This window comes from Pleurodeles waltl, chromosome 1_2 (genome assembly GCF_031143425.1).
Source record: "Pleurodeles waltl isolate 20211129_DDA chromosome 1_2, aPleWal1.hap1.20221129, whole genome shotgun sequence".
Classification (NCBI taxonomy): Eukaryota; Metazoa; Chordata; class Amphibia; order Caudata; family Salamandridae; genus Pleurodeles; species Pleurodeles waltl.
Genome location: NC_090437.1, coordinates 192746181 through 192890359, shown reverse-complemented (window position 1 = coordinate 192890359; position 144179 = coordinate 192746181). Strand labels below are relative to the sequence as shown.

General features: G+C 44.1%; 1 protein-coding gene across 1 annotated transcript; it reads right to left on the bottom strand.

Annotated features, from left to right (window-relative positions):
- Positions 1-37495: 37495 nt before the first annotated feature.
- On the bottom strand, positions 37496-142002 carry LOC138299440 (sialic acid synthase-like). The gene is made up of 6 exons (XM_069237684.1): positions 141742-142002; positions 103485-103700; positions 94152-94251; positions 76476-76630; positions 69911-70177; positions 37496-39606 (listed from the first exon to the last, which is right to left on the bottom strand). The coding sequence occupies exons 1-6, from the start codon at positions 141871-141873 to the stop codon at positions 39397-39399; spliced, it is 1080 nt and encodes a 359-aa protein (XP_069093785.1). The 5' UTR covers positions 141874-142002; the 3' UTR covers positions 37496-39396.
- Between the last annotated feature and the right edge of the window lie 2177 nt (positions 142003-144179).

The following is a 144179-nucleotide window of genomic DNA, read 5'->3' as shown; positions in this document are numbered from 1 at the left end:
TCTCTTCTAGGGTCCTAATCCTATCTTTCATTGCATATTTCGTCAATATACGCATCATATTCAATGAGCTCTGTTTCGAATTCTCAGCCCACTCCTCGAGCATTTCTGGATCAGGATCCTCATAAGTAGGTACAGTATAAATCCTCAACCCCCTAGGGACACGCTCCACCTCAATATATCTCTGTAGTGACTCAACCTCCCACCATTTCGACAATTCTCTTCTATGCAGTTTTTCCATTTTTTCATACAAAGTTTGTAGTTTCACTTCCACCTTCAAATTACTACGACTGGGCTGTGTACTGGGCCCCTCATTCATCTGGGCAAAGAATAATTTATTCGATTTTTCCTTTCGTTGGGCTTCCCATCCGGAAGCCATAATTGCTGAAATAAATTGGATGATTAACCAATTGAACAGGTAACAATGTCCCTGGTATTATCTTGGATGTGGGCAAAAAGCACCTTAAATCTGGTGCATTTCCCACTCTGTTCCTATACCGTGTTCCTACCAGGAAGGCAATCGAAGCTGGGCCATTTTAAAGTCATAAAGCATTCTAAGCAAAATAGGTTCAGTACGGACACAAAAGACAAGACAGTTTTTCTTAACACCTTGTGTGGCTTACATAACCACACTAACAATCCATATTAATTCAGCATAAATCCTATATTGATTGTCAAATTCCGTCACTCCTCTAAATGCCAAACTAAACTTCCGCGCTGCAAAACTAATAAACAAGCGCGTCGTCAATGGATTGCGGCGTATTACTTAATAAATTCATAATGTGTCATCAATGCGTCGTAAATGCGTATCTATTCCCAAAGTCAATTGTGCACACACCACTCGGCTAGAGGAAAGTGTGATTAGCCAACAACAATGTTCGAAGAACCCTTTGTGCAATTTCGCCCCGTTCTCAACGTTTGGCGCGTTACGAAAGAGCATGCCACAGCCTCCCGGTTACGATGTAAACACGAAAAGGTCTTACTCGTGGGGCTCCTTTCAATTCCAGCGTCGGAGCAGCACGGCTCCCAAACGCCTCCACTGTCGTAGAGATGATGTTTTGTATGGAACTAACAGAAGGCAAGAGAAGGAAAGTGAGTCCATTAGATTCATTACAACCTATAGTAATCAGTCGTACAAAATACGCTCACTACTTAGTAAGAGTTGGCATATCTTGCAGACGGACCCTGTTTTGGCAGACTGGATCAGTGATAATCCCCAAATAACCTTTAGGAGAAATAGATCTCTCAAGGACAATTTGTGTCGCAACGAGATAACATCAGTAGGACGGATACAGAATACGGGAATGGAAGGTTTCTTCTGTTGTATGAAGTGTAAAGCCTGCAAGACCAGCAATAGTTGCAGGACATTATATGTTCCAGGAAGGTTAGACAGCTTTGTAATTAGAGGTAATTACAATTGCAATACATCTTACTGTGTGTACTGTCTGATATGCCCATGTGAAAAATTTTATGTGGGCAGCACGATACATAATGCAAAGAAAAGAGTTCTAGAACACAGACGAGCCATTAGAAATCAGGATAAAAACTATCCAGTAGCTAGGCACTTCTTCAACCATCATTTTGGCAATGAGAATCTGCTGAAGTTTGTAGTTATAGACCAAGTAAGGATGAGTAAAAGGGGAGGCGATAGAGAGAGATTGCTACGTGTTTTAGAGTCTAAATATATAATAGACTTCGAAACGTTGGAACCTGTAGGGCTAAATTCGAGTGAGGAGCTGAGCATCCATCTAGGGTAATCGATACTTTGTTTGGTGGGTGGTCATCTGATACAGAATGTGAAGTAGGGGTGATTTTTTGAATCCTATTTGATTCTTAGTAGAAGGGTACAGGTGTTGGGGTCTATAAGGTTTCTACAATAGAAGAATTTGTTTGTCTACCCACTTGGGTAGAGAAGCTCCATATACCAATATGAGATTCCCCAAAAATATGAGATCCCCCAAAAGTTTTGTGTAGGTGTACAGGTCTATTTGGATGGTATAGGATGATATGTAATTAATTCAAGCATAGTTAATAATGTTCAGGATTTAAGTGATATATTGAATTTTAAAATTTTGAAAACATTTATAGTTAACAAACTTTTATAATGCAATGAATTATTCTATTTACAATTTTTGTATTTTGGCAATTGAATTCTACTCTATTTATTATGCGAATTATGATATCACATTAATTTAAAGATTCTGATGGATTTGAACAATAATTTGAGTTGTATTTTGATAGGACTATGGTATAAACTACTGTGAAACTTATTTATAGATGCACTTTAAGATGGCCGCCACATTTTGTGTCTTTTGGTGGGGATTTGAGATGTTGTCTGTTTTTTATGTCTAGGATTGCATGGTTTTTAACTTGGGGCACTGTAACAATGATGTATCCATGAGTAAGGCTGCTGCCGAAACGCGTTGGATTTGTGTGCTGAAATAAATTGATTTGCACCTTGGAGGTGTCCTGGGTCTCCTGTTATTTGGAGGAGAGTTGGAGGATTTATTAGGGCCTCTCGGAGCCCACCCGGGACCGCTGTGTGGTGTTCCTGCAGTCCGAGTGTTTATGTGAATTATTTCTTCGTTAATGCGGGAGCCCCTGTACTGGATTTACCAGGAGTTAAATGGCTGTAGGTGCGGAGCTGGGCTGATACGAAGGCGAATGGAGGTTCTGGATTATGCGATCTCCGTATACAACATGAGGCGCCATTTGTGACCGGATCGGTGCGATCGTGCGATCCGACAGTGGAGGCGTTTGGGAGCCGTGCTGCTCCGACGCTGGAATTGAAAGGAGCCCCACGAGTAAGACCTTTTCGTGTTTACATCGTAACCGGGAGGCTGTGGCATGCTCTTTCGTAACGCGCCAAACGTTGAGAACGGGGCGAAATTGCACAAAGGGTTCTTCGAACATTGTTGTTGGCTAATCACACTTTCCTCTAGCCGAGTGGTGTGTGCACAATTGACTTTGGGAATAGATACGCATTTACGACGCATTGATGACACATTATGAATTTATTAAGTAATACGCCGCAATCCATTGACGACGCGCTTGTTTATTAGTTTTGCAGCGCGGAAGTTTAGTTTGGCATTTAGAGGAGTGACGGAATTTGACAATCAATATAGGATTTATGCTGAATTAATATGGATTGTTAGTGTGGTTATGTAAGCCACACAAGGTGTTAAGAAAAACTGTCTTGTCTTTTGTGTCCGTACTGAACCTATTTTGCTTAGAATGCTTTATGACTTTAAAATGGCCCAGCTTCGATTGCCTTCCTGGTAGGAACACGGTATAGGAACAGAGTGGGAAATGCACCAGATTTAAGGTGCTTTTTGCCCACATCCAAGATAATACCAGGGACATTGTTACCTGTTCAATTGGTTAATCATCCAATTTATTTCAGCAATTATGGCTTCCGGATGGGAAGCCCAACGAAAGGAAAAATCGAATAAATTATTCTTTGCCCAGATGAATGAGGGGCCCAGTACACAGCCCAGTCATAGTAATTTGAAGGTCGAAGTGAAACTACAAACTTTGTATGAAAAAATGGAAAAACTGCATAGAAGAGAATTGTCGAAATGGTGGGAGGTTGAGTCACTACAGAGATATATTGAGGTGGAGCGTGTCCCTAGGGGGTTGAGGATTTATACTGTACCTACTTATGAGGATCCTGATCCAGAAATGCTCGAGGAGTGGGCTGAGAATTCGAAACAGAGCTCATTGAATATGATGCGTATATTGACGAAATATGCAATGAAAGATAGGATTAGGACCCTAGAAGAGATGGAGAAAGTAAGATTGGAGATATTGGCAATAATCACGCAGGAAACATTTGATGAGTATATGAAAAATTTAGAGAAAAAACTCTGCAAATTTGAGGAAGAGATCACTGCCAAAAAGCAGAGAAAATTCATAAGGGACTTTAAGGATTATCAGGCTGGCCGCATTTTAACATTTCAGCGGAAATATGATCATATGTACAATGAGGAAGCTACCGAACTAAATTCAAGGGACTTTGAACAAATTAGCCAACCAATTGAGGAACAGGAAGAAAGTGACATTTCGGATGGGAATCTCTCAGATGTTTCAGACACTGCTTTGGCTGGGGCTCCGGCATCAGATAAAGAAGTGGACAGATTGAATTTTTTAAAGCAATTCAGACTGTTGAACCAGGGAAGGATGGATCAACACAAGGGAACTCACCCCCAGAGAGGCAGAGGACGAGGAGTCAGAGGAAGAGGGAGAGGAACAGACAGGCCAAGAAGAGGGGGCGCAGGAGACGATACAAGACCCCAGGGAATGATAACTCGAGCACGCAAGTGAAAACCATGAATATTATAAATCTCTCCAGCAGAGTGTTGTCTGCTGTTGAAGAGGACCTCTTATCTCTGGGCCTGTCATTCTGCCCAACTAGTTGTTTCAATTACACTCAGACTAGGATTGACACCTTTAAGTTCATTAGGAAGTTAAAATTGAAAAAGTGGTACCACACTAAGGTTAGAAAGGATAAGAAAGTGGGGGTGGAAACGAATGTGAGCAATCTATGTATCTCTGATATTGATGTATTACATACAGCAATGGATTTATGTGAGGGGATGGTTCCCCATGAAGACCCTATCCTCAATCTGATGGGAACTGGTATTGCTTTAAACAGCAATTGTCCGAGTAATTTCAAACCAAAATCTACCTTTCTACCTGCCATTCATTGTGATGCCCTTGAGGTTTTTGAGCGAGAAATGACCAAACAATTGAAGAAGTTGAGATATAGTGTGACGAATGTGAGAAACAGCAATTTATCAGGTGAACAGTGGCAAGCCCTTCGGAAATTGAAAGAAGACCATACCATTGTGATTAGACAATCCGATAAGGGGGGTAATGTAGTCATTCAAGATACCACCAAATATGTGTCAGAGGGAATGAAACAGCTAAGCAATACTCTGTGTTATGAAGAAGTGAGTTGGGGAGATGTCAAATCAATGAATGAGAAATATATTGATATGCTCATTGATTGGAAAGATCAAGGGTTGATAGAATGGGATGAATTCCTGTTTCTTAAATGTGATCATCCGAAAATTCCAGTTCTGTATCTTCTCCCCAAAATTCACAAGGATGCGGTTAACCCACCAGGGAGGCCTATAGTTTCGGCTATGGAATCGCTCCTGGAAAGTACATCAAAATATATTGACTTCTTCCTACGTCCTTTTGTGGAGTCAATACCCTCTTATGTTAAAGACACCACACATTTTTTAAAAATCATTGAGGATATTGTATGGGAAGATGACTTCTTACTGTTAACCCTAGATGTGACTAGTCTGTATACGAGCATAGATCATGGCTTGGGGGTGAGAGCTATTAGACACTTTCTCAGAGCAAGGTCATTGTCTTTTTTCTTCCATTCGGAAATGCTATGCACTATGATAGAGTTCTGTCTTAAGAACAATGTATTCATCTTTGATGGTCAACTATACAAACAGCTTCAAGGGACAGCTATAGGCACCTGTTTTGCCCCCAGCTATGCAAATTTGTTTATGGGCTGGTGGGAGGAACAGGTGTCAGAAGAAATTACCCAATTCGATACCAATGTGGTCTTGTGGTGTCGTTTTATTGATGACATTTTTGTAATTTGGAGGGGTAATGAAGAAGCAGCTATGCAATTTGTGCGAGATCTGAACACCAATGAGTGCAACCTAAGATTTACTGAGCATTTGGATTCAAAGTGTATAGAGTTCCTCGATGTGGAAATTTCTGTGAAGGGCAGTAGATTAGTGTCCAAATTGTATAGGAAGGCAACAGCCGGTAATAGTCTACTAAGTGCTCACAGTGCACATCCGGGGACTCTAATACGGAGTATTCCGTTTGGAGAATTGTTGAGAGCCCGGAGGAACTGTAGCGAAGAAGCTGATTTTCACCAAGAGTGTAATGTGATGTGTGAAAGGTTCAGGAACAGAGGCTATGGGGCTAAAGTGATCGATCAAGCCAAACGCAAAGTGGTGACATTAAGTAGAGATGATGTTTTGTATGGAACTAACAGAAGGCAAGAGAAGGAAAGTGAGTCCATTAGATTCATTACAACCTATAGTAATCAGTCGTACAAAATACGCTCACTACTTAGTAAGAGTTGGCATATCTTGCAGACGGACCCTGTTTTGGCAGACTGGATCAGTGATAATCCCCAAATAACCTTTAGGAGAAATAGATCTCTCAAGGACAATTTGTGTCGCAACGAGATAACATCAGTAGGACGGATACAGAATACGGGAATGGAAGGTTTCTTCTGTTGTATGAAGTGTAAAGCCTGCAAGACCAGCAATAGTTGCAGGACATTATATGTTCCAGGAAGGTTAGACAGCTTTGTAATTAGAGGTAATTACAATTGCAATACATCTTACTGTGTGTACTGTCTGATATGCCCATGTGAAAAATTGTATGTGGGCAGCACGATACATAATGCAAAGAAAAGAGTTCTAGAACACAGACGAGCCATTAGAAATCAGGATAAAAACTATCCAGTAGCTAGGCACTTCTTCAACCATCATTTTGGCAATGAGAATCTGCTGAAGTTTGTAGTTATAGACCAAGTAAGGATGAGTAAAAGGGGAGGCGATAGAGAGAGATTGCTACGTGTTTTAGAGTCTAAATATATAATAGACTTCGAAACGTTGGAACCTGTAGGGCTAAATTCGAGTGAGGAGCTGAGCATCCATCTAGGGTAATCGATACTTTGTTTGGTGGGTGGTCATCTGATACAGAATGTGAAGTATGGGTGATTTTTTGAATCCTATTTGATTCTTAGTAGAAGGGTACAGGTGTTGGGGTCTATAAGGTTTCTACAATAGAAGAATTTGTTTGTCTACCCACTTGGGTAGAGAAGCTCCATATACCAATATGAGATTCCCCAAAAATATGAGATCCCCCAAAAGTTTTGTGTAGGTGTACAGGTCTATTTGGATGGTATAGGATGATATGTAATTAATTCAAGCATAGTTAATAATGTTCAGGATTTAAGTGATATATTGAATTTTAAAATTTTGAAAACATTTATAGTTAACAAACTTTTATAATGCAATGAATTATTCTATTTACAATTTTTGTATTTTGGCAATTGAATTCTACTCTATTTATTATGCGAATTATGATATCACATTAATTTAAAGATTCTGATGGATTTGAACAATAATTTGAGTTGTATTTTGATAGGACTATGGTATAAACTACTGTGAAACTTATTTATAGATGCACTTTAAGATGGCCGCCACATTTTGTGTATTTTGGTGGGGATTTGAGATGTTGACTGTTTTTTATGTCTAGGATTGCATGGTTTTTAACTTGGGGCACTGTAACAATGATGTATCCATGAGTAAGGCTGCTGCCGAAACGCGTTGGATTTGTGTGCTGAAATAAATTGATTTGCACCTTGGAGGTGTCCTGGGTCTCCTGTTATTTGGAGGAGAGTTGGAGGATATATATATATATATATATATATATACATATTGTATTATATAAATATTGAATCAACTTTTTAAATTTTAAAAATATAAGTTAATTGTTTCTAAACAATTGAAATTAATTTCAATTAGTTCTACACAACTTTCTGTAAATTTAACACGTTAGAATAATTTTTTTTTTACTATAGGTGGGATTAGTTAAAATAAATGTTCAAATTAATAATTATACATTAAATATATTGAATTAAATATTTTTTTATGCACTTAAGATAATAGTGATGTAAAGTTTTTATGTGTTCTAGCTTTAAACAAATAAATTGATTTTGAAATATTTTACAAAACCTTTTCACATTTCCCTATACTTTACCATAGAGATCACCGCCATGGTGGCAGGCACCTCAGCCTACCTGTAAAAAGTTTCTTTCAGTAACTTAACACTGGTAACATTAGCTTCAGCCCTCGATTTGAGGGGATGGGGACAAGTAAGTTTGCACTTTGTAGTAACTTTACTATTGGAATAGGTGAATAGCCAGTAGTAGTAAAGCTACTCCAAAGTGTAAGAGTACATTTAAATGTAAGTAAATCTATGTTAGAAATTGGGTTACTGGTTGAGGGGTGTGAATCCCTGCTCAAGCAGAAACCACAATCTCTGTCAGGGTGAAACACAAACAAACCCCAAATTAACTTGTGCTTAACTCTCTGGTGGCTTGGCATAATGCAGTCATGTTTAACTTGAAGGCCATGTGTAAAGTATTTACACAGCACTTCAGTTACCAGTGCAAAGCACTTTCAGGCGAAAGCTCGAGGGTCCAGGGTTGGGGCGGTACCACTTAGGGGTACAGGACTCAGAACTGACAAAGTGCAGGTGCTGGATTCAAGGTTGTTACAGCCTGTTATGTCTCTGAGGCTATGATGAGGAGGCCAACCAGCTGGCTCTTAGAGTCACCCTGGTAGTTCTGAGTTCAGAGGTGTACTGGTTAGCAGTGGGAAAGTGTGCAGAATCCTAAAGCCAGCAAAAATGAAGTCTGCAAAAACAGAAGGCAGAAAGGCAAAAAGTTGGGGGAAAATCACACCAAGAATGTCAGACCCACCTGAAAGGAAGGAGAACTACCCACCCTTCTGGGAGTTCACATTGCTAAGGTGGAAGAACCCTGAGAGACCATCACGATTGGTGTGATCAGTTCCAGGGCGATGCTCTACCATAAAGTCCCCCTGTAGGGGAATGGACTACTTCAGCAGTTTGGTATTTTCACCCCTCAACTGCATTAGCCATCTGGAGGGGTACGCGGTCTATCTGAACCCAGAAGTGAGCACTAAGCAGATATAGTTTCAACTTCCTCAGTGCACACACCACTGCAAATGCTTCCCTTTCTATTGCACTCCACCTCTGTTCCTCAGTAAGTAACCGCCTACTAATGAAGGCTACTGGTTGTTGTAGACCTTCTTCATTTAGTTGTGAGAGCACGCCCGCTATGCCATGTTCTGAGGCATCTGTCTGCATGATGAACTCCTGGGAAAAATCAGGGGCTTTGAACTGGGTATCATGCACATGACCTTCTTCAGGGTGTCAAAAGCCACCTGGCGCAAATTTGTTCAAATCACCTGTCGGGGCTGCTTCTTTGAAGTCAGCTTTGTCCAGGGAGCAACAGTGGTGCCATACCCCTTGAAAAATCTCCTGTAGTACCTGGTGATGCCCAGGGTAGCCCTCGCCTCTGCCTGGGTCTGTGAGGGGTTCACAAGGCAGAATTGTCTGGATTGTGGCCAAGGGGGGCTGCACCTTGCCTCCTCCCACTTGGTGACCTGAGGTAGACCATGGACCCTATCTGGCACTTATTGGCCCTGATAGTCAGGACTGCGTTCTGCAGAGCCTGAAGCACTTCTCTAAGGTGGCACATGTGGGACTCCCAGGTACAAATGTCATCTAGGTAGGCAGCAATAAATCTCTCCATTGCAGCCAGGACCTGATTGACTAGTCTGGAAGGTGGCAGAGGCTTTCTTCAAACCGAGGGGCATTACCCAAAGCTGGAAGTGGCCTTCAGGGGTAGATAACACAGACCTCTCTTTATACTTCTCAACTGGGGCAATCTGCCAGTACTGAGGCACTAAATCAAATGCGCTGAGGAACTTACCAGCCCCTAACCGATCAATGAGCTTGTCAGCTCAGGGAATGGGGTAAGCATCAGTCTCAGTGATTGGTTTGAGCCCCAGTAATCAATGCAGAACCTGAGATCCTGGGTGGTACCTGGAGGGGCAGCCCTAGGGGCCAGCATCACTGGGCTGAACCAAGGGCTACTTGAGGGCTCAATTACCCCTAGCTCCAGCATTTCGGAGACTTCCTCCTTTATGCTGGCTCTCACCTTGTCAGATAATCTGAAAACGTGCTCTTCTGATGCAATCTGTCCCCAGTTTCAATATCATGGGTACACCATGTAGGGAGCCATGGAGTTAGGGAGAAGAGAGAGGTGTACGGTCACAACACTTGCCGACAGTCCCTCTGTTGCACTAGGGTCAGAGTAGGGGAGAGGTTGACACCCTCCACTAACCCATCCTGCTTCTAGGAAGAAAGGAGGTCAGAGAGAGGTTCACTCTCCTACTCCACTCCATCATCCCTGATCAGGATCATGTGAAGCTTGAACCCCTCAAAATGGGTTTTGGTGCAAATGTCATGTAGGACCCATAAAGGGTTCCTGGGGGTCTTGAGGTCCACCAAGTAGGTGGCATCCCCCTTTTGCTTTTTCATCTCATAGGAACCAGATGATTGCAGGGATATGAGCTCCACAGGCTCCATTCCCCACAAGTTTTGACCAGAGTGGCTTTCTGGTCATTCCTCTGTTACATAACCTCCTGGCTGGCTTCCAGATTCTTTTGCGCCTTCTTCCAGAAGCCCTTCATCTGGGTGCGGTGGGCTGGCATGTAGCTGACCAAATCCTTAAGAACTTTCTTGGGAGCTTCATCCCATCCCTTCTTCACCAAACTGAGATGCCCTCTGACATGGTGCCCATGCAGAATTCAAACCCATTGGTTTGGGGATGATAGGGTATCAAGGACTTGTACCACAAGGACGTCATGTATGTTGACATGAAGTTGGTACCACTGTCAGATACTACCTCCTTGGGGAATCCTACACGGGACAGGTAAATATCCCCATCAGTGCAGTCAATGTCCTCAGAGGTATAGCCTCTGGGTACCGGTTGGCATGGTCCACCAAGACCAGGATGAATTTGTTCCCCGAGCTGACTTGGGGTCCATGGGCCCAACAATGTTGATGACCACCCTTTTACAGGTGGTGTCAGAGACTGTTTGGGGGAGCCTTCTGCTTCCCTCCAGACTTCCCACTTCCCACAGGTGGGACATGCCCTGTAGAACACATCTGTGGATATCTTCATCCAGGGCTAATAAAAGTGGGTGACTAACCTGTCTAAGGTCTTGCCCCAGATGACCTGCCAGAAAAACATTGTGAGCAAGTTCCACTAGGAAGGCCCTGTGCCACTGGGGGACCACCAACACATGGGTGGCACCAGGCTCAGGAACCCTGAGCTCCCTATACAGGAGACAATTCTCCCTGTAAAGCAGGTGATCATTAGAGGTCTTGCTAGCTGCCTGGGCCTTAGTATGCTGCTATAGGTCCTCCAGAGTAGGGCATTCCTTCTGTGCTCCGCAGAACTCCTCCCTGGTGGGATCTTCCTGCCTCTGCCAATTGGTCAGCTTAGGTAGGTTTCCCAGGGTAGCAATGTCCTCCCCTGTGGATTTTGAGGCTTCTCCCCCAGACAGTGGGAGTGTCAGGAGCGGGTTTCCCATGCCTCCTGCCATTCTTCTTCTTGGCAGGCACCTGGGCTATTCTTCCAGGCAAGGTCCTCCTGACTACCCTCTTGGTTGGCCATGGCCAGTGTGGTCATGCACACCCTCTCAGGCAACCCCAAGATCTCTAAGTGGGACTGGAACTCCATCTCTTTATAGCTGGTGTGCTCCAGCTCAGCAGACAATTCACAGGGATATATGGACCCACAGTTACCCTCAGTAACGTGAGACCTCCTCACCACCATTTAAAGGGAACCAGAGCCACTAGACTATTATATGGACTACCTGCTCTGAGAGCACCAGATAACACCTGATGGTTGTCAAGCAGGCTCCTGTTTCTCTGTGAGCCTCTGGCCATTGATGGTGACTCACTGCCCTTACTAACTGGCAATACTCCAAGCACTACACTAGCCACTCCAGTGCCCCCTCACCAGTGGGGGCTTTGCCCACATGGGACACTTGGCATAATCCTTAAAGTGCCCAACTTATTGGCACTCATAGCATTTAGGGGTGACCTTCCCTAAGGACTTATGGTCATGGAACTTACTCTTCCTCTGCTCAGGTAGGGATTGGGACTCCTGCCCCATGGACCTATTTTTGGGTCCATTATAGAACCCTTTTTTTATTTTTAACTTCGCTCCTTCTTCTGATGGGTACCCTGCCCACCCTTGTGGTGATCCCTCACATCCCAGATACCTTCTTGTGAACCATGGTGCTGGGTCAGCGGTCCACCTCCTTGACAACCTTTCTGGGGTCGATGACCTTGCTACAATCAGGTGATAGCACAGGTTTGCAAACAAAAGACTGAACATGTGCTGTCTTGTGATCAAATTGTACAGCCTTTGATCATTTTTCACTTAACTGAACTTCACCCAACCATCCAGTGCCTTGCAAAAGCAATCTACACAATCCACCCTCGACTGATAGGTCAGCCTCTGGCTGTCCCTAAACTTTTGCCTGTACTTTTCTGGGATCAGGCCATAATTCCTGACAAGGGGGTCATTCATGGAAGATACCTCATTCTGTCCCTCTTCTCTGGGACCAGTTCTCCTCAAGGACCCTACTCATCTCCAGAGTGACCTCATAGCCTTCAAACCACCTGCTGAAGTAATCTACCACAGCAAAATTAGGAACCTGATTTTTTGGGATGTGGACCCTCTTTTCTCCAGAGGGCACTTTGAATATGCTGCCACCAATAGCGCTGGACTCCACTTGCCTAGCTCTTATCACCAGCTCTCTGAACCTCCTTTCATGAGCCATCTTTCTCTCCTCTGTGCCCATGGCCGGTATCTTTTCCTCCATTTTCAGATTGGCCATGTGCAGCCTGAACTCCCTCTCAGCCTTCCTGTCTGCTAGCTCCTCTGGGGAGAGGCCTTGTGAAGATACACTGCTCTCTGCTTTGGCAGGGAGTTCCAATTCAGGAGGTAAGTCACCCCTTCCTCTGAATGCTTCATCTCAGTACTGGTATCCAGGACCTGCTCCTCCACATCATCTTCCACATTCTGGTCATCTGTTGCTGTCACCACTGGTGAGCTTCCGCCAAGATCATCAGAGCTTTCTGAAGTGCCAACTTCTTGGTGCCATTCACGGTTTGAAGTCCCAATTCCTTACAGAACAGCTGAGCACAACCACAGTGTAGCTCTACAGGTTGCTGTGTGAAAATTCCATTCTTGCAGGTCTAGCCAAAGACAGTCCAATAGAATGAGAATAAAGGTGGAAAATGCAAAAGGCCAATCAAGGAGAATTTAAAAGAAACTTTACAGGGTATCAAATTATTTATGGGATTTTAGTGTAACACAAAATTGCTGCATTGTACTGCATAAACACAAAACCTAATCTCACAGCCGAACACCAATTTTGGAAACTGGGTTACTGGTTGAGGGATGTGAAATTCTTCTCAAGCAGAAACTGCAATCTCCGCTAGGGTGAAACATAAGCAAACCCCAAATTAACCTTTGCTCTGGTAGCTTGGCACAAAGCAGTAAGGCAATGTGTAAAATATTTATGGAGCAGTTCAAACAGTAATTAAGTGAAAACAGAACACAACAACAATCCACCCTATATTCAAAAATAGAGTACATTATAATGTTTCTTTACACCACAACAACAAAATCCAATCCTTAGAACTAGAGATCTGCAATTTCAACATTTTTAGTAAAATTAGTGCCTAGAAGCACAAAGCGCAAACTCTGGGACAAAAGTCCTACGTTCAGGCTGACCACATTGGAGACTGGGACCAAGCTAGGCTCGCTAAAGAAGAGTACCCTAAATCCTGGTTGTGGAGAGTTTCAGGTTCCTGATTCAAGAATGTGTTGTGCAGTGGTAGATCTGAGGAGCCGTGAGTCTGCGCTGCAAGGGCCTGCATCATCAAGGATGCTGTTGACGATGGGGCTTGTGATGCAAAGTCCTGTGTCGAAGATTTGTCGCGCACATGCCAGTTCTGAAGTTGCTGGGCTTTCAACGCAGAGTCCTGTGTCATCATCGAGGAAGCCATTGGTGAGGGGCGTTCAATCTGAATGTCTGCATCAGGATGTGTCATGCAGAGGCGGTTCTGTGGAGACTGCAGGCTGTGATGCAGAGTCTTGCGTCTGGGATGCATCACTAAGCAGTTCTGATGCGGAATCTTGCAAAGTGATGTCTCGCACTGCGTCGGTTCTTCTGGGACCACAGATGGGCTGGCAGAGCACCTTCAGGTCCACTTCCAAGGGTCGAGGACTGGGGTGGCACCACTTGGAGGACTGGACTCAGTTGGCAAAGTCCAAGTGCTTTGTCTATGACTGTTGGAGCCTGTTCTGTTCCTGAGGCTCTGATCAGGAGGCCAGCCAGCCGACCCTTGGAGTCACTTTAGTAGTCCTGGGTTCAAGATGCAGGTCCAGGCAGCACCACAGCTTGCCAGCAGGGCACCAGGTTAGAAGTCCTACTTGCAAAGTAGCAAAGCAGTCCTTCTGAGGCTTCCACAGGTCCAGAGGTGTACTGTAGAGTTAGGTCAGAGTGTCCAATATTTATATCTGGTGTTCACTTTTAAGTAGGATATGGTTCTGTAAGTTTCCAGCCCCAGAGATACTTGGGGGCATATTTATACTCTGTTTGCACCGAATTAGTGTCATTTTTTTTAACTCTAATTCGGTGCAAAACTAACTCCATATTTATACTTTGGTGCTAGACCCCTCTAGCACCAAATTTATGGAGTTAAAGTCATTTTTTGAAAGTGGAGACCTACTTTGCCTTAATGAGATGCAAGGTAGGCGTTCCCGTGCAAAAAATGACTCTATGGCCTTAACGCCACATTTAGGGGCATATTTATACTCTGCAGCATATTTATACTCTGTTTGCACTGAATTAGTGTCATTTTTTTTACTCTAATTCGGTGCAAAACTAACTCCATATTTATACTTTGGTGCTAGACCCATCTAGCACCAAGGCCCTGATTTAAACTTTTTTTTCACCTCATTAACGTCATTTTATGACACAAAACTGGCACAAACTTACAAAATATTGTCCCTTATTTATACTTTTTGCTGCAAAACTGCACTAACTCAGTTTTGCACCAAAAGGTTTAGCACCGGCTTGCACCATTTCTGTGCACCAGCCGGGCACCATATTTATGGAATGGTGCAAGCCGGTGCAAAGGGTAGGCTAGAGTTTTAAAAAATGACATTAGTCAGGTGGGGCTGGCAGTATAGAAGAAGAGGGTTTAGCACCAAAAAATGGCTTTAGGCAGGTTAGAGTAAAACAAAAATGACTCTAACCAGATTAGCGTCATTTTATGGTGCTAAACCTACTATTCCACATGACTCCTGCCTGAGAAAAGGCAGGAGTCATGCCCACCACCCCAGTGGCCAGCACAGAGGACAGGGGTCCCCTGGGCATGGCCATTGCACCCGGTGCCATGTATGGGGGCCCATTTCAGGGCCCCCTATGGCACTTTCAAAAATAAAATGCACTTACCTGTACTTACCTGGGATGGGGTCCCCCATCCTCGCAGTCCCTCTAGTGTGGGTGGTGGTGCCCCTAGGGCCTAGGGAGGGCACCTCTGGGCTTATTCCATGGTGTTTCACCATGGAAATAGGGCCACAGGTCCCCTAACACCTGCCCTGACCCAGGTCTTAAAAAATGGGGCAAAGCAAGCTTTGCCCCATTTTTGGACCCCTCCTCCCTCGCACCATTTTTACATGGGAGTATAAATATGGTGTTAAGGCCATAGAGTCATTTTTTTGCACGGGAACGCCTACCTTGCATCTCATTAAGGCAAGGTAGGTTTCCACTTCCAAAAAATGACTAACTCCATAAATTTGGTGCTAGACGGGTCTAGCACCAAAGTATAAATATGGAGTTAGTTTTGCACTGAATTAGAGTATTAAAAAAAATGACGCTAATTCAGTGCAAACAGAGTATAAATATGCCCCTTAGCGTAAAAAAATGATGCTAATCTGGTCAAAATCATTTATTTTGACTCAAAACTGCTTAACGTCATTTTTTTTAAGCTAGCCTACCCTTTGCAACGGCTTGCACCATTCCATAAATATGGTGCCCAGCTGGTGCTAAAAAATGGTGCAAGCCGGTGCAAAACGTTTTGGGGCAAAACTGCCTTAGTGCAGTTTTGCACCAAAAAGTATAAATAAGGCCCTTGGAATTTCTTGCCTCCCTGACCTGGCACCAGACTTGCAGGGGCACCATAGACCACTGTCGACCCATTAGTAAGTGTGCTAAGGTTTGGAATGTGGAAGAGTGGTAGGTGACAGCTCCTCCCTCTCATCAAGTCAAAGATGTCTGATCCTTCCAACACTTATGGCCCTTTGTGTTGCTGTCTGGGAGCAATACACAAAGACCCACTGCCAGCTACACTTAGTCACGTGACACAGTAAATAGGATGCAGTCACCAAATGGTTTGAAAATACCAACTTTCTAAAATTGGCATTTTCAGAACTGTGACTTAAAATCCAACTTTACAATTAAAGAGGGCTTTCAATTACATTGATTTGGGCATTAAACTCGACATTCCTACCCGCTCCCAATTGAAAGTTATCAATGATTAAATGTAATAGGTTAACCCAATGTTATCCTATGGGAGAGGTAGGGCTTGCAGTAGTGAAAAATGAACTGAAGGTTTTTGTTTTTTCCTTACCAGGACATGTAAAAGTTAAAAATACATGTTCCACTTTTGAACTACACTGTACCCTTCCCTCTGGGCGGTTTAGGGCCTACCCTAGAAGTGACATATGTATTAAAAGGGAAGGTTTAGGCCTGACAAAGGTTTGTTTTGCCAAGCATAAATGGCAACTTAAACTGCACACCCATGCAGTAGTGCTAGGCTTGAGACATGTTTAAAAGGCTACTTACGTGGGAGGCACAATGAGTTCTGCAGGTCCACTGGCAGCATTTAATTTACAGGCCCCTAGGTTCCTCGAGCAACCTTTGACCCTGCTTCTGCAGGCAGGTCGCTCCCCGCTCTGCCTTCGGCGCCACCTCCATCCCGTTTCCTCGCTGCTGGTTTCCCCGCCGCTGCGTCCCCTGCGGCCCCTCCCGCCTACCCCCTCCTTCTCACTGTTTCCTCGCTGCTGGTTTCCCCGCCGCTGCGTCCCCTGCGGCCCCTCCCACCTGCCCCTTCCTTCTCACTGTTTCCTCGCTGCTGGTGTCCCCGCCGCTGCGTCCCCTGTGGCCCCAGCCCTCTCATTCGCCAGGCCCTCCTGCCTCCCACATTGCCGCTAGCGCGCTGAAGGTGTGCCAAAGGCAAGCCCGTCTGTGCCTGGACTGCGCCCGGCGCCAGAACCCCTGGCCCCGGCAACAGCCACCCCGTCAGCATCCGCTATAACACCGACACCCTCTGCGCACTCAACAGCAGCCGAGACACCACCTGCTTCCAGGCCTCGCCAAAGAGCACGCACGGACCCTTCTCCTGCCACAATTTCAGCTTCACCTGCAACAGAGCCCACAAACCTCCTAGGATCAAGACCAACCACCTCCGTTGCATACTCCTCAACACCCGCTCAACACGCAAGCACGCCATCAAAGTCTGGGACCTGCTCGACTCCACCTCCCCGGACGTGGCCTTTCTAACCAAAACTTGGTGGAACGACTCCTCAGCACCCGACATCACCATAGCCATCCCGAACGGATACAAAGTCGCTCGCCGAGACCGCACCAACTGAACCGGAGGAGGCATAGCCATCGTCCACAAAGCCACCCTTGAAGTCAAAACCACCCTGGATTACTCCTTCAGCGCCGCCAAACTCCTTCACGTCCAAGTCCGCACCGACCCCAACACCACGCTCAGAGGAACACTCTTCTATGGACCCCCAGGGCACCTTTCAGCAACGCCATCGCCGACCTGGCCAGCAACCACCCACTCGCCTCCACGGACTACATCCTCCTCGGGGACCTGAACTTTCAATTCGAAAATAACAATGACACCAACTCCACCACCCTGACTGAAAACTTTGCCAACCTCGGCTTCACACAGCTCGTCAACACACCCAGCCTCACAGCCAGTCACACGCTTGACCCCATCTTCTCCACAAGCAACCACGTCACCTTTAACCATACCACCGAACTCTACTGGACTGACCACCACTGCATCCACTTCACCTTCAAGAAACAGACAGAACACCACCTCACCGAACAACCGCCACGCCGCCGATGGGGCAAAGTCACTGAATTTCAATTAACCAACACCCTAGCCCAGAAACCGCCTGTCAACCCCACCGACCCTGACATCGTGGCACACAACCTCAAGCTATGGATCAACGACTGCGCCGACCGCCTTGCTCCACTCAGAAAACCCGCCAACAACCACATCAAGAAAAAAACCACCTGGTTCACCGATGACCTCCAAGCCTCCAAACGCCACTGCCGAAAACTCAAGCAAATATGGCTACTCGAACGCACTCCAGACAACCACACGGCACTCAAGGATGCCACACGCAAACACCACCAACTCATCAGGCTAGCAAAATATCCTCCTTCAAAACCCGCCTAGAAAACAACACCCACGACTGCAAAGAACTTTTCAACATCGTAAAAGAACTCTCCAGCCCAAGCGACACCGTCAACGACATCACCCCCTCCCAAGAACTATGCGACGCCCTAGCAACCGCCTTGCACCAGAAAATCACTGGCATCCACAACAGCTTCAACTCCCTACATACCTCGGACACTCCTATTCTGCCCTCCACGAACTCCACCTGCTCCAGCCGACTGACCTTCTGGACCAGCATCAGCGACGACGAAACCCGCAAGACCATGAACTCCATCCACTCCGGATGACCATCAGACCCCTGCCCTCACCACATTTTTAACAAAGCAGACACAGCCATCGCACCACACCTACAGAAAGTCATCAACATCTCCTTCGAAACTGTAAGATTCCCGGAAAGCTGGAAACACGCAGAAATCAACGCTCTTCTCAAGAAACCAAAGGCGGATCCCAAGGACCTAAAAAACTTCCGGCCCATCTCCCTGCTCCCTTTCCTGGCAAAAGTCATCGAGAAAATCGTCAACACTCAGCTCACTCGGTACCTCGAAGACAACAACATCCTCGACCCCTCCCAGTCCGGCTTCAGACGCAACCACAGCACCGAAACCACCCTCCTCGCCGTCACAGACGACATCAAAAGCCACCTCGACAATGGAGAAACATCAGCCCTCATCCTCCTTGACCTATCAGCCGCCTTTGACACCGTCTGTCACCACACCCTAAAATCCCACCTCCACGCAGCAGGAATCCAGGACCAGTCCCTCGAATGGATCGCATCCTTCCTCGCCGGCAGAACCCAAAGAGTCCGCCTCCCCCCGTACCAATCCAAAGCCTTCAATATCATCTGCGGCGTACCCCATGGCTCATCCCTCAGCCCGACGCTGTTCAACATCTACATGGCCACCCTCGCACAAGTGGCCCTTCAGCACAACCTCAACATCATCTCCTACGCCGACGACACCCAACTCATCCTCTCCCTCACCAAGCACCCGCACAGCGCCAAAACCAACCTCCACGAGGGACTAAAAGCCATCACCGACTGGATGAGAGACAGCCGGCTAAAGCTGAACTCGGACAAAACAGAGGTCCTCATTCTTGGGCGCACCCGCTCCGCCTGGGACAACTCATGGTGGCCGTCCACGCTGGGTCCCCCACCGACAGCGCACAAAACCTCGGCTTCACCCTCGACTCCTCACTTTCCATGTCAAAGAAGGTCAGCGCCATCTCCTCCTCCTGCTACAACACCCTCTGCATGCTTCGCAGAGTTTACAAATGGATCCCAACAGAAACAAGAAAAACAGTAACCCAGGCCCCCGTCAGCAACAGACTCGACTACAGCAACGCCCTCTACACCGGTATCCCATCCAAACTCCTCCAATGCATCCAAAACGCCTCCGCCCGACTCATCCTCAACATCCCACGCCACTGCCACATCACCCCCCACCTTAGAGACCTTCACTGGCTCCCCGTCAACAAGAGGATCACCTTCAAGCTCCTCACCCACGCACACAAGACACTCCACAACACCGGACCATCATACCTGAACAACAGACTCAGCTTCTACACCCCCACCCGGCATCTCCGCTCCGCTAACCTCACCCTCGCCTCCATCCCCCGCATCAGACGCAAATCTTCCGGCGGCAGATCATTCTCGTACCTCGCCGCCAAGACCTGGAACACCCTCCCGCCGGATCTACGACAGACCCAGGACCTTCTTTCCTTCAGAAAACTCCTCAAGACTTGGCTCTTCGAGCAGAAGCAGCAGTCTCTCCCCCCCCCCAGCACCTTGAAACCCTCACAGATATGTGGTGCGCTTTACAAATTGATTGATTGATTGATTGATTGTAGTAGCAGGTTACAAGGTACTTACAAGTAAATTAAGGCCCATATTTAAAACTACGCAAATGCGGCGCTAAAAAAGTATAAAAATGGGCCTAAAAGTGCCAATTGGAAGTAAGCTAAAATTACCATTTTTAAGGGAGAGCACAAGCACTTTAGCACTGGTTAGCAGTTTTAAAGTGTGCAGAGTCCTAAGCCAGCAAAAACAGTAGGCTAGAAGGATAATGATGTTGGGTCCAACAATCTACACATGTAAATTTACCTTTGTGAATAGGGTCCTAAATCATAAACCCGTACAAGACATTTTGTTGAGCTGCAGGGGTGCTTCCTGGAGTCTGCAGCCTACCTAGACTTCTCCAAAGGCCACTGTATTTGGTACTGCCACCTTTATTTGGAGGCCTTTGTTAACTCAAATGAAGAAATATACTTGTTTAAAACTACTTTTAAAAAATATCTGAAAGAACGTATTCCCCTGTATTTACAGTTCCTACCAATCCTGCGTAGCACAGTTTCCCGGTTTCCACTATAACAGGGAGACAACATCTTTGCTGGCCAATGAGGAGGAATACTATAAAAAACGAGATCCTAATTGGCTGAAAAAACCTCTTCACTACTCATGTTGAAGTACTTGAGAAAGCCAAAGAAATAGGTTTTTGCTCTTTAATGTCACAAGCCAGGTATTTCTAATGTGTCCTAAAAATGAAGCAGTGCCAGGTGAGAGAAAATGTTGTTTTAAACACAATTTGTGAAAAACTTTCCTCGCTAGAAGTTACGCCAGCTTGTAATATCAAGGACCTATATAAAGAATGAAAATAGTCTTCCCCGTCATAATCGGAGGAGAACATATTTCAAAGAGTATGTCCCTCCTTTCCCAAGACATCCAACGAGTAGATATTAGCAGGTATGATAATGGATTAGATAAATGTTACCTCAAATGTGTGGACCCCTCTAAAAGCATGAGCCACTCACTTCTGACTATTGCACCAGGAGGCGGTTAGGTGCTGCAGTCTTGCATGTAAATGGGAGATAAAGTCCTGATAAATCTTGTAGTCTGCTGCCACTTTCAGCCCTTATCCAGAACAGTACTACATTGTGTAATCACTCCAAGGCAAATAAATGCATTTTATTGCCACCAGGCAGAGTGCCTTGCAAAGGGGCACTGATCTTTAAAGTGTATTCACTTCAGTAAAACAGACCCTTAGGAGTCTTTATTTGTCGCCCCAATATGGTTGTTTTCTACAAATCCACATACACCAACCGTCTGTCTGTTTCCAAAATGGCCGCTCATAGATATTGGTGAGATGGAGAAAGGGTGAACAGTTGATGCAGATCTTTGTGTGTTTTGGAATATTCTCCCTTGCCTTTCCATTTATGCAGTGCTTAATTTGTAAAAAAAAAAAAGTAACAGTGCCATCGTCAGAAGGCCACTGCAGGTTGCACAACCTGTTGCCCCTACCAGCACTGACAATGACAGTACCAACACACAGGGCCGGCTTCAGGGCAGTGCGAGCGGTGCGGCCGCACTAGGTGCTGACCTGGATGGGGGGCACTGTGTTCAGCAATAACTCGCTAAACTTGCCATTTAAAAGCACCTGCTGAAACGTCCAGCCTCCAGGAAGCAATTAAAATGTCAAGATAACTCTTGTGATTAATGTTCTTGTTAGAGAGAGATGGGAGCATTGTCCAGTGACAGTTTTGGCTGGATATGAAGTAGCACAGAGAGTTAATATGCCTGCTGTAAAGATCAGAACTGTTTTATGTGGATAGCTGAGTGGATTAGTAAAGCAACCCTTTACAAGCCCTTTAAAACTAATGAAATGTATGTGAGAGGGGCTATGGCGAGATGACGGGCACTTTTGCAGAGTGGTAGTGAGGGAATCCGAGGAGGAGGTCATTTGGTGGGTGGTACCAAAAGAAATTGCTGCACAGGGTGCCACTAGCACTAAAGCCGGCCCTGCCAACACAAATACCAACCATCAAAATCCTGCAAGTGTGACAACTCAGAATATTCAAGCCCTCCCAAAGCTGTAGGAATGGCTTGGATGGCAGCTATTAGTCATAATAGTAGTGTTTATTGAATTAATAAACTACTGTTGTTGTGCTCATCTCTAAATTAGAGGAACATCGCCACCATGTGGCAGACTGTCCTAAATGCTGGTGCTGACAAGCGCCGGCATATCTTTGAAACCAGGAAGGAAAATGTTATTCACCTGTAATCAATTTGCACTTGCCCTGTTGTCGAATCACATCCTGTGTACTACCCTGCCGTCTGCAGTTGGGTTCAGAATATTGCAGGTTCTTTAATTGAAAGTTTAAGCTTCAGTTTCAAGAATGACTGCTGATCACATACCCCATACAATGCATCAGCGCACATACTTTACCCAAGATTATTTTTTTTCTAGTCAGAATAGGTGTGTCTGCTTCAGTGTGTAATGTAAAGTTTGAAATGAAGCCAACTGTCAACCACCTATTTTCCATCCACAGGGAAGGTGGGCGCTACGTGACCTTACAACATGACAAGGTGCATAGACTTGGTTATGGTTAAATTACACTTTCTGTTGTATGTTGTGTTATAGATCACATGCTGCGCACTGACTTAAAAGCATGGTCCAATGTCCTTACGGCCGAGGTGGATGGCAAACAGTACGAGCTGCAAACAATGGGGCATTTTTATACTCCGTTTGCGCCGGATTTGCGTCATTTTTTTAAACGCAATTTCGACGCAAAACTAACTCCATATTTATGCTTTGGTGTTAGACGCGTCTAGCGCCAAAGTCCATGGAGTTAGCGTCATTTTTTAGCGTGGACACCTACTTTGCGTTAATTATATGCAAGGTAGGCGTTCCCGTCTAAAAAAATCGACTCCGAGGCATGTGCGTCGGATTTATACTCCCGGGCAAAATTCACGCCCGGGAGTGGGCGGGTCAAAAAAAATTACGTACGGCCGCTTTTGCGCCGTTTTTTAGCGCCTGCAAAAGGCAGGCGTTAAGGGACCTGTGGGCTCTGAAGGAGCCCAGAGGTGCCCTCCCATGCCCCCAGGAGGACACCCAAGGCTGGAGGGACCCATCCCAGGGACATTAAGGTAAGTTCAGGTAAGTTTTTTTTAAAAATTGTTTGTGGCATAGGGGGGCCTGATTTGTGCCCCCCTACATGCCACTATGCCCAATGACATGGCCATTGGGCAAGGGGGCATGACACCTGTCTTTGCTAAGACAGGAGTCATTTCTATGGGGGTTGGGAGTGAAAAAAAATGGCGCAAATCGGGTTGAGGCGAAAAAATTGCCTCAACCTGACTTGCCCCATTTCTTGACGCCCAAGCCCCATATCCCCCTACGCCGGCGCTGCCTGGTGTATGTCGTTTTTTTTAACGCACACCAGACGGCGCCGGCGGCTAACGCCGGCTAACGTCATTCAATAAATACGGCGCCCGCATGGCACTTCAGAATGGCGTTAGCCGGCGCTAATTTTTTTGACGCAAAACTGCGTTAGCGCAGTTTTGCATCAAAAAGTATAAATATGGGCCAATGTTTTTACAACTTTCTGTGCATGATCGTCAACACTGCAATGTTTTGTGCAAGTATGAACAGATGACCATGTTGCTGCCTTGCAAACATCCAGAAGACGAATGTTTCCAAGTAAAGCCCCTTTGTGCACATTGAATGTGGTTATAATGGCAGCAAGTTGTCTGTTTGTTGTACTTAGAAATGGGCAGATCAAGGTATGTGGAAGCAAAGAATTGGTTAATGTTCTATAAAGTCCTGGTCCTGTCTCTGTAGTAAGTCGGTGCTCACTTGCCTTCTAGTGAATGGGGAGCCCTTTCTATCCTGGTTCAAGAGTTTTGAAAGAAGTCCAATGGACCGACTGAGCTGAAAAGATGATACAACTTTTGGAAGTAATCATGAATATGTGTGTGTGTGTAAGACCACTCTGTCCTTATGTTCCTGAATAAGCAGCTCTTCAACAGCCCTCACCTAGGGTTTGGTAACAATGAGCAAGGAAGTAATGAAAACCAAGAAAGGAACTTTCCAACTTGTAGTCTGTAGTAAACTAGAATATAATGGTTCAAGGTGGACCTATCAGCCTAGTTAGGACAATGTTTGATACCGTGGTGACACGCAGGGAGCTCTGGGTGGCATAACTCTTCTCAACCATCTATGAAGGCTTTAATGACAGAGCTGCGGTGATGACTCTAAAGGGGGAACATTTACAGCAATTAATAAAGGCTTCCATTTTTGCAATATAGATCACTCACATTGTGGGACAGTGTTCTTCTTTAAGAATACGCCTGCACTCTGGAGGTAAGTTGAACCTTTGGACTGAGTGACTCTGAGTCTGATTGGCAAATATGCTCATTAACTAGTTTGGCCAAACTCAGAGCTGGCCGTGAATGTATAGGGTTCTTTTCAGCATCTTAGAATAACAGACATGTCTGGTCCATACTTTTGCACATAAAATCATGGCAGGAGTGAGTTACATCTTTAATACAACCAACAGGGTTAGTGGAAGAGGAGAAAAAGAGTAATTATCCCTGTCACGTTTATCCACGGAGCACTCCCTTGGGATTGGACGAATGAAAACCCTGACCCGAAGGTTAGGCATTTTTTTTGTTTTGAACTGTGGTAAATAGATCTAAGTCTGATCTGCCCTATGGTTGAAGCAGATGTTGAGAACCTTAGGATTGATTTCTCACTAGTGTATGATCGGTCTCTTTAAAAATAGGGGATAAGGAGAGGAGTTTTACTGAGTGGTCCAGCAAAATCCTCCCCAAGTTTATCAAATTCAGAAAATCGAGTGGGTGCGCCTTTCTGCAGGACGACCAAGTCTCGGCTCACCCTTCTCAGGATGCACCAGCCCTCCCCCACACAAGTGGCATGCTTCAGTACTGCGCTGTGTGCCACACTGGGTAAGTACTTCAAAACCCAGCGGACCTCATCCCTAGCTGTGGCAAAAAACAGTCAGGGAGAACAAAAGATCTCCGGGAAAGAGCTCCCTGCAGGGCCCGCTGGGTGAAGCAGAGCCCCGCCCACGAGAAGCACAGTCTAATAAAGCATGTCACTTGTGTTGATGAGGGCTGGTGAATCCTGAAAAGAAAACCCCTAATGACAATACATTTCTGATCCCATTGTCTTGAGCAGAGACTTGGTGGTCCTGCGGAAAGGCACAACGACTTGATTTTCTAAATATGATCGGAGTGTGTCTGCAGGAAAAGCCAGTGACGTCATTTTCTGCGGTTCGGTACCAGTGGCTGTGGTGTTTGGCAGCGCATCGCCAGATGTTTTGTGCAGTATGGTAAGGGACTATGAAGCATGTCTCACCTTTCTTCATGTAGGACATGACTGTCATGTTGTCCATGCCCTCAGGACCAGAAACACTACTTTGAATTCCAACACACCGATGTAAAATAGTTCTTCCACATTGGTTCACTTGCCTTCAACTATGCAATGGGACATATGCTCTCCCCTCCAATAACAGGAAACATCGAGTGAAATGATGTGAAGCTGGGGATCCACAAAGTGGTGTCTATCATGAGATTGAGTGTGTCCCACCATAGCCGCTTGTGCTTGACCTGAGGTGACAAAAGCGTTAGATCCTCCCAATCCCCAGTTGTTGCCACCCACTGGGTAGCCAACATCTTGCAAGGTACACAAATGAAGGCTTGCATGAGGGGGAAACTCTATGCACAATGCCATCAGACATAGCAATGTCATCAACTTTCTCAGTGTCAGAGAGGAATCAGGCTCTGAAATGCCTCTGGGGTTGGAATGCTTGAACAAGAGCTACAATATTACTGACTGTTGAAGCAATATAATGTTGGTATCTCCTGGGAGGGCATATGGGGCTTCTTAACGCTGATACATTCTTTTCTAATAACTCCAATGGGACAATATTTTTGTAATTGAGATTTATGACAATATATTTCGGTCAGACAATATTGAAATGGTTACTTGTAGGTGTGTTTTGCATCTTGAATAACTTTCTGGATTCTCATGCTGGATATTATTCTGCCATTTAGTGTTTGTGTGTGGAATATTTCTTTTTTCATCTTTTTTTTATCTCGTGGGTATCGTTATGCCTCTGACTTTGTGACATCAGACATGCACCATGGAAGCCCCTGTGCAGGTCGCCATCTGCAGATTCTTTTTTTCTTCTCGGTGTTCATGTTTGCTTGGGACTTGTATGTGAACAAGATTTAACTCCTCTATAGTTTGTATGCAAGGTACCTCATTTCTGGGGAGGTGGGAGGGTCACATGCAAATCCATAAAATTCTTCAACTGGAAACTTACACTTATAGGTAAGTAACCTTTTGCAAAATGAATCTTTCCTGGATTCACATGCTGTGCTTTGGTTTTGTAGCAGTATCCTTCTCCTGTTGGAAGTTGGGTTTATGCTAGCAAACAGATGCTTTAATACTTTTTAACCCACTTGCGTTCTTTATCAACTTAATTGGCCACACAATAATGTTTTGTAAAAAGTGTATTGACTACTAGGTAGCTGCCGTACATATATTGTTAATGGAAATGTTCATGCAAAAGGCAATGGCCTTCTCTTTTTCCTTGTGGAGTGTGCTCTAGGTTCCTCTTCTAACTCTATTTCTATCTTTCCCTAACACATCTGGGTTGTTTAGAGTAACCATCGTGCAATGGTACCTTTTGTCACTGGTGCGCCCTTGTTCTCCAATACAAAGGAAACAAGGGGGTTGGTTTAATTTCATGATTTGCTTAGTCCTCTCCAAACAGCACATGACTGACCTACAAATGAGAAGTCTATGGAGAGCCCTTTTTTCATCATTTGTTTCTGTGGAAAAAAATAGCATAGTGATGTTATTGCTATTAAAAAGGCTGTATTTAGTGCCCGCATTTGGTCTTTCTTTATAAGGCATTTCGAAGGGTTTCTTCATTAACTGTGTGAGCACCAAGTTTAGATTACTTTTTGGTGTGGGTGCTGATCTTGTCAGTACTATGTTGTTTGCTCATTATAGGATTCTTTTGAAGACTGGCATACTGTGGAAACATCTACTGTCCAGTGCACTACTGTCCATGAGATCCTCTTTGTTGAGCTAGTAGACAGCTCTCCCACTTTGATGCATAGCATTTCCTAGTATTTGCCCTTCTGGTTTCACTCAGGACATCCATTGTTATCTTTGAGCAGGCCTTAAAAAGGAAGCTCCCTCTGGTTTTGATTGGCCTACGGTTGCTTTGCAGGATTAACATTAAAAAATGTTTACGCTACTCCTAACTAGGTGCAGCACCACTTTTCAGAAATGTGATTATGTTATATTTTGGAGTATAGGCTGCATTAAAAAAATATTACATTTCTGATGAAAAGTGTTGTAAATTCATATACAAAAATAGAGAAACTTAGTTCTGCTCCACATTGACATAAATGTATTAACAGGTTTACTTTGTTTAAAAGTTACTGTAATATGAATGCTAATGAAAGTTTAATGCTGAATTGTAAGTTTGTGTATTGGCTGTTTTATTTTAATGTATTAATGTGATGTTTTAATTTACTTGCATTATCCTAAGTGAGGCCTGTTAGGCCCTCTATTTGTGAATGTGCACAAAATATCTAGTAATTTTGCTAACTTCCAGATTTCATTCTCATGAGTGCTAGCTTAGTGACAGATGTCGATTTTCTTCACACACCGTTAGCCTGGGAAGTCATCCTTGAGGTCGGAACATTTGGGACTGTGGACTGTCAAATTATACAATTATTGAAAACCTACATTGAAAAATACAGATGGATGCTGTTCCCATGAAAACCCTGGGAATCTGCACCCCTGTTTCAGTTTGCGTTGCATGATCGATTTCTATTGGATGTTACCCCTTCAACATCATGTGGACCAATAGACTGACAAATCATCTCGCCCTATCAACTTTGATATACCATTCCCCAGCTGGACTCACGTCAGAAGAAAACCGGAGATGCTGAATCTGCACTTCCTCTTGCAGAATCCCTTTGCCCTTCATTGCTGCCTGCTGAATCCCTTGAGGGGTATTATCCTCTGTGCCCTGGACCCTTTTGAAGTGCCTTGCTGAGACCTGGAGATTTTTCCCCTAACCCCAAGAAGACTCTTGACCAAGCTTCTGAAATGCTGTTGCCTTCCCTTTTTACTTATCTTGTGCCTGCTCTAGTTAGTGACCTGTTGACCGAGGTCACCTTTTTCCAAATTGTTTTTGCCCTTTCTGTCCCTCTGGCTTTTGCCCGCATGTGTTCCACCCAGCACATGCTAATCCCTGATTGGTTAACCACTAGGGTTTTCCTTTGCCCAAACTAGCTGAACCTTGATGCTCTGAATTGCCTTAATGCTTATTAAAACTGAGCAGTGCTTGTTTTCTGTTCACCAGATAATTCTGCTGATGTTTTGTATTGTATTGTATTGGTAGAGTACCAGTTATCCTAATGTTAGTTTGCATGAAGTCATTTCATTTAAGTTTAAGCCTGTAATAAAACCCCTTTACTTTATTTCGGTCTGGAGTTTTCCTTGTGTGGCCATATTGATCATACGGTGTCATTGAGCTGGTTTGAATTTAGATTTGATGATTTGTATTCCACACCCTTAAGACTGCCCCCAGAGAGCCACTGACCTTGTCAGGCGCAGATTCCTGTGAAGAAATAAATGCACTAGTATCCTTTATGTAGCAGGGGTCCCTTTTTTCCACCCTTGAAGTTGCAGCTTTATTTAAAGAGGTTCTCTAGAAGCCTTCCTATCTTGATCAAGAATTCTTAAAAGTATAGGAAGATAATGAGAAGAAAACATGCCTACAACTTTTCTTCCTCTAACTGCACCCTATATTTGTCTGCAGCTCTTTTTTTTAAATCAAAACATTGCTATGTCATCAGGGGATGGAGGCCTCAAATGGTAGCATTCAACATCCTCCAGTGTTGAGGTCTTCCGATTTACCTCAGTGCTCTCAAGATCTCGAAAAACCCCTTGCTCCAATATTTCTTTCTCAGGCATAGTCGGTGTCTGTAGTTCGACGTGTCCCTTCTCATGTCGTTTTTCCTGACTGACTTTTAATGCAATTAAAACCCTTTCAAGGATTTATCAAAATTCCTCTTCGTCTAGAGGATCACATACTAGGCATCTTGATTTTCTTTTGACCTTGGGTACGCTTCGTTCGGCATCAAGGGCTGGTACTTTCTTCCTCTCTGAGGCCGGCATGTCTTGCTGCAACTCCCTCTCCCTCTCTTAGTGGTCCTCAGTATTGACCTTGCATCTGAAGCAGGACCCGTGCAGTTCTTTTTATTCTGCCCTTCCTTCAGTCAGCAAGGGTTTCAGCTTGGAGAGGGTCTTCAGGGTCCTCAAATGCTTCAACTCAGGCCCAATACATTTGCTATGTTACCTTCTACTTTCTAGTTACCATCTACTCTTCCCCCAGCTCACAGAAGTAGAGGTTGCAAGCTGCAGAAGAAAGCCTTATTAAGTATTACTGGTAAGTCGGCAAAAAATAAAATCAGTAATTTTGGAAATAGCAACATCTTGGAAAACACCATTCAGCCTAGCGTTGATAGCAGTAATGCATTCCAGAACGGTATTGACTATCAAATCAACAGAATCACCATTGGCAGGTTTCAGTCAATTAAATGTTTCCCTGATGTACATTCACACCTAGGAACCTGATGGCATCTAATGCCAAGCATAATACAACAATGTGTGGCTGTATTTGCTCAATCTCTAGCCTTCTGGTCAGCAGGAACAAACAAGATTTCCCCCAGTTAAACTACAGCCCAGATACTTTGCCAAACTCATTTAGCAGGGCCATTAGGCAACCGTGGCATCATTAACAGTTACCTTAAGGAGGTATAGCAGAGCTTCCTCCAGTTATAGGGAGACTACATGCCAATCATCCTCGACCTGCATCCCTCAGTGTGGGCGCTGAGCTCCTAAAATACATGGCAGTGTGTCTACACCCAAAGCAAAAATAACAGGTGAAAAAGGACTGCTCGTCTGGTGCCTCTACATTTCGGCACTACTTGTGAAATCACCTTGATGGAGCAAACATGTGCCACTAGCTTACTGTGTAATTGCAGGAATTCAGGGCCTATGCCCGACTATCGTAATATCTCAAGCAAATAAGGCCAGACTAGAGGATCGAAAGCCTTTTTGATATTCAGTTTTCAGCTCCCTGACAATCTGCCCAGTCTTGAACACTAAATAGTGGTTGAAGATTGAGAGACTTATCCCTACCACACATTAATCTAGTTTGATCACAGTGTATTATGCCTTGGGCTACCGGTATCAAATTGGTTGTCCAGAAGTTTCCTAATTTTTTTTTACAATCTAAGGACCTTATTTACAAGAAACTTGACACATCTGGCCTGATGCATCAGTTTTCTTGTGCTGCCCAACGATACCCTAACGACTCCATGGATGTTCTGTATTTATTATACGGAGCTCCAAGGCACACATTTTCACAGATGCATCTGAAATTCTGATGCATGTGTGGCTCTAAACTGATGCATTGCTGGACTAGCATCAAAACAATGATGATACTCCAGCTATGCGAGGCATTTTGTGCGGGACCACATACCTTGCATACATTATACCTGGTGCAGGTATAAGGACACAAGGCTTTAAAAACTGAGGCATTGGGCCTAATGAGTCAGTTTGTAAATCCGGCGCAATGTAAAACACTACTTAGCACAACCCCTGCATCCAAAAAGAAAGTGCAACTGTGGCGTAAAGGCATTGTAAAAATGAGGCCCTAAATTTAATAGCAAAATTGGGCGAAAAGCGCTGACAAGTAGGGGATCTCTACCAGCCTTTGGATGGACTGCAAGCAACATCTCATAGAAATGGGAAGATTTCCCAATGCTTTGGACTTCTCATAAACCTGTAGGAGGTGAGGTAGTAGATGTGTTGCTTAGGTTGAATAAAATTCCACTGGGAGAGCATCCAGAGAGGAATCCTACCCTTATAGCCTCTGTCTATTTCTTTTCAGAAACTAATTTTAGTTCCCATGTACCCTTCAGTGGCAAAACTCAATTGGTTCCGAAGCAGCCATCTGACAAGTGCATGCTTTAGTCACTTGCTTCTGAAGCAGATCTTCCTTCAGCTTGAAAGTGCTCTTCCAGGACTGAACTTCCTTGTATTTCAGGGCAGGCTTCTGGGAACCCTCATATTCCCGTAATCAAGATTTGGAGTGACTTTGATCAGCAAACTGAGTGTAGTATGCGGTTGTAACGCCCATTTTGTGCAGGCAGCATCCGTTTTGAAATCTGAGCTGTCGTCTTGGTACATGTGCATTTTTGATACAGCATTGCTACAAATTCCTTCCAAGGACCCTTGATCATCTGGACATTGCGCTCCTTCCAGTTTCACTTCCCCCAAGGGACTATATAAGTTGTCCCAGGCATCATTGCCTTAATACTCCTCTTAAGCCTTCATTCGTTACCTTCTACTCCACCTACGACTGAAGATTGTCCATTTATACTTAATATGCTGAAACGCCAACCAACTTTGTCATTATCTCAAAGAAGGCACAGGTTACACATCAGACCACATTGTGCCAATTTTATATAACTTTGAGAACAAAATCAAAAAGGCGTATTTTCCAGCCTATATCTCTGCGATGTAATTCTTGTATGACCTGAAAGGAGATTATGATGCAAGTTTGATTTGATGTTTGTTGATGTGCTGATTCAATGGGGCATATTTAAGAGCCGCTACTGCCACCAGAGCGTCACTTTTCATGACGCTCCTGTGGTGCTATGCCCTGAGATGTATTTACAAGGTGACGTTAAGCCACTGTTTGTGGCTTAGCGCCACCTTGTAAATAGGGCCCCTTCACACGTAGCACTTTGTGTGGAAGGGGCATGCAATGGGTGTTGCTGTACCACAGCAACACCCATTACATTTTGACGCTGCTCAAAATTTTCGGGTTTTTGTAAACCTGAGGCAGCACCAACATCTAATGCCACTCTAGAGGTTGCATTAGAGTGGCACAACTAGGAGAAATGCTTTACATTCTCCTCATTTTTTGCTCTTTCTATGTGTGCAGCATTTTGCAGCACACATAGAAAAAGCAACTCACCAGTTAAGATTGTTTTTGTGCAGAAAGGTGTTCCTTCCTGTACAAAAACAATCTCTCCCTCAACGCACTGCAGCAAATTTAGCACCAGTGCAGGGGGGAAACAGGGGTGCGCTGTATTCAATTAAATATGCCACAGCCCTGCATTGTGAAAATGGCGGTGCACTGCGCTGCCAAATTTGGCGCAGCGCATCGCCATTTTCCATTAAATCTGGCCCAATGCATCTTGCAAATGAGGCAAAGTCCAAGGCATCGCACAGGTTGTATTGTCTTTGGTATCATCAGTAAAGTTGCTTCAGATGAAATCCCAATTTTCTGGTTGCAACACAACTTCGAAAATGGAGTACTAAACTTTAATTCAAAAACTGAGGGCAGAAACAAATAATCTTATGTAGACTATACAAGCTGATGCACTGTGAATTTCAGGTACATTATCACAAGTTATTATCTAAACTTCAAGACACAACTTTCCACTTTTTAGATTTCTCCATACTGACAGCTTGATAGATACAGATATAATTTAGTCTACTGTATACAGCAAATGGGTGCAAGTAAGGCATCTGCTTACTTCTACTTTAACAGACGTCTCCTACTAAGTTCCCTACTCAGAATCTGCATCATTGTAAACAATGTATTTTTTTGATATTGAGATTTAAGAAACAGTCACTTCTATATTAATGCAACATTACTGCACCTATCGGGGTCAGTGCTGGGCAGACAGCACAATGTTATTACAGTTTTTCTCATACAGACACACACACACTACATCAGAAATCCTTCTATGTATACCTGAACACGGCTACCTCCTAGGGTCCCACATACATTAATTGTTTGCCTGTCTCATGAAAGGAAAGGTGAACAGGTGAACATGTGAACTAGATCAGAATCATCAGGTTCGATTCTCCTTGCCCCACCTTGCATGGCTGTAAAATCCGACACAGTCATTACCGGCCACAGGCAATGATGGATCACAGGCACTCGATGGATCTTGTTCTCCTGGTGAGCTATAGAAAGGACTGACTCGGTGAGGGAGTCCAATTCTTCTTGGCCTTCCCCTCGCTCTTTTCCTTTCCCAAACCATTCTCTCCTATTCACCTAACAATTATTTCCCTAAACAAAGAATGACTCTACCACTAACTATACAACTCCCAGGTGTGCCAGATACCAGCTATGGTCATGGCTGCAACGGGGAAGACTCTACAGAGCATCTACTCTGGCTAACTGAAGCTAGTTCATGTGTGAGAGATGTCCTCTGTTACCTCTGGGAGGATTCTAAAGAGCATTTACCATGGCTTCATGTCTCTTTGTGGTACCCCTTAGTTACTCCTCTGTGGGCTCTATACCTGCCTTACCACCTGGATAGCTCTATGGAGTGTATTCCTCTGGATTGGTTCTTCCTCACACCAGGGAATCCTGCCAAGCAAATACGGTTGAGGATAAAAGCTTGAATGTGACTTATAAGGGTTGGGCAGTAGACCATAGTATCTCTAAAAATGCCTTACCATGTTTGTCTCCCTCCATCAAAAGTTTTGGTTTTTCTTTTTTGCGTGCCTGCATCGTCAATCATCAACATGGGCCCTGTTTGCATGTAACTAGACTACACATGTAGATTGTAACTCCACAGCTTCTGGGTGGTCTATATACAACTGCCATGGCAATCCACACCTAGTGCTTTTTTGTGGGTTGTTCATCTGTTGCTTATGGGTGGACTTTTCAGATTATTTATCATCAATGTTTGCAATAGTAAATGAGCTCTGTGTTATATATAAGTTGGCACAATTTATGTTTCACACGCTGGTATTAACCAAGTCATCATAGTGGAACTCAGGCATGTTGGCATGATTTATCTTTCACGAGCTGGCGTTAAGCAAGTCATCATGGTGGAACTCTGGCACGGTTTGGTTCCGTATAGAATGTGAAGATTCAAAATGGATGTGATGGGTGCCAAAGGCTGGTATGTCCTAACTTCTACTTTTAACCTAAATAAAGAAGTCAAATTAGTTTACCTCTCTACGCGGTCCTCCTTCAGGGGAAGTCTACTAAATTGACACTCGGGCCCTTATGGGGGACTCAAAAGAACATTAAGCATAGCTGCATTAGTCATGTGCATGTCAGGGTTACTACATCATCACCCACTGGTGGACTATGTAGATCATCTGCCAATTCTGCCTCAATCCAGTGCGTGTTCTCTGGCTGCTGCCCTGTTGATCATGGGCTGACGATTGGCTGCTTGTATCCTATCCATTCTAGGGATTGCTCTATGTGGGTATACGTCAAATAACTTTTACGTTTGCTGTATGTAATTACTCCGCTGCCACTTAAACACAGCCAAAGAACAAAATCTTTACCTTCTCTAGAATGTTAAGCAAATCTACCCGGTCAGCAATTTCCTACTGTACTTCATTCTACTAAACGCACAAGCGCACGGATACCAGGAGTGCACTCCTCTACTCACCACGCTTGACACAGACACTTCTCACATCGGCTGCATTCATAGCCCACACCTTTTTAACCAGACATAAAATGGATGTAAAGTGCACGAAGTCGAACCCTCACACCTCTTTCCTCCACTACTTGCGACAAGTGCACCACTCTAGTAGATGACACACAACACCCAAAACACTACCCACCTAAGCCACCCTGCAATGAATCGCCAATTAAAAAAAACTGTAGCCTGCTACCCGCAGGACAATGTGCTTCTATGTCTCGCCAGGGATATAAAGCACTATATAAAAGTGGAAGTCATTACAACTCGTTTTTTTTCCTTAATGCAGTCGAATTAAGGCAGAAAAATGCATGCATCCCAAAAGAACATTTCATGAATAAAAGAGAAATTTGGAACCTTAAAGAAAAGGATAATGTTACCTTAAAATTAAATTAGCAAAGAGGCCTCAACTCTCGTGTAAAGTCTCCAAGATCGTTGCTGTACATGTGGAGTGATGTGACCTTACCTCCGCTGTGCATGCATCTGTCACGTTGTGCAGTGCCCAACAGTCCAGTGCAAAGCAACTTTATTGAGCTCTACATAATTTTCGGCTTTTGGCTGTCACAATGGTTGCATAAAAAATGGTTTGCAGAGGACTAAAATCACTGTATTCTCAAACGTATGTAATTAATGTTAGGCAAACATTCCTGCAATTGTAAGCTTTAATCTGTTTCACAAAGTTATTACATAAACGCATATATTTAACTTGTAAACAAACATTTTATTCAGTCACATGTGTAGAAAAAAAATCACAATTTTGCTGAGATAGACGACATTAATAGTCCGTTCTGAATCTATTTTACTGAACTCGAGCACTAATCTCTGCTACAAATCATTTCATTGTACACGGCATCGGTTAACTGGAAATTTAAGATGGGGCCTTTCTATAAAGATCAGTGCAGATGCTTCTGTCAATGCTAGTTTGGCGAAATACATTAATAAAAGAATGATCCAAGAGTTGCATTAAAGGTTCTTGTCCAAGCACACGAACGGGAATGTGTGATCATGTGTATTTTTACCTTTCCATTCCGACAAAGCCATCTACATATAAGGTCCAAATCTGAAACTATTTTTTGCAACACGTTTCCACGGTTACCGAAGTAACAGAGTCTTTTTGTGGTCAAGTTCTGGTTTCATTAACCCCCATTATCAAAGTATTCACCAAGTACGAAAGTGAACAGGCTATGAACGCCTCAAAGGGTCCAACGGAAACCTCTTTGAAGATGTAGGCTTCGGCAACCGTACTACGAGATGGCCAGGCACAATGCCAAATTTTGCTTGGCCGTGCATGTCTTTTTCACCATCCAGATTCAGAGGGAGTCACTAAATATAATTCTTACCAATGTTTTAACATTTTTGACACGGGTGCAATACAGTTACCAACACGTGAAACTACCGTCAAGTGCAGGCGTCGAAAATGTAGTGACAGGAAACATTGTGTGGCACAAACTGCAAACAGTACACAAAATCACTCGTGCGACAACATGAACAAGGGCGAGAGCCTAGAAACCTTACTACCCTTCGGAAACTTGACTTGACATGTTGCTGGTCACAACACGTTCTAAATTAAAAAAATATTAATAATGAGGATGATAAACAGAAGCATCCGTGCTGACCACACTTAGTGCCATAGTCAACTTTTTGAGAGTTAATCTGTCATAGGCTTGTCATTCCAGTGGCATCTGAACCAACAGATATTAGCAGGGCTCATGCCAAGAGACAATTCACTAACCCTAGTCTCCATCCCATGCACTTGCAAAACAGAAAACACAGGAAGAGATGTGGCCCAAAGAAGAGAAATTCCTTACTGCATCTATGTTCTTGGCAATAGACATTCACATTTTATTATTTTTTCGATTCCTTGTACTTGGCATCTTGGAAGGGAACATGACATTGGAAAATAAGGTGACGTATGCCCCCTAATCAAAGCACACTACACATCATAATGTCCTCTGGGTGGGAAAAGCACAGCTGTACTTTACTCCGAGCAGCGATGACAAATGAGTACTGCTGATGAGAAGCAATGTACATAGACACAAATATAAATAAATATATGTATATCCATTATTTGTAACATTTCAGTTAGACACAAGAGGACTTTATAAAAGTTTTAAAGGCAATACAGGTTCCTCACATAACCACCAGTATATTTACAGCATGCATACTTTTTAAGAACAAGCCATTTTTGTGCGTTCCAATTTAATGCAACAAGCAGTTACCTGGAATGGAAGGTGATGACAGAGTAGTAATTTGCCTCAAGCGCTACGTAGGATAGTAAGTGGGAATTTGGCAAGCGACGCCACATTAAAAACTAGTGGATAGCAAAGGTTTCCATCTCCCCACTATAATGGTGCCATTTGTGACAATTACTTTTTCAGACATATCGATAGCAAATGGAATGAAACTGCCAATTTCACTTCCACCACCTCATCTCTGGCAATTGCCACTATGCATAGATTTACTCAAGCAAGCTACAGCTGAAATGATCATGGATGGACAACGGCTAATCTTTTATGCAGAACTGATCAATGAAGTGAGATCGCCTGGTAGTAGATGTTACTATTACACCACTCAAACATTCGGATTCTATAAATCACCAAGCAGTCCAGTTGGCTATTCTGCCATGCTTATGCAAGATTATACAAGCTGCCCAAAATACACTACGGCAGAGGTAGATTTATTAAATGCGAGGCTGACAGCAGCTTTACTAACTGCCTCTACAGAATGGGGTTTTGCAACAGAGAAATAAGATGTGCACTGGGAAAGAGTCTCGTGTTTATACACACCATTAATGCTCTATTGCAAAATAGATGGATAACTGGGAAGGAGCATCTTCCACCTCAATATATGAGAATTGATTTTCAAATGGGATGATTCGGCACAATTAGGCCACTCATGATATGGTTGTTTGACTTTCCAGGCTTTGTGATTTTTTTTTTTTAAATCTGCAAAATACCAGTTGGCATCTGACCTGCAATTCCCAGTACAACTTAGGGAACATGAAAAGCTGTATTGTAAACCTTATAAATTACATCCCTTCCACATTCAAAGGGTTTTGGTTATGTTTGCAGATCGCAATCGGTTACGCACCACGAGTGGGATGGGACTACCCTGTGAATTCCAATTATACAAGAGCACATTGAATTCCATTAAAAAGAATAAAGACTATTCAAAATTAAAAATTACAAGTGTTTCAATACATCTCAAGAGACCAAACAAAATGCATTCCTTTCCCCCAAAAAAGCCAGCTTTCCAAGTCAATAAGAAGTATTGACGACTGGAGACGCACATATCATAAGGTGGTTTCATTACTTTTCTCAGTTCCTTCACCACTTGCCGGTTAAAATGTGCAAGGTAAATTGGGCACTCAGTTTAGACCCATGACCTGCAAACACATATTCGAAAATGTTAAACTTTTATCCAGTAACGTTTTCTAAACAGGTTAGGGCAGCAGTCATGATTTGTTTAGAACAAGGTTTGTCACTAACTTCATCGGAACATAATTACAACTATAATATGATTTGCATATATTTTTCGAGGTGGTACTTTGTGGCATTACCTGTTGGGAAAAGTTTTCTTGTGGTTCACTAGAAATATATCACCTACAGATCAGAAAGGCTCCGTGAAATTCTTTGTTTTAGCTAAAATGTCATTTAATGGTATTCTACGTAGCATTCTCTTTCTAGTGCAATTTTGGAAATTTGAAGGAAGAGGCTACAATGAAAGGTGTATCCTGCAATAAGTGCTATTTGCTCATACGGTACACTGCTTATTGGGCAGTTTACCAAAGGCACCCAGATGAGGAATTGACAACTTTATATTGTTCACTTCACCAAGCGTGACTGATATCTTTGTTTTATTAGTCAGAAATACGCAACCAAGTAAGTACTCATAATGGTGGCTTCCTTGAACACGAAACCGAACTGAAGATCTGGAGCATCAATAGCACGATGTACTAGTAAACCAAGCAGCTGAAAAAAATATTCACTTGATGAAATGGTTTTAATCAGGACAAAGTCAATTTTTATGCTTTGGCACTGCAACTGAACTGCATGGCATGATTACTTCCATCAGAAACAGAGGCTCCGAAAGGATTTCTTGATATTAAACTGTGGAGCATGTCTTGATCAATTTCTCACACTAAGCCATGGTGGCCTGCATGACAGTATACTACCTGGAACTTGATGACAAATTAAGTGGGCTTGAAATTAAACCGTTTACAACACCTAGAAACAATAGCTAGAATCCTTCAAATACAGCTAATACGATATCAAAAACTGGGATGCAGCACACAAAAGAAAAATTAAACAAACTCTAGCTAAACAACTCTTTATAGTAGCTTGCATGAGGGGAAAGTTTCTGAAAGAATCACTTGAACATCCAATAAACTAACCACTCACAAAATTAAAACTTCTAAATAAAGATTACAGTTAAATCCATACAGAATAATGTGCTTAACGATACTTTTTGGAGTTTCGCTCCAGAGAAGCAAGCAAACTAGTTTTGAGGCACCAAGAGAGAAGGTGCATCACAGCGTATCCATCAGCTGCTTCCAACAACACCCGCTTAAATTTTCCAAAAATGCAGATCTGCAGACTTTGGCATGTCTGCTAATTATGTTTCTGCATTCCAAGACGAAAAACTGGGAAGCAAGACTACTTCCTTTCTGCTAAAAGACTGCCACCCTAAACAGATAGCAAAGCCCTCCCAACAAACCCGCACCTGTGCAGTATCACAGACGTACATACAGCACGTTTCAATACCGTACTGTACAGTACATTGGAGAAAGGTTTCAAAATGCATGCAGCCATGCTTCAATTTCTTTAACACTTTGTCTTTGTATTGTAGCTTTCTATTGCTTCCTCTGTGACAGTTTCATCCTCCGCAATCTCTCGCTTCACCATCTTGCCCTCCAAGTTAAAAATCTCTTCTGGGGGAAATCCGTGCGGTTCGGCCACCTTCACAGTCAGCATCTTCAAAGTCAGCACAGTGCCTGCAGGGATGGGCACCTTTGCTACCACAGACTTGCCCAACTACGGGTATTGGGAAAAAAAAATGCAAGAAGATTCATCCAGCAGCAGAACACCATTCTCAGAATAAACAGCCGGTTACAGTATATATGAACCAGATTTTAAAAAAGAAAACTGAGCTATGCTTCAGGGAGTGGCTGCAACAAGTCCCAAATTCACACAATTTAAACATGCAATTTCCTTCTCGAGTTAAAACTGAAAGCAGTACAAGACTGAATGAGTCAAAGTTCGTAACTCACACTATGTAGCCACCAGAAAAGGGTTGATGTTATATGTAGGAAAAAACATTTCATTCTGCTACAGTGCTCCTAAATAGTCCATGCAGTGTAGAGAAAAATAGTCCTATATAACCAGTCCTTTATCACTAACAAAAAGCAGAAAATTAGCAAATTGAAAATGGCCCAATTTTATTTTTCATTTTAAGAAAAAGCCTATTAATCAGTGCATTATCAAAAAAGTGACTAGAATTCTCTTTCGTAAAATGTGTTATAAAAAGGGGAAAAAAGGAAATTAAGGGCAATGTTAACAGGTAGGCAGCCATAGAATTGAGGGTAAAAGCAGTTCGTTTTTACGGAAACAAGAAAATCCTGGGTGCAAGGGAAAAAAAAACTGTCCACTTTCTTGTCTGGGGTAGTGGGACAGTTACTTAGGAATTTGATGAGGACTTCCCTGAAAAGAGAGCTAGATGACAAGAAAGGAAAATGTTACTTACCCAGTAGACATCTCTTTGCGGCATGTAGCGCTGTAGATTCACATGCTTTGCATAAGTCCGCCATCTAGTGTTGGGTCTGGAGAGTTACAAGTTGTTTTTCTTTGAAGACGCTTTTCGAGTCACAGGATTGAGTAACTCCTCCTCTCGGTGGTATTGCCATGGGCATGGAGTCCTTTGCTAGATTGTTTTCCTGCAGGCGGTTGAGGAAAGGAGTGTACAGAGAGTAAAGAGAAAGATGTGCATGCAATGTATTTACATATGTACAGTATTTATATGCTAATGTAACTGTAATGGCTAGAGGCACCTGGGGAGGATGCATGTGAATCTACAGCAATACATGCCACAAACAGATGTCTACTGGGTAAGTAACATTTTCTGTTCAATAGCATGTGCGGCTGTAGAACCACTACCTCTGCAAAGACTGTAAAAGCAGTCCCTCCATATAAGCGGTGGCTAGACTGTAGGAGTTGCTGTTGACTGAAAAAGTGTTCTAAGCACTGCCTAGCCCAAAATGGCTTTTTGGCGTGCTAATACGTCTACACAACAGTGTTTAGTAAATGTATGTGGTGTAGACCACTTAAAAGCTTTCCATAATATCAGACATGGGGATATTACCTAGAAAAGCCATAAAAGCACCCTTCTTTCTAGTGGAGTGTGCCTTGGTAGTAATAGGTAACTGCCGCCGAAACACCCTTTACCACGAGGGCCGAACCACGCGCTGCGCTTACTACGCGGTCATTACATCAGATGCATCTTTACCACGCATGTTGTTACAACGACATGCCTTAGGGAAAGCAGCATTGGACTTTGAAGTCCAATGCTTTCCCTACTGTTGCGTAGACTGGAGTTGGAATAGTAAATTATTCCACTCCAAAGTCCAGCACTTTCCCTAAGGCATGCTGCTGCAATGATATCCGTGGTAAAGGAATGCATAGTAAAGACGCATCCAATTTAATGACTGCGGAGTAACGGCATGCGTTCTCAGACATATACCACTACAGTTTGGCTTTAGCATAGCCAGTTTGAGTACATTTGATTATCCATCTGGATATACCATTTTGTGATACTGGATTACCGCTATGAGGTATTGAAAATGCTACAATTTTTTAAATTTTTTTTTTAGATTTTCTAAACTCTTTGTCAATATAATACATGAGAGCCCTATTAACATCTAGTGTGTGAAGAACTCTTTCTGCTACGGAGTCTGGTTGTGGAAAGAAGACTGGTAATTCAATAGACTTGTTGGTACAGAATTGTGAGACTACTTTTGAAAGGAATTTAGGGTTTGTGCGAAGAACTACTGTTTCCCTGTGTATATGGAAGAATGGGTCCTCTAAAGTTAAAACCTGGAGCTCGCTTACAAGCCTTAGGGAAGTGATAGCCACTTTCCATGAAAGGAACTGTAACTGGCATGAATGCACTGGCTCAATAGGTGGACCCATGAGCTTAGTAAGAACAACATTAAGATTCCGGGATGATGCTAGAGGTACCCTGGGTGGAATAACTCTTTTAAGGCCTTCCATAAAAGCCTTAATCACTGGTATTCTAAATAGAGGTGTGTGTTGTTTTGGCGATATGCAGCTACAGCGCCTAAATGGAGGCGAATAGATGATAATGCTAATTTTGCTTTCTGCAAATGTAGCAAATAATATTTTGAACTGAAGCTTTGAGTGGGTGAAGTGTTTAGGTTGATAGTAGCATACAAAATGTTTGCATTGTGCAGCATAATACTGCCTGGTTGCAGGTTTACTTGCTTCTCTCGGAATGCCCATACATTCTGGCAGTAGTTTTAAGTAACTAAACTCTATGATTTCAGGAGCCATATTGCAAGGTTGAGAGATTCTGGGTCTAGATGCCTTATCTGTCCTCGAGTCTGAGTGAGAAAGCCCATTGGGGAGCTTCTCATGTGAAATTAGTAATAGATCCAGAAGTGTTGTGAACCTAGGTTGACGTGCCATGTGGGGGCTACAAGGAAAAGGGTGAGAGAGGTTTGCCTCAATTTGCGAACTAGAGATGGGAGGAGTGAGAGAGGTGGAAATGCATAAGCAAATATCCCTGACCAATTCATCAGAGCATCGCCCTTGGACTTAGGGTGTGGGTATCTGGATGCAAAGTTTTGGCATCTTGTATTTTCTGTGGTGGCAAAGAGGTTTATTTGAGGTGTTCCCCAATTTAGAAAATACTGTAGAAGGACTTGTGGGTGGAGTTCTCATTTGTGGACTTGTTGCTGCATCCTTCAGGACAGATCTGCAAATTGGTTGTCCGTGCCTGGGAAATACTGTGCCACAGAGTGAATGTGGTGGTGAATTGCCCTTTTCCATATTGCTTGAACAAGATGTGGCAGTTGAGATGAATGTGTCCCCCTCCCTCTTTTTGCAGATGATATATGGCTTTCATGATGTCTGTACGGAATAGAACCACTTTGTACAAAAGTCGTGGAAGAAGAGCCTTCAGTACTAGGAAGACTGCTTGAAGCTCAAGGTAATTGATAAGTAAAGAATGATGACTGGGATCCCATAGTCCTTGTATTGTGAGGTTGTGGAGGTGAGCTCCCCAACCCGTCTGTGATGCGCCTGTAGTTAGAATGATCTGAGGCACAGGGTCTAAAATGGGCTGCCCCTTAGACAGGTTGGTGGAATGTCACCATTGCAGAGAGTGGTGAGTCTGGTGGCCCAACAACACTAGATCTTCCAGATGACCCTGTGATTGAGACCACTGACGAGACAGACAATGCTGTAGGGGTCGCATGTGCAGTCCGGCATGAGGTACGATGGCTATGCAAGACACCATCATTCCTAATAGTCGCATCACAGTCTTCACTGTGTAAGTGCGGTCCTGCAGTAACTGGGAAATTAAGTTTGAAAAGTCAGAATCCGAGTTGGACCTGGATAGGCTAACCCTAACTGCACACTGAACACTGTTCCTAGATAAGGCTGTATCTGCAAAGGTTGGAGATGGGATTTTAGATAGTTCATGATGAATCCCAGAGTCTGAAGGAGACCCACTGTTAAAGGAGTGTGAAGCTGACAGAGTTGTAACATAATGGGTTTGAGGAACCAATCTTCCAAGTAAGGGAAGACATGAATGTGTTGACATCTGAGGTAAGTGGCAACTACTGCTAGACACTTTGGGAAGACCCTGGGAGTGGTTGTGAAAGGTAAAACCTTGAACTGGTAATGCTGTCCTGCAATTACGAATCAGATAGTTGCAGTGTGCTGGGTGAATGGGAATATGAAAGTAGGGATCTTTTAGATGGAACACTGTGATAAAGTCGCCTTGCTGTAACAGTGGCATGATATCTTGGAGAGTGACCAAATGGAAATGCTCTGAAAGAATGTACAGATTTAATGGTCTGAGATCTAGGATTGGCTTGAGTGATATATATACTCCTGATCCTTGATGTGACAAGGGGACTGGTTCTGTATCCCCTTAGAGAAGGGGGGAATAAACCTCTTCATTGAGAAGAGTAAGGTGTTCTTGTGAGAATTTGTGAGTTCAACAGGCAATGTTTGGTGGATTGGAAGTAAGCTCCAGACAATAACCATGTTGGATAATTGAGAGAACCCACTAGTTTGTGGTGGTATCGGACCTTTGTGGATAAAAGTCTTTCAGTCTTCCTCTTACTGGAGAAGTGTGAGGTGATGGAAGCTGTAGGTAGTCACTGACTGGCAGTGGAGGCAGATCCTCTGGCGGTAGATGCCTTATCTCTGCCTTTGTTATTAGTGCCTCTCTAGGATACCCTAAAAGAACCTTTGTTATAAAAGTGGGTGGCTTGTCTGCATTTGAGAGGTGGAAGGCTCTGTAGACAATGACTTGAAGTCTCCCCTGAATGGTGGCTGATGAAAATTACCACAATGTGTAGCATTTAGTAGTGTGCTCATTGCTTTAGCTGTTTCAGTGCCTTTTTAAAAACATTTTTTTAGTGTAGTATCCATGTGTTGTCAAAGGAAAATGTCACTTACTCAGTGTACATCTGTTCGTGGCATTAGTCGCTGCAGATTCACATGCTGTGCATAGTCCGCCATCTGGTGTTGGGTCGGAGTGTTACAAGTTGTTTTTCTTCGAAGAAGTCTTTTCGAGTCACGAGACCGAGGGACTCCTCCCACTTCGGTTCCATTGCGCATGGGCATCGACTCCATCTTAGATTGTTTTCCCCGCAGAGGGTGAGGTAGGAGTTGTGTATGCTAATAATAGTGCCCATGCAATGGAATAAATACGTATGTACAAAATGAAGGTTTAATGTAATATATTTACAAATGTACAAATGTTCAAGATCTACTTCTAAACGGCTACAGGCTCCCGGGGAGGAGGGTGGGCACATGTGAATCTGCAGCGACTAATGCCACGAACAGATGTACACTGGGTAAGTGACATTTTCCGTTCGGTGGCATGTGTAGCTGCAGATACACATGCTGTGCATAGACTAGTAAGCAGTTATCTCCCCAAAAGCGGTGGTTCAGCCTGTAGGAGTGGAAGTAGTTTGAAATAAAGTTCTTAGTACGGCTTGACCTACTGTGGCCTGTTGTGCAGATAACACATCTACACAGTAGTGTTTAGTAAATGTATGAGGCGTAGACCATGTTGCTGCCTTACATATTTCGGTCATTGGAATATTTCCTAGACAGGCCATAGTAGCACCTTTCTTTCTGGTTGAGTGTGCCTTTGGTGTAATAGGCAGTTCTCTCTTTGCTTTAAGATAGCAGGTTTGGATGCACTTTACTATCCATCTGGCGATACCTTGTTTTGAAATTGGATTTCCTGTATGAGGTTTTTGGAAGGCAATAAATAGTTGTTTTGTCTTCCTAATTTGTTTTGTCCTGTCAATGTAGTACATTAGTGCTCTCTTGATGTCTAATGTATGTAGTGCTCTTTCAGCTATTGAATCTGGCTGTGGGAAGAACACTGGTAATTCCACTGTTTGGTTTAAGTGGAACGGTGAGATAACCTTTGGTAAGAATTTTGGATTTGTTCTTAGAACAACCTTATTTTTGTGTATTTGAATAAATGGTTCTTGTACGGTAAACGCCTGTATTTCACTTACTCTTCTTAGAGATGTGATGGCAATGAGAAATGCAACTTTCCACGTTAAGTATTGCATTTCACAAGAATGCATGGGTTCGAAAGGTGGACCCATGAGCCTTGTCAAGACAATGTTGAGGTTCCATGAAGGAACAGGTGGTGTCCTTGGTGGTATAATTCTCTTTAGGCCCTCCATAAACGCTTTAATGACAGGTATTCTAAATGGGGAAGTTGAAGGAGTAATCTGCAGGTAAGCAGATATTGCTGCGAGATGTATTTTTATGGAAGAGAAAGCTAGATTTGATTTTTGTAAATGTAGTAAATATCCTACTACATCTTTTGGAGATGCATGCAATGGTTGGACTTGATTATTATGGCAGTAACAAACAAATCTTTTCCATTTACTTGCATAGCAGTGTCTAGTGGATGGTCTTCTAGCTTGTTTTATGACCTCCATACACTCTTGTGTGAGGTTTAAGTGTCCAAATTCTAGGATTTCAGGAGCCAAATTGCTAGATTCAGCGATGCTGGGTTTGGATGCCTGATATGTTGTTTGTGTTGTGTTAACAGATCTGGCCTGTTGGGTAGTTTGACATGAGGTACTACTGACAGGTCTAGTAGTGTGGTATACCAAGGTTGTCTTGCCCATGTTGGTGCTATTAGTATGAGTTTGAGTTTGTTTTGACTCAATCTGTTTACTAGATATGGAAGGAGAGGGAGAGGGGGAAAAGCGTACGCAAATATCCCGGACCAATTCATCCATAGAGCATTGCCTTGAGATTGCCGGTGTGGGTACCTGGATGCGAAGTTTTGGCATTTTGCGTTTTCTTTTGTTGCAAATAGATCTATTTGAGGTGTTCCCCAAATTTGGAAGTAAGTGTTCAGGATTTGGGGGTGAATTTCCCATTCGTGGACCTGTTGGTGATCCCGAGAGAGATTGTCTGCTAGCTGGTTCTGGATCCCTGGAATAAACTGTGCTATTAGGCGAATGTGGTTGTGAATTGCCCAATGCCATATTTTTTGTGTTAGGAGACACAACTGTGTCGAGTGTGTTCCCCCCCGTTTGTTTAAATAATACATTGTCGTCATGTTGTCTGTTTTGACAAGAATGTATTTGTGGGTTATCATTGGTTGGAATGCTTTCAACGCTAGCAATACTGCTAACAATTCTAGGTGATTTATATGAAACTTTCTTTGATGTACGTCCCATTGTCCTTGGATGCTGTGTTGATTGAGGTGTGCTCCCCACCCTGTCATGGAAGCATATGTTGTTATCACGTATTGTGGCACTGGGTCTTGGAAAGGCCGCCCTTTGTTTAAATTTGTACTGTTCCACCATAGAAGCGAGATGTATGTTTGGCGGTCTATCAACACCAGATCTAGAAGTTGACCCTGTGCATGTGACCATTGTGATGCTAGGCACTGTTGTAAGGGCCGCATGTGCAATCTTGCGTTTGGGACAATGGCTATGCATGAGGACATCATGCCTAGGAGTTTTAATACCATCTTTGCGTGTATCTTTTGTGTTGGATACATAGCTTGTATCACCTTGTGAAAATTTTGAACCCTTTGTGGACTTGGAGTGGCTATCCCTTTTGTTGTGTTGATTGTCGCTCCTAAGTATTGCTGTGTTTGACACGGCAAAAGATGTGACTTTGCATAGTTGATGGAGAAACCCAGTTTGTAAAGGGTTTGTATAACATAATCTGTGTGGTGTGAACACTTTGTTAGCGAGTTGGTTTTGATTAACCAATCGTCTAGGTACGGGAACACGTGTATTTGCTGCCTCCTGATATGTGCAGCTACTACTGCTAGACATTTTGTAAAGACTCTTGGTGCTGTTGTTATTCCGAATGGCAACACTTTGAATTGGTAATGTATTCCTTTGAATACGAACCTTAGGTGTTTCCTGTGCGAGGGATGTATCGGTATATGGAAATACGCGTCTTTTAGATCTAACGTTGTCATGTAGTCTTGCTGTTTCAGTAGTGGTATTACGTCTTGTAACGTGACCATGTGAAGTGGTCTGATTTGATGTAGGTGTTTAGTGTTCTGAGATCTAATATTGGTCTCAGACTTTTGTCCTTTTTCGGTATTAGAAAGTACAGTGAGTAAACTCCTGTGTTCTTTTGTGTTTTTGGTACTAATTCTATTGCGTCTTTTTGCAGTAATGCTTGAACTTCTAGTCCTAGAAGGTCTATATGCTGTTTCGACATATTGTGTGTTTTTGGTGGGACGTTTGGAGGGAGTTGGAGAAATTCTATGCAATAACCATGTTGGATAATTGCTAAGACCCAAGTGTCTGTTGTTATTTCCTCCCATGATTTGTGGAACTGGCTTAGTCTTCCCCCCACTGGTGTTGTGTGAAGGGGTTGTGTGACCTGTGAGTCACTGTTTATTTTGAGGGGTTTTGGGACCTTGAAACTTTCCCCGGTTTCTTGGGAATTGGCCCCCTCTGTATTGGCCTCGAAAGCCACCCCTTTGATATTGTCCCTGGTAGGTAGGTGGTCTTGTTTGTGAGGTGCTGGCTTCTGTGGCTTGACCTCGAAACCCTCCTCTGAAAGTTGTTTTGCGAAATGTGTTAAATGTGCCTCTGCCCTGCGGGGAATAGAGTGCGCCCATGGCTTTGGCTGTGTCAGTGTCCTTTTTTAATTTTTCAATTGCAGTGTCCACTTCTGGGCCAAACAATTGCTGTTCATTGAACGGCATATTGAGCACTGCCTGTTGTATCTCAGGTTTGAAGCCAGATGTGCGCAGCCATGCGTGCCTCCTTATTGTCACAGCAGTATTTATTGTTCTTGCAGCTGTATCTGCTGCATCCATAGAAGAACGTATTTGGTTGTTGGAGATATTTTGCCCCTCTTCAACCACTTGTTTCGCTCGTTTCTGGAATTCTTTGGGGAGGTGCTCGATGAGATGCTGCATCTCGTCCCAATGGGCCCTGTCGTATCGCGCTAGGAGTGCTTGCGAGTTGGCGATGTGCCACTGATTTGCAGCTTGTGCTGCAACCCTTTTCCCAGCTGCATCAAACTTGCGGCTCTCCTTGTCCGGAGGTGGTGCATCGCCTGATGTATGCGAGTTGGCTCTTTTACGAGCTGCTCCTACGACTACTGAATCTGGTGTCAGTTGTGATGTAATAAAAGCAGGGTCTGTGGGCGGTGCCTTGTATTTTTTCTCCACCCTTGGAGTTATTGCTCTGCTTTTAACAGGCTCCTTGAAAATCTGTTTAGCGTGCCTTAGCATTCCCGGGAGCATGGGAAGGATTTGATAATGGCTGTGGGTGGAGGACAGGGTGTTAAAGAGGAAGTCATCCTCAATAGGCTCCGAATGTAGAGATACATTATGAAATTCGGCTGCCCTAGCTACCACCTGTGCATATGCTGTACTGTCCTCAGGTGGTGAGGGTTTAGTTGGGTACGACTCTGGACTATTGTCCGATACTGGAGCATCATAGAGGTCCCATGCTTCCTGATCATCCTGGCTCATGGTGGTATGAGCTGGTGATTGTGGTGGAGTCTGTGACGGTGATACATGAGTTGACTGTGGTGGAGAGGGTGGTGGAGTTACCCTCTTTACCACCTTTGCTTGTCTTGTTGGAAGTCAAGTTTCCTTTTCCTTCTGATTGGGGGAAGAGTGCTGATTTTCCCTGTACCCCTTTGGATAAAGATACGCTTTTGCGTGTGATCTACCTCTGTAGTTTGTAATTCCTCCTCAAATCAGTGTCTTTTTAGTTGGGAGGACAGTGATTGTTCCTCTGAGTAGGAACTGGTTTTTGGTTCGGTTGCCGGGTGTTTTGGCACCGAAACCGTGTCTTTAGTTGTTTTCGGCTCCGACGAGATCTTTCTCTTTTTCGGTGTCTTGGCCTCTCGGTGCCGACCATCTTCGGTGCCGCTATCTCTGTGCCGAGCAGCTTTGGTGCCGCTGTCTTTGTGTCTGTGTCGAGTAGCTTCGGTGCCGCTATCTCGGTGTCGAGCCTTTTCTGCACCACTCTCTCGGTCCCGAGAGTGTTGCGTGCCTGTGTCTCGACCTGAGTCGGACGACTTCGGCACCAGCTCGCCCTTTTTCGGTGCCGATGGACGGTCACCTACTTTATGGGTTATGCCATGGCCTGTTGGCAGTGGCGTCCCCTGGGCTTTGTCTGTTTTTAAGTGTGATCTTTCTTTCGACGTCTTACTCACGGTTGGTTGCTCGTCGACGTCGAATTCTTCGGAATCAGATTCGCGGATGGAGAAAGTTTCTTCTTCTTCCTCCTCCTCCTCCTCGAACCCTTCTTGTCCTGTCGGCGTGGAAGCCATCTGCAACCTCCTGGCTCTTCGGTCCCTGAGCGTTTTTCTCGACCGAAACGCACGACAGGCCTCACAAGACTCTTCCTTTTGCTCGGGGGACAGGCACAAGTTACAGACCAAATGTTGGTCTGTATAAGGATATTTACTGTGGCATTTAGGACAGAATCGGAACGGGGTCCGTTCCATCAGTCTCGATGTTGCACGCGGTCGGCCCGACCAGGCCTCAACGGGGGATCGAAAATACCCCGAAGGGTTACGGGAGCTCTTTAAGGCTCGGTGTCGATTTGCCCTAACTATCCCGATACCGAACGAAACAATACCGACTAATTTTCCGTTGATTCTGACTAACTTTCCGACCCGAAACACGGAGCGAAAAGGAACACGTCCGAACCCGATGGCGGAAAAAAAACAATCTAAGATGGAGTCGACGCCCATGCGCAATGGAATCGAAGTGGGAGGAGTCCCTCGGTCTCGTGACTCAAAAAGACTTCTTCGAAGAAAAACAACTTGTAACACTCCGACCCAACACCAGACGGCGGACTATGCACAGCATGTGTATCTGCAGCTACACATGCCACCGAACGTAGGTGTTCCCTGTCAAATTACATGTTGAGCACTGCCTGCTGTACTTCCGGCTTGAAGCCTGAACACTTAAGCCAAGCATGCCTGCATATGATAATGCTTGTGTTGATACTATGTGAAGCTGTATCTGTGGCCTCTATCGCACAACAAATGGAATTGTTGGAGATAGCTCGACCCTCACAAACCATTTCTTGAGCCTTCTTTTCATGTTCCTCCGGGAGGTACTGGAGGAGATCCTCCATTACGTCCCAGTGGGCCCTATCATAATGCGCTAGTAAGGTTTGTGAATTAGCGATATGCCAATGATTGGTTGCTTGTGCTGCTTCCCTCTTTTCCTGCTGCATCTACTTTCTTGCTTTCTTTGTCAGGATGGGTGAATCTCCTGTAGGATATTCGCATGTTTTCATGTAGCACTGACCACAACTGAATCACAAGGGATCTGCGCCCATATGAACAGAGGTGCTTTTTTTTTTTAAATGAACCCTAGGGGTGATAACTCGGGATCTTACAGGTTCTCTAAAATGTCATCAGCATGACTAAGCATGCCGGGTAGCATGGGGAGGAACGGACTCTGTGTGTGGCTGTAAGCGTATCAAAGAGGAAATCCTATTCATTAGGGTCAGTGTGTAATTGGCAAGTGTGAAATGCTGTTGCCCTTCTATCACCCGCTGATACCATGTAGAATCTTCAAGTACTGATAGTCATGCAAGGTATAGATCATTTGGTAATATGGGGTCTGGATCATATGAATCCCAGGGACCTAGATCATGAGGTGCGTCCCCCAAGTCGTCCTCTTGAGGCGAGAGTGAACCTTCTGGTGAAAACTCTGGTATAGGAAGTGTTGAAGGAGAATGAGGAGCTGGAGGGGTGGAAGGAGGAATTGGAGAATGTGAGGGAGAAGGCTGAGGACAAATTGAAGCCTTGTCCTTAGAGGCCTTTTTTGGGGGTGGAGAAATGTTCAATGCCTCATCAAAGGTCAATTTACTTTTTAATGGAACAGGGGGCGAAGCAATAATTCTGGCGCTGACGAGTGTCCATGGCCTCTAAAATTGGCTCCACTGGTGAAGGAGTGTCAGAAGAGTGACTGGAGTCCTTATAAGGCACAGCCTTGTGTTCCGAAAGTTTCTGCACCAAAGTTTTTGGTCGGCGCAAGGGTGTCTGTTCCAAAGTAGATGTGGAGGCTTTCTTGGTCAGTTCCGAAGCGCTTGGTTCAATCGTTGGGTTTGATCCTGAAGCTATATGTGAACCAGTCGAGCCGGAGGTTGATGCCAAAGACGCCTTGGTCTTGGCTAGCTACAGTGCCGGGCCAGAAGGCAGGGCATCCAAAAGAGATTTTCTGATCCAACCATGGCCCGACAGCAGCAGCCATCCGGTGACCTTTTTGTGGGGCTTTTTTAAAGTCTTTGCTTTGGGAGTAGGGGTTATTCTACTCACAGGTTGCGCCAACTTCACCAGCTGACTCTTGATGTCAGATTGTACATCTGACTCTGAGTCATTGATGGAGAACGTCTCTAGGTCTGGCTCCATCTGGGCGTGTTCTTCCTCGAAGATATCTGGTGTGTCGCCTGGAATCCTAGCCGCCATTTCCAACTGCCAAGCTCTTTGGTCGCAGAGCAGCTTTTTCGATTGCAAAGAACAGCAGGCGCCACAACTCTGTTCGTTGTGGTCAGAGGACAGACACAGATTACACACCAGATGTTGGTTGGTGTGGAAATTGTTTTCATGGCATCGCAGGCAAGACCGAAATGAAGTACATTATATTAGCCCTGCATAGTCTGACTCCACTGTGAGAAGTAGGTCTGAGAGAGGCGGCAAGTCAGTTCCCCAAACTGAAATTTAGACTGACCACGCAACAGAGTGAAAAAACACGATCGAAATACAATACCGCAGCTGATCCCACTAGAAAGGCGTTTAAAGCAAAACAGCATCAACTATCACCTAAATAGATTTGTCAAAGAGACCTGACCTTCACTCTGAAACCGACAGTGTCCCATAAATGTATGTATATACCTCTGAAACAGGGGTATTTCTTAATAATACAGGAGTAGCAGCTTATCTCCTTGAATGTATCTTCAGTCGCCCAAGGAGAGTTGAATAACGTTTAATATAATAAAATACAAGCTATTATCCATCTTGAAATGGACTGCTTTATTGTAGGAAGGAAAATGTTACTTGCCCAGTCTGCATCTGTTCATGGCATGAAGTGCTCTAGATTCACATGCTGTGCATACTACTGCCATCTAGTGCTGGATCCGGATGTGAGCAAGTTATTTTTCTTCAAAGAAGTCTTTTGAGTCACAAGATATTGTGACTCCTCCTCTTGCTGGTAATGTGCATGGTCATCGACTCCGTTGTTAGTTTTTCCCCACATGGCGGGTGAGGATACAGTACGAAACAAAGTGGTGAATAGAGAGATGTCCATGAAAAAAAGCAACATGAGATAGAAAGATAACTGCAGCAGCCACAGGGGTCAAGGGAAGAAGGTGGCCACATGTGAATCTACAGAACTACATGCCACAAACAGACGCTTACTGGGCAAGTAACATTTTCCATTTGAGGCATGTGTTGCTGTAGATACACATGCTGTGCATAGACTGTAAAGCAGTCCTTACAGAAGTGGTAACTAGCCTGTGGGATTTGCAGTAGATTGAAAAAGTTACAGAGTACTGCCTGGCCAACACTGGCTTGTTGGAGGGCTAACACATCCATGCAGTAATGTTTGGTAAGTGTGTGTTGTGGAACAGGTAGCTGCTTTGCAGATGTTAGCTTTTGGAATGTTCCCTCGGAAGGCCACTGAGGCTCCTTTTTTTGCAAATTAGGTGTACTCTAGGAGGAACGTGAAAGATCCTCTTAGCTTTAGCAAAGCATGTTTGGATGCACTTTCCGCTCCATCTTTCAATGCCTGATTTGGCTCGGCCCTTCCCTTTGTGGGGTTTGGAGAAAGCAACAAAGACCTGTTAGGTCTATACCATTTAGGAAGACACGTCAATGTAGTACATGAGGGCTCACCTAACATTCAAAATATGGAGAACCGTTCTGCAATTGAGTCAGGGTGTGGGAAAAAGACAGGGAGTTCAATGGATTGATTAAGGTGGAACTGTGGGACCACCGGAGGTAGGAACTTGGGTTTGGTGCAGAGGCAATCCTATCCCTGTGTATCAGAAAGAAAGGTTCTTCCAAGGTTAGTGCCTGAAGCTTACTGACACGCCTGAGTGAGGTGATGGCAATCAGAAATGCCGCCTTCCAAGGGAGAAACTGGAGGGGGCAGGGGTCTAGGGGTTTGAAAAGGAGGGCCAATAAGTCTTGTCAGTTCAATGTTGAGGTTCCATATCAGGGCTGGTATGACCTGACAAGGAATTGCTCTCTTGAGGACCTCCATAAAGGCTTTAGTGATTGAAATTCTGAAGAGGGAGATGTGTTGTCTGTTCTGAAGATAGGTGGCTAAAGCAGCTAGGCGTAGTCGTATGGACTTGAAATCCAAACCACAAGGCTGCAAATGAAATAGGTTGCAGACAATATTCTACACTTTGGTTGGTAAAGGACAGTGTGTTTTGAGTGACAGTACTACATAAACCACTTCCACTTGGCTCATAATAGGAACGAGTAGTAGGCCTACACGCTTCCTTGAGAATGCTCATGCATTCCAGTAGAAGATTAAAGTACCCTGAATTCTAGGACTTCAGGTGCCAGATTGCAAGAGAATTCTGGGCGTCAGAAGAGTGAGAAGGTCCGGCCAGCTGGGGAGACTCTTGTGCTGAACCACTGACAGTTTGAGCAGTGGTGAACCAGGGTTGGCGGGCCCAGGTGGGAGTCAAAAGGATGAGGGTAAGAGGTGTCTGCTGAAATCTCCAATTCACCAAAGAAAGTAGTCAGAGAGCAGGAATAATGTAGGCAAATATCCCCGATTAATTCATCCACAGTGTACTGACCCTAGACTGTGGGAACCTGGAAGTGAAGCTTTGGCATTTTCTTCTGTGGTAAAGAGGTCTATCTCTGGGACTCCCCATTGGTGCATGCACTGGAGGAGGACCTATGGGTGGTTTCCTCACTTGCCGACTTGTTGCTGCATCCTGCTGCAGAGGTCAGGAAAGTTGTTGTCTACCCTTAGAAGGTACCCTGGTCACTGGGTTCCTATTGGATTTAGACAGTCAGGTCCTGCAAGTGCTTACCCTTTAAGTGTGCACCCCATCCTATAAGGGAGGCAGCCGTCTTAATGGTCCTCGGTGGAACTGGGTCAAGGAAAGGTCACCCCTGCAACAGGTTGTTGGTGTTCCACCACTGCAGAAAGCGACACATGCTGCGGCCGATCAACACTAGATCATCTCAATGACCCTCCACTTGAAACCACTGGTGCGCTAAGCACTCCTGCAATGGATGCATGAGTACCTGTCACTGGGTACAGTGGCCATACAGGAGGCCATCATGCTGAGGACGTGCATGACTGTCCTGATTGTGACTTGGTGGTCTGGTTGAAAATGAGGCATTAGTGCCTGAAAGGACTATCCTGGCAGCATTTGGATAGGCCATGCCAACTTCTGAGTTGAGGATTGCCCCAAGTTAGAGCTGTATCTGGAGGGGTTGGAGATGGGATTTTGTAGTGTTAATAGTAAACCTTAACTCATGAGAGGTTTATTGTGACCTGTGAACCGCTACAGTTCTGACAGGTGACACTTTTGATGAGCCAGTCGATCAGATAGGGAAAGACAAGGGCACCCTGTCTACACACACGAGTGGCCACCAACACAAGGCACTTGGTGAACACCCTGGGTGCAGTGGTGACCCCAAATGTCAGCACCCTCAACAGGTAATGTTTTCTGCTGACTACAAACCTGAGGGTATGTGAAGATAAGTGACCTTTAGGTCGAGCGTGATAATGAAGTTACCTTGTTGCAGTAGCGGGATGACATCCTGAAAAGTAACCATGTGGAAGTGATCTGAAAGAATGTATTTGTTTAAGGGACTGAGGTCCAGAAGGGCTGGAGGAAACCATCATTTTTGGGGATCAGGAAGTACAGAGTATACTCCTGTGTCCTGCTGATGATGGGGGATGGGTTCTATGGCCCATTTGAGAAGTAGCGCATGGACATCTTCCCTGAAATTCCTTTGGTGTTCTCGGAAGAGTTTGTGTTTGCAAGGTGGAATGGTGGGAGGAGTGGAGATAATATCCAACACCAACTGGTCAGAGATGACATTCCGCCAAGCGGGAAAGAACCTTTGGAGGGGTCCTTTGGCAAGTATCATGTGATCAGGTGGTGGGTCAGGGTGAGCCACCTTTACCTCTGTCTTTGGAGTTGTTACCCCTATAAGACAGTCTAAAGTATCCTCTGGGAGAGGACTGCTGGGCCTGTGGACGCTGGTAAGACAGAGGCCTCGGGGAAGGTAGTCTTAGCGCTTCCACGGTAGGGCGTGTGGCAAAAGGAGCTGTGAAGGGCAGGTGTCTGAAGGAAGTCCACTACTTTCCCCGTCTCTGTATCTTTCTTATATTTTTTTCAGCATCTAATCAACCTATGGCCCGAGAAGATGTTAGCCATCGAACAGCAGGGTGACAACACGTTTTGCTGTACTTTCAATTTGAATCTGGAGATACAGAGCCAGGCATGTCTGCGCAGAATGACACTGGAGTTGACCTCACTCTAATCGCAGTGTCCACACTATCTAATGTGCGGCGGATGGTGGTGTTGGCAATCTGCTTTCCCACAGAGACGATCTCAAAGACACTTTTCCTGTGCTCCTTCGGGATATGTTGGAGGAGCTCCTCTAGCTCATTCAAATGGACAAGGTCATATCTGGAGAGCAGCCCAAAAGAATTAGCAAAATGCCAATGGTTGGCCGATTGTGCTGCTACCCTCTTACCTGCAGTGTCTATATGTTTGCTATCTTTAGCTAGAGGAGGGGCATCACCCGTAGCCTATGAGTTAGCTCTCTTACAGGCAGTAGTGACAACCAGGCAGGCTGGCCCTGAATGTAAAAGAGCTAAGTAGGCGAAGCTCTGCATTTATTGTCCACCCTGAGGGTGATGACCCTGGCGTGGACGAGGTCCTGAAAGATGTCTGGGGTGTGATGCAACATGCCCTTTAGCACTGGGAGCTACTGGGTGGAGGACAGGGCCTGAAAAAGGAAGTCCTCCTCCAAGGGCTCAGTGTGGAGATTCACCTTGTGGAAGGAGGCAGCCCTACCAATGAACTCTTGGTAAGACGTGCAGATGTCTAGAGGGGATGGACAGGCAGAGTACAGATAGGGATCTGTGTCCCCCTGTGGGTGAGCAACATAGGAGACCCAAGAATCGTCCTTCGGGAGAGTGTTGAAGGTTTCCACTCCCCCCTGCCCTCCATGTCTGAGTGAGGTAACCCCTGAAGTTTATAAGAAAAGAGGTTGCCTGGAGAAGTGGATGGGGGAAAGTGGGCGCTGTGGAGCAGAGTGGGCTGGTGGTGGGAGGGTGGCAGGCAAAGGGCTAGTAGCCTTGTCCACTTTCTTGCGCTGCTTGGGTGGAGCTGGCACGTCCAAGGCTCCCTCAAAGGACAAATGGCGTTTGGATGGCTGGACAGCAGGCCCTAGAGGGCGGGCACGAATCTGGCCTATGTGGGGGTGCATAATCAAGCGTTTCTGACGGACGTCAAACTCTTTTGGAGTTTATGGGGCATCAGCTCAATGGCACCCGAGCCAAGGGCAGTCTTGGGGAATGGCACAGAGATTCTCAGCTACGATGCAGATTACGATGTTGACACTGAATGTGATGGCTCCGATGGTTGGGTGGGCTCAGAGGCAGGCAAGGGCAGTGCCAAAACAGTCTCCCTCGATGGTTACTTCGGCACTGAGCCAGAGCTGGGCATTACGTCCAAAGGGGGCAGTTGGTGTCAACCATGGCCCAAAGGTCATGGTGGCCTGCCGAGCGGTGTCTGTTGCACCAGACCTTTGGAAAGGCGCTGCTCTGCTTCGGAGTTGTGTCAAGGTGGAGGGAGTACCGTACTCTCAGCTGGCTGTGCAGGTGGAAGATCCTCAATCTCCAGGTCAGAGCTGTCCCTGGGGGAGAAACTTTCCTTGTTTGCAGACCATGGTTTTGGTTGGTGTTCCCCCTTGATTGGCCTGAGAGGTCAAAGAGGTCAGAGGTGTCATCGACGCCCCTACGCAACATCTTGGGATCGTTGAGCCTGACTATCATGGAGGGCCTTCTTGGAGCGGAAGAAGTGTCACGCGTCGCAGGCAACCTCGTTGTATTCAGGAGACAGGTCCTCCAGGGATTGTTGCAACTGTCTCACGTGTAGCCTGGCATGAGAAACCAGAAGATACATGAAGCCATTAATTCTAGTATAGACTATAGCTGGTGTGTGGTCATGCGCAGTGTCTACAGCAGACACACATTTAATTGTAATATATCTAAGACCTTCCTCGAAGGACACACTGGATCACACGCAACTGTGAATCTTTTTAACTGGAGTGGCAGTGAATTTCTTCCTGTTGACATGCAGACCCAGGCAGCAAAGAATATGTGCAGTCTGAAGCAAATGCCTTAGAACTTCCTCTGGAGGTGCTACTTTTATTAACCAGTTGTGTAGACAAAGATTTTTTTCTCCATAAGTGTGCTGTATTGCCATGTAATTAGAGAACAAAGTTTGAGACGCTGATATAGTACGAAAGGGAGGCCCTAAATTGAGAGTTTTTTGCATACCACAAACCTTAGAAACTTTGGACACTTTTTTATGAAGGGTGTGTGAAAATAGGCATCTTGTAGGCAATATTTCACACATCGAACCCCCAAAGCAATGCAGGGTAAAATTGTTGTAAGGCCAATATCCTCAATATCGCTCTCTTTATCCATTGGACTGTCATTTTGAGGTCGAATATGGATCAATCTGGAACTTTTTTTGGACCAGAAAGTGACAGGAATAAACTCCTGTCCCTAATGGATGATGAGGGTCCTTCTTTGCTGCTTGTTTCTCTAGCAAGGTGTATACCTCCTTTTGGGGTAACTCTCATGATTTTTAGAGGACTTTGTTGGTGGTTGGAAAGAAAAAATTTAATTTGAAAGAAAAATATAATTCTGAACAATATTCAAGGTCCGTCTGCTTAGTTATGTGCTGCCACTCTTGCAGAGGGCTTCCAATACACTGCTCCCCCTCTGGAGGAGTGACTAAATGAGAAGTGGCGAGAAGTCACCATTTAGGAGATGCCTTCCTGCAGCACAGAAGGTTGCTGGACCACTCTACCTTTTGAAGGATGTCTCTGGTGGTAGAACTGCCTGTTGGTACTGCTGCTACTGTTTTGACCACTGAGTGGCTTGAATCATCTTTGAGAACTGATGTCTCAAAAGGTCAGTGGCATCTTTTATACTCCTTCCTCTCTAAACCCATCACCTTTAGAGCGTCCACCTTCAAATTAATGAGGACCATTTAATCATTGGTGTGCAAACCAAAGATAATTAGTACTAAATGGGAGGTTCAGGATTCTTTGCTGAGGTTCCAGCTCAAGATCAGCAAGCAAATCTGCCTCAAGCAAATTCCATGACGATAACCATTTGCTGCTGGTCTGATGAATCTGCTGCCACACTGACAACTTGGTTAGAGACAAGTATCCTTTTCTGTAGCACTTCCTAGAAATCCTGATGGTCTTCTTTCTGTATCTTTTTGAAAACCTATGTAAGGGATCTCAACGGGATTTATCACAATGACCCAACAGCGTTGTGGTTCTCAGTTTCATCCCTGCAGGCAAACTGCCACACATCTTCCCAACAAGTGAGTCGATGCGTCCTGATCAGGAGTGGGGTGCTACCACCAGGAATTTTCTAGCCTCAGATACAGAAGCAGAATCTGAGGGAGTTTCTAAACCCGGGAACAAAGGATCTTGTTCCTGTGTCTTTTATTGTAGGTGATAGACGGGTGTCAACAGATGCCTGAATTTCGCTCTGTGATTGAAGTTCTTAAATCACAGAGGGTCAAGTTGCTGGTATAGGTACTGATCTTCAGAAACAACACCTCGCCGTGGAAAGACTCGAGGTGACCTTTTGAACTAGGACTCTCGCCGACTTCGACTGACCATGTCTGCAACCGTGGCACTATCCTGGACAGCAAGCTCACTATGAAAAGCCAGATGAAAGCAGCCTCTTCCACCTGCTTCCTAACACTTTGCATGCTCCAGAAACTCTTCAAATGGCTCCCAGTCAACACCAGATAAGCCATCACTCAAGACCTAGTCACCACCTGATTGGACTACGGCAACGCACTATATGTAGGAATCACCACACCTTCTGAAGAGACGGTGGACCACACAGAACTCAGTGGCCACACACATTCCTGACCTTCCCAAACAGACCCACATCACCCCCACCTGAAGAAGCTCCACTTGCTCCCCATTTGGAAGATATCTCAATTTAAGATGCTGATCAACACCTACAAAGCCCTTCACAACCAAGGACCAACATAAATTAACCACTGCATGAACTTCCACCAACCCTCCAGGCACCTACGCTCTACCTCCCTCTCTCTCACCCCCTGCATTCGCTGAAGCAACAGTGGACGCTCCTTCTCCTACCTCACTGCTAAGTCCTGGAACGACTTCACCCTCCACCTCCAGGCCTCATCCTCTCTTCTAGAATTCAGAAACGTACTCAAGACCTGGCTGTTCAACTGAACAGACGCGAAGCAGCAAAGCCTTCTGCGCCTGGATACCTTTGCGGGTGATTAGCCACACTTTATAAATCCTGATTGGTATATTCAACTTGGCCACATCCCTGACCAGGACCTCTTAACATATCATCCACAGGTAGGAAGTAAGCAACAGGAGAATCAGCCAGAGGTAAGGAATAATCTTTGATGGACAAATGGGTGAAAAATATGAAGGCAGAGCACCTATGGCTGAGACAGCGCCTTGAGAGTAAGACCTTCTGCTGGGCTGTCTTAAGTGCATGAAATGCAATCCTGACTCTGGCAAGAGTGTGTTTTGCTCCTGTCTGGGCTCTTTTGTTTCGAAGGTCTGGATGGTACAGATGGAGGCTGAGAAACCAATGGAAATTTTAGGAGATGTGGAGAAGACAAAAGAGCCAGTGAAATAGGAGCGGGAGAAAAACATAACAGACCTGATCTCCGAGGTGACTATGTCGTTGGCAGTCTTACTTATTTTGAAGGGGCACTGGGTTCATAATTACTTCAAATCAAGAGGGATGAAGTACCCTTCTCTTCATATGGTGCAGCTATTGTTTTTTTTATAAAAGTTGCAGCCTTGAAGGCCTGAAGGTGGTGCAGTAGAATAGTGTGTGGGCCTCGAGGTTGAAGGAAGTGGAGAAGATGACAGACCTCAGAGTCTCGAAATAAAAGTGGATCCACGGCAAATGGGGCTTCAAGGGTTTGATATGCCTGTTTCTCAACATTGAACAAGGTATCTGGTCAATAGAGGTCTCAACTTCAACATCCATGTTCTTTCAGCGTCAGGTGGAGCTTTGATGTTGATTCAGCTCTTGATGTTGAACAGGTTGGTACTGTACCGGTTTTTAATGTTGCGGCCCTAGAGGTCGATCGCTTTTTCATTTGGTGGCATTTTTCCTGGATTTACCACTCAGAGTGTCTTAAAGATTGAAAAAACAAATGTGGCAAAAAAGCACCTTCTGCACTTATCACCAAACTTTCTGACGAAGCCTTTTGAAGGCTCTCCTGCAGGCCGTACAGTCTGATTTTCTGCTTGTCCTTCAGAATTCTCCTAGGCATGTTTTGAAAGGGTCTAAAGGTTTCAAGGTGGTGGTCTTTCTGAGAGGAACACAATGGATAGGCCACTGGGTCTGAATGTGCCTTCTGACCACACACATGGCACTTCAAAAAAGTGGTGGCATTCCCACAAGAAAAATAAAAAAACAAATCTGAATCCGACAGGTAGTCTACAGGGAAAACAAGTTAATCGAGCTAAGTCACTTAGACAAGGTTTTTAAAGAATTTGAATGGGGTAAATCTCAAAAATGCCAAGCTTGGTGCTCCAGGATCCGGTTACCAGGAGCCACAAAAAAAGCAACAGAAGGGACCTGTCGCCTGTAGGGCATTATGGAACACGTGAGGAAGGATGAGGCAAAGTACCAGGTTTTATTTGATGTCTATGGTAGCCTACATACTACCACTGGCCTGAATTCCCTTAAAAAATACATATAGATTTTTGTGAAAGATGTTTCTAGTCTCTTTTTTAATGAAAAAACACGGTGGAAATTTTTAGCCTTTCTATAGGCTGCAAGACAGTTTTTTTTCAGCCCCCTTGTTACACTTTTCTACTGAAGAACTTTCGGAATATCTATATTTTTATATTTATTTTTCGTCAAGTGCTCCAAGATCATGCGTTGCAAGATCCTGCGTACGGGTGAGACAATTCAGTGCTTGTGACTTTAATGGCGATTGCTTTGGAATAGGTGTTGTATTTTAGGTCTGTCATCTGCATAGCACCAGACACACCCGATTCCCAATTCTCAATGAATAAAACATTTTAACAACTGAGCACTCATGGATTCAGACCCACACAGCAGTTACTCTTCCAGCCATGGCTGGTGCTTCATGGTAACGATGGGATTCATCAGTAAAGTGGCAGTAACCAACTAATAGTGGACTCGGCACACGTTTGCCTGTTTTGCTCCTCCGGTATTACAGTAGGGAGTAGAAATGCTTCCAGGGCAACAGGTTCCTGTAGGGCAGGGAGCAGGCGAAGTGTGTAGAGATCAGACGTCGCTATCCATCTTGTGCCACTTTATTGAGCAGTGTTTTGCCTTCAATGCTAATACAGATGCTTCAGTTTCCAGTGAGGGTGGATGCTGCTGTAACAGCTGCATACTGAACAATGCTCGATGTTCGTGTAAAGTACATAGCAAAATGTATGTTCCTTTAAAAAAAATCCTGTCTGCTTTGTTAATTTTAGTTTTGAAGGAACAGCACTGCATAAAACATTTGACGCGCTGCAATTTGTTCTCACACTGCAATTTGTTTATCACTGTGGCACTCACTCATTTCTCAGATGCTGTACTTAGAATGAGGCTTGGTGTGGACTTTTGCATTCATTTGTTATCTTTAGTGTGCCGTTTAAAGGAGCCATCTTCCGCGCACCTTCCCCACCGCCAATTCGGACTCCTTTTTTAAAACCTACATTGGCCAGTGTTTCAATTGCCCAGTTGAATTTTTGCTTACACAAGTCCCCTTTCACGGATAAGTATGCTCTACGTCTTAAATTAACTCATAATAATACTAAAACTGTACTTATTATTTCCCAATACTAATCCATCACTAATTCTTGTTGGGTTCCAGAGTAGTGTGCTACTCACCGAAAAGCGCTTTGAACTTAAGCCTCGTCAGGGGTAGTAAGCGCTATATAAATACGATTACAATAAGTAAATTGTGTTCATTTTTTTTTTTAAATGGTTCTCCCGAAATATTTATTAGGGTGTTGTTGCTTAACAAATGTATTGATGTGACAGTTGGGGGGGATTCAATTACGACTCTAAACCATCGATAAGGGATGCTTCTGAGCAATTGTAACAACTGCATAGTGTCCACTATTGGGTACATAAACACAAGCACACCCAAATTGCACTCTCCTAATGGTGTCACGTTAACGTTACATTGGAGATGCTCCAAAGATTTTAGCAGTATACCGTCTGTTAGGCAAATCTTTATATTCCGCAAAGAGTTATTGTCTTTTTTGTGATTAATCATTTAAAGTAGTGTGCCTTTTTGCTGTGATCAAAGTGAGTTGATCCTTTGCGTGCTCTGACGGACCTTCATCGGGACAGGTATTAAGGACCAGGATTACCATACGAAGTATATGTGGCTCTCTAGTTTACCAAAGTAGCCCACATCGAGGTCACTTTGAACTTTGTGCAGCTTCTCCTTTAGACACCACAAAGGATGTGAGGTTATTACAGACTGGTGTTCCTCTGTTCAGTGAGGAATATCACTCTCTCAGAAGATCAAAATAGATGTGACTTTGATGTTCTTCTGTTGGGTGAGGAATTTCACTCTCTCAGAAGATCAAAATAAATGTGAGAGACTACTGAATACACCCTAAACAAATTTTTACAGCAGAAGGGAAACATATCAGCGGGCGCCATTGCTGGACTGGGCCCACTAGTGCATCGGTGTAGCAAAGAGTTTAAAATGCGGCTGGCCCTGAAGAAGCAGGGGAAACCACCTCAGTCTGCTTGCTATGTACATCTACAAAGCAAAAAATAAAATATGCAGTTTCAATGAAAGGGGAAAAAATTGACAGATGACCGAGAATCACAGGTGTAGAGTGCAAATATGTGCCTCTTTCCATTACCGCTGACTATTCCTGTTAATCTTGTGAATGGCCTTAGGGACTTCACATCCTAAAAACAGCATCACTGAAGAGCATATTAGTCACATGGCCTGAACCTCAGTCATACATACAGAAATTTCAAGCCACAAGCATGTCCATATAGTCATTCCCATTTGTAATTGCCTGCAACGTGGTCTCCTGCATTTATGCTGTGACTGGACATAGCTCCGATTAATTGTGTTCTTGCTACAGTGACCATTCACTTGTCGATGTCGTTTTAGATATTGAGAATCTATTTGAATCAGAATACATTTCATTTCTGGCCTATGAGCTTCAGCCCTAATAGCTGCTCGTGTTAGAATCACACCCCTGGCTGGCTCACTGAAACTATTCGAAGTGGGTACTGCTGCTGCAGGGAATACAGCTTGTGGTTCCACTGCATTATCACAAATCACTCTTAGCTGGGGATTTGGTAGAAGTACTTCGCTTATTCAGAATTAATTATAAAGCTGTTGTATTCACACAAATAAGAGACAAAGGCCTTAGTATGTGGTCTTCTCAAAGTATAATGTACTTCAGTTCGGAAAAGCTGTTGACCATCAATGCTTTCCCATGCTGCAAAGCAGAATGTGCCCAGTATATCCTCCTTGTTACTCAAGCTTCATTTGTGAATAAAGGCGATAGTAGACAGAACAATTTATTATGATAGTCATAGACTGCATGTTGCATACTGCCACTGTTATGCGTGGCTTTCGTTCTATGACAATGTCATAAATACATTAGGGGAAAAAAGGAAATCTATCAATACCCACGAATGAAAACGGATTCTACAGTATGGCAATACCAATGCAATCAGTCTATTCCTAATTGAACCGCTAGATGGCAGGATGAGAATGCAAAACATGCATTCGTCCAAATCTCTTTTTAGTAGTAAGAAAAGGTCCAACAACATACGCCTGGAGCAGAATGGCAACACAATGCTTGCAGAAAAGTTTTTGACGGTTTCAAGAATATCCCAGCGACTGAAGTAGCCCATAGTCTGAGCTTGGAACAAAGCACAGATTAACTGATGAACAAGTAATTCTAGTGTTGCAAGTGTCCTCCTGGTACAAACAAAACAGCACTGAATCTACAGTAGCCTGGCCAAAAAAGTACCCTGTTTACCCTGGGCAGGGTTAGGATGGATGTCTGTGGATAAATGCTAAGATTCTGAGTGGCCAGAATTGGTTTAGCCTCTGAAGATGCTCGACAATCTGTAAACACCACTCCCCGTTTTCCCAGGGTGAAACACTGAAAATAGAACCTTGGGTCTACACACTATGCGAACAGGTTCCTGCTTTGAAAGGTGGACATTTCCGAACCAGCAGCCCAAGACAAAACGAGCTTCCCAGGAGACTATGAGGGAGAAGAGTTGCAGCAATGCCGAAATAACTGAGGATCCAAGAATACAGCGTCGCCAGCATCCACAGCAGGGGCGGCAAATCCTTTAAAAATACAACGATAATAAACTAGGTTTCATAGCATCTCCTCATCGACCCTCCCCCTCTTTTGCCTCTCATTCATTCACTCACTCACGCGTCTTCCACCTCTCGCTCTCTGCCCCACTTTCTTCTCTCTTATATTATCTACCCTTTTCTCCCTGTCATACAGCGATTTAGTCAATGTGTTCCTATCCATTTATTTTATATTGTCACTTACACTGCCTGCCATGATCTCTCTGGTGTCCTGCTGTTCCATTGCCTTTACTTATGTCCCTACTAATCTAGCCCCTTTCTGTAATACAGATACAAAAAAACTGGAAAAGCACCTGGCCTTGATGAAATCCCCTCCGATTTGTATTGCTCTGAACCACTAATATGGGGATCGTATACAAATAATTTGGCAAATGCTATCACTGCAGGAGCCCCAATCCCTAATTCATGCAAGGAAGCAGAAATCATACCGATCTTCAAGATTGGTGTTAGAAACACTCATGCCAACTATTGACCCATAAACCTAATTGATAACACACAAAAGGTTTAAAGCAAGCACATTCTAACAAGACTTTGAAAGTGGATATCTGCCAATAAGGTGCTTACGCATTTTCAAGCTGGGTTCCAAGTTAAGACTAGCATGTATCCTGACCACAAAACTGAAATCAGTAGTTATAAATCAATGCTGCCTGAATGTCCCATTCGCAGACCTGTGGGCTGCATTCGACCTAGTCCCATGGGTGAAACTCTGGGAGGTATTGAATGACATGGGGGCTCAATCTGGGCTTTTGCCCTTGATCCAACAGCTATACACAGACAACTTTGCCAAAGTCAGGTCGGGTCCGGATGGGAAACCAGAGGACATTCCAATCAGAAGAGGAGTTCGCCAAGGTTGTGTTCTGGAGCCTAATCTCTTTTTACTGTAATGGCTGCACGGACTGTGAAAACGATTCACCTGAAATGAAAGGGCTCAAAGGTCCCAGGTTTATTATTCGCTGATGATATACTTGTTCCTTCAAAACCCACTAAGGGATTATGCATCCTTTTGGAAAGAAAAACATCTTTTCTGCATGAGTTATGGCTTGAAAATGAAAGGAACTAAAACTAAACATATAGCCCCTTTTTAAAATCGGCGGTAATAACCACCTACCGCCTCAGTGACGGCCTCCACAATACCACTGCAGCAGCGACCATCCTTTCACCAGATTATGAGCACTGCCTGACTTCCGCCACAATAAGGGTGGAAATCCGGCAGCGTTCATACTGGCAGACGGTGGTGACCTAGCACTGCTACCACCTGCACCGCCCCGCCAGTAGATCGCCGCCAGCCATATTTTGAGCTGAAATACGGCCTGGCGGTGTTCTGCTGGCGGTAGCAGCACCCGTTCCCTGCTGGATGACCTCCTCACCCACGGTTAGTCGGGCGTCCGACAGTGGAAGGAGGAGGGAGGGGGAAAGGGGGGGGGGGGGGGGGAGGGGTTGGGGGGGGGCGGGTGGTGTGTGTGTTGTATGCATGGCTGTATGCATGTGGGTGAATGTGTGTCAGAATGGTGAAACGAGTGCGTGTCTGCATGTCAGTGTGTAAGAATGTGTGAGTATGTCTGGACGAATGCGTATGTGAATGCGTGTATGCCAGTGTATGAGTGTGTTTATGGGGGGTATATCCGTGTATCAGGGGTGGGGGTGCTTGAATGGAGGGGGGCATGGATGGAGGGGGGGGCGGTCAGGCGAGTGTTGGGGGTGGAGGGGTGGTCAGGCAAGCTGCCTACCGGTGACAGGGAAGGAATTCCCCGCCATCACTAGTAGGCCCCACTGCCATGGTATTTGTGGTATTGCTAACACCACGGAAACCATGGCGGTAGGAAAGCTCATAATGCCGCAGGCGGTAGGGGCCGCCGGGTCAGAGATTGACATGTTGGTGGTCATAATGCCACATTAACCCTGGCTGTCAGTAGACCGCCAGCATCATAATGATAACTATAATAATGATGGCCATATTGTTTAACTTCTGGAGAAAAAAAAAACTAAAGGAAACTTAGCCCTTGAAGGACAGTCACTAGGGAGAGTCCCTGAATTTGATTAGTTGATTACATAAATGTAAGGCCTAAAAGCTCATTAATTTTGAAGAATCAAGCTTGGGCAATTGTCAGATTTGCCAATCGGGCCTCAACCTATCTTATTTCTCCAGCCATAGAGATCTAGAAGGCGCAGGCCTGTGAAGCAGCCCCCTACGGAGCAGAACTATGGGTTAGTTGCAAGTTAGAGCCACTTGAGAACAGCCAGAACACCCGTATCAAAATTTTGTTAAAACTTCCAATTATTGCATCATCACTCCGATTAAGACTTGATTTCATTTTACAATTAATCACTAACATAGCCAATTTAAACCCAATTTAATATTGGAACTGTACATGGACAACAAAGGAGCTGATGTCCTACAGAGAATGTCTTTGTGATGTACTAGGTTAATTCCTTGTCATGAAATCCCTTGGCTAGGTTATGTAAAAACATGGTTGAGTAGGCTAGGACTGAGTGCATATTGGTTGCATTCCTCCTCAATCCCAGTAGACGCTTGCGAATTTGTGAAATTAGGCTACTGGAACATTGTTCTAAGCACTAGGTTCCCGGCTGTTCCAACAGGAAGCCTTTCTAATCTCTTTTTGGCGGTTAAGTGTGAATTACAATTTAAGACATTAATGGATCACATGAATCTTCCGTTTAATAGGGCGTTGTTTATTAAATTCAGATTGGGGATTCTTCCTCTTGCTACTTTTACCTGTTCATGGTCGTCGTAAAACAGCAATTTAACTATGGGTTGTCAGGCAGAAGAGAATGAAGAGCTTTTTTTTGTAGAGTTTATGCGAAGCAACGTGCACGGTGGATTATCTCTCTTTTTCGTACTCTGGGAATCCGAAATCGACAATGCACTGAGAACACGCAAGGCAGACAATAAAAGCTGTATTGTCTTCTCAATTTCAAATCCATCTGGCATATGAGATCAAAGAAAGATGTCATGAGTTTTAGAGAATTCTCAAAAACACAGAGCACGTTATATACTACTATCCAAATCAACTTTGGTAAGTCTTCTCAGCAGTGAATTGGTGCAAAAGAGGCCTTCCTTAGACAAACAGGGCTTCCATGTTAGAGTTTTTAGACAATATGATTTTAGAAGAGAGAAATGGCTGCTACTTAATTGTAAAGTATATTTTACGAGCCAGCCCAGTGAGTTTCGTAATGTCTCCAGTGAGCACAGCGGATCCTTTCAAGGTTTTTGTTTACTGGTTTTAGACTTGCTTAGTATATCCATTTAGTATTCTCTCCATTTTGTTTTCTATTGTTAACTAACCCAGTATGCCTCAGATGTTGTATTGATCCAGTAAATGTAATCTCTGTATTTTTTATTTCCATGAGCCGACAATATTTTAATGTTTTTATGTGTTTTATGACTAATTTTATGGTTACGTGAACTAAATTAACGTATTTTGATGATGAAGTTACTTACCTGTAACTATAGTTTTCCAGTGAAGATATGTTTCATAGATTCATGTTCTTGAATCATTCCCAGTCACAGAGCTGGGACTCCTTTGGTAATTGTCAGTCATCAGTAGTCCTCAAACACGACACAAAAGGTAAAAATACTTCCAATTAACAGGCATTCACCCTCAGCAAAAAAAAAAAAAAAAAAAAAAAAAAATTGCAAGGACGCTCTCTGCATACAAGTCTCTCTAGAGGCCACCATTCCTCATACGTCTACCATACATTGCGTGGAAAGGATTATTTCAGGGATCTGATCTATCTCCTCTTTAAAACATAATTTTTCACTACTTCCCTAGAGACTGCTCTGTTCAGATTTTGGTCCAGAGGAAAGAGTTTTCAACAATTAAAGATATTCCCAAGAAAGGTCTCTTCAGAGCCTGTAGCTTGTCAAGGAAAAAAGGCTGCATGTATGACCCCGCACAGACTGTATATACTGCATTTAAGTAACTCAAAAGGCAAGACTGCAAGATCTGCAAAAAATATTGGCAAAACCTTAAATGATCAAAAATAAGGAGTTCAGAAGAGGGTGTTTATTGACGTGTTCCATCTTCAGGTGATGAGTCTTCTGAATCTGGCCCATCAAAACAACACCACCACAGGGGTAAGACAAAGCTGGAAAAACGCATATGGGAGGGCAGGTACTTTGGAAAGGTAATGCATGCGTGAGTTCCTTCACTCATTACACCTAGTCACCTAGTTCTAGCACATTTTTACGTTCAAGTGGTGACGTTCCTGAACTCTGAGGGTGCAGTATGAAAGAGTAATAGTTAAAAATGGACTGTTAATGAAACATCAGTTACACAATCTAACTGATCTGATGTGCTTCTATCCTGCAGTACCAGCTAATTATTCCCTGAAATCCCGAACACATACACACAAAAAAGCCTTTTTTTTATCTCCTGTCACTAAAAGAAAAGTTGATTTTCCTTCTACAAAAGGTACCCTTTTTAATCATCTTCATGAACCTACTCTTCTCCACTCACTTCCCACCCACAAAGTCCATCCCCCAAAATATATGAAATCTTTCCTATAAAATTCCTCTACATTCTATGCCAACCCAGCTCTACTCCTTATAATGCCTCAGCTTCAGTTTCACTATATTAACATAACACTGCCCCTCAATACGCCCACATTTTTGAGAATTCTGAAATTGTGCAAATAAATGTGTAATATTATTCATTTTGGAAATGTGCATCTACAGATAACACTACAATTGCAGTGTGTCTGTATGCCTTCCGCTGCCAATAACCACGTACCCATTCCACTACTGTAGTAAATGCCTGCATGCTGCCCAAGTAACCTGCATGTGATGGCACCCGATGCCCTCCTATAGGTTAAGTGCTCTGTTGCTTTTTGTGGTTAGTGTACGGCTACATAAATCCTCCAATAAAATAACGAAAATATGTTAAATGAATGGTTGCATCCAATATAAAATTAGCAAATAATACCTTGTCATGGCAGGCCGTTTCGCAGGGTAGTGGCCGCTTGACTGGAGACCCCATTGCCTTTTCTACAATGCGAATTGTTCTCACCAGTTCAGCCAACTCCTTCGGCTCCAAAGAGGCCTGGTGGTCACTACCTTTCCAGGATTTGTCTAAAGTCACATGGCGCTCCACCACTTTGGCCCCCATGGCTACAGCTGCAACTGTAATGGCAATACCGGTCTCATGTCCAGAGTAGCCAATAGGGATGTCAGGAAATTCAGTCTGGTAAGTCTACAAACAAAGAAATAGGTGCAAAGGGAAATTAAGCAAGCTTCAGTTGTCCTGTTAACCTGGGTTAGCAGACACACATTTCTCATAAAATGCAGACTATTTAGAAGCAACGGAACATCCTGAAGATACTGATAAATGCCTTTCTATTTTAAAGAAGAGCTTTCCAGTGGCAATAATGCAATACTTCAAACCCATTGCTATGATAACAAAGGAAGAGGCAGATTCATGGGTGAACTTTCACAGTACTTAAACAGAAACAGTCATTTAAAAAACAAAATAATCCTCCTACCTACTCATTTTCCTCATCCTCCCCCACGCCTGTTTAGCTGCCTGGGGTCTCTGGCCAAGTCCCAGGAGGAAACACCCTGTGCAGTGACGGATCTTCTATCACCTTCCCAGGCAGAGTCTCGGATCCTGTGTGCACCAGAACATTGGGAGCATGCAGAGCACTGTGCAGAGCACTAGAGGAGACTTCGTCCACACAGGGGCAGTGTAACTACAGAGGAGTCTCCACTCAAGAGCTCACAGTGAAGCCGTGGGACAGGCGGGATGTGCCGTGCATCTTTAGAGCAGAATCTCGGCTCCCCAAAGCACGTGAAGGAGAACATAATTACCAACACTGTTTCAATAAACCTTTCAAAGCACCATTTAGACGTCCTCTCCGTGTGCAAGGCATGCTTTGAGGTGCTCAAGCACATTGCGGAGGAACATTTTTGCAGATCTAGCAGAGACCTGACTGAAAAAGGCAAATAACATTTCGTGGACCTTACCGGACCTATAATATTCCATTTTCAGACTGTTCCCTGACTTTTGTCCGCTCCTTGAGACATACAGACATTTTTTATAATACTTCTATATTCAAATTCAATCCCATAACCTTTTACTGCAGGATTGTTTTTTTATCCTAAGTTCACGGCTTCGTTCTGGAGGATCCACAACACTGGCAGATTCTGTTCCATTGACCCTGTAAACTCTGCTCAACTCACATGGCCAAATGTCAATAGAGGAAGTGAAGCAAGCGTCAGATACCTTCACCCTTAATTCCACCTACTCTAGAGGTGGCAACATTTCCTCAACTCAATTGGTCTAGAACTGCTCCTCCAAGAATCCTCACTTGTCTGCGTTAAATCTATAGACAGCTACTCCTCTTGAAAGTCAGAGAATCATCCGGTCTACTGATCACTTGCCTCCTATATGTGAAACCTGCATTCCCAACTTGACTTTCGAGTGTCAATAACACACAGTTCAAGAACCAGTATCTGAAGTGTAGTTAAACATTAAGGAGTGAAACTGTTTTCCCCAATCAAAGAAGGTTAATAACCATTTCTAGGTGGTGTGAATAAACAGTTCACAGAATATATGGGCTCTTAGTAGATTTCCTTATAATATATTCATAAAAAGGGGGAGGTGGGCGGGGTTGGTGGGGAATCTGCAGGTAGACAGAGTAACCATCAGAAGATAGTTAGCACAGGTAACTTCTGATGGATATCTCTACCTACAGATTTGTCACAACACCTGCAGATTTCTCAAACACCAAAAGTAGGTGAAAGGTGGATGATAAATGAGAGCTTGCAACTCACTCATGAGGCTGAGCCAATCGCCACTAAAACATGGTCTTTAAAGTCAGCATTGTTAGCAGACAACTATACAGGGGCTTATACAGGGTCCTCATTAGAAAAGTTAAAACCAGGTTAAGGTCCAACTTGGGCACAACAAAGGGGGGATGGAGGATACAGATTTGTCAACCCCTTCAGAAAACGCATCACAATTGAAGCCTTGAACAAGGAAGGCTGGTCTGGAAAATGTAGGAACACCATCGATGCAGCCAAATACCCCATGACAGTGAATACTGCACATCCCCGCTGGGTAAGGAAAAGTGCCAACTCAACAACTGGGACAACTAAGCATGCAAAAGGTCCACATTGTTGTCCGCGCACCAAACAACAAAGTTACTCCATCTTTAAGAGTTAAGCGGACGTGGTGGAGGAGTGACTGACTGACACAGGAAGTCTACTACCTCCGGTGGCAGCTGAAAAGAGTTCAAATAGTTCCCCTAAATCTCCAGACATAAAAGGTAGAAGCCTCAGAAAATGGGGACCAGAACCATTCCCCCTCACCCCAATATGGGAGAAAAGGTTCAATCTGAATGGTAGTTTGAGGGGGGGACCTGCAGCCCAAGTGACACCATCCCGTCTTCAGCTTCTAATGCCAGGTAACACTTGAGCGAGGGTCAGCATCTTGAACATTTCTTTCTTGAGGTAGAAGTTCAATTCTCTGAGGTCCAGGATTGGAAGCAGACCACTGTCCTTCTTGGGAACATAAGGGCAACAGGAGTACCAACCTAAACATCTTGTTTGATTTGGCATTAGCTCTAAAGCTCCTTTCTGTAGGATGGCGAGTTGATCTGGATGGAAATAATGGAGAAGGGAGGGTTGGAGCCTGAAGGAAGTGAAAGGAGCTGCTTCTTTTTATGATTCCGAGTACCCACTGGTACAAAGTAATGACCTTCCAGGCTAGAAGAAAGGAAGATGCCTGCCCTCCCACAGGCTTTGAGTGCGGTTGGGTAAGAAAATAGGTCTGCTGCCTAGTGTTTGCGAGAGAGGAGAAGGAATTTGCTGGGTGGATCCTCAGCCCTTTCCTCTGCTACTGTACTATTTAATTAGCTGATTTTGTTGTTGTTGTTGTTGGGATTGTTAGTGAGTAGGCTTGAGGCTGTTGAAAGGAAAATCACATTGAGAAGTCACAAAAATCCCCAAATTGGCAATAATCTCTCAAAGAGCCGGAAACTGAAGTCCCATTTAGTGGGTTGTGGCTTTGCTGGCCCTGAACCTCTCCCGTGCCGAATCCACCTTATCTCAGAACAGACATGTCCCATTAAATGGGAGGTCCATGAGATTGAACTGGATCAGGAAAGGAGTTCGATGTATGGAGCAAACAATGTCTCTGGATTGAGACGGGGGATCCATTGCTTGAGATACGTAGTCTGGTGTCCAGTCCCAATTTTATTATGTTGTGTGATGCATTATGGGCATCATGGAAACCTCTTGGAAATGCACCCTCATCTCTTCTGGTATGTGAGGGTCCACCATCTGAGCCATATTCTATAAGGAATTGTTATAGCTTGCCAGGAGGGAGGGCACATTCAGAAACTTCAATGCTATTGCTCCCTGCAGAAAAGGTCTTCTTCCCACAGGCCTCCTAGTGACTGGACTCTGAGGGGCCCCAAGAGAAGGTCCCAGCATGATGCTTATATAACCAGGCTTTCAGGAGAGAGATGGGAAGAAAGGGATGGAGGGTTTCTGGGGGCAGGGCAGCAACGAAAGAGACATGTCTGTTGACTGCTGTAGCAGAGGTGGGACTCTCCTATAATGCTACATGAGATCCAGGAGGGCATTGCTGAAAGGCACTAAGGTTTCTGCAACAGCAAGCAACTACTGGCAGGAGGACTTCAGAAGGATTACAGTGAGGATACTGAACTGAACTTCCACTGTCCGGAGCTGATGGTCCAGCACTTCAGCAGCCTTCTTCACCACTGAGTGAAAGGACATCACTTCTGGCATGGCTGGTTTACATATGGCTGGGTCTAAACTGGTATGGCGTGACGAGCAAAATAATATAATTAATTTAGACTTAGATCTGTGACTGGGGGTTTTAGTTCAGCATTCTGTCCATCACCTGTTCTTTTAGCATTCATCATCGACCTAGGCATACAAGTTTGAAGGATCTGAATCCAAACATATTGAGGCTTCTGTTCATATATTTCTCCTCTAACATATCTTTGTGGTTTCCTGTGCAACTTCTTGTGTGGCATGACATCTGGGACTGGCGTCAACATAACTAAATCCAGTTCTGGAGGTCAGGGAGGCTGAGAAAGTGATATGTCATTTGAATGATGAAGAGTGAATATTTGTCCTCAGGTCCCTAAAATGGCAGCCATTTCAAACAGGTATTGATTAATTCAATTTAAATACCTCCACCAAACTTACTTAACACCTGACAAACTGTTTTTTTTCAGTGAAACCCAGGACTGGAGTGTCTCAGGTGGAAGGCAGAAGTTGGAGTCTTCGTCCATACAATTTAGTCTTGCCCTGTAATTAGACCCTTCTGGGATGTAATAGCCCAAATGTTTCAACAAATATTAAGGAGCCTACTAGATTAGACAACCCAAACTAGAAAAAATGAATATAGTTGATTATTAAGGATTCACAGGGGCTGAAAAAACTTGATTGGGTCTCAAACAGGGAAGTGAGGTATCACCCAGAAGTGGAGGAAACATATGCCCGAGCCTATCCCAATGGAGAGGAGGTATGGACATATGCTGCATCCTCAAACTCCTCATTTGTGAATCCAGATTATGTCCCCGCAAACAATTGAGGGTCCGGGGGGGGAGTTGGGCACAGTGTTCCTCCAGGGCACCCCTCATTATCTTGGAATTTCTCCTAACGTAAGAACAAACCTAGGGTGAGAACTGCACCATATATGATCAACATACGTAGAGATGATGCCGATGGCAGCACTCTAAGAACCACAGCTTATATCATGTAGTACAAAATTTTCTGATGCCCAAGGTTCATTAATATTGCTGAATGTTATGTCTGAAAGTAGAAAATCTAGTAAAGACATGTATTAAAAGAAAGTAAAATACTGGATGCTTTCATCATTTCCTGACTAGCACATTTTTCCATGCTGCAGTGTCTCTCGGGCACCCATTGCACCTTTAATGCTCCCATCTGCAGCACTGCAGAGTCATCTGTTTTTCCCACTTTTCGGGGAAGGTTCTGCCCCTCTGGAATCCCTCACATTTATTCTTAATAAGAAGAACAATGCCCCAATATCCTAGTTAGCCACAAATGGTTGAATGCAATATCTGTTCAGTTGAAAATGGCCAATAATGTGCCGCTGCTTAAAGGTCCACGAATCAATATGAGCACATTCCTCAGCCAAATTAAGAGAGATAATGTAGAAGGCTAGCTGTGATATGCTGTCCTGTTTTGCTTAAATCCCTGCATTAACTTAGTTCTGAGTGATGTATATATGTACTTGCCATTACCTTATGAAATCCGAGTAATACTGTATGTTAATGTACTAACAATGTAGTTGTTTGTTCCAGTGTTTTTGCCTCTCTTCAAGTGCAAGGTTTCAAAGTTGAATGCTTCAGTTATACATTTAAACATCAATAAAAAGTGTTAAAGAAAAGTAAGATTTACACACACAAAGGACCCTCAGACTGATGCTGGGATACTAGACCCATAAATGTATCTGTTTGAGAGAGTGAAAGTCGGTGTATCAGTTATTGGAGATGTAACCCAGCAAGGCACGGATAGCAACATTTTCACTTTTAAATTAACATTGTACTTCCTAACAATTGTTTTTGTCAATATTGTCTTTTTTTAACTATGAAATGAGGGATGAATGGGGAATGGAGAACAATTTTCCCTCCCTCTTTTCTCTCCTTTGCCTGCTTCCTTTCATCTCTGCGAATATTCATTTACCCCTCTTGTGCTTTCCCCATTGTTATTCAATTCCTCCCATTTTCTTTACCACTTGCCTTTTGGCATTTGAATCTTCATCTATATTTTGCAAAGAGACCTTCTGGCAGTCATGCATTCTCTTCATTGTACATTCATCCTCCTTTCCCCAGACTCATGGTTTACTTTTTTTTTTCACTTTATCCCCAACTAATTCTTTTCTCATCTCAAATTCAACTGACATCTCAAGCATTAAGCTTACTTTGGCCATTTCTCAGGAATAATTGATGCTTCTTATTTTTCTATCCACTCTTAAATCCTGCCTCCTCCTACCATCACAGGTTTCAGTAGCCATGGAAGACAAACTACCACAACCGGATTCCCAAATCCCCCACTCCACAAATCCATTTGTATGATCTTTTACTTGCAGATGTATCTGTTTTTAATTACTAACATTTCAGCAATTATGTTAACTTTCAGGTTTCCACCACTCAGTCGCCTCCCCTCCCCACCCCCACCCCAAAACAAATCTCTCCTCAGACCCAGTATTTGATACTAGGCTCATGGGTTTTAATTTACTGTTTTATTAAATACTATTTAACCAGCTGTCATCCTTGTCATTGGTAAACTTGGGTTACTGTCATCCAATGTTAGCATTATGAAACTCTGTACTGGAGATTCCAGATCTGGATCCAGATTGGAGATTAATCTGGATGATTTAGTCCCAGTATACAAGGATATGTATGCAAGGACTACAACAATTTCATGCATTATGTTTACTTACATGCATTTTAACGGGTGCACTGTAATCCCCAACCAGTTTTACTGACCTTTATCACACGAAGGTTGACATCTTCAGGCTCCAAGGGGTAGGCACTGGTGCATTGCAGGAAGCAGAAATTTGGATTCAGAGGTTTTACAATCTGATAAACCCGGCGCATGGTGTCCATCGACTGCATGCCACTGGAAATAACCATTGGACGCCCTAGGGACAAAAATAAAAAGTGTGAGCAGTTACTGCAATGTTTTTGATTCATAGAAACTAAAGCCCATATGTGCAGGTTATAAACTGAAAAAAACATTGCAATTTGCAATACAATTCAATATTCAATCTTGAGAATTTATTTATCAATTTAGAAACAACGTTAATCACATACTTAATATGCATAACAATTCTCCCTGAGAAAACTGCATTACATTTGAGCTGGAAAAATACAAGAAATATTATGTTTCTGCACTCAATTAGAAAGATGGTCCTACAGGAATGTGCCTAATTGAAAATCTGGTACTTAGTATGTCTTAGAAAAAGCACTTTGTTTAATTCAGAACATACCTACCATTTCAAAAGATCTGTCCTGGCCACCCATGGTTGAGCTACGACAGAAGACAGCCCTCCCTCTGTGGCTAAACTGGCTATAGCAATATAAAAATATTTAAACATGATACTATGCCTGCCACCCACCAACCATAATTTTTAGGCCTGAGTTAAAAGCATACACAGTAGGGCTTATGACCCCCACGCACAAAAATATTACTCTCTCAGCTCATGCTAATGACTGTTTGGTGAATCATTCCACCTGCTTTGGAGTGTCCCACTCTAATGCGTGAGGGACTATTTTACATCTAAAAAGTACACTCTGCCATGACACGTACAGCAATTTATATCATGTAAGCATGGGCAAAGCCAATATGTCTGATTCGAATGTGGTAATGCATAGGCATTGCTTGCTGTTTGAAGGTGTTAGTACCTTAAAGCCAGACCCATTTGCTTAGCCAATGCTTGATACGTACTGAAGTTTAGACACTATTTGGAGGTACCACAATGAAGTATAATAAAGACGACACTGGGACACTAGGCAGGAAGTTAGAGTATGTTTCGCATTTCCTTGCTCTGCTAAGTGGGATTTCCACTGCTGTACATGTACACTGAAGTATTCATTCAGTCTAGGCATGGCACAGTTGTGCTCCTTATGCTAAATGGAGCTTTGTAGTCTCTGCAAAAGAGCTAACCCATGCTTAAAACAACAGATGGTCTAGCTTGAGTTTGCTGCCATAAGCAACGCTCTTAGTGGTCAACAAAGACCAGTGAGACTAGAGTACAGCCTACCGTGAGAAGCTCATGTACCTTGTCTGTCCCCAACAGAATCCAAGTTTAAACACCTTTTTTTTATTTTTTATTACATAAACAGACTCAATCCCAGAAGAACAGATGCAGTCCATTGAATCAAACACATAATGAAACGTAAATAATGCAGTCATATGAATCCAGGGGCAGCTTTACTAATGCCATTGTCCTATTTTTGCAAGCAACCCCTTCACAGTGTATTGCGAACTGACATGTTACTTACTTTCGATAACTCCTTATCTCGTAGAGATTATAGCAGCAGATTCCTTAAGGAGATTTTCATGAGCAGTACCCGTACATGCTGGTAGATGGCACTGATTGGCTTAACGTCAGTCATCAGTGTTGTATGGACCGGATATGACAACGCGGGTCCTGTAAAGGTGCTACCCAGGTGTGCAGATGTCAGTTTCTTTTCACGACTTTCCCCGCCAGTAGCGCAGACACCCCTGGGTCTGCAAACAAAGTTCAAACTACAAAGTCCTGAAGGACCGAACAGGCTGGATCTGATTGTCCAGGTAGTAATGTTTGATAAACGTGTACAGAGATGCCCGTGTGGCTGCCTGGCAGATGTCCAGGACTGGAACCCTGCATGCTAGCACAGTGGTCACAGCTTTAGCTTGGGTAGAATGAGCTCACAAATACTGTGGTTGCTTTTTAGCCAGTGCGTAGCAGATCTTAATGCAGAGTATGACCCATCTAGAGATGGTCTGCTTCTGTACTGCCAGACCTTTCTTCACACCTACATACCCTACAAACAGTTGGTCATCCAATCGGAAGTCTTTAGTACGATCAAGGTAGAACGCCAACGCTCTTTTTGGATCAAGGCAGTGGAGTCTCTCCTCCTCCTTAGAAGGATGTGGAGATGCGTAAAAAGTAGGCAAAGTAATGGACTGGCCAACATGAAAGGGCATAACTACTTCTGGCAGAAAAGAGTCCCTGATGCAAAGCACAACTTTCTAAGGATAGATAAAAAAGGGTTGGCAGCTTAAATGACAAGGCCTGTAGCTCACTGACTATGGGCAAATGTAACTGCCACAAGGATGGTTGTTTTCAAAGTGAGAAGCGTCAAAGGACAATTGTGGAGAGGCTTGAAAGCAGCACAGATCAAAGGTCAAAACCAAATTCAGATCCCACTGGGGCATAATGATAGGGATGGCGGAAAAAGATGTGTAAGACTTTTAAGGAACCTATGTACATTTGGAGACTGAAGCAAAAAACAGAAAAAGCAGACAAATATCCCTTAAGTGTGCCCAGAGCAGAGCCCTGCTGGGCAAGGGAAAAAATGAACAATAGGACCTCAGAGCAAGGGGTAGGATGGGGGTGGGGGGGGTGTTCCGACTTGTCTGTGCACCATGCCACAAATTTCTTCCAACAACAGGCATATACCATTGTTGTGGAGGGTTGCCTGGCTGCCAAGATACTGTTACAGACTTCAGGAGGAAGGTCAAAAGCTGTCAACTTCTGCAGATCAATCTCCATGCAAGAAGGCAGAGAGTGGACAGGTTCGAGCGTAGAACCCTCCCCTGCTACTGGGGCAGAAGGTCCTCCTGAAGGGACCATCTGATCGAAGGATCGATGGACATGCTCAGCAGCTCGGGATACCAGACTCTCTGCACCCAGTCCAGAGCCACCAACATTGCCTGGGCCGGTCGTTTTTGATCTTCTTTAGAAATCTGGGAAGGAGTGGTATGGATGGAAGGGCATACAGGAGGCCTGAACTCCACTCGAGACAAAAAGCATCTCTGAGTGATTGCCGCCTTGGAAACTCCAATGTGCAAAACTGCTGACACTGCACGTTCTCTGTGGAGGCGAACAGATCTAACCAAGGCTCTCCCCAAAGCTGAAAGATCTTGCGCCGCCTCCGGATGGAGACGCCATTCGTGATCTGCTAGACATTGCTGGCCGAGTTCGTCTGCTCTGGCGTTCAGACAGCCCCTGCCAGAAGCTGAACCACCAGTGATATGCCCTACTGTTTCAGCCATGTCCAGAGGCACAGAGACTCCTATCAAAGGGTCCACAACCCCACCATGCCCTGCTTGTTGCAATATCACATGGTGGTGGTATTGTCCATGAACACCTGTACCAACTTTCCTTTGAAAAAGGGAAGAAAGGCTTTCAATGACAGCCGGATCACACAGAGCTCCAGCATACTGCTGTGAAGTCTAGTTATGCCAGAGACCAGATGCCTCTGATCTTTACTTCTCCCAGGTGGCCACCCCATACTTCGTAGTAACACATCTGTCACTACCGTCAGATCTAGTTGGGGAAGGGAGAGGGATCAGCCTCTGAACCAATCGCGGTTTGTTAACCACCACTGCAGATCTTGTGAAGTTCCATCCGAGATCTGGACCATGTCGGAGAGATTCCCCCGATGCTGTGCCCACTGGAAATTCAGGTCCCACTGCAGAGCCAGAATATGCCATTTTGCATGTTACCAGCAGAATGCAGGAGGCTATGAGGCTGAGCAGTCTCAGAGTCAGTCTCACTGAAATCCAGGATAGAGACTGAAACATTGGTATCGTAGCTAGGGGTGGGTGGTGAACTCCGCTGGCAGAGTTTTTCCCCACTCAGCGCTTAGCTTAGAGCGCGGAGTTCCGAAAAACTCAGCATGGCAGTTTTTTTTCCCTTGTTCGCGCCTGCCAATGTTAAGTTGGCGAGCAAGGAAAATCTTACTCCAGACCACTCCCCAGTGAGATTTCTCAATTCGGGCGGTCACATATGGTGGCTTCCGGTCGTGTTGCGAAACCTTCCCTTCGTGTTGAAAAACCTTCCATTTGCATTGAGAAAGCTGCCGCTCGAGTAGAAAACCTACTAGAGTGACAGAAAAGCAGCAGCTCCCTCTTGCGCTGCGCGTTGTGCCGCTCACACCGATTTTTCCACGCGGGACACACCCAGCGCTAAAAATCTGCGTGGACGGCACAACCTAATGCACTCTGCCGCTTGTGGAACTCCGCGTAGCGTGGCAGAGTTTTTTGGCCACTTACTCCATGAACTCTTCCCAGGCCTAATCATAGCCAGAATATCCTGAACTCACCGCTCTGGAGGATAGGCCGAAAACTGCACTGTGTCCAGAACAGCTCTGATAAAAGGGAGCGTCTGAGGAGGAGTCAAGTAGGACTTTGATGTTTATAGTAAATTCCAGTGAACGCAGGCAGTCTGCTGTAGTCTGGAGATGGAAGACGACAGCCTGGGGAAAACTCACCTTCAACAGCCAGTTGTCAAGATTCGGGAAGACTGAAATCCCATATCTCCGCAGAAGACCATCAACCACGGCCTTTACCTTGGTGAACACCAGAGGGGCATTGGTAAGGCTAACAGGGAGCACAGTGAACTGAATGTGCTTGTGGCCTACTGTGAACCGCAATAACGGCTGTGGGCAGGAGGGGAGAGGATGTGAAAATAAGCGTCCCTCAAGTCCAACGGTACCATCCAGTCTCCTAGGTCCAGGGCAGAAAGGACCATAGCCAAAGTGAGTATCCTGACCCTTTTGAGGAAGATATTGAGGGATCAAAGGTCTAGCATAGGGCGGAGACCCTTGTCCTTTTTGGGGACCAGAAAGTAGTGGGAATAGCAACCACAGCCTACTTCTGGCACAGGAACTCTATGGCTCCCTTGGCCGGGAGAGCCATAGATTCCTCTCACAGAAGGGACAAATGATCCTCTGTCACCTGATTGCAGGATGGTGGCATGGATGGAAGGGAAGTCTCGAAGGGGAGGGAGTAGCCCCTTTGGACTATCTGCAAAACCCACCTGTCTGATGTAATGGATTGGCAGCAGAGCAAGTGATGGCAAATCCTGCTTTCAACTGGCTAATGGTGTGGGAAGAGTCAGACTAGGAAGGTTTAGAGGTGGGTGCAGGAAGATTTGGAGGGGGGGTAGTTGGGAGGGGGAGGCAGACTGACCAGACCATTGGAAACCTGACCCACAAGGTTGGTGGGCCCTGCACCCTCAGCCACGCAGAGGCTGGGCAGCATTCGCAGTACAATGGCTGACTGGGAATGGAAGCAGTTGGAGACACCTTTCGTAACCAAGAAAGGAGTGAAAGGCAGACTGAGGGGGGCGAGGGGCCGCTGCAAGGCCCAAGGACCGGGCCGTAGCCCAGGAATCCTTGAAGTGCTTGAGCGCAGAGTTTGCTTGGTCCCTGAAGAGACAGGTGCCATTAAAGGGCATATCCGACAAGGAAGCCTGGACGTCCGCCGAAAAGCCTGATGCTAAAGTAGGAGTGTTCCCCTCGGAAACAGTGCAGGGATTTATTGACCACGATATCCCGAACGCGCTCCACCAGAACAGATGAGTGCAAAAAGGATTATAGGTTGCCAACCCAAAGTTTGAAAACAAACAGAGGCTAAAGGAAAGGTGGTAGTGATACTGGGAAATCCCAGTGAGAGAGGTGGCAATGAGAAATGAAAGCAAGAGGAAGGATGCCGGCATAGATGGGAATAATATCTACCTATTTCCTAATGATAATACGTATACCCAATTGAAAAGACAAGAATTGTGGGAGTTAAATAAACAGTTTCTGGCACTCAATATAGAGGCATCCTTGTAGCATTTGGCCATGTTGAAAGTACAAAGGGGCAACAATGTTGTTACTCAGGTGGAGGAGCCAGATGCATTTCTGTCAGTGGGTGATGCGCCTTCAGGGTATCAGGGCTCGAAAAATCCACACGACCACTCGTCGAGCTATTTTAAATACTTACTCCTCCCTTCTGTTGATGCTGAACAGGTTTTCTGTTCAGTTGAAAAGTGGAGGGGCAATAAAAGATGCCTTTAATTCTTGTTCTTATGTCACGTTTGCTCTGTGTTCACAGACGGAGGTCAAGTCAGTTTTTCTTCAATTAATTTTCCTTCCGACTGCAGAGTTCCAGGACTTTCTAAGGTGAACCGTGTGACCTGCTGCTTAGAATGTAAAATAAAAGGATATAGGGTATCAGGTTTTTCCTAACACACAACATTTAAATGACTAAGGCAACTGTGCAAACGTTTCAAAATATATTTCAGTAGCTGTGAAAGCCCTTTTTTATATTTCTCTGTGATGAAAAAATATTTTAATAGGATGAAAACAAATCAGAATACTTTACATGTTGATGTGCAAAGGATATATTTTCTGAAAACCAATTTTCACAGACTGTTAATACACTATATAGTCTTAGCAGTAAAGCTGCAAGTTAGTGGAGAGGTTTTTGGACATTTCTTGGAAAGTTACTGTGTGGTTTAGTAATATATTTATTAAAAATGAGTGTTTATACAAACTGAGACACACTTCTGCCCTGATGGCAATGTTGTTAGTAAACTAAAAGAAGTCCAAGGTTATGTGGGATAGACATCATAGGTGTGTGGGCTAGATCCGTGTGATGCATGCAGCAAACTTTAGTCTACTGAAACAAAAGAGTTTTTTTGGTACTACAGAAATGCTGAGCTCACATATTTGAAGGTGCAATCGTACTTGAGAATTAAGAAAAAGGCGACTCTAAACTATTTGCCTAGGAACACACAATTTGAGACCCATTTACGGGTCAAGTACATTAGAGTTAAGCCAAGTAGATTATTTAAGTTACTCGACCTTCAGGTCTAGTGAAATTTTTATGATTTTTTGAGCCCTGGGTGTAGAGGAGCAAAGTTGCTGTTGCGCTTGAAGATGAATGGAGTGAACACTTTTTTGGTTACTGGCCATGAGGAGACATTCCATTCTTGGCCACACTGGGAAGGATGGGTACTAGCCCTGAGATTAAGAGTGAAGTTCTGATTTCATTCTATCCTGAAGTCATCTACCGCTCCTTACTTTTGCTCCTCTTTTCTACCTCTTCCTCAATCTGGGGGAGGCTCCCTAGCTGAACAGATGTTCATATTGAGAGATGCCTTTTTTTTTTTCTTAATGGGAGATTATATTAAGGTTGCACACTTACCTTGAGAGGTTTGTGGATCTTATCAGAATGCCGTACTGTACTACCCAGAGTTGAGTTTCCTCCCAATACTTATAACTGAAATAAACTTGCATCAAACCTCACTCCTTCTCACCCCATCCTTACCTCTTACTTATTTATCTCGCCTCAACCTCACCTTCTTCGTCTCGCACTTAATCTCACTTTAACCCCAACCTACACTCATCAAATCACCTCACTACAATCCATGACAACCAAACTAGTCAAAACACAAACCATCTCCAACTCACTCTCATCCCTTCCTCCTCTCAACCGTATCCACTGGCAAAGCTTGCTTAATATTAAAAGGTACAGAAGGCTGTCAGGATTTCGCTACACAATTAGCAATCTGCACAAGGTCTTATTTTGCAAGTACTAATGGTACAGCAGTTGGTAAATTTGATGACAATATGGTGATGCGCACAGACTGTTATACACAATGCCAGTGCTGCTTGTAGCAGGGCTTTCCTGGTAATAAAAGGCAGGCCTGACTGCTTGCTAACATGAATAAACTAATTCCTTACAGAATGCGTGCAACAGACTTAGTGGCTAGAAAGCTAACAGACAATGATAATTATACCAAATGTGTGCTCAATCACTATATTTTATTCAGAACTGTATTTTGACTTTAGTCGTGTTAACAAAACAGAAACTGGAAACATTTTACTCTCTGAAAGCTGCAGCACTGCATGTAGTGATTACAGACTCAAAATTATCCTGACTTGTACAGATTAGACTTGGAAAGCAGAAAAACTTTACATTTGCTTGCCTTCCATGCACTTCTGCACAACAAGAGGCATGGTCAGTTCTGAAAGCAGCAACCTAAAAGCTTCAAATATGTGCGCCTTCCCTGCAGAGACAGATATAAAAAGATGATAGAATTAGGCGGAGGGGAAGCAGACGCGCCAGTTGTTGAGGTTAAGTGCGCATATCAATTCAGGTGGACAGGGGGCTGGACAACTTGGTATAATACAGCTTGGTTATGTAACTACATAATATGTAAAACATGCATGCAAATTAGGTAGATTTTAGACTAAAAGAGACAGTTTCTTAGCTACTTAAAAAAAAAACAGGGTCCTTCGTATCCAGAAATACCTCACAAGCTTAGAATTAATACCTTCATTAGCCGTTTTCTGTAAGTTAACTTCTCCTGCCACAGAGATTCTTAAAGCACCTCTATCTAATTTTAGAAACACTGCAATGGCTCCTCTATCTCATTCATATATTCAAAACACTGTAATTAGTATTAGAAAAGACAATTAAGTCCCAACCTGATTAAATCGAAACCTCTCTGGAGACAAGTCACTGTGATTAAGATTATCACTTGGAGTATCCCGAAGGCCCTTACCTCATTTGCTGCACTTTCCCTAGAAGACAGTCCCTCTGATACCAAGCAGCTGATGTTCTTAGTCTATTAGTGACCTCTTTCTGCTGTTCAACTGCAAAACGTTAGGGAGATTGCGACATCAAGGTTTCAGGCCATAATTCCTAAAACCTGGTTCTGGTTCAGCTCCTTCGAGTCAAGGGAGCTGCCCTACCTCGAGCGTCTGTTCAAGCTATATTGGAAAGCTAGAGATAAAGAAGATACATGTATTTGTTGCACCTATGTGCAGTGAAATTTTGCCAGCCAACTAGCCCCATGAAAGTGCCTTTTTATTTCTGTTGTAGACATCCCGGGCACATCATCCCCCACATGATAGTATCGCCCTCAACTGCTGGCTTGCTTTTCCTTATACTAAACAACCACTTGCCACCAGTAAGCATAGCCACTACTCTTTTCTTATGTTTTGTTGAAACTAAATGGATGGTGTTAGAAATTAGGTCTCTAGTTCCCAGAAGTATGCGCCCTGTCCAAGTAGGGACCACAATCCTAGTCAGGGTAAGCCACAACACAATCTAAATTATCCAGTGCTCACAGTCCAGTAGATTGGCACAAAGCAGGCAGGAGTAACTTAGAAGGCAATGTGTAAAGTATTTGTGTAATAACTCATACAGTAATAGTGAAAACACCACAAAAGTACTCCACACCAGTTTATTTATTCAGATAAATATTATCTATTTTTCTAAAGACCAAAACTACAAAGGTCCAAGTTACACAGGTCAAGATTTCACTGTTTTGAGGTTTAAATAGGTATAATCCATAGGAATTAATGGATGTATCTCTTTAGCACAAAGTACCTGGGTTATGTCAAAAACAAAAATGATGGGAACCACAGGGGACGTGAGGTGATGGAAAGCAAAGCGATGCATCGATTCCAAATTGCGCAGAGGAGGCAATGCTTTGATTCATCCCAGGCGGTCAAGACGATGCGTCGGTTCCTTACTAGCAGGGGTGGTGATGTGTGGATTATTTCCTCACAGGAAAGTCGATGCATCGATTTTCAGACAAGCAGCCTCAGTTCCTAGCTGCAGTGCGGAGTCAGTGAAGAATTGGTGCCCAAGGACAATGCATGGAAAATTCAGACATACTGTGATAATGGAACCGTGGTGAAACAGTCAGTGTGTTGATTTTTAAGCCACAAGGCAGGGGTTGTGTCGATTGTTCTGGCCCAGCACGTTGAGGTGTGGATTTTCTCTTTTAGGTGAAGTCTTTGATGATCCTGAAACTTCTTAACAGGAGGCAAGCGGACAAGCCCTTGGAGATCACTTGTGGTGCAAAGGCAAAGTCCTTCCAGCAGAGTCAGGGAGGAGCAGGCAGCAGAGCAACAAGCACAAAAAGCAGTCCTTCCAGAAAAGCAAAATTACATTAAGGCACACGCCCTGATATAATTATAAAACATTAATTTCTCTTTGTGTAGTCCATATGCAAAACAATGTTTATTTCACGTTAAATATCCGGCTCCTTTGTCTTGTAACAGCCAGATTCCAATTCAAACTCCAGTCCTTCAACTCAATTCAGCCAACATGGGTTTCGTCTGTTGGGATGTATCCCATTGACTTCATCAGGGCTGTTTATTGTGAAGTCCCAAAAAGTACAAAAGCCAATTATCTCTCACTCCTTGGTTTCACATATCTCAGAGTTATGCATTAATACCCAGATTTAACACCTGCCACAATCCACTGTGTAAGTTCCTATTAATATGATAAGTCTTTTCCCTTTAATTTTAGGAAACTACCAGTAACCTCGTAACCACGAAGAAACATGCAGTGAGTACGCTCAGTAATGCGGTTATAACTCTGAGATATGAGGAACCAAGGAGTGAGATATACTTGGCTTTTGAAATGTTTTGGGACTTCACAATAAACATTTCCCCTAAAGCCACCTGTTGTGTGATATACTTCCAGAAAACCAGTCCAGTTATGTCCTTTGGGCAGCACTGCAATCCTTTTGACAGAGTCCTGTTGTAGGTCCAGAAGTGTCTGATCTTAGGGGGCCACAGACAGTATATATATATATATCCAAATGTGCACTTAAGTGGAGGAGACTTCAAAGAGTGGTTTTGAAGTACACCAGGTGTGTGTGTGTGTGTGTGTGTGTGTGTAGAGGTGTGTGTAGAGGTGTGTGTAGAGGTGTGTGTAGAGGTGTGTGTAGAGGTGTGTGTGTGTGTGTGTGTGTGTCTCTCAGTATGCACATGAATGCAAATGCAGCTGGGTGTCCTGTATTTATGGCTGTCTGGGGGGAATACACAAGGGGAGCTGTCAACCAGCACAGACCACACATGGATTGGAGACAGGCTGTAAGGCACCGAAAGCAGTAAGTGAAGACATGCCTACTTTATAAGAGTGGCTTTTCGAAAATAGTAATGTTAAATCCACCTACACCAGTAAGCAGGATTTCTCACCTACCATTTCAAATATACCAAACATGACAATGCCACTCCTTTCAGATGCAAAACTACCACTTAGAAATATATAAAGGAATTTCCAACGCTGGTCTAAGAGAGGAGCAGGCATGACAATAGTGAAAGACGGCTTTGGGAGTTTTTCACTTCCAGGACATGTAAAACCTACAAGTACATGCCCTGCCTTTTACTTACATAGCAAGCACCCTGGCCTATGGGATACCTAGGCCCTACCTTAGTGGTGAATTATATGTAATAAAAAGGGAATTTAAGGCTTGGCAAGTAGTTTTAAATGTCAAGTTGAAGAGGTAGTGAAACTGCACACATAGGCTTTGCAATGGCAGGAGTGAGGCACGGTTAAGAGGCCACTTATGTGAGTGGCATAATTGGTGCTGCAGGCACACACCGGGCACATGTAGTGCACTTTGCTAGGGACTTATAGGTAAATTAAATATGCAATTGGGTAGGAGCCAATGTTACCATATTTAGGGGGGAGGGCAGAAGTACTTTAGCACTGATCAGCAGTGGTAAAAGTGTGCAGTCTTAAAACCAGCAAAAATTAGATCAGAAAAATGGAGAGGCGCAGGCATAAAGGTGGGGGCAAAACCACCCTAAGGCTGTCGGGTCTAACAGGTGCTGAAAGCCCTTATTCTCAGGTTCCGGTCAGAGGGAGGGCTCGAGTGCAAACTGGTAGCAGACCCCCCCCCCCCTTTTGAAAAGGCAAACTCTGATGGTTTCTGTAAGATCATTCCACACAATCAACCACAGAAGCTTAATTGATTCCCTGCAGCTTTATATTTTGTATTAACTTAGTCCATTTTTAACCCATACAGACCTCTGAATGAAGCCCAACTTCCTACACAAACAACAAAAAATGAAGGCCTAATGTTTGGAACACTAAGCAACCTCTGGCCACCACAGAACTGGCCAGATGTGCTGCGCAGCTTTCCTAGTCCAGTCTTGATTATTACGAAGCTATGGCCATGGCTGCCAGAATGACCCAGCCCGAATAGGTATGCATAGAACTATCCCTTGATAGAAAGATCAGTGCACCTTTCAAATTCTCAAGTTCTAGATCGGATGCCCCTTATCAATCTGCCTAAGTGTCTTAGTCCCACTCTCAAGCACCAAGAACCCATGTGAAGGCGCCGTGTCCTTTGAAGTATTTCAACTTAGATTAGAAACAGCCTATATTAGCAGTAGGAGAGTTTGCCACCACACTCCACCAGGCCCCAACAGATAAATGCACAAAACCCAGTCCCTCTGAAGCAACCCTTCTGACCAGTAACGTGATCCCTCTTACACTTAGTCTGTCCATTGCGCAAAATCCCTCTACGATGTCACAGGTTTCTCCTACTCATACTCTGGGGAAGCTTTGTCATGAAGTAGCAATGCACCACAACCCACTTTCACTGAGTACTCTCAATGCAAGTCAAAAAGTAAGCAAACATTTTTTTTTTGCTTTCCTTCTTGGCTTCCCATAACCAATACTAAACAGTACAAAATCCAAAAGCAAACTCTACAATGCTCCTTTAGAACATCGCCACTGCCAAGTGAAAGATCAGCGCAACTAAGGTTAATTAACCTAATTATGTAATGTAGTCTAGATTTATATACACATCATGTCAGCACAGGGCAGCAAGTAAAGTTGCTGCACTGTGTTGCGTGAACAGGAGAATGCAGAATAGCACCACACCTATTAAGATGTGGTGCTGTTCTGCTCTTCCCCTGTACTAACGATTTTTGGCTGCCATTTGCAAACGCAGACAACCTTAGGCCACAGTTCAAGGGTGTCTCTGTTGTGGTAAGCAGTTTTTGTACAGGAAGGGGTTGCTTCCAATAAAAAAATTTAAAAAAAACTATGCTTTACAGCATTTCACACTTTTCATGTGTGCTGTAGAATGCAGAACACATGCAAAGAGCGGAAACAAGGAGAAATTAAAACATTTGTTAAGGCTGCCTCAAGGAGGCACAGCATTTTCATACAAATCCCTGTCTAAGATTCTTTATAGATTGGAATTTGCATTAAAAACAAAGGATGGTTGCATGGGAACACCCATGACCATCCACAGATCAGCCCCTTGATAGAAAGTATCACAAGGTAGCGCATTAAGTATCTTTAAGTTACATCTGGTTACAATCCAAGGCCGTAAATCCCACCATTACCCTTTGCGTCAAGGTCTGTATTAAAAAAGTTAAATCAAAATTGACACCAAGTGTTTGCAAATCTGGGCCCATGTTAGAAAAAAGGAACATACAGGGCAATCCCTCCAATCTTCCAAGAACAGATTCTCTTCCAAAGCAACAGTTGTAGGTAATGTTGTAACATGATAAACATATTACAAGGATCCAGTCAGTGCAGGCACTTATTGTCGGGTTAGTAGCAAGTATTAACCAACAAAATCCTGCCAAAGTTGTTGTGGGACTGGTATTGGATATTAGCGAGGGCAAAGACAGAAGTAGGAATGTTTTGCACTTCAGCAACTACACTGATACTGTAGATGTCAGGCAGCATTCCACTTCGACACAAAACTGTGTTCTGCAAAACACAGTTAAGTGAATGAACGAATATCATGCAACAGTCACTTGACAAAATGGATATTGTTTTATATTTGACAAATCACTGGTAATTTGTGCGCAGCCATACTGAAACAACTGGCTCAATAAAGTCACACATAAGCTGCAGCAGAATGACCAGGCACCGTCTCTGCACTAAGCCAATAATGCAGAAAGGTATTATTTCATCCAGGTGGTAGGTTAGCAAAAAGCATTGGCATAGCCAATAGGTCGCGCCTATGAGGCAATCAGAGAGCTAGTGTCAGTCTTTTAGCCATGTATTGTGGAGTGGTGTATGTGTTGTGCAATTATTCAGGTTGCATAGAAATTGTTTGTTGTGGAATTGTGTAACATGAAATTGTGGGGTGCTGAGGGGAGTTATGTATATTGGAATCATGCGGCATGGTGTGCAGTGGAATTATGTGGATAGTAATTGTGTGTTATTGAGTGTACTGGAATTATGTGAAGTGAGACTGATATGGAGTGTAAATATTGTAGTGTTATTGTGTGTCATGGAGTGGAATTATACGGTGAGGTGTATTTTATGACATGATGTGGAATTTTGTGTTGTGGACTGAATATATGTTGCATGTAACAGAATTGTGTTGTGGATTGGAATTATGTGGTTTGGCGTGGAATTATGTGGCACAGGATGGAATTGTGGCACAGAAATGTGTGGCCTTCAGTGACAATATGTTGAGTAGAATTATGTGGCACACTGCAGAGTGTATTTGTGTGATTTATATGGCACGGAGTTGATGTATGTGGGGTGTATTTATGTAGTATTGAGTAGTGTAATTATGTGGATTTGAATTATGTAGTGTTGAATGGTATGTGGAGTGTAAATAGGTTGCGTGGCATGGAATTGTATGGCGCTGAATTGTGTGGTGCAGACTTGTGTGGAATTATCTGGCATGTGTGGAGCGGAATTATGTGGAGTTTAATTATGTGTTTTGAAGTTGAGTGGGTATATGTGGAGTGTAAATATGCGGCTTCAAGTGGAATTATGAAGGTTGTAGTGGGATTATGTGTAGTGGAATTATCTGGAGTAGAACTGTGTTGTGTGGAGTGTAATATGGTTTGGTGTGTAATTATGTGGAGTGGTATTATGTGAAGTGGTATTATGTGGCACAGAGCGGAGTGGAAATATGTGCAGCTTAATTTATTGGATTTTAATTATGTGGCATCAAGTGGAATGATGTGGAGTGGAAGTGTGTGTAGCTGAATTGTGTGGTGTGTAATTATGAGATGTTTAAATGTGTGGTGTGTAGTGTAATTATGTGGCCTGGATTTTGTGTGCTGTTGCAATGTGTGGCGAGCCATTATGTGGATTTGAGTGGTTGTATCTACTGCAGTACACAGGGAGCAACCCTTATGGGACGTAAGAGGATATTCCTCTTTTGTGACCTCTCATGCCCCCTGAAGGTGTCACCCAGCAGCTGTTTCAGCCTCCTCTAGGAGAGTGAGCAAGTCTTAAGATGACTCCAGCTTCAGGCGGCTGGATTTATTACCGCTTTGAAGTTTTAATGTGGGCTCTGCTCGGGGAGGGGGAGCATGGTGATAAAAGTTGACTCGAGGTAACGCCTTTGGGGCTGTGTCGAATGAGGTACGCATCTCATCATGCTGTATTGTTAAAGTTAAATCTGCTTGCCCTTCTTTGTTTATACAAGTATTGAGGCAGAGGTGAAAATATCCATGTGCAAGCTTTCAGAAGGCCAGCCAGCCTATATTTACGCTGACTTGATGTGGACTAGCCTGTTCTGCATCCAGGGGCGGCTCCTCCGTTAGGGCAGAGGAATGTCACATACTCCCCCACGCCTACAGCAGAAGCTGCAAAACTTTCACAACAAAGGAATAATAAACTATGTTTATTATTCCTTTGTTGTGAAAGGGGCGGGGCATCTGGGGTGGGGAGCTGTGAGGGGGGAGTGCTCAACACTCCCCCCTCACTGCGCATGAATGTTTGGCCGGCCAAACACACATGCGTGGTAGACTCTCTCCAGCCCGGCAAATGAGAGCCCACATAGGCTCCCAGCCTGCCTGGGAGCACCCAGCCAGGGCGCTCGCAGCCAATCCGGACGCTGCTTTGAGCAGCATCAGGATTGGCTGCAGGGTAGGCTGGGAGCCTGTGCCTGCGGCTAGCCTGGGATAGGAGGCCTTGTAAGGTAAGGTAAGCTTTTAAATTAATTTTTTAATTTAATTTTATTAAATTTTGTAGACTCCCCCTCATGCGCCGCACCTGCCCCGCTCCTTTCAAGCGAAGTGAGCCGCAACTGTCTGCCTCGACTGTAGCGCAAAGTAGCCAGGCATTTATTAAACAACTAGAAAGCAGACAAGAGCATACAGATGAGTTTCAGAGCTGTGTTAGCCATCCAAGGAAACGTGACAGGCATCTATTTCATACGGGCTCATACAATAAGGATTGCTGATATAAAGGCAGCACCTGCATTACCACACTACATTCACATGTCCTCGAAATTCAAATGATACAGCATTATAAGGGAGGAAGCCTGATCTACTTAGTGTGGCAAGGAACTATGCAACAGTTTATTGGACACAGCACTGTGTTTTCAAGAGCACTTTTACGCTCTGTAGGTTAGTGGGTGCAAGGAGGCTAGAGACACTAGGGTTTGGTATGTTGCTAAGCTAGGCAGGGTTTCATGGAGGCAGGTTGCTTGGCCAGGAGCATGGACAGGAGGGAACATAGTCATGCATGGCTTCAGCAGGGGGCACAAGCAGGTAAATACCAGGTTTAGTACAGGGGCGCCGTTGCAGAGCTACTGGAGGACTCCACGTTGAAGCTGCTGATGTCTAAAAGCGTAATCTTGCCAAAGAGGATCCTGTTCACAAAGGGCATAGAGGACAGCTAGTCCACCTGAAAATGCAGCCAGAATTTGAACTTTTCTGCTTAATTATCATGAAAGTCTTTACTGTGGGCAAAAGAGCCGCTGGGACCCTTACTGGGGCGGATAGCAGTCCGGTTAAGGGCAGACCGGACTGGCAGTCCTCAGAAACTGTTTAAGAATCTGACTCCTGGCCTCCTTGGGTCATTTAGAGGGAACCATCCTTCATCCTGATGCGGCGGTGCCACGCTAAAGGGAGCTCAGACTCACAGCTTCGGGAAGGCACTCAGCTACAAGAGGGAAGTTAAAACAAACCAACTGTGCGAAATGCTCTTCAACGAAGAAAAAAGTGGGTCCAAAGCACATGCTGTAAGAATGAATAGCATATGTTATCTAGTACTTGGCCCATGCTCTCAGGGGGGAGTAAAAACAGGAAAAGGAATGACAAATGAATGCCATCAGCAAATGGTAAGTACAAATAAAAGAGCAACAATAGACACAGCCAATAAAAAGAGATGGGCAGTATGTAAGCCCCCAAAGCATCAACAACAGGTCGCTAAGGGACAGCACAATCGATGTCTAGGTTCGACCTCAAAAAGGGAGAGTTGCTGGCAGTGGGACAACACTGAGAAAAGGAAATGTGTATAAACATGTGGCAGTTCTGTTGACATAGGGGTGCCCATGGTATCTGCATCAAGAGCAATGCAGAGAAAGTAATGGTGGTTGACAGTAGTGGTCAGTGCAAGCTCATAAGACAGCAAAACCTTCTAAAAAGCATTTTAAGAGGGAAAAGTAGCAGAATGACAACCTGAACTTGAAGAGATCTGATGAAGAAAACAGGGGAAGGGGGTTCTTCTTTTTTTACAAGCAACCTTACTATGAAATGTCTCAAATGAAAAAATAGCGGTTTTAGCTAGCGTGACCATTTACTCTACTTTCTATGGTACTAATCACATCTAGGTCTTCTGTTTAGTGCTGGGCCCTCCCTGTTATACAAAGTGCCATGCTAACGACTCCAATCAGTTTAAATCACAGTACAGCTAAACCACGGACAGATGACAAGAATAATATCCCAAGTTTTGCCTATAAACTAATTACAAGATAATGCATTTGAAATCTCAAAATTACTAATGTGAGCCAAAAACAGAAAAAAACAAACTAACCAAGATGTAACTGTTAAGAAGGTTTCCAACATACATGCATACCTTCAAAACACTGCACCAAACTGACTCATGGTGCACGTAAACTATTTTTACCGCAAAAAAGAAGCAGCACTTGCCTTTTTTTGCAGTCTTTTCCAGATATGGGAAGTTGTTGGTATCCCCAGATCCTACTTTAAAAAAAGGGACATCCAATTCGTCAAGAAATTCAACAGCCATCTGGAAGCAGAAAACATGAGGATTATGGCAAAGGAATAAAAAGTGGCATGAAAACACTTAACATTACAGGTGCAGAATACCTCATATATGTGCATGGGAGCTTCAGCTAACAACATACACAGAGGAAGTAGGAAGACTCAAATAGGGTGTGGCAAGGGTGGAGGAGGAAATGAGCAAAGGCGGTCCAGAGATCAGCAAAGAAAATGTTTTCCATATAGCGTTTGCGATCCAAGAGGAAGTCAGTGCAGAAAAGGGGCATAAATCACACAAAAAGGTCATTTATTGGACCTCTTATTTGTCCACGAAAGCAAGATCATTCTTGTGTGATTCATTGATTTGTATACCCATTTAAAGGACTACGACACTAGACTATATAAAGATGCAGTCTTTGGGTAAAATGGATAAGATATGATGCAATTATAAAAAATAAAAAAACACATATTGCAAACATTTAATCACCTGCTACCACATACTGTCATGCAAGAACTATCCCAAATTTAAGCTATTCAAAAGAATTTAAAACATACTGGCACATGAAAAACAGTTGAAATGCATCACCAATGTCAACATAATTAAAAGCACAAAGGAATCAGTTTCCAGAAATAGCATAGCTTTGGCAAGGGTTCACTTGATCATGTAAAATGACTCCCTCATGCGGAGGGTGAGTGAAATGTCAATCATTTTCAAAAGTTCTTTCATACTCGAGCCAATTCTGAAGATTCCTACTGTCCCAGAGTTTAAAAACGCAGCAACAGGGACTGTGATTTAATGCAGGACTTCAGCGGAATTAAGATCCTTTGATTCCTGTAGTAGTCACCTTTAAGTTAAATACGTGACCACTGTTTAGACTGGTCTCTATAAAAAAGTTAGTTTTTTTTAAGCCCCAAGTGAAATTTCATTTACCCTGGCGTAATCTAGTGTAATTGCCAGCATTTTGCATTACAATTGTTAAACAAAATGCCTAAGATTTCGCAACATAATCAAGACTGTTCAGATAAAACTCCTACTGCGGGAGCACGAGAACGCAAATTAACTAAAGGTGAGGTGCTATTGTTCGCTTTACGTTTGGTTTTGCACTATTTTTTAGTATTAAGTCCTTAGGGAAGGCTTTAGCACTGATGGCAGACGGTGCGACAATCATTTTTTGGGCCCCCCTCCTACTCAGATTCCCTCACTACCACTGGGTAAAAGTGCCCTTCATTTCTCCATAGCCCCTGTCTCACAAACATTTCATTTGTTTTAAAGCACTGGTAAAGGTTGGCTTTACTAATAAGAATACATATCCACTAAAATGAATCCTTTTTAGCAACATTAAGAATAGATAATGAAAGACTAAGGAAAAAACATAACATCCTAACATATTTTATGCAGTTTGCATGCAACTATTTGATGACAATTCGTAAAATTCAGTTTTATATTAGGGTTGTGTCTCAGTACTGCGGTAACACAAGGATCTCTGTGACAAAAGCAGTAATCGACTAAGTTATCCACATAAAATAGAGATCTGTGATCTGCACAATACGTTTTCTTTGCAGGGCGCATATTAACCCAGAGGGGTGTGGAATTCCTATAGCCCAACTCCCAGGAAATATTGTTTGGAGCCAAGGACCGCAATATATCATGTTTATTTTGTCCTTAGGAAAAGTTGGCCCAACCCCCTGCAGCACGAATCCTTTGGCTGCCAGTTTACAGTACTGCATTATGGATCAGGGAAGGGTACTGCCTGCAGCTAAGGGAATATTTGTATCCATATTATAAATGCTGCGCGAAGTTGTATTGGTGCTTCATTAATGCAAAGCCTTTATTACTAGGGTGAGCGCAATAAGGAAATGCTAACTCAGACTGCACTGCTGACAATGGTCCCAGTATAACAAGGTGTACACACGTTTGCAAAATGTAACAATGAGGCTACTTATAATGCTCCCAGAATGCTCTCTGATCGGATGCAAATCCTTGCAGAAGCTTGAAAGCATGATTGAGAAGTCTTTGCTTTCAAATTAAATGTTCATAATAAAATGCAATTAATTTACAGACGTAGGCCAGGAAATCATACTCCTTGAAAATATTTTTTTACTGCATTTTAGCATCAGTAAATATGCATATGTAGATTTGCTCATGCGAAAATCTGTTGAGCGTTTACAAGTTCACTTTCCCTCCAACCACTTTTTTACCAACCCTTGAAGAAGTTTTACTTCTGACCCTTGTCAAGATTACATTTCCAACCTTTCTCAGCATGGGAAATGATTAGAGAAGAGCTGAGGAAACCCCATAAAACATGCAAGTTAGCAGGTTTACACAGTCTTTAAAGCACATTCCAACCCCGGAACTATTGCTTAAGGCTACCTCCAGCCCCAGTATGTAGATCTGTGGAAAAGTGGCAAAATGTGTGAATTGCTAGAATTCCAACCCTACCATAGTATAAGCCCTTGCATCATCAGAGAGGCTATTATCGGAGCTCTTATATAATGAGATTGCTGCCATTATTTATGGCTGCACTACGTGGAACCAAGGGGACCAGTGTTTTTTTTTGTTTTTGTTTTTGAAACAGGACAAGGTGATTTATGATGAGACCTGTCACATGGACAAGTAGATATTTTATTAAATTGGACAACATGTCCAAACTGGCATTTCACAAAATAATAGGTCATTTCTGCTTTTGACGTAATTTGCACAAGATAAATTTCGCCCAGGCCTTATTCTTGTCATTTTACATCAGAGTTCACTTTCAGTAAATTATTTTTATTCTTTATGCAAAAAATGTCAGGAAGAACAAAAATGATGTTAAATACACATAAGACACTCAGGACATATGATATATATATGTGTGTGTTACCTAGTGGCGGTTGCCAATAAGTAGTTATAGTTAGGACCTAGTTTCTACAGAAAAAGTGTTTTTTGACTTGCTTATAATCTTTGGTGCCGCTTGATGAATCTTCACAAAATTTCCCCCCAAAATTTGACAGTCACTTCAGCTGCTGCTTGGAAAGTTTCAGGGTGACCTTCAAGTGGGGGCTGAGAAAATGGGGGGGTTTGAAGGACGGAGGGGTAAAAAAGGTATGTTTCCAATGTTAAATTCCATAGGCATTTTGAAGAGGTCTACAGCCAAAACCACTAGATCAAACTACACCAAATTTGGCAGAATAATAGCTCTTGGTCCAGCAAGTGCCCTTTTTGTTATTTGGGGTAAATCTGTTCTGTAGTTTGAGAAATTGAAGAAAATCAAAATTTGTAAATATAGGGACACAGAGGCTCCGTGAACCCTCCCAATCCCATGCTGACATCTGATCGGCTGCCAACACTTCAACAAAGAAGTGCTGGCAGCCATGTTGGGACTCTGCTTCAGTCCCCCTGATCCCTTAGCTCTGGTGCTAGGCTCCAACAGGGATCCTCACAGAGCAAAAAAAAATTATTATTATTTTTTTTTTTAAATATTTCGCGCTAAACGCGGCAGATCCGTGGAGAAGAAAAAAAAAAAAGTACCGGCTCCCGAGCTTGTTTAAATGCAGCCCCTGGGGGCATTTGCATTTTGAAGGCAGGTGAGGGGGTTGGCCTGGGCCCCCTGCAGCAAGGGGACCACCACCTCTTCAGGGCTTTGAATAAATAGGATGCAGAGAGCCACACACACTCCCGCAGCCCTGGGGACCGCCACCTCCCTGTGGCTTGAAATAAAAAGGATGCTGGGGTGGTGATATTGCCTTGTGGCCCTTACCTCAGTCCCAGGGACCACCACCTCTAAAATACAATAAAGAGAGGGGGGTCCGTTTGGAACCCCCGGGGAACACCACCTCCCAGGGGCAATACACTTCGAAAGGGGGCTACACAAATCCCCTTTGTGGAGCCAATCATGGCCCTAGGGACCGATACACCCCAGGGCCGGCTCCTGCTATGTCCCGGTGTGCCCATACCAAGGATGTATCTATTTGCTCTCATTTGGCAGGAGCTTTGGCAGCTCCCACCAAGTGAGAGCAAATAGTTCACTTTCTGCAAATGAGTTCTGTCAAACAGCTCTACTAGCAGAAAGTGAAGTTTGCATCTATTTTCCTGCAGGCAAATATGCGTGCAGGGAAACTAATGAAAATGTAGTTCACACAGCACCCTCCATACTCGTGGGATCAATGCCGGCTCCTGCAGGATGCAGGGAGCCGGCTAGGACCGCTGGGCATTGAGGCTCCCCGCGGTGCTCTCACTCTCTCTCTCACTCACTCTCTATTCCATCCCATAATGGGGTGGAAGAGAAAGAAAGACTGTCATTGCAATCATCTCTCCATGCAATAACTTCAAATAGTCAGTCTAGGAGGATGTGTGGTAACAATGTTATACTTACGTTTTGAGGCACAGCAGAGAAGGGTCACTTCTGACCTAATGGTAAAGTTCTTGCACTGTCATTAGGTCGAAGGTTCAAATCTTAGTATCTCATGACAGTGTGTCTTTTTATTTTCTAGTGTTTTGACTGTTAAACATTCCTGGTGATGGAACACGCAAGACTTTTGCCCCTCAAAATCTGTGGGTTGAATGTCATAGCTAAGTCTGCACACTGCACAGTAAGGAATCACCTATGGCATAGTGGTTAAGGTCTCAAACATGCACACTAAAGTAAGGGTTTTAGTCTAGGTGTCTGTAGTCATTTCCTGCTTTAGTTTCTTTTCACCTATCTATATTTAAGTTACATACTGAAAGGTGATCTCACTCTTTAATTGACAAAAACATTTTTCTTTTTCATTTGCCAGGAAATACATCTCATTTTAAGTATATCAAAGCCTAAAACCGCTCTCTCTCAATCTCTCACTTTCTCTCTCAGGTTTGAGTGGTTAGGATGGTTAACTGGCCAACTCCACCGTTCACGGCGCAAAGTTGGGTGGTTATAGGAGGTTGTCCTACTGCCAACCGATACTGTGCACTGCTTTAACTATACGTTAAAAAAACCCATAGAAATTCACTGTTAAAAACAAATGTTACAGGGAAGTTAGAGTTAGGAAATAGAATTGGGGAAAGGAAAAAAGAAAAAAACAAAAAAAAAAAAAAAAGAAGGTTACAGGGACGTAGTCAGGTAAGCAATACTACAGTTAGTTAAGGACCAAGACGGGGTGGGACGCCCAGACTTTTATCTTACTATCAGGCGGCATTGGATTGATACAGTCCGTAGGGAAGCAGGGACTAGAGAGTATGGCAATTTTTTTTTAATCTTTCAGGATGGCACAAGAAGCTCGTATTGATCGCCCAACTTTTCTTAAGATCCTAGGACTGCCGAAACAGACAAGGTATAAGGCACTAGCAGACATGGCCTCCGTTCTGAAACACTTCTTTAGCGCGCGGCTGATTCCGGTCTGCCATAAGTTTTTACGGCTATGCAAGTGTGTATTCCTGAGTATAGATGTCCCCTAAACCAGTTTTGAAGGCATGCAATGCCCGTGGTATGTGATACTTGGGGACTTCTTTATTAGTAACCGACAGCTAACTTGGCAAGAAATGGAACAACGCCTGGGACCAAACTAGCTGCACTTTTGGTATAGTTTCTTGCAGATTTCAGGGTTCCCGACAACTCACTGTCCAGAGATGCCCCAAAATAGCTCAACTCTTATAAAATTGCTTGTTCGTACACATTTACTCGGAATTAGTAATTGGTACAGGGCACTAAGGAAGGGCCTGGGTCTACCCTTGTTAAACGGCTTTTTAGGCAAACTTGAGAACCGTGTGGGGTGCCCGATGATCCTGGATGAATGGGAGCATGCTTCCATGGTGGTATACAAGTCTCTTAGAGCCACAAATTTCAAGCAAGTGGTCTGGCTAGGCACACTTAGGTGAACTCCCTCTTTTGAGGAGACATCCGCATGATGAATGAATGCGCTTCAGCTTTTTACAGATACTTTGGGTGAACTTCAAGAGTATCTGAAGAGCAAGGATGTGTGTGGGTTTTCACACTTGGATGTGTAGTTTGGTTTGTGGTTGATCTGGTGCAAAAGATAAACAGATACATTTTATAATCATTGCTCGAAATTATGATTGTGCTTATCTATGCTTTTTCTTTTTATCCTGGCAGCTCGGCCACATATGCTCCCTTTTCGTAATTTTTGTGAGGCAATAATGTAGGTTAATTAAGAGGCCCTCAAGGGAACAGCTAATGTATAATGTAAATCTACACAAGCACTTCAAAAATGTTGTATTGGGTTTAACCATACTGTATGGACATTAATGGCAGTAGGTTATGTTTTTGGCTCTTTTTTCTATATCACTGCTCGATGAATAAATATATATATATATTTTTTTTTTTAAACAAGAAACCCATAAAAGTTTAGCAATTATAGTTAAAGTTATTTCAAGTAATTAACTCGCCCCCTGCCTTGCACAGTTTTTTTTTTTCCCCAAAATTTGACTGCTGATGTTACATTTATATTTTTAATGACATTAAAGAAGTTGTCATGAGTGATATAATATCTGGGGTAATTAGCATTGAATGGTGAGGGCTCAAGCTATAGTTACCTTAGGGCACGAGTTAGAGTTACTTGAAATAACCAACTATAACTGCTGAGCTTGTATGGTTTTGGTCGAGTAAATTCAGAACCCAACTGTATTGTCCCTATAACCCTTAGTTTTTAAGAGAATTTCTATGGTTTTTAATTCCTTTTCCTAACTATAAACGTCCCTTTAACTTTTGTTTTATTTAGTGAATTTCAATGTTTTTTTAACGTAAAGTAATCTTAACTACTCTACGTTAATCCAACCACTGCCGCGCATGGCCTACATTAATTCAAACCCCTATAACACCCAATCCGACACCACGCACAGCCTTTGGCCGTGCACAGCGGGGTTCAGCCAAGCCCATATAACCATCCAGACAGTGTTTCTAGACTTTGATGAATAATATACTCAGAATGAGATATTTTAGGACAAATTGAAAGAAAAACGTATTTGTCAAGTAAAAGCAGTAAGATTAGATTTTTGTATTGATCTTAAATATTTGAATTTGAAAAGTAATTAAGGGAGGAATGTGACTACTGACATACCTAGACTGGAACCATCAACCTTCACGGTGAGGGCCTGAGCCCTTAAACTCTAGGCCACAGGTGACTCTCTGCTATGCAGATTTCAAGGCATGCATGACATTCACCTTAAAGCGTAAATATTCCATCACTAGGAATGTTTAACTGTCAAAACACTTGTAATTAAACAGACACACTGCATGAGATACCAGGATTTGAATCTTCAACCTACTGAGTGACAGTCCAAAAGCTTTGCCAGTAGGCCAGAAGTTCAAAAAGTAACTTTAAAACATTCATTTTATGTTTAGCCCCAGGGAGGAGGCAGTCCACAGGGCTATGGGGGGGGGGGGGGGGTAGGGGTTATATCAAATCAAAAAGGAAACACAGGGTCCCTGAGCAAATGGAGAGAGAGATTCAGGGAAACGTACAATGAGTAGAAAGTGTATCACTCTCCTATCAAAATTCATAAAACAGTGCAATCTAAAAAGGAAAAAGCTTTAATAGATATTCAAAAATGTTCTTTTTAATGCTCTAAACATAAGTAGATGTGTACGTATATGCATCAATATTTTGTACACAATCTTCTATATAAAAAAACAACACAAAAACGCACTTCACCAAGCAATGACTCAAGCCTAATATTCAAAAAAACATACACAGACCATCCACAACCAATCACACACACAGCATACAGAAAGACAACAAGACATCAAAGTCATGAATGATTGCACATACAATCAGATCTCAAAACACAATATATATATATATATATATATATATATATATATATATATATATATATATATATATATATATATATATATATATATATATATATTTAAAAAAAACAGCTTTACTCAAAAACTCGAATACATATATAAATAAAAACAGATACCAGACTCATGTGTGGGTCATTTATCTCTAGTCTCTAATAGTAAGCTCTGGAGGTTGCGCTGTTTTATGAATTTTGATAGGAGAGTGATACACTTTCTACTCAGGGTAGGGGTTATATGCCCCTATGCCCACCCCGTACCCTGCATTATTAGAACACGTTTTGCCCCGGAAAGGTGGAGGTCCCGGGGGGTGGGGGCGCCCAGCATTAATTTAAGATGATTTACCCCAGGGAGGTGGAGGTCTGGGGGGGGGGGGTGGGGGTATTGCGCGCGCGTGCCCCCCCCCAAACATTGATATATTAAGATTTGCACAAACTGCCAAATTTAAAAGCAGTGCCCGGGGAGTTGGCAGTCCCCAGGTTTTTTATAAGACCTAGGCGGGGGTCCCAGTGCGCCCCCTCCTATTTTTATGCTTTTACCCCAGGGACCTGGCCCACCTGGGGGTGGGGAAAAAAACAAAAAACAAAAGCAAGTGCAGGAGACGACGCTTGCTTTTTACTTTTTTTTGGATTTGTGGATTTGCTGCAAATTTTTTAAAAATATAACTTTTAAGCCTTGTGGGGCAACTTTTCCTTTGTTGAGACTCGGCTGATGTTGAGTCTCAAAATGGCTGCCAACACTTCCTGGGTGAAATGTTGACAGCCAATCAGATCTCTTCTTGAGATCAGGAGTATTTGCGAAGCCTTCGCGCCTTCAGATATATACAATTGGTTTTCTTTTAATAATTCACAAAACACTCAACAGATTTACACCAAATAACAAGAAGCACTCTTTCTAGACCAAGAGCTACCTGTCTGCCAAATGTGATGTAATTAAGTCAAGCCGATCCAGCTGTAGTTGTGTCTAAACTCCCTATGGGAATTAAAATGGTTAATGCTTTTTTTTTTTTTACATCCTGCCCCCTTTTCTTCACCATCCCTTGACAGATCACCCCGAAACCTTGCATAACAATATTCTCAGGCACACTTTTTTTTGGGAAAATGTTGTGAATATTTTTTTAAACAATGCACCAATGTGCGAGTACCCAGAAGGTAGCATTTGTCTGAAGGACTCGAACATGAGGAAGAGCCCGATATCTCAACAGGAAACAAACCAGAGAATGTTCACTTGATATCTATGCACCTATCGAGATCCTCCAGGCCACTTTCTATTCAAAAAACATATATGAAACTAACCAGCCCTCTCCAGCAGTGGAGATCCATTAACATATAAATATTTTAAGTTTGCTGTTACAGATGTTTCACTGTGCATTATTGGGGACCCCTTCAAAATAGTGGGAATATATGCAGCTCACTCACTGTGAAGGACTGTAGGAAACAAATATTTACAAAAAGTTAGTTTTTACTATTATCCACTGACCCACCTCATCCATGCCAGAAGCTGTGAAAAAAATGCCCATCTCCTTGGCGTACTTCTGCAGCTCCCTGTACTGTTCGTGGCTGAACTCTAGGTGGCGCTTGTGGTCTCCGTACGTCTTCCCCCAGGAGTGCTTGGAGGTGTATGGTCTCTCCAAGGCCTTCTTGTTAAATTTATGCTCGAGTTCACTCTTCTGGAATTTAGCACAGTCTGCGCCACACTCCTGAAAATGAAAACAAATATATGACTTTGGTCTTATATGCGCTTATGCAAACATGCCACAGGCACTACCAACAGATTTTCCCTGAACGCTGTTTCAGTGATTTGGCATAATAGCTACCTCCCTCCCTTAAAGCACTGTATAAAGGTTATTTCAAAAGTTCCTAAACAGAGCTCTTCTGAATTCAACATGTTTTATCCCAACCAGTGGGTATATAGCACCTTTATCTGGGGACAGCATAAAAGGGGCTAACTGATGTGTGATATCGAGTTCCTGTTAAAACAGTTATAAAGAGTTTAAAATCATATCTTCCACTTGAATTTGAATTTCTTCAAAATATTCTCTTCTCCTCCGCTCAATAGTTTGTTGATGTCCCATGTGGTATGATAAAATAGAAGTCTAATGACTGAAATGTAATCAAAGCGGAAATGTAAAATAAAGATCATTAACAATAAACTAGGAACAACTGAGAAGAGTTAACGTAAGGTAAAGGGTATACCTCCCCAAAGGAAAGCTGTTGAAAAGACATTCTATATCAGGGAGAGCTCCACCAATACAGGCCATGTAGTGCCCAAGCATAATGATGGAATTGTCCCACTCTCCAAATAAAGCCTGCCACTATAATCCCACAGTGTCAGTGTAAGTATGGTCGATGTCACAAGCTATGGTGCTAGACCCAGGGGAACATGGGGTGAGTCTCGCCACCTCCCATCAGGTTGGGTCACAAAACATGGAATCACCTTCTCAATGGATGTTGACTTGGCAAATGCTTTTCTTCTGATTCGTTGTGACTACTCAGGCAGCCATGTCAGCTATGCACAACACTGCAGTGGAGTGCAGCTGTGCTCCTTTGTCGTGGTAAGATAACAATAATTCTACATGTAGGTGTGACTGCTGCTTCTAGAGTACACAGACAAAATATTATTATTCATTTAAGAATTGATGTGTATTATTACTAGTAATTTGCAGAAATTACTAATTACAATTCAGAGAACGGAGGCCTTTTGAAAGTAGACCCCACTGCCTAACAAGTGAATTAATGGAGGACTTTGCCGGAAGTAAGATCCTTTGATATCAGTAGCACAGCCTAGGTGAACTTTTATTTACAATGGCTTAATCTAGCGTTATTTCTGGCATTTTGTGTTACAATTGTTAGACAAAATGGCTAAGATTTTGCCACGCAATTAAAACTTTGGTCGGATAAAAATCATACAGCTGGAGCATCAAGACGCAAATGAACTGAACACGAGGGGCTAGTGTTTGCTTGATATGCAGTTTTGCACCATTTTTTTGTACAAAATACATCCTCAGGGCCAGCATTAGTGCTGGTTGCACCTGTTGGAACAATCAGTTTTGTTACACCCATCCCCCCCAATCAATACCATTGGGCAAAAGTGAATTAGTCAAAAAATGCTAATGCTGCCCAAGTCTGCTTTACATGTTTTTAATATTTCATTGATTTTTACCCAGTTGTAGTTGCTGGTATTGGCCTTGTTCTGGAAATACGAAGGATGTGGGGTAACGTAAGGTTTACCTGTAGGTGTAGCTTTGCACCTTGAATAATTTTCTGGACTCGCATGCTGTGCATTTTTCTGCCATCTAGTCGTTGGGTCTGGAATTTTCTACTATTCAGCAAATTTCTTTTAGTCAGTCTTCTTTTTCTACTCTGGATTGATGGTGGGCGTTGAAGGAACCTCCATATAGTGTCTCCTTGTGACGTTGTCGTACTTCTTCCAGATGTTCCCACCTTAGGTCGGTATCTTCAGATTTTTTTTTCTATTTTCTCTCATCTTCTTGGTGGAGGTGGGTGGGTTGCTTGTGAATCCAGAAAATTATTCAAGCTGCAAACCTACACCTACAGGTAAGAAACTTTGTTTTGCAACGTGAATCTTTCTGGATTCACATGCGGTGCATTGATTTTAAAGAAGTGTTTATTCCTGTGGTGGTTGGTTTGAAGATGGGCACGGACTTGTAAATAGATGCTATACCACCCTTTGTCCCACTTGAGCTTTTTGGTTCGTCTGAATGTCAATGTAATAATGTTTTGTAAACATGTGCGCTAATGACCAAGTTGCAGCCATGCAAATGTAATCGAGTATTTGAAAAAACCGCAATGGTTGCTCCTTTTTTCCCTATAGAGTGTGCTGCTAGTGTTATTGTTAATGTTTCACCTGCATAGGTGTGACATAACTGGATTATTTGTGCAATCCATCTTGCAATTGGGTTCTTTGTAACTCTCTTTCCCAAGTAGCTTTTTGAAAAAGATACAAACAATTGCTGAGTCTTCCAGAAAGGTTTTGTCCTTTCAATGTAATACATAATGGATCGTCTTGCGTCAAAAGCGTACAATGGTTTTTCAGCGTGTCTCTTTGTATTTTGAAAGAAACTTGGAATTTGAATAGGTTGCTTAGTGTGAAACTACCTTTGGTATGAACTGTGGATCTGTTCTCATGACAATTCTGTCTTTGTGAATTTCACAACAGAGTTCTTGTATTGAGAATGCCTGTAACTCACTAACTCTGTGCAGGGCTCTAATAGCTGCCAAGAATTCAGTCTTTAAGGTTAGCATTTATAAAGTAGCTTTGTGTAACAGTTCGAAAGGTTTTCTAATGAGTTACGTATGCACTAAATTCCGGCTCCATGTGGGTGCTGATACCCTTCTTGGTGGTGCGATCCTTTTAGCACCCTCTAAAGAATCTTTTTACCACTAGTGCTGTGAAAACAACGCCTTCCTGTTTGGCCTCCTGTATAGGGCGGTATTGCTGCCAGATGAACCTTTAAAGATGCAAATGTAAGACCTTATTGTAAAAGATGAGTTAAATACCTTGACAATATCTTTTCACTTGTGATTTTCTTGCCTAACTTATTTTTTACACACTAACGTGAAAATCTTTTCCATTTTGCCATATAACATTTCCTAGTTATTGGTCTTCTCGCTTCCCTTAATACTGCCATTGTGTTTTCTGGTAATTTCTTGTGTTCAAATTTACAGTCTTCAGGAACCCGGTAGTTAGTTTCAAATATTCTGGTTCTGGGTGTAGTTTTTTTGCTTTTAATTGACAGCATATCGTGCAGTTTTGGTAGCCTCTGAAATCTTCCTTGAGCCAGTTGTACTATCTCTGAGTACCAGGTTTGTCTTGCCCAATGGAGTGCAATTAAAATCAAGGTCATGTGGCTCCTTTTGCATTGCTTGATAACCTTGTGGAAAAGTGGAATTGAGGGAAAAGCGTATGCAAATGTCCCTGACCAATTTATTGAAAAGGGCATTCATCAGAGACTGAGGGTGTGGTCGTCTGGAGGCAAAGCACTGGCATGTTGCATTCCGAGGGCTTGCAGACAGATCTACCGTTGGTGTACCCCACTTCGGGAAAAAAAAAAAAAAAAGTTGTACCATTCTGATTGAGCTCCCATTTGTGGGAGCATGAGGCCTGCCTACTCAGTTGGTCTACTTCGTAATTGTCCTTCCCTTTGAAGATGTATTACTAGAGTCTCCGTGTTTCTTTGTATTGCACATTTCCAGAGTTGTGGAGCTAGCTTTGGAAGGGTGGAAATTGAGTGCCCCCCCCCAATTTGTTTATATAAAACATTGTTGCTGTATTGTCTGTTTAAATCAATATTGCCTTTCCCTGGAGATGGTTTTGGAATACTTTCAAAGCTAGAAAAACTGTCTTTAGTCCCAGGATGTTGATGTGTTGTACAGCATCCTGATCTCTTCGGACTACTCACATTTTGAAAGAACCCATGTGAGTGCCCCCCTCCTATATGTGAGGCATCTTTGGTTATCATTACAGATGGAGTTGGTTGCAGAAAAAGTCTTCCTTGTGTAATGGTCCGCTTGTTGAACTACACAATTTCCTCCTGTACCTTCTGCGTGACAACCACTAGATCTTCCCAATTCCCTGTTGCAATTGATTTTGAAGACACTCCTGGATTGGTCTCATATGAAGTCTCACATATGGAATCAAGGGAATGCATGATGCCATCTTTCCCAATAGCTTCCCCACTGTCCTCGCTGTCAGAGCTTGCACCTTCTGGTAAAGGAGTGTTTCTTCCAGAAGGGACTGAGTTATTTTCGTGTTGTTGAATGCTTTCCCTTGAAATGAGTTTAACCATGCTCCCAAGAAAACATCTTATCCTGTTCTGGCTCTGGAGATGATTTCTCTGTGTTTAATGAGAAACAAGCTGTGTACAGTGTCTTTATCACAATTTGAATGTCCTGTTTGCATTTTATGTGCAAGTTTGCCCTTACTAACCAATCCTCGAGGTATGGAGATACATGTATACGCATTCTTCTGACAAGTGCCACCACTAATGCTAGACACTTTGTGAACACTCTTGGTGCTGTTTTTATTACAAAAGCTAGCACTGTGAATTGATAGTGTGTTCTGTTTACCACAAACCTTAGGTATTTTTTGTGTTTTGCATTCACCAGAATGTGCAAGTAGATATCTTTCAAGTCTATAGATGCCATATAATCCCCTTTTTACAACTGTGGAATGATTTCCTGTAAGTTTTTGTGTTTTTATGAACTTGCTGATATACTGAGCTTTAGGATTGGACACAAGGATCCGAAAAGGGACTAGGAAATATGTGGAGTCATTTTCCTTGTTGATTTCTTGAGGTGGAACCCGTTCTATTGCTTGATTGTCTAATAACTCGTTGACCTCCTTGAGAAGTCTATTTGTTTCCTCTTCTGAAGGGATGCTTCTCTTTGGATCACTTGCTGGTGGGAATTGGTTTAGTTCTATTCAACACCCGAGTTGTATTGTGTTTAAGACCCATTTGTCTGAAGTCATCTTCCTCCACTCCTAGAGAAACTTGTTCTATCATAAACACAAGAAGTATGGGGTGTTGTATGGGAACCACTGACAACGAATTTACCTTGGACCTTTTTATCTCAAATTTTGAGATTTGTTTAGCGTGCTGCATACAGCTGTGCGGTAGGGGAAATTCCTTTTACGGACTAGATGGTCTCACACACTATTTAGTGTCTTGCTTCATCATATGACCAACTAGCCCTATCCGGGTAGGACAATGCCACCTGGACGGACTCAACCTCACCGTTAAGAACTTGGAGGGAGTGCAGAGATTAAAGTTATCTGGATAGATGTGGGATCCAGTCTGCTAAAGGACATATAAAAACACTTAGTCAGTCACCTGTGTAATAGTACACCTTTATTTGTGGTGACTACTGGTGAGGCTAAAAACAAGTGATGGAACACCTAGTTGAGAATAATGGCTCAAAGGGTCACCTATGTTTTAGAAGTGGGCAGAAACATGTTGGCCATTAACTAAGAGCCAAAGGAGGTCTAGGGGCATTCTTCTGGGCCTAGGGTCCCTAAATATCATGCACTACAGATGCAGAGAGAAAGGCTGCCTCAGTAGAAGGAAAATCTTTTCTTTGGGATTCAATATATTCACCTTCCTCTGAAGGCTGATACGTTACTTGTTGATCATCTTCTGCCTTACAAAACAGTTCTCCTTCTTCTTGAGGCTAAGGAGTGAGTGGAGTCCGAATTTCCTCAACTTCAACAATGAAGGACATTTCAGAGGTAGAAGTCTTTTGTGGGATCCTGAATCACTTCAGATTGTCATCAAACTCTTTTCTTTTGAGAAGTGCAGCCATTTCAGCCTCAAGTCTTTTCCTCTTTTTCTCAATTTCTACGGCCCACTCTTCAGGACTGGTCGCCAAATGTTTTCTCTTGGATGCCGAAATTTCCTTCGCCATCTGCTTAGATTGTGAGCTCCGATGTGCAGTCTGTGAATCGTGGTCTTTTGATGACAAAGCATCCTTTGCCTTTCTGTCCTTTAAAGAAGCATGTTTTTTTTTTTGTTTTCTCTCCACTAGACACCCCTTGTGGAACTCCCTTCCGCGGGGCGAACCTGCGGACAGCGTACATTTCTATACCGAGGCTCCCCTTGGTGCCTGTGAGTGATTTTTTTCAACTCAGGTGTCTCAGCGGAGGTTATGGACTCTCTTACCTCCGATTTTCGGCTCTTCTTTGGCGCTTCTTCTTAGACCTTGATGATCTCCTGGTCACCCTCTGAAGTTTCTCCTTCAGGTCCAACCTGCGACATTCTCCTCCTCATCACTTGAAAACCCCAGGTCTCTAAGGGATGGTGCTGTTTTTTGGCCTTGCAATGTGTGATGGGCTATCCTTTGTCTTGCTCTCACCTTCAGCGCAATAACGGAGCAGTCGTTACAATCTTCACTCCGGTGGTGGACTGGAGGAAAGATTACACACTGGATGCTTACCCTTCTGAGCATATGTATGATGGCAATTCTTGCAGTACTGGAATGGTGCATTCTCCATTGCCTCACCCCGGGTGGCCCCTGTCTTGGCATTCTCTGTAATCCGTTGAGTAAATGAAATAAATGTATAAATCGATCTTACTTTGTCCTTCATCCGCTCCCGGTTGATGATGTTCTCTTACTTTGACAAGCTTATCGTTAAAGGTTTCCAGAAAATTCTTTGAAGTTTTCCCTCGTGTTGGAGACGTCTCTGCAAACACATACATACCCAACGGCAGAAAAAATGAATCTGAATATGGCAACCTACGGTGGGAACATCTGAAGGAAGTACGACAACATCACAAGGAGACACCATATGGAGGTTCTGTTGACGCCCACCAACAAACAAGAGTAGAAAAAGAAGACGGGCTAAAAGGAATTTGGTGAAATAGTAGAAAATTCCACACCCAAACACTAGATGGCGGAATAATGCACAGCATGTGAACCCAGAAAAGATTCACGCTGCAAAACAGTTGATAAGCTCCAGGTATGACTGGTTGATGGCAGGCCTAGACCTTGAACTGTATTATCTAGCAAAACATCTGTAGTAAGTTGCGGGATCGACAATTATATGACTGATGAATTTGCTGGAATCTTTCATTGGGCGGTCAATCAAGCAATTACCCTAGACCAGTGGCAGTAACATGCCACTGTTACTCAGAGTGCATAAAGAAAATAGAAGTACCTATGCTATCTGCAACCCAATCTAGCATTAGCCTAAATTTATTCCGGACTGTCAACAATCATGAGAGAAAACTGGTTAGCATTGGGGGCACCAAGGTCGGTACAGACTGGTATCCTTAGGTCTTCTGATGAACTGAGAGGACCCTTCAAATTCACAGTAGGTCAATGCTTAACTTACTAACTCTTCAACGGCTCTGTGAGACTGATGTGGGATGCAAGAGGGTGTCATACATGGAGTAATGCAATCCATTCTGACCTTGGGAACCACCATAAGAGGCAGCATTAAGGCTGTACATAAGGAACGTGTATGGCCTCAATGGAGGGTGTCGGGGACAAATGGCACAGAGATGTTCTGAAGGACTTTACAGATGAGAAGTGTGACGGGAAAGCCAGCCAATCAGTGTTTGCATCTCAAAATGTGTGACTGAAGTGCATCGAGTTTCACTACTTGTATCTTTCCTAACACTGTCCCACTCTATTTAAAATATACAGCTCCCACCCAGCATGCTGCCAGAGATGTAGATCCCATAAGGTGCAGTAACTTCATATTGTGTGGAACTGTCAAGTAGTTAAAAAATTCTCTGATCAGATGACTGATTAATTCCGATAACTTACCAACAGGCCAGGTATGCATGGACCTGAAGCTTGCAAACTTGATTTATTTTTTTAAAGCTCTTAGAGAGTGAAACAGGAGTCCAAGTCCCAAGATCTAGCTCTTTTGCAGGCAGCCTTGGGGACTGCTATGACTTGAAAAATTGATAACCCCCACCGCAGTAAGTCAGACTGGATGGGAAACATTCACAGGTGAGCTACTGTGGAACGTATAGCTTTGAGGAGCTCTGGTCCTCCAGACATAAAAGATTAACCAAGCAAGGCATGGACATCCATTTTAATCAACTGGGCCAGACAGGAGGATGATAAGTTGTGTTAAGTAGACTTATCATGAAAGATAGGAAGTAGGGACTATGGGAGCAGTCACTTATATAAGAGCGGTCACTTATAGGCAGTGGGCATAGACCCTTGGGGAGGAGTATTGAGAGCATGTATGATGGGAATGTCATGACTTGTGAAATCAGCTATGTAAAGCAATAGGTGTACAATGTGACAAATGCAAAGAAAAGTATATCTGCTCAATTATAAAACCCCATGGAACAGGAGGTGCCTATTATTCATGAATAACATGTAATTGATTTTACCACTGGTGGGATAGTAAGACCATTTATAGAAGCACTAAGTAGTGATGGGAATGGCATGTCATTTATGTTTCTCCTTTATCCATTTAAAGTTGACAAATGGAAATAAAATAGTGACTGTAATGTGCACTAAAAAAATAATAATAACAAAATAATAATAAACATGCATGCTTATAGCACCTTGACTGTGCACCCAAATCCCTTCTTAATGAGTTGCATATGAATGATGTAGTTCATCTTTAAAACATTTCACTGATCCAGCATAAAAAAGTTGGAGTTTTAGTTTCACCAAGCCTTGGGCAAATAAGACATCTAGTCTTACATTGTTAAGTGACCACATAATCCAAAATATCGATTCTCAAATCTTCCCCAAATCCCGAAGCCAAAAGGCACTCATGTAATTTCAATGCTGAGGGAGCAGTGGCCAGTGCATGAGGGTTAAATGTAAAGAGTTGAATGTGCACAGCATTTTGAAGAAATCTGTTCCAAGAAACGTTCAAAAAGAGCTTTGAACCCAGCAGCTCCATGTCCAGCCCCAGGGTTGTGATATTCATACTGCCAGACGCCACAGACATGATGTCTTCTGACATAAACTAGACTGTGGCGTCTGCCACTCAACAGTGATAGTGGTAGTTGCATGGGGGTAGGGAAGAGGGTAAGGGGGAAGGAGATTAAAAAAAAAAAAAAAAATCATCAACATTAACAAACCTGCTAACCTACAGGGGAGACGAGTTTGTCTCACCTCCGTCTTTATCATCTTCCCGGCTGCACACAGGCTCCCAGCCAATCACGACGCTGCTGTGACCAGCGCTGTATTTGTCAAAACCCTACCTATACAGGGCTGGTGTTGTGCCATGACATTGCGAGGTGGCTGCCTATGGTACCCACAACACAGAAATCAGGAGCAAGTTGGGTGCTAGAAGTATCAGTCACCATCATGTCCCTGTTGCCAGGCTAAACATATAACAATTTTCTGAGTATGCAAAATATTCTTGCATAGTTAACAGGTAAAGCATTCCATGACTGAGGTTGAGCCAGTACAATTTAGGCTTTGTATGATAAGCGACCACCCATGCTGCGGTTCATAATCAAGAGCCTGTCCGTAAGTCTTGTGATGTCTCTATAAGCTGAGCCATATCACACTGCTGCGTAAAACAGCAATAGAAAATGGGCAGGGTAAGACGTGGGCAAATACTGTTCACAGATTAAATGAGATGGGGGAAAATCAGCAAAACCGGCCAGCACAAAATAACTTTGCAAGTAGCAAAGAAATGACAGTATTGTGCTATGCGAAACTCTTGGCTAGGAGAGAAATCTGTCAGAAATGGGTATCTGAGTCTCCCCCTTAATATATAGACTGGCGTGACGCCCTTATCTGCACATCAACGATGGACATGGAGGTGAAAAATTCAAATATGGAAAAGAAGGAAAAAGTATGGTCCCGGATGGTGGAAGGGAGGGAAACTGGAGAGTAATACAATACTGGGGTGCATTATCATGTTTGCGTCCAATGATTAGGGGCCACACTACTCTCTCTCCTCTGGGGGCAGATTTCTGTGCAAAGGCTCAAGTGAGAGAGATCCGGGCTCCCTGGCATTAGTCATCTCCACATATGAGAGGGTGTGATCAGGCAGTATGGAGTCGACTAGGAGCCAGAGGTGTACGAGGACAAAAATAAATAAATAACTTGAGAAACACATTTCTACATCTGGAGATGCTAATGTGGGCTAAGAACATATACAGCGCAGCAACACTCCTCAAACAGTGACAGCCCCAAAGCCTTCAGTGCAGCTTATGCCATGGCAATAGTCTTCCAAAGGCAGAGGGGTGTGGGACCCCCTGCTTTCTTTCTCATATCTTTATCACGTAGGATAGCCTACATTCACCAGCATTCTTTGTGCAACAGCCAAATGTAATTTCCCTGATCCTGGGGTCACCTGAAGGTGGGATTATCTAACGGATTTGGCTTGCTGGAACAATATAGGCATGTTACACAAAGTGTGCAGAAGGTGTGTCTGCGGGGTATGTGCGTTTTTTCAGGTTCTCCATGTCTGTAGGGTGTGTTTGTGCTTTGCTGCAAGGGGGGTCTTCTTACAGGGGTGTGTGTGTGTGTGTGTGTTTTTATATCTAGTTACCGGGAGTGTGTCTGAGGAAGCAGGGTTGATTGTGGAAGTGGATGCTGATCTTCACCAAGAGGAGTGTGTCTGAGCTGGACGCAGGGGAGAGAATTTGCTACATAAGGAAACATAAAGAAAGTCTAAGGATATCGGAGACAAAAGCATGTAAAACATCAATGTTTCTGTGTCAGCAAATATCAATGATGTACAGAGCTGGTGGGACAAGTTGACTTGTTAACAGGGAATAAAGATTTCTGTAGTACTTTGTCCTTGGACTATTAGATTATTAAATAAATTCCATACCAGAGTTCACCAAGTTATACGAGTGTGCAAGTTTAACTTGCACAAGCAAGTAACGTTTAGGAGTGCAAAAATCACTTTTTGAATTCACTGACCAGGTTTGAATTCCTAAAAAGACTCAAGAGGGCTGGAAGGCCCTGTAAATTTGTGCACGCATTCACAATCACAATTTAATGACTCTTTATAACAGCTATGTAAAGAGACAGGTGTACAATGTAGTACAGGAAAATATAGCCGCTCAATTATAAAACCTCACAGACAGGGGCATTCCTGATGTGTTTAGCTTTAACAAAGTATGACAAGGTATGGTTATACTTACTCTCTGGCCCATTTCGTCACTAGAAATAGTTTAAAATATCCTGTTCATACAGACAGGATTAAATCCCCTTACAGAGCAGGGATTTAAAGGTGGTGTATGTTCAGAGACAAAAATATTTTATTGGTGGAGGAAAACAAAGGGAGAAAGGTTAGCAAGTGCACTTGGTCTGAAGATTTTCTCATGGGTAAATAAATAAATAAAGGTAATTCACAAAGGTTTACACATCTCCAGGAACTACTTGAAAGTCTACCACTGTCGCAGGTTTCCAGGCAAACCTGTGGAAATTTTTTATGAATTTTTGAAAGTAGTAAATGTGCTCCCATGCAAGTCAGTAAACCTGCAGATATATGCTTACAGCTTCTTAAGACTCTAGTACAGATGATCTAGACGAACCAAATAGCAAAAAATAAAAAACAAAAATCAATTAAGGGGGCGCAACCACGTTCTCTGGCGCAAGGTGAGCTACCAAGTTTGCAGTAGGCCCTCACTCACCCAGTGGCATGGCTTCAACTCCTCTCTCTTGTGGAAGAAGTGGTGGGGTACCTACTGTATCCGGAGGGAGCCTGAACCCACGGTGGAGCCTAAGGAGTCCCTCAGAGTGGCACCGTTCACCTGACCTGAAGAGCAAAGATCACACAGCCACATATGATTACTAAAGAAGACGGCTGCTGACGTCCTTGAGGGAACAGAATAACTTAATTGCAAGTAGGGGCCCCACTTCACATGGGGCAGAGGCGTGGTCTTTGATGCTTGCAGTGAGAGCAAGCCAGCACTCCTTTTGCCAAGACACATGCTTATCAATCCTTACTCTGGAGGTGGTTGAAAGGCCTTATGCCACAAGGACACGAGTGACATTTGTAGACGTTTTTGTTCATTTCATATTATTTGTGGAATATTAACAATGTGTAGGGGGGTGTGGCCAAGATGGCGACCGGAGCAGACGCTAGCTAGAGAGCTCTGCTCGGGGTCCGAAAATAATCTTGCTGTTCACCCCGCCCGAACTCTCCTGATGTCTGCCAACGTGATCGGGGTGATCCCCCGGTGTTGGGGAATGAGCCACCAGAGCGCCGTCTGCTTGCCGCGAGTGCTGGTGCGGTGGGGTCAAGAGGCCAGACGGGGAAAGGTGCCAGCCGTGCAGAGGTGGCACGGCCCACCGAAGGAGGAACCTGCATGTAGTCGCATCGGCAGCTTGGGATCTGACCACATGGGCCCCGTGTACTAGCGGGCCCCGCCGTGGGGTCGGTGCGGCATTCCGACAGGCCACCCAGACGCTAAGCGATCCCCAGGTCGTGTTCGGACTGCCCGACAGTGGATGAAGTGAACTCCACGCAGAACGACCACACGGCCCGGGGGCCATTCTAAGAGTAACTGATGCGGAAACGAGGTGAGGACACCATGGGAGTGCTGGTCCTTCTATTGACTGGGCGCTATATGTACTATGGCAGATGGCTTCCGGAGTACGATCGGAAGCTCTTCATATGGAGGGACACTAGCTGCAAGTTTTCCCAAAGTGAAAGGGAGCACTGGGGGACAGGGCAGGCCACCCCAGCCAGCACACAGGCCTCCAGTCTGGCAGCACGCTGTATGAGCCAACTGTAATGTGAAGAGGGCACCACGCAACTCCCGGTGCCTAATAACAGTGCCGGATTTCATGGTCACCATATCGCACACATCAGCATACGAGCCACAAAGGGCCGCATTACCCAGCCGATGGACTGAGTAGTGTGAAGTTTGTGAAACCGCACAACGGTGGGCTGAGTCACTTATAATCATGGTCAAATCAAAGCCGATAAGGCCGCCACCGCCCACTGAAGGAGTAATGCTACCCCCCCCATCACCGCTGCAAGCGACCATACTGCAGCCCTCCAACAAATGAATGAGACATTGCGGGGCCACTCTACTCAATTAGACAAGCTACTACGAGCAGTTACGGACACCAAGATAACGCTGGAGGGTAAAATAGACTCAGTGGCACTGGAGGTGAACCTACTTAGAGCGGATCACCGCAAGTTAGTGGGCAACAGTTCAACCCGAAATCAAAGAACTACAGGACCAGCTGCAGCGGATGGGCCTTCACGAGGGTTAAACAACTCTTGCACAAGTGCAATCTTACCTATTCTTTGCTGTTCCCGGCACGTCTTTAGGTGATAGACGGGGAGAAAACCCATATTTTCCCATCCCCGGAGGATGCCTGGACTTGGTTACATGCCAAGGGCCTGGTCAAACCACATAGTGACAATTCCAAACTGAACGAATGGATTACACCCCAATCCCGGTGCAAGAAGAAATCTGGAATCATGGCACACCCCTCCAGGACACAAGCGTCCGAGAGCCAGGCACAGGCTTTAATACAAGCCAATCAGTTCACATCTAAACAGTATGCTACCCGTCCCAAGGACAAAAACATGGACTCAAACTCGTCGCAGGGCCACTCTAGTGCCTCCACTTCCCCTTCCATACTTGGTCCAGAACTCACTCCACGCACAGCAGACGATATTTAAACTCGCTCAACATTAATGGTTCTGGGTGCACCATCCTAACCCCAAGGTCTAGTCTGAAGCATTGTGGGCTACACAGACGTAGTGGAGACCGGTATAGCACTTGGTGAAATGATCGACAAGACCCAGCATTTCTCCACTGCTGTTGCCATTCACTGGCCTGCTTGGATACCCCCCCCAGGGCCTGATACCAAGACATTGACACAACATATGATTAAGTAGTCAGGATAGGATGGGCAAGAAGGCTATCCTAGCCCATGCCACTCTTACTCCTTTCTTCCACACCCCTTCACACCCTATAGGTTTCCAAAAGGGACAATGTTCGGACCTTTGTTAACTGCGGCATGTGTTGTGCTGTGTGGGTGTCGCCCAGTAAGTTCACACTTTGTTCAATGTGGTTACCCTATTAAATACTCTTCGACACCGAATGGGCTGCAATGGGAGGGGGAAGGAGACCACACAGTTAGGGGTGAACTGCTGGTAACGGTGTTTCCCACAATGTCTGCGTCCCAGTCTCAAGCACCGACACCACATACACTATCTCACAATTTCGCAAACATATGGACACTGACAATTATAACACATTAACATGGAACGTGAGAAGCATGGCCAATTCTACTAAACACAGTAGGATATACACATACCGCAAACGGCATAGAACCCACATAGCGATACTACAGGAAACGCACCTCACAGCAGCTGACTTACACAACCTCAAAAACAAATGGCAGGGACAAGTATACGGTACAATGACGTCAGCATTCGCCAAGGTGGTGTTGGTGTGGGTTGCCCCAGAGGCTCCATACGTGGTGGGGCATTGCATGACTGATGTAGATGGCAGATACGTTCTACTGAAAGGTTCACTAGACGGCAAACCACAATCCATAGTAGAGCCATATGCTCCTAACTCAAAACAAAGGGACTTTCTCCTATTGTTTATGCCCACACTCCTCCAGGACCCTACATCCAATATCTTATGGGGCAGTGATCTAAACTGCGTGCCAGACATAGACATGGATAGATCCAACCGACCGCTGGATGGCACTCCCAGTAGAAAAACATCTCAAGTGCTGAAGACATGGATGTCTGAGAGGGGAATCTGCGATGTGTGGCGCATTCTCCACCCCCTATATAGGGAATACTCCTTCTATTCCCCGGTCCATCGACTACACACCCGCAAAGAACTTGCTACTCAGCTCTACAGGGCTGGCTAGTAATATCACTGAGGCATATTATTTGGCTAAAATGCTATCAGATCACTGTCCACTGATGGCCTCTATAGAATGGGGTAGAATGTGCCCTCGCATACCCACATGGCGCCTGCAACCAGACATGCTACCAGACCCTCCATTCCACCAAGAAATGGAAGTGTGCATCTCCAAATATTTCAAATTAAATGGGGGGACGGCCACATCACGTGCAGTAGAATGGGACACCCACAAAGTGGTGGTGAGAGGCCATAGTTTGTCCGCAGCAGGAGGCGTGCGTCGCACGCTGTCCCGCGAGTTGTCACAACTAGAAACAGAACTGTGGGACGTGGAATGTGCGGTGGCGCTGGGCACGAAAGACCCGGACGCCCTTCGTGAACCACGCAGGATTGAGGTAGACATGCGCCTGCAGAAATAGGATTTTCGATATTACATCGCTAGGACACATTCAGAGGGCGATCGATCCAGAAGGTTATTGGCTTGGTTAATTCGAGGTGAGCAACCGCGCACTCCTATAGGGGCCATAAGGCTTGATTCCGGGATAGTGGTTAACAGACAGGCATATATATAAACGATGCCTTTAAGCAATACTACAGCAAATTATATGCAGCGACACCCAACCCCTCAGCTGCACTGATAGCAGACTTCTTTCACTCACTTCTTCTTGCCCATCTCTCTCCCCTACAACAGTTGGAGTTGGAGAAACCCATAGATGAAGAAGAGATCCAGTCGGCATTGCGACAATTCGCTCGCAACAAAGCACCAGGCAGCGATGGTCTTCCGGTAGAATATTACCACACTTTCTCAACGCAGATACTCAAACCATATCTAGAGATGTTGCACGAAGCGCAAACAAAAGGGCAGCTGTCAGATTCTCAGCACGAAGCATTAATAGTAGTCCTACCCAAACCAGGTCGGGACCCCATGGATGTACGGTCATACCGGCCCCTATCACTGTTGAACCTGGATTGCAAACTATTGGGCAAGATTCTCGCGAACCGACTGCTACCGTTAATCCTGCACCTGGTGCATGAAGACCAATCAGGATTCATACCCGGTCGGAATACATTCCTAAATATTAGATGTCTGTTAAGGCTCATGTCGGATGCTCCGGAGACGGGCCATGATAGGGTTGCGGTATCCCTAGACATTGAGAAGGCCTTCGATACTCTTGGATGGCCTTTCCTAAAAGAAGCCCTGAGGAATTGTATTTCTGAAATGGATTGGTACTCTTTACTCTATCCCCACAGCTAGGGTTAAAACAGGCAAGATCATATCAGAAAGATTTCCTATTGGGAGGGGTATGAGGCAAGGATGCCCATTATCACCACTGCTATTTGAGTTAGCGAACGAACCCTTGGCAGCTCAGCTTAGACAAAGGGCACAACAGTGGGGCATACCTGACGGCGGTAGACACCAGACCATATCTCTCTATGCAGATGATGCGCTGATATATTTACATAAATGCACATAATCGCTCCTGGACCTCCTGCAACTCTTGGATCTATTCGGGGACCTATCTGGCCTAAAAGTGAACTGGTGAAAATCCTGCTTGTTCCCACTGACACCAATTCCTGAGGGTCTTAGATACACTCTCACAATGCATATGCTACCATGGTGCTATACCACATTCAAATACCTAAGTATTCAAATATACCACAATGCAGCTGACCTAAGAGAAGGCAATTTAGGACGCGAGGTTAGATCGATCGGGGGCTCCCTAACATGCTGGTGCTCTCTACCGTTGTCACCTATGGGGAGAGTAGCGATTGCGAAAATGATAATACTCCAGAGACTATACCACTTCACCACACTTCCAATAGTTATTCCCCGTTCCTTTTTTAAAACGCTGAACAGTTTGCTGATAGACTTAATATGGGGTAGTGGCCGCCGGCGTGTCACACTCGCTGACACATACTTACCGGTTGCACAGGGGGGTCTAGGCACACCAAATTCAGAGCTGTATTATGCAGCAGCACAACTTCCCCAGGACCGAGACAACACCGGAGCACAACAACTTGGGTCATACAAATGTGCTGCTGTGGCTAGTAGACCACAATAGCTCCCCACGGCGTCAGAACATTCTGATGAATGTGGCTCGCAAGTGCTGACGCCATTACATACTAGATGGGCGCCCAGTCCCAACTTACTTGCCCAGGATCCCACTACTAGCCATCCAAGAGGTGTGGAAACTAAATGTACACTGCGCTCTAGCATCATAGCCAGAAATAGGCATCCAAACAATTGGGGATACATTCAAAGTGGGTCGTATTATGTTATAGACGGAGCTCGCAACTGCACACAATGTGGGTCCAGGGCAGTTCATAACCTACTGTGCAATGCAACTTTTTACCATATGACGTGGTACTGCCCGACAGTTCTACGGTCCTGGCATGCAATAACTTCCTTAACAGCCCAACTGGTAGAACACCCATTGTCCCTCACACCCAAATCCTGCCTACTAGGCGTCCGTACGAGATCTAAGAGGGGGAAACAGGTACACAGGTGCACTGATTTGGCATTTGTGTGGTTTAAAAGCCTTCTGGCAATGCAATGGAAAGCACCGAACACACCGGATAGCATCGCTGATTGGCTGATCTGCTGAAATGGGCAAAGGCGGAAGCACAGGTTCTACACTTACTCCAAGACAGGGGATGACGATAAAAGGATTAGGTTCATAACTTCAATTGAGGCCAAGGAGAACACCCGTCCTCCATAAAACCACTAGGGACGACACTAGGCATGAAAGGCCCACACACCAGAGAGATCGCTTGCTTAGACGGTGAGTAGCTATAGCATGCACGTGAGGTCACCAGACCGGGACATAATGCACCACAAACCAGGGACTTTCATAATTGGGTGTCCTGGCATTAGCACAGGAGTACATAATCCCTAACTCGGATCTCTGCAGGGAGGCCTGAGGCAAAACAAGTAGAAATAAGTGTAATCATCACTCACATATATTATCACGGTCACACATAGCAGAATGGGTGCATATTAAGGCACCTGCAGATGCAACTGACGCCTGCACCACTCAAACACAGAGTGAACTCAGCTGCTGAGATACGTGCTGATGGGTTATATTAGATTGCCTGCCTCCTGCTGCAACTTGACTGTGTCAACTGAAGAATTATTCAGCTTGTCAATAATTAAACCGAAATATGTGTACCCCATGTTTCCCCCACCCCTAACGTCAGAGACTTCTCCCACTGTCTTTATTTTTTCCCTATTGTAAATTGATCAGATTATTATAAACTGAAAGTAGCGATTCGGTGGTCGATTGTATAGGTTGTTGTATCTCACATAATAGAGATTTTAAAAAAAAATTATTAACAATCTGTAGAATATGGATTTACACTCAAATTAACATATAAATACTGATGCTACTGCCTTTGAAACAATTTTGATGAGACTTGTTAATGGCATTTTCTTGGCTAATGCTAACTAGGCCTCAAGGCCATCTTGTTCAAAGGGGAAGTCACATTCACCGTATGTTATTTCTGATACACACAGTAATGTTTGTTTATTTCCTACTGATTCTGTTCTCGAAGAAAGCTCTCTAGCATGGGTTCAGTATTGCATCTTTTGTCAAGTTTCTTCCTCTTGCACGCAATATTGTATTCATTCATAATGGTTTTTGTAACTAGTTTGTTTTGACATCTCCAGATGACATTAATAGAAAAGAGACTGAAGTAATACTCACTAGTGGATTAGTGTTTACAGTCTTACTACTGTATGATGCTCTAGGATTTCCTGATTTTCTCTTATTTTCACACCGATGGCCTGTATGGCAAAGAATTCTGAATGTAGCCCAGCAGTTTCTGCATTTGATTGTACTTTCAATATTAGTAATAAAATCCTTTTGAAGTCTTGATTATGCTACAGAACTCACTTATTGAGTCGGTCTTTTCCTAACTGACTGTGTTTATGATATGCTGATTTGCACCTTACCGTGGGACACATTACCTCATCAAAATGAGGTTTAACACCATTCCGATCCACCCACCCATGGGTGTGCCGAGTTGTCTTTTGGGATTTAGGATTTTATGGGTACAGTGCACCCACACATTCATCAGAAGAGATTGGCCTGCTGCTTAGTGAAGTTCCCACTCTGGTGCAGTGTTATGGAATGCAACACATTGATGGGTAGGATAGAAGTGAAAGCCTGCTGAATATTCCAGAAAAGGGGAAAATGCACTCAGGGTGGCGGTTTGGGGGGGGCAGAGGGGACTGATGTCCCAAACCGCAATAGCCTAGAGGAACACCTCCTAACTGGTGTAGAAGGACAAGCCGGTGAAAAGGGGCAAACTCACAGGATGTTCAAAGGAGAGATGGCCCTTTTAACCACTGGGGAGAAAATGCAGGAGAGATCCAGCAAAGGAGATAGTTGGATGGAAGCCTTTGAAACCAGAGTGGGGCAGGTAGAGAAAAAAAAGTAACTGACTTTTGAAAAGATTTTTATACCAAACAGACGAAAGCAGAGATGGTGATGACACCGCAGAAGATCAGTGTACAGAACATATTTGTGCAAAAAAAAAAAAAAAAGGGTGCTACTAGATGACAAAGGAACCTACAGGTTCTGAGGTGTAGGACTCCGGTGAAACAGAGCCCGAGAAAGCTTGCAGGGACCTTTCTCAGTGAAGAGGTGAACCAAGAACTGCGGGAAGAGGAACGTGTCTCGAGAGCGCCACAAAGGCAGAAGGGAGATCAGTACAGTGACAGGAAACAGGGTATAGTTGTTTTGTGCTCAGAAAATAGGGGGTCAGTAACGTTGTTCCAAGAGCAGGGGCCTCCAAAAAAAAACAAAAAGTAGTTTTCTGACGTGAACGGATCTTTTTTCCTAACTTCAGCTCAGTCACTTGAAGGGTTGAAAAGCTTAGGAGGTTCACAAGCAACTGCTTTACTCTCTGGCTCACTCGAAGGGGTTCTCTAAAAGGAGGTCATTTTTAGGTCAAGGGCACAAATGCTTTTCAATCAGTTGCAAGTATTCTGTGTGCTTTTAACCACGCCCATCTCAGCTTCCATCACTTTCACTCGTTCGTGGGCTTGCCTTTCAAAAGTCCCTTTCTGTCACTGGTAAATTCTTTACGTTTGTCCCACCTTGGGGCAGTTTTGTTACTGCCTTGCAGACTGACCCTGTTACATGGATTATTGCATGACTGCTGATAAATTTCAGTGTGAGCAAACTATTTTTTTACTTTTGTCTCTCCCCTTTGTGCTCCATGGTGGCCATGCTGCTCAACGCGAACAGCCCAGAACAGCAGCGGAAACGCCAGCTGCTGTATTCAAGGACTGGTCACATTGTTTGCGCTATTACCTAATCATAGTAATGGCTTTTGGCTCTCCCCTTCACGCTGCATAGCTTTCACATTAACACTTGTAACTGACAAATCCTTTACATAAAAATAAAAAATAAAAAAATAAAAACCACAGAAATTCTCAAAGCGGCTCTCCCGACACAGCAGGAAAGCCAATACTGCAACATTCACTGCACTCTGGAAATTCTTTTACAAAACATTTTTGCACATAACTCAATCTGTGGTGGTCCCATGACATACCACCAAAACGTTCACAACAACATGCTCTTTGTCTACATCATCTCTGGGTCCTCACGCAAGGTTAGTGGAGACCCCAAGATAATAACCCCTTCAGTGTCTTTTAAGCACTATCACGGCAGGAACTTTTGTTTTACAGCAGAGAGTATTTCGTGTTTTAAGGGCACTGTTTGTGATATTGTTGCAGTAGGCCTGCCAGCCCTAATAATGTGTAATTCACTACGCCCTCTAGGGGTTAAATATATGCTTTCACTGGATTATTTTCTGCCATTCTGCTTTCATGTGATGATGCCCTCTAGGGGTTAACTATATGGTCACATGATCATTTTTCTTATAAATTCGATTTTTTTTTTTTTTTTTTTTAGATGTCCTCTAGGGACTATTCTAAGCATTACAGTCAACATACTACAATATTTGCAGCACTCAGAAACTTGTCCCACAATGCTTTGCAAGCCCTCTTTTATATAAAAATGTTTGCCCTTAACTCAGCCTCTGGTGGTCCTAGGGTAATGAGACCACCACCAAAACCTTCAGCACGACACACTCTTTTTGACTAGGTCAAATCTGGCTCCTGACACTAGGTTAGTGAGGACACCAAAATAATAACCCCATCCCACCATTCAGTGTCTTTGTAAGCTCACTCATTGCAGGAACTTTTGTTTAACAGCTGAGAATAGATTGTGTTTTAAGGGTCTTATTTGTAATATCATTATAGTACGCTTACAAATGTGTAATGCACTACAGCCGCTAGGGGCTAAATATATGGTTGCACTGTATTAATTTCTGCCATTCTGTTTTCATGTGGTTATGCCCTCTAGGGGCTAACAATAAGGTTACATGACCATGTTTCTTGGGAATGCTATTTTTTTTTTATTGTGGTGTCCTCTAGGGGATGTTGTGAGCATTATAGTCAACATACTACAATATTTGTGGCACTCTGAAACTCACCCCATGCTGCTTTGCAGGGCATTCTTTTAAAAAAACATTTTGCTCATAACTCAGCCTACAGTGGTCCTATGACAAAGGTATCACCTTCAAAACATGTTCACCATAAACTACTCTGTCTAGATCATCTCTAGGTTCCCCCATAGGTTAGTGGAGACCGCAAAATAATAACCCATCCCACCATTCAGTGTATTGGTAAGCTCTCTTATTTCTGAAACTTTTATTTTGCACCTGGGAGTGGTTTGTGTTTTAAGGGCCGTGTTTGAAAAAATATTCCAGTATGTCTACTAACCCTTTAGTTATATGCAGAGCCACTGGAATTATATGGCAGAAAGGACCACAATATGCAGGAGAATTAACCTTGTGGTAAATAAGTCCAGTTATAAATTTACAATTCCAATAGCTCCAGCTCAAGTAAATGCGAGATCTATTGCAATGCAAATACTTGTTGTTTTCTCGGTTCGAGGTAACAGTTAAATATATGAAGAGTCTGAAAGCCTGCACAGAAACAAAAGGTGGTGAAGAGACACGATGGGGAAACGTGTAGTCTACGACTCTACATCTGGAAAATAATCCACTTGCCGAGCTTTAGTTCAGTCTAGGGTAAGATCTTACTTCATCTTAGTATTTGGCTTTCTATTGATTACCTCTCACCCCCTTCCAGAGATGAACACAGAAATGGCATGTTTCTTGGGTAGCTGCGTGCTTAAACAACTGAGATGACATGCTATATTTACTTATGAACAGTGTCTACTTTCAGTCTAGTTTGTGTTTACTGTTCCTTTGTTTGCTAAATACCAACAAACGTTTTTGAACAATAAAAAAGAAATAAAAAAATTCTAGTGAATCAGCTAATTAAATACATCAATTAACACACACTGGCTCGCATGTTGATGTACAGTCTAACAAAAGGACTGCATAATGCCCCTTTGCCATCTTCTAATGGGAAAACCGTTGGGACAATGTAACAGGTTGTACACATTACATGTGTCATTAACCCCCATTCCTTGGTCTTGTTATCATGTATGTATTGAAAGATGTTGCATTACTTCATGGGCCTTTACCACACTTTTGTATATTGTATATACATATATACACACGCCAGAACTTATAGTTAGGGCCATGTTTCCACGGAAAAACTGTTTTTTGTCTTGCCAATACCTTAGGCACCTTTGAGGAATCAAAAAAATGAAGGGATGGGGAGGTATTGTGGTCCAGTGTATATCCTCCCAAGTAATACGTCAAAAATATAAAATACACTGTTCCAGAAGAAGTGAGAAAAGACTAAAGGATACCTTAGAGGGAGTCCTAAATTTTAGGAGCAAGGCACCTCACACATCCCAGGGGATGTCATGCTTCATCATCGGAGCTGCTCCTCGTCAGACCGGCGGTGCAATGTCTGACGGGCACCACCACTCTCCAGGGATCACGGACCCGGGTAGATATACCGGCTACGGCAGCAGCAATACCAAGTTCCGTTTGCGCTCGACCAAAGGTCTGTGTGGCCCTATGAAGCGCTTTTCCCTAATTGGGTTGGGCGACAATCAATGAAAACTTTCTTCCTTATCATGTGAGTGACTGGATACCTTTATGATAATTTCTTAATATATTTCCAGACCCCACTTTTTTCTTATATAGGAGATACTTATAGTTATCTATTGGTCCTGATGAAGCATCACTGGATCCTTTTGGACCACCAGGATGCGAAACATGTTGACCCTAGATAGGGATGGTTTCCCCACCCTGTCTTTAACAAATTTGATACAGAGTGACTGAACATTATTTTGGTTTCACTTCTGTGACCTCTTTTTAACCTTGGCCCCTTTTTCTTTGCATTGGGCTAATAAAGTAGTTACCCTGTGCTGATCTAGTGAGCCAATTTTAATCACCCGTTTGTTGATCTCCTTCAGTACATTTTCCCACATTTTGGGTACGGCTTCACCACTATAAAAAGATCTCCGGCAAAGAGCCCTCCCCTTTAGGGGTGGTGCCCGTCAGACATTGCACCGCCGGTCTGACGAGGAGCAGCTCAGATGATGAAGCATGACATCCCCTGGGATGTGTGAGGTGCCTTGCTCCTAAAATTTAGGACTCCCTCTAAGGTATCCTTTAGTCTTTTCTCACTTCTTCTGGAACAGTGTATTTTATATTTTTGACCTTTGAGGAATCTTCACAACATTTTTCAAAAATGTGCCCTGGTGATTCTTGTTGTGCATGGAAAGTTTCGGGGTCATCTGTCAAGCAGAGGCTGAGAAAAAGGGGGGGTGGGGGGAAATGTAAAAAAAAAACGTGCATTTCCCATGTTAATTCCCATAGGAGTTTTGAACACAACTACAGCCAGAACCACTGGATGGAATTACACCAAATTTGGCAGAAAAGTAGGTTTTGATACACAGATTACACTTGTGTACGTGGTGTAAATCCATTCAGTAGTTTTTGAAAAATTGAGAAGGAAATACATTTGTGTATCTAGGGTCGCAGATCCACCGCAACAGTTTTGCTGTGATCGCTGTGTATTTGCGTAGGCGCATACCAACAGGAATGCTGTGATTGGCTGGGCGCAACCTGACCAGAAAGTTGCTGCCGTAACAGGGCACAGTCCCAAGGGCTGAAAAATAAAATGAAAAGTGGTATAAGAGGTCAGGGTGGAGGAATTTGCAAACATTTGGCAACATCAAAAAAACACCTGCTGGGTTTACAGGTCACGGTGCAAGTAGCGGCTCAGTGACGCCATCATGCAGTGGTGCGAAGCGGGGCACGGCACTGTGCGGTGCAGTCAGTTAACAGTGCAGCTAGCAGCATCGCGGATGGCGTTGGGTTGGTTTCTCTTCTGCAGCAGCACAAAACACACAGCTCCCATGCTGCAGAAACATGAATTTGAAGTTTTTGATATCGCCGAGACTTCCAAGCCCTTGGTGAAATTTCACAAGCTGGATACACAGCAAAATCCAGTCTCTGTCCTCTCCACAGCAGAAGCAGCAATTGCATGCCACCCAAGCAAAGCACACACAACAAAGTACTCCTCGTCACAGTTCTTCTCCTTGGCAGTGGTTCCTCTGGATCCAGAAGTGTTCTAAAGTTGTGGGGTCAGCAGTCCAATACTTATACTTATTTCTGCCTTTGAAGTAGGCAAACTTCAAAGGAAAGTCTTCGTAGTGCAAAAGACCCTGCCTCTTCCTTGCCCAGCCCCAGACACACACTAGAGGGTTGGAGGCTGCATTGAGTGAAAGCAGGCACAGCCCTTTCAAGTGCATGTGTCAGATCCTCCCTCCCACTGCAGCCCGGGAAGACTCATCAGAATATGCAGGACACACCTCAGCTCCCTTTCCATTCCAAAAAGTGACCTTTTCAAACAATCTAAAAACCATCAGAATATGCAGGACACACCTCCGCTCTCTTTCCCTTTCTAAAAGTGACATTTTCAAACAGACAATCTAAAAACCAACTTTACCTAAAGATGTATTTTTAAAGTGTGAGTTCAGAGACCCCAAACTCCAATCTCTGCCTGCTCCCAATGGCAAACTGTACTTAAAATGTATTTAAAGGCAATCCCCAAGTTAACCTGTGAGATAGTTAAATACTGCCAAATTCTTATTGCAAGGTCTATCAGAACATGTAAAACACACTTGTACATGTCCTACCTTTTAAATACTATGCACCCTGCCAATGGGGCTACCTAGGAGCTCCCTTAGGGAGGACTTGCATGTAGTAAAAGGGAAGGTTAGGGCCTGGCAAGTGGGAACACCTGCCAGGTCGAATTGGCAGTGCAAAACTGCACACACAGACACTGCATCGGCAGGTCTGAGACATGATTACATGGCTACTCATGAGGGTGGCACAATCAGTGCTGCAGGTCCACTAGAAGATATACAGGCCCTGGGCACATATAGTGCACTTTGCTAGGGACTTACCAGTAAATCAAATATGCCAATCATGGATAAACCAATCACCAATACAATCTGCACAGGAAGCACTTGCATGTTAGCACTGATCTGCAGCAGTAAAGTGTGCAGAGAAAATAAACCAGCAAACACGAAGTCTAGCACACCATAAAACAGGAGGTCAGAAAGCAAAAAGACAGGGGAATCACACCAAAAGATGACAGGTTTAACAGTTACCCATCATGCCAGGCTTCTTCGCCACTACTGTGCTCTCTCAGACTGTATCATTAGTATACCAGGTGAAGATCAATGGGGCACTGTATGCTCAACAAGCAGCTGTGCCAATGACATGTCTTTGACCCACTTGTGAAGTAAAAGTTGGTTCTTGTTCCTCAAGTTCGGCCCTGGTCTGCCACTCAAAATAATGCTACAGCAAACAACACGAGCAAGTGATGAAGAAAACCTAAATGAAACACTAAATAATTAAATGGTATACCAGACACCTGTGCTATACTGTTTGGACTACACAAAAAAAGATTAGATGAACCCACCATAACACACATTCAGTGAGTAAATTCCATAATATAGCAAAATATGTGGGGGCAGCTTTGATAGTGCAAGGGTCCCTCATACTTAGTAACTTTGCACCTAACCATCAGCAAGTGAAGGTTAGACATATAGGTGACTTATAAGTTACTTAAGTGCAGTGAAAATGGCTGTGAAATAACGTGTACGTTATTTCACTCAGGCTGCAGTGGCAGTCCTGTGTAAAGGTTTGTCTGAGCTCCCTATGGGTCGCAAAAGAAATGCTGCAGCCCATAGGGATCTCCAGGAACCCCAATACCCTGGGTACCTAGGTACCATATACTAGGGAATTATAAGGGTGTTCCAGTGTGCCAATTGAAATTGGTAAAAGTGGTCACTAGCCTATAGTGACAAATTTAAAGGCAGAGAGAGCATACGCAGTGAGGTTCTGGTTAACAGAGCCTCAGTGACACAGTTAATCACTACACAGGTATACACATTCAGGCCACAAACTATGAGCACTGGGGTTCTGGCTAGCAGGATCCCAGTGAGACAGGCAAAAACAAACTGACATACATGTAAAAATGGGGGTAGCATGCCAGGCTAGATGGTACTTTCCTACAGTACATTATCTGAAAAAAACGTTATATATATATATATATATATATATATATATATATATATATATATATTACACACACACTTGATAAAAAGACACGCCTTAAAAAAAAATGAAGATGTCACACACATATACAATTAATTATCTCCTATTAAATGTTTACAAACCGAAGAAGTGATTGGGGCAACATCCTGAAGAGATATTCTGAATATTTTTGATTTTAGAATTGTTAATTTATTTTCTCTTTTAAAATTACTTTGGCTTACCAACTGCCAGGTAGGCAATGGGAAGCAATGCTGTAGAGTATCCAAATTTATGCATTTAAAAAAATAAAATAAAAAAAACAATATTTACTGCAACATGCAATATCGAGTGCTAAAATTGGTGGTGTTTATAGAAACGTTTGTAATCTGGACAGATGTGTTAAATTACACTGCAAGAGTTAATGTATCGTTAGGAAGCCCACCGGGAACATGTCCAGATGACATCATCAAAACTCATAACGGGAAATTGAAAACAGACATTCATGTTAGGGCATGGAAATAATTAACCTATTAACAGCACAGAGTTGACACCCAAAACCTGTGGTAGAGGATTTGCTACGTAGTCAAATTTACTATGGATACTGCAGAAAATGGATTCCTCCATTATGTTGTAATCTGGAAATCAGGGAGTGTAGAGCGGCAATTAGGATCCTGAGAGGCAACACCTGTCAAGTTACTGTATTTGCTGTCTCACGTTTCCTGCTGTTTATGTAGAGACTCAAGCAAAAAGGGTCAGCCTGTTCAAGGATCATCCCCATTACAGGGAGTGCAGAATTATTAGGCAAATGAGTATTTTGACCACATCATCCTCTTTATGCATGTTGTCTTACTCCAAGCTGTATAGGCTCGAAAGCCTACTACCAATTAAGCATATTAGGTGATGTGCATCTCTGTAATGAGAAGGGGTGTGGTCTAATGACATCAACACCCTATATCAGGTGTGCATAATTATTAGGCAACTTCCTTTCCTTTGGCAAAATGGGTCAAAAGAAGGACGTGACAGGCTCAGAAAAGTCTAAAATAGTGAGATATCTTGCAGAGGGATGCAGCACTCTTAAAATTGCAAAGCTTCTGAAGCGTGATCATCGAACAATCAAGCGTTTCATTCAAAATAGTCAACAGGGTCGCAAGAAGCGTGTGGAAAAACCAAGGCGCAAAATAACTGCCCATGAACTGAGAAAAGTCAAGCGTGCAGCTGCCACGATGCCACTTGCCACCAGTTTGGCCATATTTCAGAGCTGCAACATCACTGGAGTTCCCAAAAGCACAAGGTGTGCAATACTCAGAGACATGGCCAAGGTAAGAAAGGCTGAAAGACGACCACCACTGAACAAGACACACAAGCTGAAACGTCAAGACTGGGCCAAGAAATATCTCAAGACTGATTTTTCTAAGGTTTTATGGACTGATGAAATGAGAGTGAGTCTTGATGGGCCAGATGGATGGGCCCGTGGTTGGATTGGTAAAGGGCAGAGAGCTCCAGTCCGACTCAGACGCCAGCAAGGTGGAGGTGGAGTACTGGTTTGGGCTGGTATCATCAAAGATGAGCTTGTGGGGCCTTTTCTGGTTGAGGATGGAGTCAAGCTCAACTCCCAGTCCTACTGCCAGTTCCTGGAAGACACCTTCTTCAAGCAGTGGTACAGGAAGAAGTCTGCATCCTTCAAGAAAAACATGATTTTCATGCAGGACAATGCTCCATCACACGCGTCCAAGTACTCCACAGCGTGGCTGGCAAGAAAGGGTATAAAAGAAGGAAATCTAATGACATGGCCTCCTTGTTCACCTGATCTGAACCCCATTGAGAACCTGTGGTCCATCATCAAATGTGAGATTTACAAGGAGGGAAAACAGTACACCTCTCTGAACAGTGTCTGGGAGGCTGTGGTTGCTGCTGCACGCAATGTTGATGGTGAACAGATCAAAACACTGACAGAATCCATGGATGGCAGGCTTTTGAGTGTCCTTGCAAAGAAAGGTGGCTATATTGGTCACTGATTTGTTTTTGTTTTGTTTTTGAATGTCAGAAATGTATATTTGTGAATGTTGAGATGTTATATTGGTTTCACTGGTAATAATAAATAATTGAAATGGGTATATATTTTTTTTTGTTAAGTTGCCTAATAATTATGCACAGTGATAGTCACCTGCACACACAGATATCCCCTAACATAGCTAAAACTAAAAACAAACTAAAAACTACTTCCAAAAATATTCAGCTTTGATATTGATGAGTTTTTTGGGTTCATTGAGAACATGGTTGTTGTTCAATAATAAAATTAATCCTCAAAAATACAACTTGCCTAATAATTCTGCAGTCCCTGTATTTTCCCTTGTTTATAGCCACATTATATGTTCTGTCTTTTAGATTAATGGATTTTACAATTTCATCTATGATTACAGATTCAATATTTTACTGACTAGTATTTATGAGGGGCATGGAATGTGGGTTGCCACCCATGTCGAGGGGCTCTGAAAATTACATGGCCAACCGCTTTGATTTTGTACACTGTATACAATAGTATTAATTTTATAACTATCTATTCTTATAGCATCAGTAGTTTATTGTTTATAAAAATGTAACTACAGCTTTGCCATTTTTCAAAGAGGTAGCCCATTTCATCTATTTTTTTGCGCTCTCAACCTAATTCCAGTTGGAGGCGTGGCCAGGAGCCACCAGATGGCGATCAACTTTTAAGACCACTATGTGGCCCACGAACCGTAGCAAATTGCCACCATCCATGCCCAGTGAACCTCCACAGGAACCAAGCTGTGTCCATAGAGTCGTTCAATAGCTCTGGAGGCCACACTTTGACCAGTGTACTGATGGCACAATGCTGGTGCACATGCGGTCTACCATGTCCCACACAGGTGCACGGACCGCGGTGGTGCACTCACTGCTTTCATCAGCATGAAGGAATCGGCGAAGGGACGGTGACAAGCCACATCAGCCTTGACTTGGACCTGGCAGCGGGTGAGCTGATTATTCCGACTTGTTACTTTCTAACATATGGAACCCCTTCCAGGCCAATTACGCGAGAGTCGCCTGCCTGTGGAGACACAGTGATGCTGCACCACAATGAGTATATCTGGGGACACGGACTCTGGTACTGACCTGCATGGTTCCCCCCAGGATTCCCCTGCATGCCAAGACTTTCCTCTCCTCGGAGCCTCCTGCCCTAAACACCTAAGCACCACGGAAGGACCTCTTATAGCAGCATTTGAGTGGCACCCTCTTTCTGTCCCTCCTCTCCTGTTATTTGGTGGTGCACTTGACTGGTGAGCCAACACCCCACCTGTCACCTGTAGTGCGGAAGTCCACATAGACAGGGTCACAGACCCTCCCTCACATCACTACCAGCCACTAACGCAGCATGAAGGGGGGGGGGGATGGACTCAGCCCTGTGCTGCTTGAAAATGGCAGGAGGGTTACGAGGCCTTAGTCACCACTTGTCTGGGCTGGATCATGGTGTCTGCCATGACTGGATAAAACTGTGCCCTCTATACTGCTTCGACCTCCCTGACTGCGATACCTGAAGGGGCCTGAGCAATTTGCGAGCTCGTCCTCTGAACCACCATTTGATCAACGCTTCATTTCACACTATTGGAAATACAACAGTGCGTGTGGGGGGGGGGGAGGACTGTAACAGGATCATATCCCACTATCCTCAGTTTCTTTAGGTACCTGTGCATTGGAGGTAGTCCCTCATACTATAATTCAAGAGTCCTGCCTATCTCTGCAGGCGGTACCTGCACCATTGGGGAGAACTCTGAGCTGCTCGCACCCACCTCAGTTTCTGGCTCTCAGTGACCAAGAAAAAAGGTGGGCCTAGCCACACCAGCACCCTGGGACTGAACAGCGACACTGGTTGTCATTTATAGGACAACTACACCAAAATGAGATACAGGGGTGTGGAACTCTTATAGCCCGACACCAAGGACATATTGTTTGGTGTCAAGGACAACAAGTTTACATGCTTTTTTTGTCCTTGGGACAAGTAGGTCCAGCCCCCAGCAGCACAAACTCTTTGGCAGCCAGTTTATGGGGAAGCAAACTGTCTGCAGTTGAGGTAATGTTTATGTCTATAAGTTAATTCTTTTTGAACGGGTATTTATGGTTCATTAATGCAAAACCTATATTATTAGGGTGAGAGCTCTAACCATACTATGTTTAGTAAGTCTGCACTACTGGCAGTGGTTTCAGTAAAAAAAAGAAAAACAAATGCATACACAAACACACACGTTTGAAAATTTTAGCAATATGAGGCTATGTATAATGCTCCCAGAATACTCTCTGATTAGGTGCAAATGTTTGCAGAACTATTACTTACTGCTTTTTTCAGTCCCAGTATGTGGATCTGCAGGTGGCAAAATAAGATAGTTGCAATACTAGGGTTTAAAATTGCTAGTATTCAAACCCTACTAATAGTAATAGCCCTAGCAAATTCAGAGAGGCTTTTATCATAGCTCTTACATAATGAGATTGCTGCCATAATTTGTATCTGTACTTCAAGGCACCCAAGGGACAAGTAGATATTTTTTTACAGGACACGTCGATTTATGAAGTAACATGTCCCATGGACAAGTAGATATGTTGTTAAATTCCACACCCCTGAGATATTACCCCCATCATCCATGCCTACTAGCCCACACACACACACACACCTTAGTGTGGCCTTACTGAGGACTGTTCAGCCATCTGAGGCCCACAGCACAGCCCAGGTGACTGCTTGAGCCACACTGTCACCCGAGGGTGGCGCGGGGTCTGGCAGGTCGGAAGGGAGTCACAACTGGTCACACAACGCTTATCTGCCTTGATGGACAAAGCAACTGGCTGCATCATTGTTTCTCTTTAATCCACAGCCTGCAGGAGCCCATCAAAGTGGAAGGTGGTGGGGGGTGGGTGGAGGGGGAGGGGGGAACTGGCCAACAAGATCACAAATCACCTCACCCAGGAACCGCCTACAGATGCATAAACCTCGACCTTCTTTGACACGAAGTTAGACAAGATCCTTGATGCCATTGCCGATACCAGGCATAACTAATGAAACAGAGTTGATGCAGTAGCGGTCGAAGTGGGGCTTTTGCGGGACGATCAGAGAACATTATCCCTCAGTGCTGCACATGCAGAAAGTGAACTCAATTAAATCCGTCCAGCGCTGTCTGACCTAGAGGGACAGGTTAGATCGCTCATTGCGAGAGTCTGGGAGATGGGGAACAGTACAGAAGATTCAGAAGGTAGTTCCGGAAGGAATAATCTTCATTTTATGGGCTTCCCAGAGGGAGCGGAGGGAGTCGACCCAGGTCATTTTTTCATAACGCAGTTGGCACAGGTGGCTGGCCACGATGACCTATCTCTGCCTGTTCTAGTGGAATAGGCTAACCGAGTACCACAAGAAGTCACCTGCAGGAGCGCCACCCAGCTAGTGGTAGTCTGGCTCCTCATTGAAAGGGACAAGGAGACTATATTGCGAACGACTCAAACTGTAGAGCCGCTCATGTATAAAAAAAAGTTTACACATTCTTATTTTCTGACTAAACCCTAGCGGTGCAGCGCCAAAGAGCAACCTTTCTGGAAGTAAAGAAACACCTGTGACTGGTCAGCCTAAAATACGAACTACTCTTCCCGGCTAAACTTAAGGTCATGATCAGTGAAGCTACCTACTTCTTCTCTGAACCAGTGGACGCTTGGGACTGGATGGAACAGCACCGATACAAGGCCTCAGCCCCCCACCCCACTGCCTCCTCCCCCTGACCTCGTCCAGATAAGAAAAAATGAGGGAAGAGCAAAAGCCAGGATGCATGATAGCAAGGCTACAGGGGGCTTCCACCCCGGCACGAACCAAAAAGGAGAAAAAACAGGCGCTTTCAGCTGCAACCTAATTGTGGGTGGACAGATGCTCACTACCAGCCCCTTCCCAGACTCCAGAAGACATGACCTCAGAACCTGAATCAGACACAGCTACGAGCAGGACTTCGCCAGTGGTCTTACCAGATGTGACCCCACAAACAGCTGACATTTTACTATAATTGAACCCCTGGTCCTGTTCCATTACTTATAACCTAGGCACACACCAGACATCACTAGGCACACGACTGGACCAACTCTCACCCCTAAAAGGATGGCAATGACATGGATTGAGTAGTTCACCATACACAAGCCACTATCGAAGATATTGGTGTGCTCAAGACTGACTCGCCCACCCTGGTCACCCCCTCTCCTTGCTCCTGGGTGGCCTCATTTTTTTACTAAAGAGCAAGGAAGAAAATCCCGTACTTCGGATTGTTTGTTTATAGTCTAGGCAGCCAGTGGGTCTGTGACCACCCTGGGTTGGAAGTTGTGTGTTATTGTTACTATTTTTACACAAGTCATTTAGCGTACTATCTTCCCCCACTAAAATGCATGCCCCACAGTCTAACGCACGATGTGCCCACCATCGTGTGAGCTTTCCCCCTTACATTTCAACCCTTGTTGTAGTGTCAAATGGTGTGGATTAAAGTCTTGACCTGGAACAATCAAGGTCTGGGTTCAACCCACAAAAGGCAGGCTGTACAACAATATATTAGACGCAGGGGCGCCCAGGTCACGTTTCTGCAGGAAACGCATACAGCAAGAGATGAAAATGATAAGCTGCAGTGGCTCTCGCAGGGTCAATGTTAGTATACCACAAACTCAGGCTTTGCACGGGGTCCCTTATTTGGATTCAACCTGGAGTCCCATTCCGCAGCACCGCCGAAGAAATTGATCTGAAAGGACGTTATGTTTTAGAAGAGGGGTTGCAGGATGGCAAGCCTTTCCTGTTAGGAAGTATATATTCCCTTAACATGATACAGTTCCCATACTGAGGGCTCTTTTCCAAGCTAACAGCTCAACCTGCAACTAAATCAATCACAACCCTTCCGCCCACAACCTTCCCCATTGAAACAACCGATGCCCATTTCTCACAAAGGCTTCTACATTCGTCACTACTAGATTTCTGGTCCACCTGGACACCAGGGAATATTCATACAACTCACCCCCACATGATTTACACACAAGACTGGACTATATTCTCTGTCACCCTTCCTTCTAACTGCAGATGACCACAAATAAATATTTAGGGAAGACGTTCTCTGATCATAATCAGCTCTTGATACAGTTTGACTGGAGGGCGGTTCACCCACCTGTTCCCTCTCAGCGACTGCAGCCCTCTATGCTAGAAGACCAGGTTTTCAGGGATGCCATACATGAGACATTATTGCACTACCAAGCTGAAAAATGGGGCACTGGGACTTCCCACACAGTGGAACGGTAGGCCTTACACACTGTTACGGGTGTTGCTGTATCTGCACAACGGTAGGGACATTATGCAAATCGAAACCAAGCTCATGACACCAGAAGTTGCAGCTCATAATGACCAGAGCAGCAATGTGCATTGACAACAGATTTGGAGACACATGCCTGACTGGTGGAGCAGTTGTGTTGCCTGAATTTCAGCACACACTAGGCCAGAATGCAAGCAGAGGTGAACAGATCAGGGAATTTATTAGAATGGCTCCTGCATAGTGCAGTCTCCATGTCACCTGTAACTATGATCAGACAGACTCAGACATGTTAACTCACTAACCAAGTAGACACACACAATGTATTCACTTCACACTGCCAAACATTGTATGACCCTCCCTCCAAAAATAGGACAAAGTATATTCACACCTTCCTAAGTGAGGCCACCCTAACCGTCACTGAGCCCCTGCCAAGAGAAGAGCTCAACGTACCTATCACTATACAAAGTAAATACTGGGCGCAATTAGAGGTGCGGCCACCTGCAAGCCTCCAGGGTTAGATGGCTTCCCAACAGAATTTTACAAAGCATATGAACATTCATTGGCTCTTAAACTCCTTGAACTTTTCCAAGCTGCACTGACGGAAAGAAGACTTCCTCCATCACTCCGGGAGTCCATCTTGGTCTCAACTTAAACCTGGGAAAGACACTTAAGATTGACCTTATACTGTCCACTCTCTGTGCTGAGATCCGATTACAAAATACTGAGTAAAATTATAGAAGCCCGACTCATTGAACATAGGCCCGTACCTGTCCATTTGGACCAAAATGGCTTAATTCCAGGTAGGTCCACCACCTTAATAATCGGTAGTTACACAGAGTAACAGATCTCTCCCATCCAATGGCCATAAGCTGCTTACATGATGTTGGACTTGGAAATAGTGTTTGACAAACTGGACTGGCAGTACATGTTTTCAACCCTATATACCCTTGGAATCACAGGTAGCCTGCAGAGACTTGTATGTCTCTTCCACACAGACCCCACAGCCCGGGTGAAGATTGGGCAATGCATCTCCCATCCATTTCCAGTGAACAGAGGAACACAGCAGGGTTGCCCCCGGTCCCCCCTCCCCTTTGCCCTAGCCAAGGAGCCTCTGGCACAGAGGCTTTGGCAACAGGCTGGGGCATACCATTAAACAGGGAAATACAGATAGTCTTACTGTAGGCAGATGGTGTTTTAATCTACATAGGCAACACTAGGGTCAGAATTTCTGAAATAATGACAATTATCTCAGAAATCTGAGGTGCTTCTGGCCTGGGAGTAAACTAGATCAAATCCTGCCTACTTCCCTGCGTCCCAACTGCCTGGTGCATTATTTACTAGTAGACACCAACCTGTTGCACTGGGAGCCCTACACCTTCTGCTATTTAGGTATACACACCTACTACAAGTACTATGAGTTAGGACCGCCTCTCCCAGACACTTTATTCTCGCTTGACAAGCGGCTAGGAGAGGCTGTCAATAGGTGCACTCACACGAGAGTCCCTTTAATGGATGTGTGACTATAAGGGACTTCGTCCCTTCCCCAGACCCATGCCTGTTACCCCTTCAGTATAGGGTTTTTTATTTTTTATGACTTACCCCTCAACTAGGATCTGAGTGTGTTTTTTTATGTTTTTGCAGCCACTGGATTGAGACTGATGCCAGTTTTCTACATTACTAGGGATCCATAGCAGTGAAGAATGCCCAGACCTGTATGGGCTCTTAGTGAGAGCAGAAACAGGTTGAGTGCTGTAAAGACGGGCTGGGCCATTATACTCATGCCAACCGTCGATCCTTCTTTCAACCATACCAATTAAAGGTTAAAAAAAATTACTTGTAGTCTGATAGGTATTTTTGCTGATCTGGACCCTCGTAGTATCCACAAAGCTTGATTTAAGTACTCCCTCTTGTATGTCAAAACCAAGAGGTTGAGTCCGCCCGGATGGCTTTGCCCTACCATAGTGGGGAGAGGTGGGGTATGATGAAGCATGACCTAATTACGTGTGTGAGATCACTTCTTCCGTAAAGGAGAAATCCCCCATAGTTCTACCAAACACTTTATATCCCCTGTGGAACTATTTATGGTGTTAGGGTTACAACCCAATTGAGCGTCCTCTTATTAAATTAGCTCTCTACACCTTTTGTGTGTATTGTCTGTGAATAATACACTCGCAATTTTACAAAAGGGTCATGTGAACCAGACTGCACTACCTACAAGTGAGTGGAGGAAGAAATTTGTGGTAAGGACTGTCGAGAAACTATATGGGTCTGATATTTACCCTCAAGGATTTAGTGGTGAGAAGACCGAGATCTTGGACTACAGGGCTTTGCTTTTGAGAATTCAGAATCACAGGACTATATGAAAATTGAATGTGGTGAAAAGGGACTGTCAGTACTAGGTTAGGTTGAGTGAGCAAGCAAGCAAATAAAAAATTTCCCAGTGATACATCTGAATAGCATGGAGCGAGTTTTAATCGTGGATGGAGCAGCTGGTGCAGCCATGTTTGGAAATTTCCTGGTATTTATAGAAAGACCACAGAGAAGTTGCAGTATTCAAGAAGACTTTGTTTAAGAGGGTCGCTTGCACACAAAATCCACAAAGGACTGTGCCAGCGCCCAGAGGGAAGAATTATCTAGTGAACTGGAGAAGTGGATGTTGTCTGATATAATTGAGCCTACAGAGGCTTTGGAGTGGATTTCCCCTTTGGTGACAGTGCGAATGAGCAACGGTGAAATCAGGATTTGGGTGGAGCTTGGTCATCGTAATAACACTTTTGCAAATAGATTTCCATTATCAAACCTCAATGAAATATTTGACTCAGTTTTGGGACCATCACAGAAGTTTACCAAAGTTCTTACAGAAGTGTTTTCTCATAGGGCAGTTGGGTTTCTTGGAACAGGTATTTATGAGCGAGGGCATTCCAGTGCCATTGTTAAGCAACAATGGGGTGCAATTTGTGTTGGAAAGGGGGCCGGTGAAACATGACAACTGCATCATATATGATGTAAATGATTTGCCACTGGATGTGACCTAGGTGAGATAGTGGAGAATCACCTACTCGTGGAAGTGTGGGGGTAAGACTTCTGCGGCAGAGTCAGAATGGTACAGCAGGCAGTGCCTAAAGGTGACCTGTGGGCCGTTGTTTTAGGGCCTCTGTCAACCGGCACATGGCATGCCCTTTTCCTTCTTCCCTCCCCTACCAGGCTATCACCCTGAGGTTATATTGGGCAGGGGAGGCGTTGAGTCTACAGCTTCACCCTTCAGAGTCTGGCTTCTCCTCCACCTGTTGGGCCGGCCCTCCCCTGTAGCAGTGTCTTTCCACCTAGCCCCCTCCCTGCTGAGCCATTACATTCAGGGCATGGTGGGCGAGGCAGGATCGGATTGGGATCATAATTAGGCTCGGGAAGTGCCAAAAAAGTGGTCCACATTTCTGGACGACATAAGGAGCCCTCTTTAGTTATCTTCCTCTGGCCTTTTCAGAATCTTAAAACATGGTCAGTTAGTAGTTTATTTTTTTTAGTTTTGTATTGTGTGAATGCAGCCCAGGTGCACCATCGCTATTTATTAGTTACATTATACAAGATCAAATTATTTTTTTTATTTTTTTTAAGCTTAAAGTGTTTTGCCCAGAATCACAGAATGTTGAGCTGACGACGAGACTTATTGAACATAGTTCTCAGTTTGAAAGTCAGAAGCTCTGCCCATAACTCCATTCTTCCCCTCCCCAGCGAGGTCTTACATACCCAGAGTCTCCTCGACCGTGGACAGTATGGACGCACGCTTCTGATGTTAGCGTGTCTTTTAGGAAAGGACGAAACGTAAAGGGGATGAGGCGTTCAAAAAAATACTTAATGTTTTTACAACCAGAGCGTTGGCACAATGTTACTGTTTCTGAAGCTAAAAACAGGCGCACCCAAGTAGGGTTATTGCTCACAAAATTGACTGCAGCGCGATCTGCCCTCGTTCGCACTCTGCAGTGCAGATACAGTCCGTGCGCATCCCCCTTCCAAAGGCTCGCACAGTGAGCGGAAGGCTCGATGCGGCAGCAATTCACCGGTGAGCGTGGGCTGCGGCGAGAACAGAGTGGGTGGCGGCACTCTAGCAACGGAAGAGACGTATGCTGAGGGGGTGCTGCAGAAGAGATCTCCAGTGTGTCGAGCTTTAAAATTCAGACATCAGTCGTTAAGGCCAACATTAGAGACTGGACACTGTGCATTATACATGACCCCTTTCACTTGCTTCTTACACCCGAAACCCCTCCCCTTGCTCCACATCGCACCCGGTCTTCCCTAAATTTCCTTCTATCTACTGGTGTAGCCCTACACGGGTCTCCTTTGCGACAGCTCTTCCCCTACACCCCTCCGTTTGGTTATAAATTCTGATCAGTTCCTACTCCTACAATCCCACCAGTTTGCTCTATCACCCTTTTCGCGCCATAGGTCTCCTCACCATTACGTGGTCCATACCACTGTGCGCCCCTAGAACTCCCACTTCCTGCCAAGTCCCCATCGTACTCCTTCCAGTCTGCTCTCCCAGTGCACTCCGGCTCACACCCCCTCACCTTCACCATCTTGATCATGTTCTTGGCTATCTGCAGGTCCCCCTGGTGGTTCTGCCCAATCTCGGCAATGATGAAACAAGGCTGCTCTCCGCCGATGGCACGGCCTGGGCACAGCTGGAACTCTAGAGGCATGGCTGAGGCTGGGTGTTGAGCCTACCGGCTTGCTAGTGCAACAGTAGCAGCAAGCTCTCTGAAGCCCGGGCGTGACTGCCAGCCAAGGGTCTTCCACGAAGGCGAGCGGAGAAGGCGGTGTCGCGCAGGGCCAACCTGACAAGGGAGAAAGCTGAGTAACCGCTCTTCAGCCAATCAAGCGCCAGCACGGAGGAGGTGGGCGGGGACTTGCGCTGCAAGCCTCGCTCCGAGTTTACTGACTGTCACGATAGGAGTCATTGATTCTATTTACTGCAGAGACCGTTCCTCCTCGGTAGGTGGCAGTACAGCCAATGGTAAAGTTGGGAAGAAAGGGAGGGCGGGCAGACAGGAGCGAGGACGTGACTCACAGTATGAGGAGGAAGAGAAAAGCAGAGGTGGAACTACCGCCCACAGCAACTCATTCGCTGCCCACCCCCAGGCTGTAATAGTAACCAATGTGTCAGTTTGCTTCCACCTACTCCCTACCACTTGCGTGGCTCCTGTACAAATCAGCCTGCGCTTTCATATATTAAGTTACACTTCTTTAGACAATAGTTAAACGTCTTCGAAATGTATATTTTGACTTTTTTTAAACTTTTGCGTATATAACTTAATATAGAACCTAACTCAAAACGGTATAAGTAGCTTCAAGTTGGATAATTTTTAAATCAAAACATCTTGTGGAAGTTGTAGTGGGAACGGTTATTCACGTCTTTATCCTAGAAGCTCCAGGATAACTGTCCCTTGATCAAACATGAACATTCGAACATGGAACCTAGAATATAATATTATTCACTATCAGTGTAATAAAAACTGATTAAAAATAAGGAAGTGGATCTCAAGCAACTTCCATAAGGACAAGCTGTCACTGTGTTCCTGGCACTGAGTCTGCCACCTCTGAGGCAAGGGGTCGCAAAGGCAGCGCTAGGGTTTGCAAGAGGCAAGCCAGGGATTCCAGCTGCGACCCCTAAATGACATCAATGGTTGCACCTAACCCACAGTTACTGGCATTCACTATGATCAAACATTGATCACTGGCATCAAAAGGTGCAAAAACCTTCACTGATCCAATTTCTTGTTACAATAATTCAAAGTTTGTATTGCAACTCCGATTCCATGCAAACATTTTGTTCTTCTTGAGTTGTAGTTTTAAATGTATCTTTTTAAAAATTTGAATAAAATGCACAAAACCCTAAAAAAGAGGAGAACTGCTCCTTAGTTTTAAGAACAGAACACTGTCTGATGGCATCTACCAACCCTGGACGTAGTTCAACACCTTCCTAAGAAATTATGGGGGTCATTCTGACCCCGGTGGGTCGGCGGGAGCACCGCCGACAGGCCGGCGGTGCCCCGCAGGGCATTCTGACCGCGGCGGTTCGGCCGCGGTCAGAAGAGGCAAACCGGCGGTCTCCCGCCGGTTTACCGCTGCCCTTAGAATCCCCCATGGCGGCGCAGCTTGCTGCGCCGCCATGGGGGATTCTGACACCCCCTACCGCCATCCTGTTCCTGGCGGTTCGCCCACCAGGAACAGGATGGCGGTAGGGGGTGCCGCGGGGCACCTGGGGGCCCATGCCGTGCCCATGCCAATGGCATGGGCACGGCAGGGGCCCCCGTAAGAGGGCCCCGAAAAGTATTTCAGTGTCTGCTAAGCAGACACTGAAATACGCGACGGGTGCAACTGCACCCGTCGCACCCCTGCAACTACGCCGGCTCAATTCTGAGCCGGCGTCCTCGTTGCAGGGGCATTTCCTCTGGGCCGGCGGGCGCTCTTTTGGAGAGCGCCCGCCGGCCCAGAGGAAATGTCTGAATGGCCGCCGCGGTCTTTTGACCGCGGTGCGGTCATTCAGCGGCGGTACCCTGGCGGACGGCCTCCGCCGTCCGCCAGGGTCAGAATGAGGCTCTATATGTCCCAGATATTCCATGCTAGATTTAGCAAAAATACACTTTTTAATATTTGCAACTATATAAGCTTTTTCCAATCTTTCAAACACCATTTGTAATACTCTTCCATGTTCTTGGATATCTTTTGCCTCTATCAAAGTGTAGTTTTTAAACATGACTACACCTTTAATCCCTTGCAAAACTGTCTCCACGATACCCTGGACAATGGATACAGCCAAAACCAACCCGAAGGGCATCTTCTTGAACTGGAATGTGCCAATTAGTGAAACAAATGCTGTCAAGTGTCTTCTTAAAGCTCCATTTTTATTTTTAAGCAATCATCAAAGGTGACAACCATGGTGAAGACTCCAAGGGTTTAACCACTCCGTCTTTGGTCATTTTCCTTAGTATCTCTGCCAAATCTT

Bases quoted from the DNA above. Each gene is read 5' to 3' on its own strand.
- LOC138299440 (XM_069237684.1), bottom strand. From the start codon at position 141,873: ATGCCTCTAGAGTTCCAGCTGTGCCCAGGCCGTGCCATCGGCGGAGAG. The intron at 103,701-141,741 runs GTGAGGGGGTGT...TTTCATTTTCAG, and splicing joins ACATGATCAAGATGGTGAAG to GAGTGTGGCGCAGACTGTGC. The intron at 39,607-69,910 runs GTATTATTTGCT...CAATACCCGTAG, and splicing joins AAACGGCCTGCCATGACAAG to TTGGGCAAGTCTGTGGTAGC.